The sequence below is a fragment of the Equus quagga genome, chromosome 3, assembly GCF_021613505.1.
Source record: "Equus quagga isolate Etosha38 chromosome 3, UCLA_HA_Equagga_1.0, whole genome shotgun sequence".
Taxonomy (NCBI): domain Eukaryota; kingdom Metazoa; phylum Chordata; class Mammalia; order Perissodactyla; family Equidae; genus Equus; species Equus quagga.
This window is the reverse complement of record NC_060269.1, coordinates 16585464-16729642: the sequence shown is the minus strand read 5'-3', so window position 1 is coordinate 16729642 and position 144179 is coordinate 16585464.

Genomic DNA, 144179 nt, shown 5'->3' with positions numbered 1-144179 from the left:
ACAGAAGATTCGGGGGGGCCCGACTCACACCGATACTTATGCACGTACAGATATGTTACATACCTGCCCTATTAATGGGAAAGACAATGTGTGAGCCCCAGGGGCTGCTGGGCATTGTCTGGAAATGGACAATTCCTCCATCCACACCTTTCGGGTTTGAAGGGCTTCTGCTCTGCTGCTCTTGTCTAGCTCTCATGTGAGTCAAATTAATCCAGAGACACAAGATGTCGATTAAAGGGAAAAAATTCTGGCCTGTTAATGAGTTAATGAATGTTATATTTCAGAGGATAGTCAATTATTGGGAAAGAAGAAAATGTGATTGCCTAAGAAATGTGATTCATTCACGTAGCTAAGCTTCTGAAACAACCTCCACATTTCACGGGATGAACATAAGGGGATTTATTCATCAGGAATGTAACCATCCAGTGCAAATGTCTTGGTCAGGCTCTTTTCCATCTTGTGACTTTGCCATCCTCCTAAGGCCTTGGGATCTGCCGAACTCTGGTGGCAGAATGGAAAAGATAGAGTGGAGAGAGTATACCAACTTCTTAAAAAGTGCTTGCCTGGAAGTGGTATTTATTGGAAAGACCTTGTCACATGGTCACACTCACACTCAAGTGTCCTAGGTGAACAGCTCCCAACAACTCTACACTGGGAGAAGTGAAATAAGAATTACAGCCTGCTGTAATTGCCATAGTAAGAAAAATGTTAAAAGATTTAATTAATTAATATATTAATTAATAATAATTAATATATTAATTAATAATAATTAATAAATTAAAGTTTGCTGTTGGTGATGTTTTCGAGTTGATTCTGACTCCTAGCGACCCTATGTAGAGCAGAGTGGTCTGTTTGCCCCATCCTCGCGCCTTGCAGCGCTTTATCAGACAATGCTCCACTGCTGTTCATAGGGTTTTCATGGCCAGTTTTTTTGGGAGTGGGTGGTCAGGTCCTTCTTCCTAGTCTGTCTCAGTCTGGAAGCTCCACTGAAATTTGTTTACCATGGGTGACTCTATTTGAGATGCACAGTGGCATAGCTTTCAGCATCACAGCAACACACAGCTGCCACAGTATGACAACCAATAGACGGGTGGTGTGGGTCCCTGACCGGGAAACAAACCCGGGCCACAGTGGTGAGAGTACTGAATCTTAACCACTAGACCACCAGGGCTGCCTATTTGATTAAATGGAGAACACACAATGCCACAAAAGGTCATTGCATGCACTTTGCAGAAACTTTAAACAAATATTGCATCCAAAATATGTAAGTTTCCTCAAGGAAAACTAAAAGATTTTGTTGTTGATTTACATTCAATTTAACTCAACTTAACAAATATTTATCATTCTTCTTCTGTGGAAAGATATTAAAAGGGACACACATATAAGTACACAGACTCTATCAGCGACTTAAAATCAATGCAAAGGATAAGACAAATAAGGACACTATTCGTGCACTAAATAGAGGGTGCTGGCAAGAAATGTACAAATAACATGCACTAGAGTACGGGTGGGCATCATTTTTTGGGAAAGGAATAGATAGTAAACATTTTAGGCTTTATGCAACTACTCAACACTGCTGCTGTAGTGTGGAGGCAGCCATGGACGATACCTAAACAAATGGGTGTGGCTGTGTTCCCATAGAACTTTATTTACAAAAACAGGAAGATGGGAGTTGGCCCGCAGGATGTGGTTTGCTGACCCGGCTCTAGAGGATCAATTAACAAAAATGTCAAACCTGTTTGCAGGAGACAGTCTTATAAGCCAGACAAGGCTGAAGAGTAAGCTTCAGTAGGGTACACAACACACACTGTGTAGCCCTCTATCCACTTACAGAGATAACTAATGTCATAATAGCATCAAAAAGAGCAGACACATACCAACAGGGTGCATCTTCTCTAGGATCTTCTAATCTTGACTTCCCATAGGTTTCAAGTTTACCTTTTCTTTTTGTATTTAGCTTACACATTGTTAGTCTGGTGTCTTATGTTTCTAGCTAGAGCTTAAATTGTAATCTTTGATGAGAATGAGTCACTGATCTTATTGCTTAATAAGTTAACTTCTCTCTTTAAGGGTGGTCTATATATTTGGCCTGTAAGCTATTTGTGTAGTAAGATTGCATTTCACCAAATAAAGGGTCTTCTAGGCAGAGTTGACATTCTAATGTTAGATTTCCATTTCAGTTATATATCAGCATAAAAGGACAGACGTAGAGTATGGAGGGACAGATATAGACTTATCTAAGCAAAGGTATCTAAGAACCAGGGATGACTACCACACTCTTAATCCAGAAACTCAGAAGATTGACAAATGCAATTTTATTTTTCTATAAGCAAGCTTAATTTCTACTTCATGGTCACACTGTGTTGTATATTAGACTTTTATCTCAGTGTGGGACTCTTGAGCGCTATAAACTATGCCAGATACCATAGATCAAGTTGTTTTCTGATAGCTTGCCACCTCCCCCAGATTATATGGAATAGATGCATTACTCTGAGTAATAATCCCACAAAACCAGGCCAGTAACACAATAAAGGTATGTTTGTTCCTGTTTCACATCACAATCACGTGTACAGTGAGGGGCTCTATTTCATGCAGCCATTCAGGGATATGTAATCCTTCCATCTGGTGGGGACCTCTGTTGGATCCTTTGTAACTGACTAAGAGGTGAAGGAAAAAGAGAGCAGGAAGTCACTGGCTGCTAACCCCTCAGCCAAAAGGCCAGGAGATGATACGCACCACTTCTACTCACACTCCATTGGTGAGAACTAATCACATAACCCCCAGTGAGATGAAAGAGAGCCAGGAAACATAACCTAGAAATGTGCCTTGGAAGAAGAAACTAGTCTGATGACCATGTAGCATTGTCTCTGCCATAACAGTCCATTTCACTTTCAAATTCCTCAAAACTATCAAGGAAATTTGAACTGTTGACCTTTCCGCTGGGGTCTTTGCTGGGAGGAGAATAGATATCAGGGCCCACAACTATACATCCAGGTGTCCCCTAAAAGTCCTGTCAACCAAAACCAGGAAATCTGAGCTAGTCATCTGTCAAGAGGACTGGGTCTGATTCAGTCCTCTTAGCATCCAGAGCCTTCTGATTGTGACTATAAAAGTACATCTGACTTTTGCCCCAGAAATTCCTTAATTCCTTCCCCAGATATTTATTGAGCACTGTATGTTCTCTGTTCTAGTCTCTTGGGAGGTGTCAGTGAAGGGAGGTGAGTGGGAATGAGAATCTCTGCCCTTGTGGAGCTTAGATACAAACAACAGAAATAATAAAGATATTATATTGTATGTTAGAGGGTGATAAATGCAGGGTGCAGGGGAGTGGGGTGCTAGGAAGATGGCTGGTCACAATTTTTAAAATGGTTTCCAGGTTAAGACTTATTGAGATGATGGCAATTGAGCAAGCCTTGGAAGTGAGAGAGTTAGCCGTGGAAATATTGAAGGGGAAGATATTCCAAGCAAGGGTCTGAGGAAGGAACACGCCTGACATGTTTGGGGAAGAACAAGGAAGTCACTGTGGCTGGAGTAGAGTGAGCAAGGGGGAGCGGGTGCCAGAAGTCCGAGAGATAAGAAGGTCCAGAGCAGGTGGAGCTTAGCAGTTGCATTCTCATTCTCCTCTCCGGTAGTGAGAAAAAATGCTACTTCTGGCCTCTTCACTTTTTTCGTGTGTGTGTGTGTGAGGAAGATTGGCATGGATCTTAGCTCAGGGCTAACAACCTGAGTTAAGATCCATGTCAATCTCTCTCTACTTTGTCTATGGGATGCCACCACAGCATGACTTGACGAGCCATGTGTAGGTCCCTGCCCGAGATCCAAACCTGCAGACCGTGGGCTACCAAAGCAGAGCATACAACCAACCATTATGCTAATAGGCCGGCCCCAGCCTCTTCATTTTTGATCTTAGAGTCTGCTGTGACCTCCTGCTGGGTTGCTGTTTTTCCTTTTCTCCTAGTTTTCTAGCAATCACTCTTTAATAAGCCGGTGTTCTTATTAAACAATCCTCCACATTTTCCTGTCACGTCTCTCAGCTCAGAGTTTCCTCCTCCTTTTTTGCAACTTAACAATTAGTCTCTCTTCACAATGCATATAAATGAAGAATTTTGAGAATTGTCACCCCTGATGCTGAGGTCCTCACTAAGTTTTCCACAATCAGAAATCTTATTTGAATAGGATGTCCTAAAAAGGGCAGAACCACTGTTCCAAAGTATCTTGCCTAAAGAGTTCTCTCTCTCTCTGTTTTAGTTTACATAATGGCTGAAGAACCTCTTAGGTAAAGGCCTAGGACCACATCCCAAGGTGAGGTGAGACCGTGAAGACCTTAAAGACACAGTAACAAAACAGGAGACACAGTAACAAAAATGCAAAGGGCGTGTGGAGCCTCTACATGGCGGAGAGGATCCACCAAGGGGGAGGGACTCAGAAATTCTGGTCTAGGGAGACGCTCCGAGGTTGAGCAGAAAGCATGTTCTTGTTCATAACACGGCAGTGGTCAGCCCAACGTCCTGCAACCTAAGCCCTGGTGATAAAAGAGCTGTATGTGGGAAGTAAAAATTATAATCTAGTTAAAATGGACGAAACCTTGGAGAATAAATGACACAGAAGTAAGAAAACTATTATCTTTCATATTTCAGGGCAGATAGTCGTCCCTGGGGTGAGAATATCACCAGGAAACTGTTGTTGGGGGATGGCCCTCAGGACAGACAGTTCAAAGGAGCACCATGAGCCTTGGGGCCTCTTTGGGTAGACCATGAACACATGTGAAATACCCTTGAAGATTCTCAGAATCACTCACAATGAGATCCCACATTCACAAAAGTGTGAACCGATGAATTAATGCAAACTTGGTAGTAATGTCAATGTGTCCCCATGGCTTTTGGATGAAGACCCATCCCTGCTCTTTGCAGGGCATGCAGAAGGATATTTTGGAATGTGTTTTCAGAAGGCAATTGGGATGCCACAAGCTATTTTTCACTGATCAACAGGAGGTGTTAATTGCTGATGGCCATAGAGCCAATTCCTCAAGGCTGTGCAGTACAAGTAGATAGCCTCACAGCAACCATCCTTTAACTTAAGATTGACAGCGGTTCTCTCGGATTCCCTTAGATGAATTTGCAGGACACTTATCTAAAGTCATTTAGGAATCCAAAGGAGCAATTTTCCTATGATGAGATGCATTCTCACTTCAACTGTTGCAAATAGAAAACTGTTAGATACTTGTGGATATATGTATGTGTGAATTAATATGTTTGTCACAAATACATTATGCTCAAACAAGTTTGTGTCCATGCTGGTGTTCTTCAGGCATCCCGGACACTAGTTGTCGCAGTAATCGTCGCACCTTGTCATGACTAATTTGGTTTAATATTTTTCTCTCTCCAACCAAAATCTAAGTTACGTGAAATCAAGGATCACGTCTTCTTCACCAGGGAATCCCCAGCATTTAATATGGAATATAGCTGTGATTAGTATGTCCTTATCGAAGGAATGAATGAATGAATGGTGAATGAATGGAGGAGCTATATAATCCTCTGTAATACCTAACCAGAGTCTTAGCCATAGGCATTATGTAAATCAAACCAGCCAGAGTCTCAGCCACAGATACACACTCAGACATACTCAAAGTTGCTTTTTCCTTTCTCTATTTGTTGGTTTCTTTACTCTGATTAATCAAAAGCTTTGCTCTGTCATGTACCAGCTGTGTGAACTTAAGCAAGATTTTTCATTTCTCTGAGATTCAGTTTGCTCTTGTGTAAAATGTTTATAGCAACAGTTTCATGCAATGCAACCATGAGGACTAAGCAGTAGACTCCATGCTGAGTACCCAGCTACCTCATCATCATAAACCACAGGGCAGGGGTGAGAAAAGGACAGTTTCCAGGGAAGGTTTTTCCTATTCACCCACTGTTAAGCAAGGCTTACATGAGTATATATTGGTCCCAGCTTTACGGCTTTCCCTCTTATTTAGAAGAGGCTTTTTTTTTGAGTTGGTAGTAATACAACAGAATAATTTAATTCCATATTTAGCAGGTTAGTAGTTTATAAGAGCAAGAGGCCCACTGGGGACGGTTTCTTGATTCATTTTAAGGGCAGATGCCTGAAGGGTGAAGCTGACTGCAAAGCATATGATTATAGACTTCCCACTTTACAGGTGACCTTAGTGTCACACATAAACCTGTCAGAATTTCCTTAAGACACAGAATGTGACGACAAGATTAATATTCTAGACCTAGAGAAAGGCATTTTTGCCAGAATTATTGATCAAATTTTTAAGGTGAGAATTGACATCTTTTCCAGTCTGACTCTGAGGTTCAGAATTACTTTGAATTGTCATTTGATCTGAAGAGCTCTTCAGACACACCATTTGCACACTTTTGCAAACTGTGTTTCCTAAAGCTGCTCCAGGTTGGGGGTAAGCTAGATACTTGTAAATAGATAACAAACACTTTTTTATGACCATTTGACTCAGGTATTAAATCATCCACACATGGCGTGTGTGTGTATTTGTGTATTTGTGTGTGTGTGTGTGTGCGTGTGCATCTGTTTGTCCTCTGCACACAGACCTATGAATGAGTCAGTTGACATTTTACCTGACTTTGGATCATGTAGTTTAAAAGTTTCCCAACTGTGATACTAATCTGGTTTCCAAGGAGCATCCTTAGGGGCCACGGAGCCACGGAATAGGGTGAAAGGGGCTAAGTGGGCAGCGACACGGGTTGCCCAATGCTTCCTCAACACTTACTGCATTTCTGCACCAGTTTTAATTTGTAAAGAGAAATCAGTTGCTGGAAATCTTTGAAATCACTGCTTTAGTTAACCACTGCTTCAGTTTACAGATGAAAACCTAACTTCAGTTTACTGTGGTATGTCTTGCCCAAGCCAAGCTGTCCTTTTTAGTTATTCTTGGACTAGAAGGAACATTTTTAGGCATCTTTGAAAAAAGAACACTTTAATAATAAGTAGTCTCAGATGTTTAATTTTGATTTCATGACAAAATAATTGAATATATTAATCCTGGTGTCAGAGATGAGAAAATAGTTGAACTTCTCTTACTAGCAGTGTACTTAAAGTCCAGATTTCTACTAACAGCCTGACATTAAGGGACATTAAGGCTTTCTCTATCATGCTCCTCAAAAATTCTTCCCGAGCCTCTCCCCAGTGTCTGGTTCCAAAACAACTCCTACACTTTCTAGTTCAGTATGTTCCAGAAGCATCACACTTCCAGGTACTAAAATTTGTATGAGTTACCTATTGTTGCATAACAATATTTCCACAAATTTAACAGCTTAAAGCCATGTACATTTATTATCTCACTGTTTCTATGTGTCAGGAGCCTGGACGTGCCATAGTTGGTCCCAAGCTACAATGCAAGGCATTGATGGTAATGCCTGGGTTGTTATCAAGGTGTTGGCTGGGGCTGAGATCTCACCTGCAGTTCTACTGGGAAAAGATTTGCGTCTGAGTTTGCTCAGGTTGTTGGCAGAATCCATTTCCTTTTGGTTGTAAGACTGAAGATTTCAATTTCTTGCTGGCTGTTGGCTGGAGATCCCTCTCAGCTACTAGAGGCCACTTGAAGTTCTTTGTCTTATGAAATGTTCCTTCCTCTAAGCCAGCAAGAGAGAGAGACTCCAGTCTAACAGGTGCTACAATTTTACATAATATAATCATTTAATCATGTGCATGTAATTACATGCATTCCATCACCATTGCCTTATTTTATTGGTATAGAAGCAAGTCAGAGTCCCACCTACACTCAAGGGAAAGAGACGACACCAGGGCATGAAAATATAGGTGTCCACATCTATCTATATAGAGGGAGACATTTATTCACATGTCTGTAAATGTATATGTATAATACATATTTATCTACCAATGAAGATACCTTTGTAATGATATTCTGATAAAATGCTTCATATATTTAATTTCAAACTAGCAAATGACAGAGTTGGGTATTTAATTGGTTGGTCTGTTGATTGATTTCACTGGTGAAACAAATGATTTAATATAAATAACATACTTTAAAAAAATGATAATGGACTCAGGATACGACAGAGTTCATTGTTAATTCATCATTTTTGACCACTGCGAAAAAATTGGAGGTAAGTGACCTGATTTAGAGAAAAGTTTATTCTTCCAGAAGATGATATTTAATATTCTAATTAGAGAGCCTAAAGTAAAAGAGTAGCATAATTGAAGTCATTGAAATTAAAGCCAAGAAAATCAGTCTCTTCATTTTGAGAGTATGAGAAGAGGTTGAGTCAGGGACCTAAAAAGAATGTGTACTAATTGGGTGAGCAAATAATTGGCACATGCTTTTTCCTCTGTTTTTTCACTTCCACATTGGTCAACTATTTCAAAGATGGAATGTGTGACTATTGTGCTGCCAATAACTATCCTGGAAATAGTTGTCTTTCTGATGAACTGGCAGCTAATTAAATGCTGTTTCATTTATCTATTTATACTATGCATTCAAGACACCCACTACCACCCAGCCTGTGAGTTCAACTTCAGTATTGATCGGTGGGCAAGGGTATGCAGGGAGTCTCTGTCTTATGGTCTACCATTTGTGATTGGACCGGGACTTCTAAGTGTGTTAGATCATGAGTGCAGCCATATTTTCAATCTGAATTAAGTATTAATCACCCTCACACACACGAAAACACAATTAAGAAGGGCCAAGGTAAGCGTATTTGGAAAAGATGTGTATGATCACAATTTCTAAAGTGTCTTGTGTATAGGAGTGCCTGAATGTTCGTGTTCCCCAAAAATTCATATGTTGAAAACTTAATCCCCAGTGTGATGGTATTTGGTGGTGGGGTCTTTGGGAGGTGGTTAGATCATGAGGGTGGAGCCCCCATGAAGGGATTAGTGCTCTTATAAAGGAGACCCCACAGAGCTCCCTAGCCTCCTTCCCCCAACTGTGTTGGCACCCTAACCTTGGACTTCCAGCCTCCAGAACTGTGAGAAATAAATTTGTGCTGTTTATAAGCAACCCAGTCTGTGGTATTTTCTTATAGCAGCCTGAACAGACCAAGATAGTGAGTAACAATAAATATTAGTTGAATTGATGAATATAAAGCATGTTATTCTGGAAATATCCTTTTATCTTTCTTATTACTAACATTAATTGAAGTTATGCCACTATAACGAAGACTTCCCAAGAACACATATAATATTAAAAACAAAAAAATAAACAAATAAAAATCTTAAATAGGTCTATGGATCACTGACTTGGTCATTTGAATGGCCAATTATATAAAAAATTTAGAGAATTTTTTTCTTTTTTTTTTTCTTTTTTGGGGAAGATTAACCCTGAGCTAATATCTGCCGCCCATCCTCCTCTTTTTGCTGAGGAAGATTGGCCCTGAGCTAACGTCTGTGCCCATCTTCCTCTACTTTATAGGTGGGACACCTGCTACAACATGGCTTGACAAGTGGTGCATAGGTCCACACCCAGGATCTGAATTGGTAAACCTCAGGCCACCGAAGCAGAGCATGAGAACTAACCACTGTGTCACCAGGCTGGCCCCAATTCAGAGTTGTGAGTTCACAAAAATTGCAATTAATCTTACATTTTATACTGACTTTGCAATATATTCTTTGCTACTTTATTGGGCTATAATTTACATATCGTTAAATTCTTTCATTGTAAGTGTACAATTCAAAAAAGTTTTAGTAAATTTTAGAATTGTGTAACTACCACAAAAATTCAATGTTAGAACTTTCCATCATGTTAAAAACTTTCCCTTAAGCCTCTTTGCAGTCAACTTCAGCTTCCGCTCCTAGCCCCAAGCAATCAATAGCTTATTTCTGTCTTTATAAATTCCATTTTTCTGAATATTTCATATAATGGAATCATACAATATGAAATCTTCTGCATCTGGCTTCTTTCACTTACCATAAGTTTGTGAAGTTCATTTATGTTGTGGCACGTATCAGTACCATTCTGCTTCATTGCAGGATGTTCCACTAGAGAAATGTACAATATTTGGTTTATCCACCAGTTGAGCATTTGGATCATTTCCAGTTTGGGGCTATTACAAACAATGCTGCTATGCACGTACATCTGCAAGCCTTCGTGCAGACATATGATTTCACTTCTTTGAGGTAGATTCCTAGGAATGGAATTGCTCAATAAAATGGTAAGTTTATGTTTAACTATTTAAGAAATTGTCAAACTGTTTTCCAAAGTGACTGCACCATTTTTCTTTGTCATCCACAATGTATGAGGGGGTCACAGATTTCCCACATCTTTGCCAACACTTGCTATTGTCTGTCTTTTTGACTGGGACCATTCTAAAGTGTAGGTAGTGGTCTGACTGTGATTTTAATGTACATTTCCCTACTGACTGATGAGGTCAAGCAACTCTTCATGTGCTTATTAACTTTCCATATATCTTCATTGTTGAAATATCTATTCAAGCTTTGCCCATTTTTAAATGAGTTGTTTGTTTTCTTATTACTGAGATGTAAGAGTTCTGGATACAAGTTGTTTTGCAGATATACGATTTGCAAATATTTTATCCCAATCTGTGGCTTGTATTTTTATTTTCTTAATTCTTTTTTGAAGCACAAACATCTTTAGTATTAATGAAATCCAATTTATCAATTTTTTTGCTTTTCATGGCTCTTAGTTTTGGTGTTATATCTAAGAACTCTTTACCTAACACAAAGTCTTGATGATTTTCTTCAATGTTTCCATCTAGGAGTGTTATAATTTTAGCTCTTACGTTTAGGTCTATGATCCATGTTGATTTAATTTTTCTGTATGGTGTGAAGAAAAGGCCTTAGTTTATCTTTTTGAAAATGGATACATAATGGACTGATCTTGTGATATATTTTTAGATTTTCATTTGTATATAGTCAAGGCAAATGCTTCTGAAATTCACTTAAACTGGGAGGATTACACTGAGAAAAACAGTCTTAGGATGAAGTAAGAAATAGTTCTTTTCCTGGCCTTGAGCCATACCGTAGCTTTCTGACTAACCTATAGGAGGAAAAGAGATCTGTCAGCTTGCTATCAGTCAAAACCAAAACAGAACTTCCATCTTCCATACCATCTTAAAGAAGTGTGCTATTGTTTTATTTCAGTGGAGCTCCCTGCTAAAGAAAAAATTTTTTAAAATTTCTGAATATCTACAGGAATATTTAGAGGACTTGCTGTGAAAATAGTTATAAGAAGTAAAACACAGGAAAAAGGATTTAGAGTGACTAATGTAATTGTTAATTAAAATATGTTGAAAATACATGCAGTGCTAATAATCTAAGGTAAAATTGTCCTGGATATTGTATGGATGACAAATAGTGTGTTTATTTCCTTTGCTGGTAAGTTGAGTAGTGTTGGCAAACTTGAGGTGTATTTTTTTAAACTACTAGCTGATTGGTGCTTCTCTACACAAACAGCTCTGTCTTCTCAACTTATTTCCGTATATATAGAAGTCATACTGCAGAATCAGTCTGAAGAGTCACACATCCCACCATCCACGGCAGGAAAGAGTGATGAGTGCATGAATTAATCATGGTTGTGGTTACCTCTGTAATATGAAAGCTAATCACTTTGCAGCTGAAGTGAATAAAGTCATTATTGTTCAAGAATAAAAAGTAACCTATTTGAATGTCAATGATATTTTAGATTCACAATAGTTATAAAGTAGTAATGAAGGCTCAACCAACATTTTCATTGCTACCACTCATAAGATATAATTCCTTTTACCTAAGAAAGCTTTGAGTATGTAATTATAATCACAATTTTAACTCATGAATTTGTGCATTCTTATTCCCAGATATCAGCTAGAATTCAATTTTTATTTAATAAGGACACTCAAAAATTAATCCTATTACTTGTTGAAAGTATGAATAGTAAACAGATGTATTTCCTAAAGACCATGAATTTCTTACTCAATGCAGCTTTTGGCTGACAAATTGTCTATTCATACCATCTATAGCCATTGAAAACAATATGTGCCTTTGACTTCCCTGCTAGTAAATCCGGGAGAAATCAGTAAAAGGAAGCTTTGAGGATGCAGTTCAGTCTTCTGTTAAAGCAGTGGTTTTCAAAATGTGGTCCCCAGACAAACAGTCCCATCACTGAATAAGATCAGAAACGATGGAGGTGGCACCCAGCAATCTGTGTTTGAACAAGCCCTTCAGGTGATTCCGATGCATGCTAAAGTTTTGATAACCGTGGAGTTAGCAAACACTGATAAACACAAACTAATAAGAACAGACTCCTGTTCTACAAGCTGGTCTATGTTCTCTCAGTCCTAAATTAGCCAACTTCAAGTTCCCTCAGAAGTGATTGAATCTGAATCTGCATCTTCCATGGAGACTGATGTGGAAAAGCTCAGGAATAGGAAGGAGTACCGAGCCTCAGCTAAGGTAAAATGCTGTAATGTAGGAAGGATGGTCAAGTGCTATAAGGATGCCCCAGTGGACACGCTCGTATTGACCACCTTAACTATGGGGATTCAAGGCAGCACATTTCAGGAAGAGGAACCATATTGGAAGAAACTAGTACTAGAGTAAGAGAAGTGACATAGTAAAGTAGGTAGTAAAGTATGCTTTTTCCAGAGGCCAAGTAGAACGCTTCCCAAAATGGTGGCCTAGTTGTAAATCTCCATTACAAAGGCTTACTCTCAGTATCACCCATGCTTAATGAAGGAAAACATGTGAGACTTTTAATTTCTGTCCCTTTCTTCTAAATTATTTCCAAACTTTCCCTTTCCAACCCACCATACATATGCTATATTTGTTTACCTTCTAAATGCTTCTAAAGGAGAGTTTGAGTTACATCATTTTACTGTCTAAAGGTTTGCAGGGCTCCAGTTTTCTCTCTAGTTGTGCTCATTCTTGTCAACTTGACTTTTAGGGACTCTAAGCCAGATGCCAATTACTTTTCCATCCTCACATATAACTTTCTCAACATGCATGCTGTTCACACCAAATTGGACTGTTTACTGTTTTTTGAATACTCCCAATGTTCTCCCTAACGTTATCCTGGTCTCATTCTGTTCCTTACAACTCTCTTAGCAATGCTTGCTACATAATACCCTTGGATGTGGTCTCACTCTTTCACTTGGACCTCTATAACTCTCCGTATTTATCCTACAACATTAACTTATTATTGTTAATACATGAAAGTTATACTGAATTGTATTTTTTTGTGCATAATGTGGTAAGTATGGTACAATGAGAATTGAACCTCAGTTTCCTCAACACATAATTAGAATTATAATATATACTTCACAGATCTTTTTAAATAAAATAATGAATGAGTATAATTTTGGTTATATTTATTAACTTTCAATAGTGTTATTCACTTAAATATAAGGACAATGATATAGAAAGTTATTAAAATGTTAATTCCAAAAATATTTATTAACTATTACTATGGGCCAAGATCCAGTCCAAGCACGAAGATGTCTCTGCCATCATGGAATCTAAATTCTAACTGGGAGAAACACATGAAAGAATAGATTTCTAATTTTAGAGAATGAGAATGCAATGAAGAAAATAAAACAAGATGATAAAATGGAATGTGATTTTAGAAGGCAGATACTTAAAGCTAGTTTTTCAAGCAAGGTCTCTCTTCAATGATTTATTCGTTCATTTGTTCACAAATGTTTTTATTATTCATGTTCTACATGCTAATTTTTTACTAGTACAGGGCAGAATAAGTTGCTGCTTTTGAGGAGCGTTCACTAAAAAGGGACAAACAGACAATAATAAGTAAACAAATAAAAGGAAGATAATATAATTTTTATAGTAATAAGCATTATACAAAAATAAACCAGGGCAAGAGATAAAGAGTGACTGCGGGGGATGGGCATCGTTACTTTAGATAAAGGGGTTAGGAGACATCCTTCAGGAAGTCAACTATTTTAGCGAGACCTTAATGCAAAAGCAAGTCAACTCTCTGATAATCAAGGAAAAGACACTGCGGTGAGCAGACATTAAAAAATAAAGAAAATTCCCACAACGATCAGGAAATCTTCTAAGGAAGTCTGCTTAACAAATGTTCCTGCCCAGCTGGGCAAGCTTTTAGATATTTTGGCTCAGTGTCCAAAGTTCTGAAGGCGTAAGCTAACCAACCCTCCCAGATTTGAGGTTTTGCTTGCCACATGTTGAAGGTCAGAGGATATGAGTGTGGGAAAGTTTCTCTCCTGAGTAAGAGCACGCTGAGTGGTATCCGACAAATTCCTCTTATGATGTGAGCAAATGCTTCCTTTACTTCGTGTGCTTTCAACTGATGCCAGAATCATCAAACTACACGTTTCTATTTTTTGCCCATTTTCTTTGTCTGCAAATCTTGAGTGTATTCACATACATCATTTAACTAAACAGACAGGCATTACAGTAGCCTGTTCTCAACTCTTTGTTGTTCCTGTGGCAAGACAATGTTCTTATTTGTTTCCTGACATATTTCCCAATAAAAAGACATTATGTACTCTAAGTACATCTTCCTTATAAGAAGTTTTAGTTTTTAACTGCCATAAATTTAATTAAGATAAGAATCAATCCTTCACTCTGTTTTACTTATTGTTTTACTTATTGTTTTTATTGCTTATAAGTGAGTAAAATTAATAAATTGATACTTTTCAAATCAATGTTAGCGAATTAAAATGCGACTGAGTCATACAACTCTTTTGCCATTTTAAAGTATAAATATATTGGCTAGCTGTCTATTGTTAATACTTTAAAAGAAAAAAAGAAAAAAACTTTAAATCCTACTCAACATGTAAATGCACTGCATAAGCAAATCGTATTTCAAAATATTTATATGTAAATATAACTTTGTGCCCAAAAATGCTGACACATCTCTCCTTTGCTCTCAATTTATTTGCAGAATAATGAAATTGCTAAATAAATTGTTGCTGCCAATCCTGGTTTTCCACTTGGCTCTGCTGGCAAAACTTCTGTGCTATACTTGAAAAATCAGTGAAGATGTAGCTAAAAGGAGCCATCTATAAAGCACCCCAGCAAATAGTTGCTCAAAGCATGGCCAACTGACCAAAGCATTAACACTGGACGTTGGACCTAGCTGTGGTTCCTCCAAGGCTGTGACTGCTCACAGTTCTCTGCGTAAAACACTCTCCTCCTGGCACAAAGCTCTGGATAAACCTCATCACGTAAAACACAGGAAAAGGGGGTTCTAGACTTGCCTCTGCTACTACAATCTGTGGGGTCTTAGGTACCCTCAACTTTTTTTGAACTCCACTTTTGTAATTTGTAACATGATGGTTTGGTCTACAGGACATCAGGGGTTCTTCGTGGTTTTGAATTTCTGACCCTAAGCTTTCCCCTGGCCTGTTGGCCTCCAGTCAGCATTCAGCCTGAGTCCTCACTAATAGCTCTCCCTCATGGAGGCTGATTTATGAACCAGATTCACTGTTCTTTAATTTCCGGGATTTGTGAATACAGAGGAATGAGCCTGGGGACTGTAACAGGCAAGGGAGGTGAGAGAACAGATGCTGCTGGGGGGAGTTACACACCTTTCACCACCACACTTGAGAGCAAACAATTTTCATTAGTTTCCATTAGTGTGTAACTTGGGCTGGAAAGTAGCTTGGGGTGAGTATTTAAAGAGGAACTGCTGAGCCTCTCCTCTCCTATAGGGTTTCTTCAGGCTTGCCATGCAGGCCCAAAACATATGTTGAAAGATATACCCAAGAACGGTGAAGGCATTTCCTTCTGTGGGAGAATAACGTTGAAGCTGGCAGGTTCAGTTCAGGCATCTCTCCCAGAATGTAAATGTCTTTAGTGTGATAGAAACATAGTGCAGCCTAGTATTCTGAAGAATTCACATTCACAGTTGGAACATCGGAGATGAACCCATAGGTCCATGATGTATAAATATGAATCTCTGGCTATAGGACTGACTGGTGTACAGTACATATTTTTTCAGTGAGTGAAATTAGATACCCTCCCACTATCTGGAGTTTGATGGGCATTAACTCTAATTGAGATCAGAGTGGATAGCACAGTTTTGAGTTATACTTACTGCATTCAATAAAGTAAATTATACCGAACTGAGACAGAGAATTCAGGGATTCATGAAAGTTTTGACCTGTATTCTTTGCACATATCAAACATGTTCTCCATTTGAAAAAAAATATTTGCACATAATTTTTAGAACCTACGATATAATGAAATACCTGTTGTACATTGGGTTTGTGTCATCCCAAAATTCATATGTTGAAACTCTAATCCCCCAAGATGATGGTGTTTGGAGATGGTACATTTGAGGATAATTAAGTCACGACAGTGGAACCTCCATGATGAGATTAGTGTTCTTATAAGAAGAGAAAAACGAGAGCTCTCTCTCTTTCAGCCGTTTGAAGATACAATGAAAAGATGGCAGTCTGCAAACAAGAAGAGAGCTCTCATAGAACCGAATCTATCTGCACCTAAATCTTGGACTGCCCAGCCTCTGGAACTGAGAAAAATAAATGTTGCTTAAGCTACTTGTTCTATGGTAATTTGTTATAGTAACCTGAGAAGACTAAACCAGTGTGTTTATATATTTGATCTTTTTCATGGTAAACTTTGTTTACTTCTGACAGAAGCGCGTGGTTTGAGAAAAGCATTTCTGTGCCTAATCACGTGAATAATCTGCTATAAAGTGCTTCAGTCTTCTCCTTAGGAAATTACCATTTGCTTTATTGAATATTTCTGACATTTTAGATAAGAAGGTTTTCTATTTGAAAAATCAAACTGGAATATAAGATACTGCTTCTGAAAAGGGCTGAAGTGTCTGTGGCATCTGGTTGAACAGGTCTTCTAAGTTTTCAAATGTTACTAATTCAAAAGCAAACTGCATGGAACTTTAGCCTGAGAAATTAAACGAAAATATTCTACCTATAATTGTTTCCTTGTTCCAGTCATTTTTCATCATTTAAAAAAATTTCCTAGTTCATTAGCCTTCTCATCCTTAGTGCATGGAGCTGAACTGTAGGTGTATTACTAGAGAATTGAGGATTCCGCACCTCTTCTGCTGGCAATCCAAATGCAGCATGCTCGCTGGTCTGCTTCAGGACAGGAGATTCTCAGAGAAAATCAGATGTAACATTATTTGTCACCTAGAGTCCCTTCTAACCACCAATATCAATGGAGAGAAATGCCTGCTTTCCCACCACATTTCACCATCTTAACACTTTTTCTTAGAATCCGCCAGGTCCACTGTCTACATGCCTTGCTCTGAATCTACATGGGAATAAATAACAAAGCCATATTGGAGCATTCAGAATCTTCATACTGTTTTTCTTCACTGCCACAAGAGTAAAACAGAGCATTGATGGTACAGTTATTCAATATAGCCCAAGGCACGACATTTTGGCTGGCAATGTCAGATGCCAAACATCCAATTCATGACTTTACTGGTACCAATCCCTGAAGGTATTATTGAGGTAACCATGGTGAAGCAACAATAGTAAAGTAACCTGTTTTTATTATACTCATTCATTTTTTAATTAAGATTAAAAGCATAGCTCTTCATGCTTCATGAAAAGGCAGTTTCACAACTCTGAGTTTATAAGAAACTCAATTCCTTTGGAGTAGAAATGTATTAAAACATAACTTAATTTTTGCAGAAATCTTTTCAGAGGGGGTCCACTCACATCTATTCTGAACCTTAATATGGAACTATCTTCCCATTAGGCATAAATTAATGAAAACAAATGGAAAGCTTTTGTCTTTAATTTAATGCAATCTTGTGACAATAGGAATCCCTTGCTTCCAGAAAAAACCTCAGGAACTCACTGAGCTTTTGATTTTTTTAATTCTAGTTTTATAGTGGAATTTGTATATAAAACCATAAAATCTTAACATAAGGAAAATTTGGACTATAAAATCCTCCCTTAACTTTGTTTTCCATTAAAGAAAACCTAGATCACAGATACAGAGGCTACATGAGAAAGATACTAAAAAATGTATTAGTGACATCAGGATGCAAGAAGGCTGCAATATTTGGAGCATGCGTGTTCGTTAAAGTCTCCTTTGATGGATGTCTGCAGTGAGTGTGAGGCCTACAATTGTAAGACACACTATTTTATTTTATTGTTTTTCCGATGTGAAGTTTCATACTAACAGCCTCCTTCCAACATCAAACTGAGAAGCCTACACCAGAGCCCCCGCTCCGAGAAATATAGGAATTTATTGGTGAAGGGGAAGTTAGAAATGATGTTGGCTGCCCTCCTCATTTTCCAGATAAGAAAGTGAATGCCCAGAGAAGCGAAATGAACTGCTTTTCATCACTCTACTAATTAATTGATTTAACAAATATTTATTGAGTAGATAGTGCATGTAAGGGTTTGCACCAGGAAGCTAAGTTGGAAAGATGACTAAGATAATATCCCAAAACAGAGACCCCTAAATTGAAAACTAAACTCATTAGGGTAAGAGCAAGGGCGATAATAAATTCTGCAATAGAGGAAGGATACCTAACCCATCTTGAGCCAGTGAGGAAAGGCTGAGCAACCTGAGAGGGGACCTGGAGAATAACCAGACACCAGCCTAGCGAGCGCAGGAGAAAAAGAAGTTCAGAGGGACAGAGTACTGTGACTAGTGGCATGGCGGTTAGAAACAGCCTGTTTTCCTGATTTTGAAGCATTAAATAGAACTCAGGTGACTACAGGAGATGAGGCTGAAAAGAGAAGCACTACAAGATCATGAGAAATATTCTCAGCTATTATGAACAGAGGTTATACATTTTCTGGTTTGGGTGAATAATTTTTTTTCATTTTTCTAGTAACTTGTAAAATGTTTTCAGAGGCCACATACCTTCACTAATTGCATGAATCCTTCCACTCCTCATTCTTCTGATGGGACAAAGTTAACTTCCAATCCACTTCTTTCTTTCTTCTCTTCCACTGGCCCACTCCACTGAGACTGGAAACAGCTTTTAAAAAACACTTCAAATCCATTATTTCTGCTTAAAAGTTTACAACTAGTTGAAAGTGCTTATGTCAGCCCAGATGATCAGATCTGAACACTGTCAGCCTCAGAGCAGCACTGCTTTGTCTCATTGCATTCAGACCAGAGGAGCTACTGACTCCTCTAAAGGGACTAATTGTTGAGTGATGGGTACACATGAATGGGAGCTGGACATATGTAGAGAGAGGAGTTTTCATCGTAAACGCTTTTTGCTGTTAATGTACCTGAGATAAAATGTTTCGGGGAAAAGCCCGTGGAGGTAGTTTCTTTCCCATGACACTCACCTAGACTTCAAGATTTCCCAGGTGTGTGGTTTCATTATGACATGGATCTTAGTGATGAAAGAAAGTTCTTATGACCTGGTTAGTAGGAAACATTGAAGCTGCTAATTAAGGGCACAAAACCATGCAGCCATTCCTGACTTTAGATAGTGAAAGATGGGAGATTAAACACATTCTATATGAGCCTCTGCTATCATTTCCGTGATATTCCACAGCCCATCTTGAGGAGCCGTCACATTTAGTGGAGCTGGAAATCCACTGGCTTTCTATTCCTTTTCAAATATGACTAAATTGGAAATAAGGACACATTTAAAAGGAAGGCATCTATAGATTTCTCTATGGATCCACACTATAGTTTATGGGAGAAAGTATAGCAAAGATCTTAAAAACTTTGGAATCAGAAAAACCTGAGAATGAATCTTCCCTTAGTTATTTACTAACTCTGTAACAATGATCATTAAATCAATTATACCATGTCAGGTGTATCTGCTAAACATACGTAATTCTCTAGAAGAATTTGTGTAACACTGGCAATTTTTCTTTCTCAAATATTTAGTAGGGCTTGGAGATTTCTTATGAGAAAGTGTTAATTACAAATTTAATCTCTTACTACTTATGATTATTTAGACTTCTTACTTCTACTTATGCTAGAAAAATAAATGGTAATAGAAGTACTTTTTTTAGTAACTTTGCCATTTCATCTAAGATTACAAATTAATTGTTATAAAATCATTTCTAATATCATCTTATAATCTTCTTTCAGAAGGATTTAAAGGCTTATCCTTCCTAAAAATTCATATTGATAATTTGTGTTGACTCTTATTTCTTGATCAGTATCACCAGGGATTTACTAATTTTATTAGTTTATTCAAAGAAAATATTTGTTTTTACTTCTCTATTATATGTATGTTTTCTAATGCCTTTTCTGCCTTTATTTTCATAATTTTCTTCTTTTAACTTTCTCTGAGTTAAAGTTGCTATTATTTTTCTAACTCCTTGAGATAAATGTTTAGGTCATTAATTATCAGCCTTTCTGTCCTTCTAATATATGCATTCAAATTTTGAATACACACTTCCATTAAAAGTGTACATTGAAATACTTTGGCTACCTGCCACAAGTATTGAAATATAATATTTAAGTACCATTTAGCTCAAGTTACTTTCTAATTTACTTTGTGATTTCTCTTTTGCTATACTAGTCACTTTAAAATGTATTTCTTAATTTTAAAAAATGTTGGGATTTCTAATTATCTTCCTGATATTGCTTTTTAGCATAACATGATTGTGATCAGAGGATATATTTTACATGATTTCAACTTCAAAAATTTGTTAAAATGTACTTTATGACTCCATATATGGTCAATTTTTCAATGTGCACCTGAAAAAAAAATGTGTATTCTGTAGTCAAAGGTATGCATTTATCATATTCATTAGTCCAAATTTGTTAATCATATGGCTCAAGTCTTCTCTAGCCTCTGCTATACTTGTCTTATTGTTCCATCCATTACCGAGAGAGTAGGGTTAAAATAGTCAACTCTGGGCTTAGGATTTGTCTGTTCTCCTTCTAGCTCTATCTACCTTTCCATTATATTTTGAGATCATGTATTAGGTGCAAACAAAATTGGAACAGTTGCATCTAATCATTGAATTCAATTTATTAGCATCATACCGTGATCCTCTTTTCATGCAATAATGCCTTATACGTTAAAATCTATTTTTCTGATATTAATATAACTACTATGATTTTCCCCTTTAGTGTTTGCATAGTAAGAGTTTTCAATCCTTTTATTTTCAGTGTTTCTCTGTGCTTAAGTTTTACCTATTCTACTTATTTTATATTCCTCTGCCAGAGGGCCAGGCCACCACCTAAGTAGACCTAGTTAGAACCTTTTAATCCAGTCAGGTAATTAGATTGCCTGTAGTAATTAGTCCACTTTAATTTATTCTAAATAAGTACATTTGGTGATATATTTTGGGATTATGGCTACCTTTTCACTATACTTTCTATTTTCCCCACTCCTTACTTTTCTTATGTTAATAGAGTATTTTTATCTTTCTATTTTTCGTGAAAGTTTTATACTGTTTGTCTATTGTTATAGTGGTTACTCTAGAAATGACTATGGGTATTAATTGAAATTTTTACCCTTTTCTTTTTAAAACTTTTGAAAGTTTTAAAATAGTAACTCCAAACATGCATGCTATTCTTATATATTTTTTTCCAATTTTAAAAAAATTTTATAGAGGTCATAAGAATTTATAATACTATTAAAATTCAGTTGTACATTATTATTTGTCAGTCACCAAATATATGTGCCCTTTTATCCCTCATTCCCATCCCCCAACCCCTTCCCCTCTGGTAACCACTAATCTGTTCCCTTTTTCCATGTGTTTCTTTATCTTCCACATATGAGTGAAATCATACTGTGTTTGTCTTTCTCCGTCTGGTGTACTTCACTTAACATAATACCCTCAAGGTCCATCCATATTGTTGCAAATGAGACGATTTTCTTTTTTTTATGGCTGAGTAGTATTCCATTGTATAAATACACCACCTCTTTTTTATCCATTTATCATTCAGTGGGCACTTGGGTTGCTTCCATGTCTTGGCTATTGTGAATAATGCTGCAACGACCATAAGAGTGTTTGAGTTTCTTTGAATTGTTGATTTCAAGTTCTTTGGATAAATACCCAGTAATAGGATAGCTGGGTCGTATGGTATTTCTATTTTTAATTTTTTGAGAAATCTCCGTACTGCTTTCCATAGTGGCTGCACCAGTTTGCATTCCTACCAGCAGCGTATGAGGGTTTCCTTTTCTCCACATCCTCTTCAACATTTGTTATTTTTTGTCATGGTAATTATAGCCAATATAACAGGTGTAAGGTGATATCTCATTGTAGTTTGATTTGCATTTCCCTAATAATTAGTGATGTTGAACATCTTTTCACGTGCCTGTTGGCCATCTGTAAATATTCTTTGCAGAAATGCCTGTTAATATCCTGTGCCCATGTTTTGATTGGGTCAATTATTTTTTGTTGTTGAGTTGTATGAGTTTTTTATATATATTTTGGAGATGAACCCCTTGTCAAATATACGATTTGAAAATATTTTCTCCAAGTTGGTGGGTTGTTGTTTCATTTTGTTCATGGTTTCCTTTGCCTTGCAGAAGCTCTTTAGTCTGAGGAAGTCCCATTTGTTTATTTTTTCTTTTGTTTCCATTGCCCAAGTAATCATGATATTCAAAAAGATCCTTCTGAGACTCATGCCAAAGAATGTACTGCCTATATTTTCTTCTAGGAGTTTTATGGTTTCACATCTTACCTTCAAGTCTTTGATCCATTTTGAGTTAATTTTTGTGTATGGTGAAAGATAATTGTCTACTTTCCTTCTTTTGCGTGTGGCTGTCCAGTTTTCCGATACCATTTATTGAAGAGACTTTCCCTTCTCCATTATATGTTCTTAGTTACTTTGTCAAAGATTAGCTGTCTATAGATGTGTGGTTTTATTTCTGGGCTTTCAATTCTGTTCCATTGATCTGTGTGCCTGTTTTTATACCAGTTCCATGCTGTTTTGCTTACTATAGCATTGTAGTACGTTCTGAAGTCAGGGATTGTGATACCTCCAGCTTTGTTATTTTTTCTCAGGACTGATTTAGCTATTTGGGGTCTTTTGTTCTCTCATATGAATTTTAGGATTCTTTGTTCTATTTCCACGAAGAATGTCATTGGGATTCTGATTGGGACTGCATTGAATCTGTAGATTGCTTTAGGTAGTATGGACAATTTAGCTATGCTCATTCTTCCAATCCATGTGCATGGAATATCTTTCCATTTCTTTATGTCATCATCAATTTTGTTCAAAAGTGTCTTATAGTTTTCATTGTATAGGTCTTTCACTTCCTTGGTTAAATTTATTCCCAGATATTTTATTATTTTTGTTGCAATTGTAAATAGGATTGTATTCTTGAGTTCTCTTCCTTTTAGCTTGTTATTAGAGTATATAAATGCAACTGATTTTTGTAAGTTGACTTTGTACCCTGAAACTTCACTGTGGTCGTTGATTATTTCCAACACTTTTCCAATGGAGTCTTCAGAGTTTTCTATATATAAAATCACATCATCTGCAAACAGCAAGTTTCACTTCTTCCTTGCCAATTTTGATACCTTCTATTTATTTTTCTTGCCTAACTGCTCAGGCTGAAACCTCTAGTACTATGTTGAATAAGAGTGGTGGGACTGGACACCCTTGTCTTATTCCTGTTCTCAGAGGGATGGCTTTCAGTTTTTCCCCATTGAGTATGAGGTTGGCTGTGGGTTTGTCATACACAGCATTTATTATGTTGAGGTACTTTCCTTCTATACCCATTTATTAAGAGTTTTTATCATAAATGGATGTTGGATCTTCTCAAATGCTTTCTCTGCATCTATTGAGATGATCATGTGGATTTTATTCCTTGTTTTGTTAATCTGGTGTATCACATTGATTGATTTTGGATGTTGAACCATCCCTGCATCCCTGGTATAAATCCCACTTGATCATGGTGTATGATCCTTTTAATGTATTCTTGTCTTAAGTTTGCCAATATTTTGTGGAGGACTTTTGCATCTATGTTCATCAGCAATATTGGCCTATAATTTTCCTGCTGTGTGTTGTTCTTGTGTGGCTTTAGAAACAGGGTGATGCTGGCCAAGTAGAATGTATTAGGAAGTATTCCGTCTTCTTCAATTTTTTGGAATAGTTTGAGAAGAATAGGTATTAAATCTTCTTTGAATGTTTGATATAATTCTCCAGAGAAGCCATCTGGTCCTGGACTTTTATTTTTGGGGAGGTTTTGATTACTGTTTCAATCTCTTTACCTGCAATTGGCCTATTCAGATTCTCTATTTCTTCTTGATTCAGTTTCTGGAGGTTGTATGAGTCTAAGAATTTATCCGTTTCCTTTAGATTGTCCAATTTGTTGGCATATAATTTTTCATAGTATTCTCTTATAATCCTTTGTATTTCTGTGGTATCTGTTGTAATTTCTCCTCTTTCATTTCTAATTTTATTTGTTTGAGCTTTCTCTTTTTTCCTTAGTGAGTCTGGCTAAAGTTATAATTAAGTGTTTGCTAATCTGTTCTGATACAGAGCTGCAATTTTCTGATCTTGTATGCTTGTTTATCGCCTTGCTCAAAGCTTTGTAAACTCTTTCCTTTTTTTCAGGTATGAGGGCCTTCTTGATCATTTCCTGTAGGGGGAGTCTTGTGGAGATGAACTCCCTCAGCTTTTGTTTATCTGGGAAGGTTTTTACTTCTCCACCATATCTGAAGGATAGTTCCACTGGATAGAGTATTCTTGGCTGAAAGTTTTTGTCTTTCAGAATTTTGAATATATCATTCCACTCTCTCCTAGCTTGTAAGGTTTCTGCTGAGAAATCTGCTGAAAACTATTAAAGGGCTCCTTTGTAGGTTATTTTCTTCTGCCTTGCTGCCCTTAATATTTTTTCTTTGTCATTGACTTTTGCCAGTTTTACTGATATATGCCTTGGAGAAGGTCTTTTACATTGATGTAATTAAGAATTTTATGGTCTTCATTTACTTGTAATTCCAGCTCCTTCCTCAGGTGTGGGCCTCTCAGCTATTATTTCTCTGAACAAGCTCTCTGCTCCTTTCTCCTTCTCTCCTCCCTCTGGAATACCTATAATGCTTATGTTGCATTTCCTAATTGAATTGGATATTTCTCAGAGAATTTCTTCATTTCTTTTGTCTTAGTTCTCTCTCCTCCTCCACCTGAAGCAGTTCTATATTTCTGTCCTCTAAAATGCTGACTCTGTCCTCCAGAATATCAGCTCTATTATTAAGGACTCCAGATTTTTCCTTATCTCATTCATTGTGCTTTTCATCTCCAACATTTGTTATTTTTTTTTACAGTTTCAATCTCTTTTGTGAGGAATTCCCTCTGTTCATTAATTGTATACCTGATTTCATTGAACTGTCTTTCTGAATTTTCCTTGCTGAGTTTTTTTATGATAGCTATTTTGAATTCTTTGTCATTTAGATTGCAAATTTCTATACCTTCAGGATTGATTTCTGGTTGCTTGTCATTTTCCTTCTGGTTTGGAGTGTTAATATACCTCTTCATACTATTTGATAGGATAGATTTTTGCCTTCACATATTGGTATTATCTGGCCACATATTCCACCTTCCACTGGGATGGGGCAGGAGTTGTGTATTCTGAGCAGCTGGCAGCTATGCCTGTCTTTTGGAAGCTGTGCTGATAGGGCTTATCTGCATTTGTCCACTAGCTGCTGCTGCTTTATACACATACGCACAGGTGCTCTGGTGGAGGACCCCTGCCCTGGCCGACTGGACAAGCTAGCGTGCCAAGGGGGGAGAGGGGTGCTTCTTTTACCTGTGCGATCCTGGGGGCACTCCTGCTCTGCACTTACTGTCTGCCAGCTTAGGCTGCTCAGCTTGGTGAAGACGCCTCCACAATTGCTTAGCCTCCTCAATATGGAGCTTTCCCATGGTCTGGGAGGCAACTCCAAGAGTGAAGGTGTTCCCATGGAGGGCTGCCCTTTCCCCCTTCTTTTCTCAGAGCTGTGCTCAGTCCTGCACCCTAGATTGCTACCATTCAGGGAGTGAGGAGAGATCCATTTACCTCCTTCACTGCCTCCTGGTGGTCCAGCACCTCCACCTTCAGATGTATGGCTGCATGGATCTCTCAGATGTCTATTGTGTTGTGTGAATGTCCTCTGTTGGTTTATGAGTGTCCTTTTCATTGTATGTTAGGGGGGAGAGTCTAAGGGAAGAGCTTACTCCACCATGATGCTGATGTCACTCATATACCATGGTCTTACACCTGCAAAAACTGATTAGCCCCGTTGGGATTCTTCTACTGGAGAAGAACAAAGAGAATCTAGAACTTGCAAAGTGCAAGAACCTCCCAGAAACAGAAGGGAAGCCAAAGACCTATTTTTATATATTTTGATTACATATAGAAATATATTTTTAAATCTTCCAAGATATAATTATTGTTGTTCTATACATCAATATACATTTATATTGTATATGTACCCACATATTTAACACTTTTTTTGTACTTAATTCCTTCCTGCATCTCCATATTTTTATTTTGTATATTTCTTTCATCTGAAGAACATCTGCTGCTTGAAACTTGCTCAACTTTCGTTTGCCTGAAATACGCTTATTTCACCCTTATTCTTGAAGGATATTTTTCTTGAGTATAGATCCTAGATTGGCAATTTATCTTTTTAGTATATTCCAAATGCTCTCCCAATGTCTTCTGGATTATATTATTGCAATGAAGATAACAGCTATTCATATGAATTTCAAACTTTGAAAGAAATGTGTCTCTCTTTTTTTTGCACTTATCTAAGTGGAGGAATTTTTTCATTCTGGGTTCAATTTTTGATTCTTTTTGCTTGATATTGTTGGGCCTTTTGGCTTAATATTTTTCATAACTTTACAAAAATTCTCATCGACAGTATTTTTTAACATTGTTTTGTCTTATTTTTTCCTTACAAAGAAAATAAGTGTATATTTTAGATCTTTCAATATATTAGCTCTATATTTTACCTTCTTTTTGTTATATTCTACCCTTTTTATTTCTAAGCTTAATGCTAGATATTTTCTTTTGATCTACTTTTCAGATCAGTAATTTTATCTTCACCCAAAGAGGAGTATCTGATCTGTTGTTAAACTTCTCTTTGTATTTTAAATATGGTTATTGTAGTTTTTAGTTCCAGAATTTATATTTTTTTCCAATTTAGAATCCACTATATCATCTTTTATAATTTCCAAATATCTGTTGACATTTTCAAGCTTGCATTCTACTTCTTTTAACATATAAAGTATAGTTCTTATGTAGTGTATATATTATAGTGCCATTATCTGTGGTCTCTAAGGGTCTGTATTGAAAAAAGGAATCTCTAATTGTCTTCCAAAATATTGCCTCTGAACTATCCTATGGTTCTGCTCATTCTTCTGGCTCTTGCTTCATTTTTCTTATCTTCATATGTGCCTGGTGATCTGATTGAGTACTGGATCTTGTATTTAAAAATTATTTATAGATCCTCTCTTCTAAAACCTACAGAAAATTTCTGAGAGAAAATAAGAAATTTCTAAATAAATGAAGAGAGACACCATGTTTGTGGATTCAAGTACTGAATATTGCTAAGAAGACATTCTCCCCAAGCTGACCTATAAATTCAACGCAAACCCAACAAAAATCCCAACAGTTCTTATAGTTTTGTAGACATTGCTAATAAATTCTAAAATTTGTATGGCAATGCAAAGAAACCAGAAAACCAAAGTTGCATTTTAAAAGAACAAATTTAAGGGAGTTTCTCTACCTGATTTAAAGGCTTACAATAAAACTACAGTTATTAAGATAATTTGTTATTGGTGAAATGGTAGATTTATAGATCCAAGGAACAGAATAAAAAGTCCATAAATAGACCCACACCCTTACTTCATATCACATACTAAATTTTACTCCAAACGGGTCATAGATCCAAATATAACAAACTAAAACTATAAAGCTTCTAAAAGAAAACATAGGAGAAAATCTTTGAGACTTTCATGAAGATATCTTTTAGATAGACTACAAAAAGCAGAAATCATCAAAAAATGAAAAAAATGGACTTTTCAAAATTAAAAAAAAATTGCTCTTTCATAGACACTGTTAAGAGATTAAATGCAAGCCACTAATGGGAAGATAATGCTCACGATACATGTGTCCGATAAAGGAATATATAAATAATTATTTCAACACAGTAATAAGAAATAACCTATTTTTTAAATGGTAAATTTGCAAAACGATTATAAGAAATGAGATTGAAGATAAAAAAACAAGTATAATGATAACTTTGATAGTCCAATAACAAGTAATAATTTTTTGAATTGCATAGTTATTGAGAAACAGTTAGGAATAAGAAGATATGCTGAAGTATTTGCTGAGGTATAGAATCAAGTTTGACTTCCTATATTCTGACTTTAAGATCTGGACATAGAACCAAGGAATAGTAAGGCAATATGCTAGGATAGAGTTGAGGGAGAGAAATGAGTTGAATTTTGAACATATTAAACTTAGGAGCCTAATCCAACATTTGATGTGTCTGCCCAAGCTGACTAGCTGATTACTTGAAGGAAGTTTTCAGAGAAACTGGAGAAAAACCCTAAGAAGATGGTGTCAGAAAGTCAAAGAAAGAAGAAATGATACTTTGAGTAGCAAAGTAATGTCAAAAAGGTTAAAGAAAAATTGAGAATTGGTCGCTATATTTGGCAATTTGGCTCTTGTTATTTTAGTGGGAGGAATTTCAACAGAGTGAAGGCAGACATAAAACTGTAGCAGGTTGTGTGAATAAGAGATGAAGAGATGGAAACAAGAATTGTACATGAACTATTCCTTCAGTGAGATTGACCATAAATGAGTTACTGAATGAATAAATGGGTATTCTTAGTAAAAGGTTATGGAGAAGTTATTACACAGCATGATTATAGCAGTGCTGCAGAAATTGCTGAGTTTGGGGACAGGGTTGCATAAAGGGAAGGAAGCTGATTATGTTATTTTCAAATGAACCTAAATCTGAAGATGCTCTTGGTGCAATTTGTCCCAGAGGTATCCATTAACAATGAAAGTGTATGGAAATAAACGTTCAAAGTCCACTAGAAATTTCCAGGCTGTGGCTTCAGACCTTCCTTTCTTTGATTTCCAGTGAACTCTAGATGAAAAGGAGAACTGATCTAAGCAGCTTTAAAGTGATGACTGAGGATTTATTTTAAAAACACTTAAGTATTAAATTTAAATAACTTGCTTAGGTGTTGCTGCCTCCTGGGAATTTTCATGATAACAATCCATCTTTGTAGCTTAATCACATAAATAACAATGATAATTATTTGAAGTAGAAATATTTTATTTTGATTTTATTTTTAATTGTAGGAAGAGTATTCACACTTTCATAGGTTTTAAGTCCCATTGACATTTAATTAGACTGGATTTAGTTAGAAATGGCATAGTTTATGTTTTGAGAAGCAAGACTTCATCCTTTAAGTCATTTACAGACTATATGGGAATTCTGAAATTACACACTATTTTAGTTTTAAACCTTGTGTAGACACCCTTATTATCCTTATTCTTTGTACACAAGGAAATAATTAGTCACGCTTTGCTTAAAAACTATATTTCTTGAGATTAGAGAATTAAAAAAGAAAAGAACCCAAAGAAGACTTAGCAATATCATGTAGTAATTTCAGAGAATTGAAATCGACCTCCAATTGACTTATTTTATACATAATAAATCTAAGGCCAAAAAATGTGCAATAAACTATGAAAGCCCCCACAGCTAATTATGAAGGAATATCATATGAGAAATTAAAATACAAATCTTCAAAATTTTATTTTCTTCTCAAACATTAGATAATACTAATAATTTGTGTCTAATTATAGGTGTTACCAAGGACAAAATTATGATTCTAACCCTTATTCAGTAAATAGCTTGAACTCTCTGGACCTCACTGCATTTAGGCAAGCGCTTGAAGCAAACATATTGGAAGGACAAATTAATAGAAAGTGTGCTTCAGTACGGATCACCTGAAGAGAAGAGGAATATATATATTTCTTTGAAATTGTTCAGCTAATTTACAAAGAAGTGGAAATATACCCTCAACAGTATTCTTAAGTGTTTGCGTAGGGAGAAGCACAAATAGTCCCACTAAGGTGACACTTGTGATTAATTTCCCGATCCATACCACTTCACTTGAATCTTCCAAGTCAGTCATGGTAATTCTTTCTTTTTTTCTTAGCTTGCATTATCCAGTAAGTAAGAATACATTCTCCAGATCAAAGTGAAAAAAAAAGGAGAAACTCATTTAGATTTTTTTTCCTTAATAGTGAACCACAGGAGGAAACTCTCATTCTCACATATAATTGCTCTATTTGCCATCTTAGAATCATGAAGTAGACCAGCATTGGTATCTAGTAAATGCATGCATGGTAGAAAGGAGAAACAGATAGCGCCTGGGTACCAGGTGACACTGTTGAGCAAGCAAATTACCCAAACCTCAAATCTGCCTCACCCTGGATGTCAAGCTGATTTCTTAATGCCTGGGCTAGTATGATTCAGGTTTTCAGTTAACAAAACTAAAAAGATCAAAGTGATCTGATTCCTTTCTTTCTTAACATCTTTATCCCACTGAATTGTAGTTTTAAAAATATATTAAGGAAAGACATAATGGAGAGTACAAAAGAAGTAGATGTCACAGAATGTCGCACAAAAGATGCGTCTGTTGTGAGGGGTAGGGTGAGCAACTGTAGGAGAAAAAAGATAGATAGGGAAGAAGAATGTTGTGACTGTAGAACCTAGTATATCTGGTCTAACGGTGGGGTGCTGATTGGATTGAGATGAACTTCCTCGGTCATTATTAACACTAAGCAGTCATGACATTTCTGGAAGCCTGGGAAGGCTGGCAGTAGATGCAAAATAGATTTCTGGATCAGTCAAGTTCCTGCATGAATGACATACTCAGAGACTTTAGCAAAATAATTTAAATAAGGGACAACTTATAGAAGTGTGGGCATTATTAATGGAACCTACAAAGGATGGTGATGTGCATAGGGACAAGTGACAGAGGGAGAACATTACTTTCTCCAGACCTGAGGGGCAAGATAACAGAAGGGTGAAACTGGAGTTTAACAAAGGCTGAGTAGTGGAAGTGGACTCCGCAACAAGAACCATAGTTATGCACAGCCGCTACCAGAACTCTGGCAAGGGAGGAGGCGGGGAGCAAATAAATGTCCCGAACCTTCCTCACTGACACTATGTCACTCGTAGATCAAGACCACTCAAAGCCCAAAATCTCTAGAGGGAGACAGCGCTCAGGGCTCAGATCCCCGGGACACAGAGTAAGGAATGGATCTGGAAAGGTGAGGATAGAGCAGAGAATCACTGATGCTTCTCCTTTAAACATACAGCCAAGCATGGCCACTCTGACTTGCTGTCTGATAGGGAAGGTTCTGCTGCCCACATGGCTCAAGCTGGGTTCAAAATTCTGAGTAATTCACAGATTTCCTTAAATATAAATGACAAGTTATGTGGTGTGATTTTGAAAAACATCGAGAAGCTGTATCTGGTTCTCTGTGTCCCGAGGCACAGTGACGATGGCAGCATTCTGTAAAGTCATATAACTCCCTAATTGCAAAATCCCTCTTTAAAATGCCTAGGTGGATAATAGGAACTAAAACTTCAGTAGGAATGAGTTACTGAATTCATCAGTTGTGATTGTGCCTATACAACAGGGACCCAGGTACCTTATGGAATAATGAAGGCCTGGAAATATAAATAAAGCCTCCACTTCATAATATCCGTTTTGAAGTGTTGCTATGTGAACTCTCTGTGATGCCATTACATCTCCTTGATGTTAAAAGTGGGAAGGATAGAGATTAATAAAATTACTCCCTTTTTTTAAAAACAAATAGGTAACCTTTCTAAAAATTAGAGCAATAATCCACACAGTTTAATTAGTTAGGGAGGGGTCCTTAAGAAACAATCCACCACACTTTCCAAAATCTCTTTAGTGGATCTAAAAAAGGAAAAAGGAAAAACAGACCTCTGTTATGAATAGAATTTAGTCTGCACATTTAGATGTGAAAGAAATGTAGCTTTCTTTGTTTTTTCAATTACTCAAGTAAATTTCCTTAAGTCCACATTTAGCCTTATTGTAAAAATAAATGTCTTCAATTCTCTGAGATATCAAAACTTGATTTCTTTTAATTTATAATCTACCTAAAAATTCTAGGACCCTTTTGAAGAGATAAGCACGAGGTCAGTAGGGGAGAACCTGATCCACCCTGTATTCTCATTGGCTGAGATGGACACCTTCTCTCTAGCCCTCAGTTTTGTTCCACTCACCTCACTACTGCATCCTCCTTACCTGGCCACATGGTCTCTCTTCAGGACCTTGAGATCTCAGTGTCACGTCCTTACTACTTTCAGAGGTGGGAAAATACTCTCATACCATACTGAGAAACAAGGACCACCTCTGAGGTCCATCTACCTGACGAACCCCATACAGTCACCACACTACCTACTCACGTCATAGAACAAGGTTGGGCACAGGGGCTCTTTAGGGGATTTGCAACCTTCCAAATTAAGTGGACAATAATGGATGCCTGTTCTTGGATCCCTAAATCAATCTGGATGCTCTACCTTCCTTACTCCTAAGATTCAGCCTTATTTATCACCTAAAATAGGTCACTTTTGAGCATGAGAAGAAGTACTCAACAAATGCGTCAGCACAACAGTTATAATCCAGGATGGTAAGGGGCAAATGCGGACCTAAATATTAATATATATTAATATATAAAATAAAACTACTTTCCATTTTATATTGTTGAACTAAAACATACCAGATCTTTGGGTTTAATTCAGGTCAATTAGCAAGAGGCATTCTTCACTGACACTAGCGTCCAGTTAGCATGGGTTTTGAAATCCTTGTTTCTCTTGGGATTTTAATCTAAGGTTCCCCTTGCTACTTCTTGACTCCTCTCTAAGCTGTGAAATTCATATTGAAATCAACATGTGGTTTTGATTGGATTTCCTCCAATATGGCAGCAAAAAAGAATAGTTTCAATTCCAATAGGAAAAGAGATTCTGCATTCAATCCAAGAAAGAAAAAATTCACATTTCACAACACTGAATTGAGTTCACATTCCAAATATAACGTGCAGAAGCAATTGTTTTTACGGTTTGGGATGATGAATTCAGTTTGCCCCGTCCTTATCCTTCCAAAGGGGGAGAAAAATATAGGATTTTAATTATTTTGTAAAAGTAAAATACTTCTTAGAACAAATGAGCAAAGCAAGAAAGAAAACTCCATCCAGGTCTGTGGAGCATAACTCCATATCCTAGAAGAAGAAAGGTGGCCTCAAGCTGGAACCAGGGCCCAGCCCTCTCCCTCACCCACGTATACACCACACAAACTCCACCCACCAGCTCAGAGAAGCTGACACCCAGTGATGCTCAGGAGAGTGGGCCCAACTCTTCTTTCAGAGTTTTCAAAATGCTTAGCACATTGTGGCATCCCTAGTGTTTGCTTAACATATAATTATCACTTGTTGAAAATCATAGAATAACATTTTCTTTTAATTAAGAGTTGTGTGACTAGGGAAATAAATCAAAACACCGTAAGATAAAATACTTCCATTAGTTAGAGGTTATCATTCCAGGCCCATTCTTAAATATTTTTTTCATTTTTCTCTAATTAACTCCCTCATTACTTAAAGTTTCTCTTTTTACTTATACAATCTCCCTTACCACTTTAAAATTTATACTCATAAAACTTCTGCCAAGTATAAAAGGAAAGTAAAAGGTATGGAAGGTATAAAGTCAGAAATTAATTGCTAATAGTGAACCTATAAATTTCACTTAGTCTTCATTTTTCTATCTTGTTTTACTTTAAATAAAGATTAAAATATAAAGGCATAGCTAAAATAAAAATTACCATTGAGACTATTATAAGATAAAAATACAGGTTATATCAATGATATTAAACAATCAATCCAAAATCTTTTCTTGTCCATTATGTGCTTGGCATCACGCTGAGCATATCGTGCACATAATGCAGCCAACAAATAATAAAGAAATGTTTGAAACCTGAATTGGTTCATTTTAAATATTAAATAATCATAAAATATTTGAAAATTTAACAAAATGTTTGAAGGAATTTACATATTAAAATGCCTTTCCTCTGCAATGGAATTGTATTCTGTTCGTGGTTTTATTTACACATCACTGTTCTCAGGCATTTTAAAATTCTTTATAGCATTTTTTTGTTGAGAATGTAACCTGATATGTTAAACAACAACAACAAGAAAGCCAAAAAGCAATTTTCCAACTTGATAAAAAAAATTCTATAAAATCCTGTTTTAGCTATATGGAGCTGCACAGGAAGCCAAAATCAAAGTTGGTAAATTTCCTTAGGTATGTAAGATGACCTTTTTTTTCCTTAGGCAATTCCTTTAAAATTTATTCCAGATTGATGGTTAAAATACTGACTTTCTCTTTATATTTTTTATACATTTCTTTGTGATATTTGTTATACAGATTTACCAAGTACTAACATTTTTAAAACAGCACATAATTTAGACAAAATGCCTGGATTATCTTTATCTGAAGTCTCAGTAAATTAAGATTTAATTCTGTGCCGAAGCTGTGGTAATATGAAGTAGAGGTGACACTTTTGACTTTAGGAATATTACAGTAAAATCAGTTATTGGGTACATGCCACTGCTGGGTTATCAGGAACCAATCAAGCTTTTTGTAACAGCTTTTATTCCCAGCATCGTGTGACAGGATGAATGAGGTAAATATTGCTTTCTTGGCTCTGCACACCTGAGCTAGGTGGAGCAACAGCACAATGTGGTTTTATTTATTCTCAAGGGAAGGGGGAAAAAACACACACACAGTAGATGTTCTCATCCTTCACAGGGCCCCAGAGGGAAACAGAAGCTCCCTTCATCCCTAGCCCAAATGTAAAACCATCTTCTCTAAGCCAAATTTAAAGTAAACTACAAGAGGTGCTTGCCTAGGCCAAGCACCTAAGAGAAGCTGCCTGCCAACCTGCCCACCGTCAACAGGTTTATTCAAGGAAGAGGGAGCTTCCTGAAGCCGCAGGGAAGGAACAGAAAAGGCATTTCTCAGCAGGTTTATAGATATCACTTTGATGATCAACTCTTTATGTGTGTATGCAACAACATTTCTCTATGGAGAACATGTTAATTCACCTAGAACACTTGGTGGTTCACGTGGCCGTCTAAGCTGGATAACGTGGATATTTAAACACCATTTTGCCACTGTTATTGATTTGTTCTGATATTTTTACATAGTCAGAACATCATAATTTTAATAACGCATTCAGTAACAATAGTTCGATGGACCAATTTCTGCTGCACATTAAACCTTAGGACTGTTGGACAAGGACTGACTGGAAAGGCTGGGTTAGGTATTGGATGGTTTCGCTGAAGTTTTAGACCAACCATTTTTAGTAATAATTTTCTCCCAGTTGCAATAAGCAGTCCAAGCAGCGAACAGAAGCTAGACTATGGAATAATCAAGTACTGAGTGACTTAAAGCTGTAAGCCTAACAGAGAAGAAATACGGGTCCACATTTTTGTTTTTCTACCAGAATATTGAGGGTCTTTGTGAAAAAGTTTTTTAAGCTTTGTAAATGAGATTCAGTGTTGGTGAGCAAGGAATATCATAAAACAGAGCTTAAAAACAGGAGAAATGGAGACATTATAAATTGGAGAACTTAGCGAAATATATAAAACAAGAATAAAAGGAGGGTTGGAATAAAATACCAGGAAGAAATATGAAGATACTTAAATTTACGAATTAATATATACGAAATTTTATCAAATAGCTATGGGTACAAGTTAGTAAACTGGAAGATCCATAATATGTATTAGAGTTCGTGAAGTCAACAAATATGAAAAAAACCAGCGTACAGAAAATCCACAAGGATAGTGGTATTTCCCAAGGAAAAAAAGTCTTTCAGTCAGTGCCAAAATTCTCAGTTAACATGACAAAGTGATCTGAAAGTCTAAGAATGTCCATAATGGGGTGCTGAGGATATGAAGGGTTGCAGGTGGGAATTTCAAAGGAGTTCTGGTTATAAACAATTTGTTCAAGAAATTCTTTTAAATTCTCATTACTCTCCTCCACCCCCAAATTTACCCTTGAGGGGAAGGGAGACAGTACAATGAGAAGAGCCCAGAGAAGCAAGCAAGAGACAGAACACACAGCACACAGAATTTTGTCTTTTATCTGAGTGTAATGATATGACCATCAAAGACTTTGAATAAGAAATAAACCTGATCCAAAAATATCTTAAAGATCCTCTGACAACTGTGTGTAGATTAGACCGAGATTGGCAAAAATGGAAGTGGAGCAGTAGCAAGCTATTTCAGTAATTCTGGAGAGAGATGAAGCTTAGAATAAGATGGAGGCCATGAACAAGGAAAAACGTGCAGAAGTGAACAATGCTTTGTAGGGAGAATAACAGCCTTTGGAGATAGAATGAATGTGTATATAAAGAGAGACAGGAATCAAGGATTATTTGCAGACTTGTGGCTTATGTACCTAGGTACACAGAGGAAACATTTACTGAGATGAGAAAAACATTGGATCTGCTGTAGATGAGTCAGAGGCAAAGCGCAGTTTTGAACATGTTAAGTGAAAGAGACGAGTGGAGATATCAAGTAGGCGATTGTATGTCTTAGTGTAAAGCTCAGAAGAAAGGTCTTTCAGGATCTTTCCAGCATGTGAGTGAATATTTTTTTGAAGGCAAACTTTGAAGAAGTTGAAACACGTTTATATTTTCTTTGGTATTTAGGCAACAAACCTACCTATTTCCACAGTAGTTATCAGAAACTGAGATTTAATTATTATGTTAATGTTCCAAGTTGCATCTTTGAAGACAAACTGAACACAACTATAGTTAATACAGTACATTAAACAACCGTGATCTTCTGGCTAACACTAAGCCCATAACCAGTTTGGCACCTCTTCCAAATCTTTCAGTTTGCCAGATGGGAAGGTACATATTTACTTTGTGTACTTTCTTTTGAAACTTATTCCAGGATCTGGCCAACTGATCTGTCATACTGGATACTAATTGACTACAGCCTGCCAATTAATGATGAGATTTGTCTGTTTGAAGCAGAAGTCATTCCGACTTCCAAAATGAATCCTCTTCTTCCTATTAATGAAAACAAAACCATTGATATAATAAAATGGATTTTTTTTTTAATGCATACATTATTTGCCACACAGTTCTACAAGCAGTAACATGGTCAGAGCATTTAGAATAAACTCAGAGAGGAATTTTTTAGGAAAAAACAAGGACACTTTTTCTTCCTATAAAATACTCCACCTAACATAAAACAAAACAAAACAAGAAGGAATAGGGACTTGTAGAAACTGACATACATTGTTTAGCCTGCCCTTCAACATCATACCAGCACTGCACTATATATTAATAAAGACATTTCTAATACTTCCAGGAACTAAACATCTTGGGACAGAAATCTGAAATCCATGCTGTGTCAAATTCTGAGCTTTAAGAAGAGACATTTCTCAGTGTTCACTGAGATTTATGGAACAAATAAAACTCTGGGCACATGGAATTACTCTCTTCCATAAATATGCTCTCATCTGAGAAATCTTGCCCTACCCTCTGGCTCTCTTGCTTTTCCTCCTCCAAGTGATAAAATCCACTCACCTTTAAGGTCAAGCTTCCCTGTTCTTCTGAGATAAATTGTGTTTCTCTCTCTGGCGGCATTGTAATAAGTAGCTGAACTACAACATCTGTTTGTTTGTATATTTCTCTGAGTTAGACTGAGAGATCTTGAGGTTGCAGTAATAATTCCTAAATCAGAGAATGTTTGCTGATGAGGAAAAAAACAAATTGCTCAAGGAAAAAAACCTGTTTATTGCACGATTTAGAGAAATCTCATGGAAACAAAACCCAGAATATAGAGTCAGGATACATGAAAATTGGAGACTGGTCATCAACCTCTCTGTTCTGTCCCGTCTCTGCATGATATGCATGGTCTCTTGTCTTTGCCCCTTTCATCAGCTCACTTCTATCAACAGGCAATGATTCTTCCGCACAATTATACTCTAGCATATTCTGTTTTCAATTATGGGAGAAAGGTTTTGCTTGGTTCACCTTAAGCTTGTTTCAATTCTCCATTCCTGAAAAAAGTAATCTTATTGGTCCGGTTAGGTAAGCCTGACCCAATACAGGTTTTTAGAGGCCAGGATTAGGTGATATTTTTGGCTTCCTAATCTAGGGGCTGTCATACAAATTTTACTCTTAGAAGGGGGATTTAGTGGAGAGGAATCCTTATAATTTCCTTTTCTCCAAGTGAAATGCTTAACACCAAACCAGAGCTTCCTCGTGCCAGGGTCTGTGCTTTTTGCACAGACCGTGGTGCCTCCCTCTGGAATACTGGCTAATACAAGTTAACCTTGGGTATTCGTTTCCCTCTTTCTTCATGGTATTAGAGTCATAGCTCTGCACAGGGCCACACCACTAAAGAATAAACTCCTCAGTCTTCCTCGTGGCTAGTTGTAGTAATGTGACTAGGTTCTGGTCGATAGGATGTGGACAAAGGAGATAGGTGCTACTTTTGATTCTTACCCTTGAAACAATTGTAAGTGCCCTTTGTTGCTTCTTTTCCGTTTCCTACTGGCTGGGAGTTGGTGAGAACCAGAGAAGCTGTCTAAAAGCCTTAAGTAGATCCCCTTTGTTGAGGATGGCAGAGATGTCTACCCACCCTGGATAAACTGCCACATCTGGACCACTACATGAGAGGGAAATAAACATCTATCTTTCTTTTTAATAAAGCATTGTGTTTGATGTCTTTCTAATTAAAGCAAAGATTTGTACAAAAAGGAAGATGCTGAAGTAATGTAAAGGTAAATGTGTGAAATTGGCTTAGCAGGCAAGCAGCAAGTGTTGAGAATATAGAAATTGCAGAAATTGATAACTGGAAATCCAATTATCCTTATTACATTATAGTCATTAACCAAATATGTTAAAACTGTTACCTCTGATAATATGGAAAGAAAATCTAATGTCGGTAGAGTTCATACTTTAGTGAACTCATCAGAAAGATTCAGAATATTGGTGTATGTTGGCTGATGGTTTGTACCTTTTAGAAAAGTAATAGGAGAGAAAGAGAGAAACTCTGAGAAGTTTCAAGTAGAGATGGTGGAAAAATACGTTCTGATAAGGGAGACTCTTGGCCTGCAGCCTGGAATCTAAATAAACTGTGAGGGGAGGCAAGTAATTTTGACCCTCATAGTGTTGGAAAGCCACAGTACCTAAACCCTAACCGCAGTGAGATAAGATGGAGGCCTGGGTCTTTTTAGAGGACCTTGTGTCTGACTCAAGTGATCTTGGCCAGACAATGGAATGCAGATCAGATCACTGATCAGATTGAAGGTACTGCTTTCATCCCTATTGTTGCAGATAGCCTCAAGGTAACTGCTATTAAATAGGGGGAAAGAGATGGGCTGCCTCCAGAGGCCAATAACTCAAAAAAAAGATTTGGGTGAGTTTAAGATCTATGACTAGACACGATCCTTGGCTGTAGTTAATTCACATGAAATTGACTGCAAGCAAATCAATTAGCTTTGAGCTACTTGTGTTGACAAAGATATTGTAAGTCTATATTACAAAAGTTTATAATTGCTCTATTCCTAAAGAAATCCCTGAGCCCCCAACCTGTAAAAAGAGAACGTGTAGCACCCAAAGCATGCATACTCCCCATGGCAAAGTTTAGATGTGGCCAGAGACAATAATGGACAGGGAAGAGGCCTCAGCACTGATGGAGAACAATGGATAAGGGAGTTCTTCCCAGAGTGTAGAAACAGGTACTAACCAAAAAATTTATTCTACCAGCTCGACAGAGTCTTCACAATTTCTGCTTCTCAGGAACCATTATTGTTATGACCGTGTTTTTTCCACTTGTCCTTTTTCAAAATGGGAGTTTATAGTTAGCCTATTTCTTATCCACTACTGAATATGGAAAGCAAGGATTACTGGTAATTGTCTGCTGTTTTATACAATGTTAGATTCATATCCAGACCTAACAGAGAATTCTGAATATTACCCAAATAATATGGCATGAGCTGGATAAAAGCTAGCTAGGGATTTTGTGAGTCTTCCTTGGAAAATGGTGACTGAAGGGTAAGAAGAATAAATACGAATATTTCAATGATCAGAATGGTTGACTATGGCACACTACTAATAGTCTCCCAGAATCCTTCTCTCTTTCTTCAACAATAATGTATTTTTATTACTGGAAACAGATCTACACAAACAAATACTACAGTTCCCAACTTTGACCTAAATATGGACATGTGACAAACTTCTGGCCTATGGATTTCAGCAGAACTGATCTATGACATTTTCAGTTATTGTCCTTAATAACATGGACCATAGACTCCCTACAATGCCACTAGAAAAACTTGTTAATCAAGTAAGGCTAAGTTTATTAAACCTACTGCATCAAGAAACACCACCATCTGAACAGTAGTGTCTTATTAAGGAGAATCCAGGGAATTTTTAGGGGCTTTAGGGGCTGGGATGGGATGATTTTAACATGGATCTTGTAAGGCAAAGAATCAATGAAATAAGGCGATATTGATGGCATAATAACTTTGGGTTGGTGTGCACAACCAAGACAAGGATATTAATGCAAGACTTGACTAAAAAGTTGTTTACTTCATAAGTAAGGTAATTTGACTGGCTTACTGTCTTATCTCTCAGAAGTAATTATTTCCTGAAGCAATTTGTTAATTTATTTATTGATAATCCCAATAATGTTTATCATAAAAACAGGAAAATATACTTGTTTCTCGAATTGTTTGGCTCAGATATAAGAAAGTATATTGTTCCGATTCTCAGCAAAATTTAAAGAATGCCCCTCTAGTCTTGTTTCCACTTTCTGAAGGCTAGAAGATGACACACCACTGCAACGATACCTGAATCTATCAGTGAAAGGCAAATGTTGAGAATGGAAGAGCCACCTGTCCATCTTAATACTCTTGCCTACCTCAGGATTGCTACATAGTAGAAAAATAAGCTCTGTCTTATGTAAGCCACTACATTTTTCACGTACTTCAACACATATATGTTCTGTACCATAACTAATTTAATATTGTGAGAAATGTTTGTTTAGTGAAAAACTGAAGCAAGCAGACAAGCATTCAAAGGAGGAAAAATGGGGGCTCACCTGGTGGTGGTTAAGTTTGGTGGGCTCTGCTTCAGTGGCTGAGGTTCATGGGTTCAGATCCCAGGCATGGACCTACACCACTCATCAAGCCATTCTGTGGCAGTGTCCCACATATGAAATAGACTGGCACAGACATTAGCTCAGGGCTAATCTACCTCGAGTAAAAGGAGGAAGATTGGCAACAAGTGTTAGCTCAGGGCCAATCTTCCTCACCAAAAAAAAGAAAGGGGGGAGGAAAAATGACTTGAAATTTGGAAATTGACTCAAAGCCAGAATGGCTGAATCGAGCTTAAATTCAGTGCAAGATATTAGGGCAACCAAGAGAGTAAGATAATATATGGCAGTACCTACTCTAATTTGTAGAAATAATATATAAAATATGTAAAAATGTATATATAGTATCCAAAAACAAGACAAATAGTTCTTTGCACAAGAAATAGAACTAATACTCAAAGTGAAATGTGGAGCTAAACTACACGTCAAGACAGATAACTCAGCTCTTATAAGCGATGAGAGCTCTGTCCCAGATGACACAGGTACTGGATCCAGGCTGACAGAGAGAAACCAGGAGCTGTGGAAGTAGCATTCTCAATTCCTCTCATGAAAGTGAGCCAAAGAAACTGCTATTGACCACCATGTAAAGATTTTAGCGAGGTGTAAGCCAAAGGGAGCAAGAGGAAGCAGACACAGCCTCCAAATACAGAACTGAACTAAACTGCACGCTGACTTGTTGTCATACTCAATATAATCACAAACAGGAGCACTAAGATGTCACTAATTATAAGTCCTGGTTCTCATTTGAGGGTCTAGTTGCTATATAGAGGGGCAAAGGAGGAGAGAATATGAACAAACAAAAATACTGCCCTGTCAAAATGAATCTGGAAACCAAAATTTCAAAACGTAAGAAGACACAGAATACCAATAAATACAGTCAAAAGTTCTATAATTAAAACATCAATTAACTTCATATAAAAATAATTGTATGGAATAGACTGAAATTTTTTTAAGTATATTTAAGTCCTCAAAGTGATAAATGAAGGAATTTATTCCATCTTTAATATTTTATTGAAGAATAATACATTATGAGAAATGAAGCAACAAAACATATCAATGTAAAATCTTGATAGTGAACAAAATCATTGAAATAAACACCTACACACATAAAGGGGAATATACTCTAGATAGTTCACAGGAGAAGAGAAAATTAGTGACTATACGACAGCAATGAAGATGCCAGCAGGAATAAAACATGAAGATTTGTAAAGATACAAAAATAATTTGTCAAGATCCGTGGAAGGTATATTGAGAAGCATAAACTAATTGACATTTCAGAAGAAATTTATTGCCATTTCAGAAAAAAAGCCGGGAATGACAAATAAGAGATAATCTTTAAAATATATTTAGAATTAAAGAAAAGTATGAATACTACAAATAAAAGTGTATGCTGATTACTAAGCAAAATGAAAGATACAGACACATCATAATAAATCTGAAAAACATTCAAGACAAAAGGAAGTATTTTAAAAGCTAACAGAGAAAAGACAGACTACCTATAAAGTAACAGGAGTTAGACTAGCAGAGTCTTATTATAAGTGGCAATAATAGATGCCAGAAGAAAATAGAGAAATACAATCAATGTGCTGAGGCGATATAATTGTTACTCAAGAATTACAGAGTAGATAAGTTTACCATTAAAGAATGAGGGCAAAATTAAATCACCTTAAAGTATAAACAGACTGTGATTGCTTGGAACCCATAAACTCTAATTAAAATACCTATTAAAAGATGTACTTTATGGGCCGGGTCAGTGGTGTTGTGGTTAAGTGCCCGTGCTCCACTTCGGTAGCCCAGGGTTCACAGGTTTGCATGACCTAGCACTGCTCGCCAAGCCATGCTGTGGCAGCATCCGGCATAAAATAGAGGAAAACTGGCACAGATGTTAGCTCAATGACAATCCTCCTGAAGCAAAAAGAGGAAGATTGGCAATGGATGTTAGCTCAGGGCCAATCTTTCTCACACACACAAAAAATGTACTTCAGCAAGGAATAGTGATCCCAGCAAGACAGAGTAAGATGCAAACAACAACAGAAACAGCGAAAAATTTATTTGCAAACTTAATTTATTGTTGACCATCAAAAAAAATTTGTGTATGTGACTGTTAAAAATAGACAAATCTAAAAGACTAAGTAGCAAAATTGCACAACTTAATTGATAGTTAAAGCAGTATAAGGTCTGCATCATTTCCAAGAGAAGGGTAAATATACTGAATTGCTATAAACTTTGTTAAATGAATTTAGACTGAAATATGTATGTTAAAAATTAATGGTAGTTATTCAAAGAATATAAACATAGACGTAAGTTGCTGGTGGGAGGCAAATTCTTATAATAAATTAGACAAACTCTTTGGTAAAATCTACGGAAGCAAAATGTTTTCCTACCTTATGACACAGTATTACTGCTTTTGAGTATATACTTAATGAAGTGTTTATGTCTGTCAAAAACATAAGAATTTTAATAATATAACAACCAAAATAAAAAATAGCACAAATGTTCATGAACAATAGAATAAATTATGGTATATTCATAAAATGGAACACTACACAGCAATAAAGAACGAGCAATTGCTACACTTAACAACATGGATGACTATCACAGACATAGTGATGAACCAAAAAGACAAGACTCAAAGGACTAGGTATACTAAGATTTAGGAAATATGAACTTCAGGAATATTGACTCCTGAAATGACAGAGTAAAGCCTTCAATGAACCCACTCTCACACAGAGACAATGGAAATACTGACTAAACAATTAAACAACCATCCCAGAACTCTTGGAATTCACTAAAGAAACAGAACAAACTGAAATTGTTTCTTCAAGAAAAACTGCTAAACCTCAGTAAGAACAGTGGAGTCCATGATTTTCTGTTGGGGCTATTCCTATCCTCCTTCCCTCCTCAGTTAGGTGGCATGGTGGTCGAGAAAAGCTGGTAGCCTCACAGCCAGTAGTGAGGACTGACCTCGTTTGGACTCCATTAAAAGATATCTCTAGAGCAGTCAATAGTTTGAACAAACTAACAGCTTCCTGAAAATTTTCCATTCCCAGAGTGTTGTCATTATTTTATTTGACTCCGAGCTCAGTTCTGCAAAAACAAAACAAAACTAAAAAAGAAAAAACCCTCCATCCCCAGGGCATTACTGAAAAACTGAAAACAATAACAGTCTGCTGGTAACATTGCAGCTGCCTCTGGCTCTGATTTCAGTTGAGACAAACAAGAACCTGACAAAACACTTAAAAGGAAAACTTGAAGAAAGATAACCAGAGGCAACTTTGAAAAACCATCACATATTCTGAGGATTTAGAAGTCTGCATGCAGATGAAAGTCTGTGTACAACCAGGAAAGACACATGAAAAGACAAGGCCCTGTCACTTATGTCTAGCTGACTGGAGGTCCTCATCAGGCAGGAAGTGAAAGCTAAGGTTGACGTGTAAGCTGCCTGAAGTTTGGAGGTATGACTTCACCTACAGTTCTCCTTAGCAAGCAGTGGCTCAGACATTTAGGAATCTTCTGACTGATCACTACTGACCACTAAATTATACTGACTTGGGGATGACTCCTAGAAAACCAGGCTTAAACACAAAAACAAGAATTTAAAACACAAAAAAAACCTAGGAGAGGAGACAAGGGGGTACACTGCAGTGCATAAAGCATCTATAGAATTAATCCAGCAAAGATCCTGAACAAATAAGTAGCAATGAGAAAAACAACAGCAATAGCAACAAAAACAACAACTCTGAAGGGGGGACTGGATCTGATACCAGAGTTATTAGAATATCTTATATAAAATGTCCACTTTTCAATAAGAATTATGAAACATGCAAAGAAAGAGAAACTATAGTGCATATTCAGTAAAAAATGCAGCCAATAGTAAATGTCTCTTAGGGGACCCAGATGTTGAGCTTGGTAGAAAAGATAGTACTTTAGCTCTTAAAAATATGCTCAAAACACTAAAAAATTAAAACATAACAATTATGTCTCATCAAATAAAGAATATCAACAAAAAGATAAAGTTATAAAAAAAATTTCTAGAGTTAAAAATTACAATATAATTGAAACCAAAAAAAAATTATCAGAGAGGATCAATAGCAGATTTGAACTGGCAGAAGAAGGAATTAGCAAACTTGAAGACAGATCGATTGAAATTATCCAGTTTGATGAAAAAGTAAAAAGAATGAAGAAAAATTAACACTGCTACAGATGACATGATAATCTATGTAGAAAACCCCAAAGAACTGACAAAAAAAATTTATGGAACTAATAAGTGGTTATAGGTCACAGGATAGTAGATTAATGTAAAAAATTCGGTTGCTTTCCAGCAATGAACATCTGAAATTTGAAATTTTTAAAAATTGATTTAAAATAACACCAAAAAAATTTATGTGTATATCTAATAATACACGTACAAGATCTATATGTGGAGAGCTACAAAAATCTCCAATGAAAGAAATTGAGGACCAAAGTAAATGGAGAAATATGCCATGTTTGTGACTGGAAGACTTATTAAGCTATCAGTTCTTCTTATCAACTTGATCTATTGATTCAATACAATCCCAATCAAAATCTCAGCATGTTATTCTTTAAATGGAAAGACAAAAGACCAATAGCCAACATAATACTCAGAAAAAGAACAATAAGTTTAGAGGAATCACATTACCTGATTTTAAGACTTACTATAAAATTACAGTAATCAAGACAGCTCCACGTGTGGCAAAAGAATGGACACAAAAATAAATGGAACAGAACAGAGAGTTCAGAAATAGGCACACAAAAATATAGTCACCTGATCTTTGACAAAGGAGCAAAGGCAATTCAATGGAGAAAGGAAAGCCTTTTAACAAATACTACTGGAACAATAGGACATCCCTATGCTGAAAAAAAAGAACCTACATACAAACTGTTCACATGAATTAAATCAAAAAGAATCACAGACATAATTGTAAAATGCAAAACTTTACAACTTTTAGAATAAAACAAAGGAGAACATCTTTATGGACTTGAGTGTGGTAATGAGTTTTTAGATGCAACTCCAAAAGTATGATCCATAAAAGAAAAAATTAAGTTGGATTTTATTAAAATAAAAAATGTCTGCTCTGCAAAAGACATAATAAGTCAGTTAAGAGACAGTTAAGAGAATGAAAAGACAAACCATCAACTAGGAAAAATTTGCAAAACACATATTTGAAAAAGGACTTGTATCCAAAAGTTGAAAAGAACACTTAAAATTCAATAATAAGTAAACGAAGCAACCTAATTTAAAAATGGGCAATTGACGTGAACAGATAACTCAATAAAGACACACAGCTGTTAAATAAGCATATGAAAAAATGTTCAACATCATTGGTCATTCAGCTGTTGCAAATTAAAACCACTACATGCCAATTAGAATGGCTAATATCTAAAAAACTGACAAAACCAAATACTGATTAAGATGTGGCGCAACAAGAACTCTCCTTCATTGCTGGTCAATTTTGCTAGCAGGTTTATTCATAATCACCAAAAAGTGTGAGTAACCAGGATGAGCTTCCATAGATGAGTGAATAAACAAACTGTGGTACATCCATATAATGGAATATTATTCAGTGATAAAAAAGAAATGAGCTATCAAGCCACAGAAAAATATGGAGGACCTTAAATGCATATAACTCAATGAAAGAAGCAAGTTTGGAAAGGTTATAGACTGACTGTCCAATTACATAACGTTCGGGAAAAGCAAAACAATAGAGACAATGAAAAAGTCAGTGGCTGCCAGGAGTTCTGAGGAGCAGTTGAAAGGTGAAACTCAGGGACGTTTTAGGGTGGTGAAGTTATTCTGCATGATATCATAATAGTGAAAATATGACATTACTCATTTATCAAAACCCATAGAGCTTTATACTACAAAGATTTAACCTTAATGTATGCAAATTAAAAAACAAATCTTTTAGGGGATTTGTGGAGCCTGGGGCGGAATCCAGACTGTGACGAGAGACTATAACTGTATTACGAATTTAGGAGACAGTCTCACTTAAGGGAATGGAAAGAAAAGGTGCTGACCTAAGTAACTTTGGGTATACATGGAGTCTGCAAGACTTCAGGCAACAGATATGGACATAAACACTATACTCCAGTTGATCAAGATCTTTTCCATGGGGGTACAGGGTTAGTAATTTTGGTGCTGGTATTAATGCTTACTGGAAATAAACTATTAAGTAAACCAATGGCAGATGGTGGCAGCCAGATTTCTCACTGTTGGAGTGAGAGTTTACAGATAAGCAAGAGGAGGGAGCTAGAATAATCCATGTGGTTGTGGATTAGAGTTTGAGACCGGTATGAATTCACGTTTAGTTTAATACAGATGCAGATGATTACATAAGGATTGTTTATAGATGAGGATATAACAAGTTGGTATGCACACAAATTTTCCTTCTTTGTCAGCTGAAGGGCTTAGAAGCAATGACACCCCGGTAGCAAAGAACACACCTACATCCCAAGATCTTGACCTGAGCTGCATGCCCATCTCTCCAATCGGTACCCAATTCCATAGCTCCCTTCCCTACCTTCTTTTTTTTTTTTTTAATTACATGGTTCATGTCTATAATATGTGCATCAATAGAGAATAATGCAGCTTTGTGTGGTCCTCCTCCCAAATAAAAATTGCATTAAAATGAAATTGTCAATATTTCATCCAAAGGCACACTGAGACTTTTATGCAGTCTAATATGACTGATGGGAGCACTAATCTTGAGAAAGGAAAGGACTTCTCAATATCCTTTAGTCATATCACTTAGACATTTCACAGATCTCACTTTGGCTTTGAGAGAAATTTTGTGAAACATACTAGCTATGAAATATTGGGCCAGCCATAATGAATATTAAGAAACAGTAAGTATGATACTTTGGGATTAAATTGTAGCATAGGAGTAGGGGTAATAATACTAATACCTATATTTTATTGATCTCAGTATGTACTAGATTAGTACTTGCACAAATTCTATTTTTTCTATTTATAATATTTATTTTTTAAATGAATGTAATTGAGCACTCACAATTTTATTTAATACTTACAATCTCTGCATGATATCATGCCATTATTTCCATCCCCAATTTATTGATGAAGCCATTGAGATTTAGGAAGATTAAATAAATTGCCTAAGAATCATGTGGTTTATCAATGGTAGAAATGGGATTAAAATACTTATCTAATGCTAAAGTTCAGGCTCTTTATCTTGACCCCATGCTGTCCCCATCAGGCATAATCAGTGTCTTCAGTAATTAGTGTTCTTATACTCAAACCGAGAAAAAGAAAGAGAGAGAAAGAGAGGGGCAGAGAAAGAGACAGAGAAACAGAGAGAAAGAGAGAAAGAAAAATACCCCTTGTGTATAGTATTTAAGGGTACCTGAAAAAAAGTTGCTACATTTAAGGATTTTTTAATATTATTCTCTACTGTCTGGTTTTTACAAATAATTTGGACAATGTAGATAATGTATTCAGCAGAGATGAATTTTGGCTAAGCTTCGTTTAAATGAAGACAAGCTCTATATTTTATTTCTGGATTCATCACTGGATCATTGAGTTTAACTGGATAAAATCACTTCCATTTTGGGAGCCTCAAATTTGACTTCAATAGATCCCAAAGGCATCTCTTTTATAAGGTCTCCTCACATTTTGAAGAGTTACATTCCAAGCAATCCTAACCCTACACAGATTCGTGTTTCTCCTTTAGCGGATATGATACAATTTATTGAGATCAACTGATGAGGATAATTCTAAGGTTATTACTCTTTTTGTTTAGTCTTCGCGTATTTGCAAGGAGTCACATAGTTCCTACGAATTCCATTTCCCCATCGATAAGGATGTAGTGATCAGCAGAGGGCAGTAGAACTCCAGCGATGAAAACGCGTAGTGTCCCAGTACAGCCTCTGCACAGATTGCTTCTGCATAATTATTATTGCATAGGTTTCTTAACTTTCTTAGTTTTTATTAAAAAACTTATGTATAACTATATATATGTGTGCCTCGTGAGTAATTAGATATATTTATTATTATAAATATTTTGATGTAGCATTTTTCAAAACAGATAACTAAAAACAGAAATTAAAAGAATATATATACAACTTGCTGTTGGAGAAACCAATAAGGTTGCGGTCCCGTCTAAAGAAGTCAAGTCATTTCAATTACAATGAGAATAATGAAATTGGTTTTTTTCATCAAATAAGTAAATAAGAATGTTCATATTATTTAAAGACATAAAAATACCTACACAGTTTAAAATTCAAAATAAGCATGCCTCCTGTTAGAAATTTTCTAAAAACTTACCCTCTCATTTTGTATTATCTGTGAAGAATCAGAAATGAAGGAAGAAAAAAAGAAAATCCATTTTGGGGCTAGATCCCAGAGAACATATTAAATGTATACAGGTTGTTCACATAAATTTGGGGAAAAAATTTATTTTTCTTCCCGTTTAACTCTTTGTGTTATAGTTTTATTGAGATCTAATTTATATACAATAAAATTTACACATTTTAAAAGAATGTGGTTCAATAAATGTATTCACTCAACTTAGGAATATCCAAATAAAGTTCTAGCACATTTCTATACCCCAAAATGTTCCTACATGCCTCTACAAATAGATCTATGGTACTGGAATTTCATATAAATGAAATCATACAGTATATACTTTTTTGTGATCAGTTTCTTTCACTAAGCATGGTGTTTCTGAAATGTACACATGGTATATCATGTATAAGAGTTTGTTTCTATTTATGGCTGAGGAATACTCTCTTATATGAATATATTGCAATTTGTTTATCCATTCACCTGTTGTTGAACACTTGGGTCATTTCAGTTTTGGGCTACTACACATCAAGCTGCCAAGAGAATTTATATACAACTCTTTGGTTGGATATATTTTTTCATATCTTTTGAGTAAATATCTATCATTACAATCAGTGGGTCCTATGGAAGATGCTCATTAACTTTATTAGAAATTGTCCAGTTATTTTTCTAAGTACTTGTACTAGCTCTCATTCCAACCAATAATGCATTGTAATTCCAGTTGCCCCACATTCTCATGGATACCTGGTACTGTAGTCATTTTAACTTTAGTCATTCTATTACGTGTCTAGTGGCATTTCATTGCATTTATAATTAGGCAGTCTTTGATTAATTATGCTAAACATCTTTTTATCTTGACCATTTGTTTAACTTCTTTTGTGAAGTGTTTGTTCAAATCATTTACCTCTTTTTTTTCTTTGATTTGGGCTACTTGTCTTGTTATTCAACTGTAAGAGCTCTTTACATATTCTTTACATGTTCATATGTAAGCACTGTGATTTTTTAATATATATTCTTGACACAAGTTTTTTGACATTTCTAAGTATCATGAATATTTTATCCCAGTCTGACAGAATTGCTTTTCATTTTCTTAACAGTCTTTTAAAGAACAGAAATTATTAATTCTGAAGCTTCTATTTGCTTTATGCACTTTAGTGATTGGATTTTTAAAAAAAAATCTTTCCTTATTCCATTGTCATAAATATTTCCTCATACATTTTTTCTTGAAGATTTAGAGTTTTAGGTATTACATTTAGGAATGTGATCTATTTTAAATTAATTTTTGTGTAGGCTGTGAAGTAAGAGTTGAAATATATTTTTCTCCATATGGACATCCAGTTGTTTGGAACTATTTGTTGAAAAGATTATCTTTTTCCCCTTCAATTTATTTTGGCACTTTGTAAAAATAAATCAATAGACTCTATGTGTTGCTCTATTTCTACACTATTTTGTTCCAGTGATCTTTATTTTTATCCTTTGGCTAGTACCACACTGTCATAATTATGTAACTTTATAGCAGTGGTTCTCAACTGAGATGATCTAGACTGCAGGGGACAAATGGCAATGTCTGGAAACATTTTCAGTCATCACAACTGTAGGGAGTGGGAGATGCTACTGGCATCTAGTGAACAGAGGCCAAGGATGCTGCTAACTACACTACAATGCACAGGAAAGTTCCCCAGCAGAAAGAATTATTTAACCCCAAATGTTAAAAGTGTCCATGTTAAGAAACCCTTCTTTATAGAAATTTTAAAAAGCAGTTGGTGTAAATCCTCCAATGTTATTCATTTTCAAAATCATTTTGGCTATTTTAAGCTTATTGTATTCCCTTATAAATTTAAAATCAATTTGTAAGTTTCCAAAAAAAAAGCTTGGTAGGATTTAAATTGGTAGGATATCAATGAACATGATATACCTTTCCATATATAGACCTCTTTAATTTATCTCAACCAATTCATTTTAGGTTGCAATGTACAAGACTTGCACATATTTCATTAAATTATCCTAAATATTTCATCTTCTTTCATGCTATTGAAAGGGAACATGTATTCTATTTTACATTTAATTTATGAATAGTTACAATATTCATACTTAACAAAATACAATTGATTTTTCTGTATTAACCTTGTATCATTTGACTATACTAAATATACTTATTTCTAAAAGCTTTTAGTATATTTCTTAGGATTTTCAATGTCTAGATATCACAACAGGTTATTTTTCCTTTTCAAACTCTTTTTCTATTGTTTCTTGTCCTTGCTACACTACATTGGCAAGAACAACATCTAGGTCAATATTGAATAGATGTGATGAGAGCAAACATCCTTGTCTTACTTCGCTTGGGAGAAAATATTCAATACTTTTCCATAAAATACAATCTAAGGAGTAGGTTTTTTGTGGATGACCTTCACCAGATTTTGGAAGCTCCCTTTATTCATAGCTTGCTGAGAGTTTTCTTTTCCTTTTTATCATAAATGGGTGTTGAATATCAGCAAATGCTTTTTCTCCATCTATTGAAATGATTATAGTTTTCTCCTTTATTCTGTTAATATGATAAATTACATTGATTGATTTTTGAATGTTAAACCAAATCTGCATCTTTGGGATAATCCTACTTGATATCATCTATGTATTATCCTTTTTATATAGTATTAGATTTAATTTGCTAAAATATTGTTAAGGACTTTGTGTCTATGTTCACAAGATCTGCAGAGGGTTTTTCCTGTAGTGTCTTGGTCTCCTTCTGGCATCATGGTAATGCTGGTCTCAAAAAATTAGTTGGTAAGTATTTTTTTCTCCTTTGTTTTTCAGTAAGTTTGCATAAGATTGGTACTATTTCTTTCTGAAATATTTGAAGGAATTCAACAGTAAAGCTATCTTTCTTTGTAAGAAGATATTCATTGTGAATTTGGTTCCACACATAGACTTATACACAATATTATTCAGAGTTTCTATTGCTTCTTTTATAAGTTGATTATTTGAATCTTTCATTTTTCCATTTCGTTATAAAATATATTGGCATAAATTTGTTCATAATATTCTATAATAAAAAGTCTGACTCTATTTTTTGATGTTTGAGTGCTGACAGCTTTTAAATCTCAGTGCTGTGTCTTTTCCTTCTGCCTCATATCAAGGAAAGCCAATGAGCAAGCCTGCACACTCCTTCCTTCGATACTGAAGGAAGCATCAGTCTTGATATCTGAAGCAAATTTTGTGTAGCAATCCAGCCTGCTCCTGAAGAGTGGTCATAATATATTTGCTTACTATTTTTTAATGCCTGTGGATTTTTAATATTGTCACCTATTCATTCCTTATAATCAGGTCAACTTACAGGTTTGCCAATTTCGTTGATCTTTGTAAAGATTTACTTTTGGGTTTATTTTCTCTATTCATTCTCTATTTTTTAGCAAACTGATTACTACTCTTTCTTTATTGTTTTCTGCATTTTGCTGAGTCTGAGTTTAATTTGCTCTTCCTTCTTCCCACTAAGTTGTAATCTTAATCTTTAATTTTACTTTTTTTCTTTTCTTAACAAAAGCAATTTATGACATTACATTCTCTCTATGTATTACTTTAGCATTATCTCACATATTCTGTTATATTGTATATTAAATATAGTTCACTTCAAAATATTTCCTGACTATTTGTAAGTTTTCAGAGCCACAGTTAGGTCAACAGCTAAACATGTAGTTGTTAAATTTCAAAATATTTGCATTAGTTTTCTTTGATCAATTTCCAACTTGATGTTATTTTGGTACAAAAATATATTCAGTATTATTTAAACTTATTGAGACATTTTTATGCCCCTGCATATGGTCTATCTTGGTAAATGTTCCAGATGCACATGAAAAGGATGTGTACTCTTCTGCTGTTCAATTGAGTATATTAAAAATTTTAACTAGGTCAAGTTGGTTGATGGTATTGTTCCAGTCTCCTACATCTGCACTGATTTCTAGTCTGTTATATTAACTGAGCCTTTTTTTTTTTTAAAGATTGGCACCTGAGCTAACATCTGTTGCCAATCTTATTTTTTTTTCTTTTTCTCTCCAAAGCCCCCCCAGTACATAGTTGTCTATTCTAGTTGTAGATCCTTCTGGTTGTGCGGTGTGGGATGCCACCTCAGCACGGCTTGATGAGTGGTGCCAAGTCTGCACTCAGGATCCGAACCGGTGAAACTCTTGGTTGCTGAAGTGGAGTACGCAAACTTAACCACTCAGCCATGGGGCCAGCCCCCTCAACTGAGTTTTCGCATTTAAAAGATGCTTCTTATAAACAGTGTACAGTTATGTCTTATATTTTTAACCAATTATACTTAATATAATTATTGATATGATCGGGGTATAAGTATACCATTTTGCTACTTCTCTTTTACTTATCCTAACTCTTCTTTGTTCCTTTTGTTTTCTATTTTTCTCCTTACTTTTGGATTGGGTATTTTTAGTATTCCTTTTTATCTTCTCTTTTGGATCATTAGCTATAATGTTTTATTATCTTAGTGAGTACTCTAGAGTTTAAAATATGCATCTCTAACTTGTTACAGTTTGTCTCCAGATAAAGTTTCACTCTCACTTAAAATGTAGAAACTTCCAACAATATTCATAAATTATCCCTCCTTTCCTATAACAATGCTAACATTGTGATAATCTTTACATTTGCATAATTTATGAACTCAAAAATGCACTGCATTTACTTTTACTTTATACAGTCAATTGTTTCTAAACAAAATTAAAAAATAAAACTCTTGTTATATTGACCATTTTGGATATTTTTCACTCCTTTCTGTAGATTTGAGTTTTCATATGATACACATTTCCTTCAACTTTACTTTTTAACAGGGAATTATGTTACTTGTGGATCTACTTGATCCTTTTCAGACTTGTTTTTAAGCTTTATTAGGGCATGTCCAGAATAGTCTAAACTCAAAGACTAATTTAGCCAATTTAAGTTAGCACCACATTGTGACCTTTCGAGATCTCTACTGATCGTTCTGGATGTTTAACTAGTGCTTTCTACTCTGACCATTTTAAACTCAATCATCACTCAGCCCTTTGGAAGCTGTGGAAATTATTGTACTTACAGTTTCCCGACAGTTCTTTCTCTGACAGTCATTTTTTGCCTGGCTTCATGGTGTCTTGCCCTACAAACATGCAATTTAGAATTCAGCAAAAGCCTTAAGGGGAACCCCATACAGACTATTTAAACTCTCATTCTCTATAACTACCTACTGTCCGTTACTCTCATCTGTAAACTCCCACCACTACAACCTCTCTGAACTCTAACCTCTATCTCCCCAACTTAGTGAGAATGGCATGCTGCTTGGCTTGCCCCACTACAACATGACTTATAAGTGCCCCCAGAGAGAAATACAGGGAGAACATCGTACACTTTATTTTCCCCTTTTCTCAAGGATCACAGTCCAGCTCTTCACATTGTCCATTATTGTAATACAGTCGTTTCATATGTTTTGTCTACTTTCTAGTTATTGATGGCAGGAGGGAAAGTACAGTACCTTTTACTCTATTACAAAAAACAAGTAGAAGTCCTCTCATTGCATTAATTTTTAATGAAGCTAAAAAATTTTTTTCTACGTTTCACACTATCCAAGTGGAACTTGTTTTAATTAACTCGTTGATCATGCTGCTCTAAAAAGACTAAGTTTTCCAAACTTAAGAGACTACTTTGATGGATTATTTCAGGGAAAATTCTTGCAAACTGTCCTTTTGATGTTATCTAATGCCTTAGGTAGCATTTTGGCTTTGCCAGGCATTTTTTTTATGTATACTTTATATCCAGATTGTAGTTTCTTTTCAGGATTGGGTGCCAAGTTTGTTGACTTATGATGGAATTCTTAAATCTTCCCATGGACTTGTCTTTCTGTTCTACTAGAGATCCTTAAATAAAGATCTTAATTGGAGTAGGCTGTTTAGAGCAGTGATCACTTTATTACTGGTATGTCTTTTACTGTGGGCTTCTACCTTGATATCAGTAATTTTGATTGGGTGGTCTCTCTCTCTTCCCCCCCTCCCACAGCATTTCAGAGTGAGGAATAAGTAAAGTAAAATAACTATCAGTATTTATATATTTACCTACCTTTTAAAAGAACATGTTATTCTCTATAGAAAGCTGTAAATTAGGACATTTGAGACAATTTGATTTCTGTTAAAAGGTTGGATGTTACTAGAGTGTCTGGAGTAGTTCTTGCATATTCTGCCTTGTATCTTCCCTTTTTTATTTTTAGAATAAGACCCATCAACAAACACTATTAAGTCAGGATTGGTCATGGGATTATCCAAAATATCTGTTCTGTTCATGAATACTTCTTAAACTTGAGAAACATAGTAATGGGTTCTCCTTCATTGGTTAAGAGTAGTAGAGTCAGTGTATAGAAAACATTAAGTTGATGGTAATATGAGGAGGACATTAGATTTCATAGTAGACAATAAACTAATTTAATATTTTCATTTAGCAAGAGAGATTGTACTGTATGTGGAGCCCTCATATTTAAAGTTTGTCTTCATTTAAAATCTGAAGATACTTTGATTTGCTTAGTTGAGGCTACAGGTATTCTAAGTAAAGTAAACCTTGCTTACTGGATCAATACATAGGCTATAACAAGCATTTGTCTTTCATTTGTGCCAAGCTTTTTACTTGATAGTCCTAGAACATGGCCTAACATATCATATACGTACAAAAGAAAAGTTTATGATAATCTGGAAAGACTCATCTAGATTCTTATAAGCTCTTTTCTCCTTTTTGCCTTTTGTCCTGGCATTATAATCCCTTTTGTGGTTATATCGTGAATTATGCATAGTGTAGATATATTGATGTCCGTATCAGCTAAACATGGAACTTCTAAAAACAATCCTTCTGCAGTAAATTTTATCTGGCAGTCCGATTAAAAAGTAGACTCCTATCCATTTATTAAATCTGCCAGAGTTGTGTAAGAGAGAATAAAGTAGTGTTCTTATAATAGTAATCTCAAAGTAACAATTATAGGTTGGAAGAAAATGATTTAGGATTGTAGAAATTTCACTAAACGTTTTTTGTAAATGAAGGCAAAAAATGTCCTTACTCTGTAGCCTTGTACTACTTACTATATATAGTCAAGGCTGTCATTGACCATCTTCCAGCTCAATCAGACATTTTTGCTTTAAGCAAAACTACCTCTTCCTCACTTTTATACTTACCACCATTCAATTTACTATATTTCATTAGTTTTAGACATTTGAAATTTTGCCCTGTGGGATCTGATGTTCTATGGCAATGGGATTAATAAAATATATAATGACACCCTTATTAAAGAAAAGATATTAATGCCCATCTTTATTTATAGATAATTCTCCTTGGGAGTTTAGATGAAAAATGAAGAAGTGTTAGAAACGAGTCTCCCCCGTTGAGTGACCTCACTGGGCAGAGTTTGGATAGCCACCCTTCCGCTTCTCAGCAAGTGTGTGAGGCTGTTTCTTCCAACAGTCTTTTTGTTTACAAAATCTGTCTGTGTCTCTCCATAGACTGAGTTCTAAGAGATCAGAGGAACTTTGGTCTTATTTTTATTTTGGGGGCTGATAGTTTTATCTTGAGGACGATAATTATTTTTAATTTTGGCTCATTCACTTTCTGAGGCTCATTAAAAAAATGTCATCCAAATGTTGGAGAGCATCTAGCAGTTTATTACTATCATTTTAGATGTGAGCTTAGTTATAAAAGAGAGAAAAAGGCCCATCTATTTTGTCTCATGTATCTATCACTGAGTGTTATTTTAAAACTTGTCTAATTTTAAAATCTCCTATTGATTCAGCTTCATTTTGTTTGGAATTTTTTATCTTTTTTCAATCTACTGTAAGAGAAAGAATTCTGAAGTTGCCTTATAAGCTATGTTTCACGTTTCTTCCTTGATCTTTCAAGGATATTTTTTAAATCGTTCACAACTGGGTTATTCAAATTTCCTCCTAGTCTTTCCCATTTTTCTACTTCTGACTATATTTCCTTACATGAGAGGCTGACAGTTAAGTAAATTTGCTAGTACTATCAGGCAGTCTAGGGAAATAAATACTTAAAACAATTCTAAGTTTTTTTTTGAAAATTCTGCCTAATTTCCTGACTTTAAAAGAAAAACAAACTTTACTTATGGACCTCAACTAGATTCTAGGTGAGGGTTTATATCAGCTTCTGTAAATGAGCCTTCTGGTCGTGCAATTTTAAGGGGACATTGTGTAGTATGATTGTTCTTTTTCTGAGAAAAATGCAAAAATGTAGCACATTTAAGAGGTTAGAGGAAAGAGTAAAATGATATAAGTAGATTGTGAAGGTAAAGTAAAGAGACATGCAAGGAAAAAAGGTTTCAGAAGATTTGAGCAGAAATGAAGCAGGAAGGTTTAAAGTAGTCTGCTGTGGAGGTAGTGTTTGGTTTTGAGGCTTCAAATACCAATTAAAGAGCTGACTATGGAGTATTTGGTGTTATTTTTAATTTTCTTTTTTTTTGGCTTTCCTGAGAAATGTAATAATTGTGAAAGATTAAAATTCTTCAAAATGATTTTTCTTTCTAATATCTAAACCATTTACCAAGGAAACACAGTATCTGGAAATATAGTGGAAGTTTAAGAAAGATGCATGAATTTTGTCAGGAAGATGTTACAGTTTTGATGTAAATAAGCCTAGAATAAACAAGAGAGAAACTCTGAAGTCTGTAACATGTTTTTGCTTATCAATGGTATTTTGTTACCCAGCCCTAGCAAAGGCTAGAAAGAGGCCATGCAAATGATGCAATAATCACTGATCTGGGGATATGAACTAAACTAAGTGATCTTTTTCACAAATTGACACAATAGCAAGTGAACTCAGGAGTTTTGAGGGCAGCCAAGGCATGATTTGACCAGTCATCTTAGCACAAATTAACCTATAGTCTAATGGAACTCCAACTATCATTCTTTGGGGCCAGTTTTAGATTATGTTGGAGATTTATCCAGAAAGAAATGATATTCACCATTCCCTATGGAGCATTCCTTGATTCATTTTACCAGACACAAGACAATCCATACAAAAACAAAAACCACGTGATACGTCTTTTTATAAAGAGAAAGAAAATATTAAAAGCCAACTGCTGGGGCCAGCCTGGTGGCATGGTGGTTAAGTTCACATGTTCCGCTTTGTTGGCCTGGGGTTTGCCAGTTCAGATCCCGGGTGTGCACCTATGCACCACTTGTCAAACCATGCTGTGGCAGGCGTCCCATATATAAAGATATAAAGTAGAGGAAGATGGGCACAGATGTTAGCACAGGGCCAGTCTTCCTCAGCAAAAAGAGGAGAATTGGTGGCGGCAGATGTTAGCTCAGAGCTAATCTTCCTCAAAAAAAAGCAAGTTACTGAAGTCAGTATGTTAGTGGCATAAATATTTAACAAATTGTGCACCCTCAAACCAAAACATCTAATAACTTCACATAATAAAACTACTTAGAAACAAATTCTAAGATAACAACATAAATTCAGCAAAGAGCTTTATGAAGTAAGAGATCAGATGATTGTTGAAACAGTTGCACCTGGCAGGAAATCTGAAAGAAAAGCGAAATTTGAGTACAAGAGCCCTGGGCATGTTCATTGGTCTAAAGATCCTAGGTTACTCTTTCAAGCAAGGTCCTTCAAAACTATTTTGGAGAAAACTACATAATTGTAAAAGAATGAGACTTCCACTCAAAATCTTAAACCAAAGAGCTGAACTTATTGGTGACTTACGTAAAAGAGAGCTGTGTTGATCAGATGTGACCTCACTGAGCAATGCAAACTGCTAATTTTATGTTGGTCTTGGGGGAGGAGGTGGTTTCAGGTTGTATTTGTATAGGAACTAGAGTGGATTGGCATCAACCTTAGACTCACATTTTGTGTTGGTTACAGAAGCATGTGTTGTGTTGGTTGCAGAGGCAATAGTGGTTCAATGTCAGTCTTAGAAGCATGATCACTGGAGTGAGTTGACTGCCAGTTGGGTGACTTTCAAGGCATGAGGTTATTAACTAATTGGCCTTCTCGGGTATGTTCACTGAAGCAAGTTGTCATTGCTCAATTAGACTGATTTAAATCCAGTTCTGAGTTTTACTTGTTACCATGGCTATAGAATGATCATTGGTTCATTAGACAGGTAGAAAACCAGTCTTGGTAGTTAATTTCTTTCCCCATGGCAATACAACAATACGTCTTTTCCTAGGACGACATTTTTGTTTTTAATTCTTACAACATTCTACACCAAACGCCCATATCATTTTTTTATTTCTTCAGGTCCCAGGTAATAAATTACCAAAACAAGGCAGGACCCAAACCGTAGAAGAACAGGAATAAGAAGATTGAATACTTAGTATAGATCGGATACTATTCTAGACACTTTACATGTTTTACATAATTTGATTCTTGCAACAGCCCTAAAAGACAGGTATTACCATCTTCGTTCTACATATGATAAACCGGAACAAGAGAAATTTAGTAATGTGAACAAGTTCACATAGCTAGTAAGTGGTAGAGACCTAAAGGGTCAAACCTGAAGGGTCTGAATCCAGAGTCTCTTTTAGTATCCATCGCACATATTTGTTCTGATGGACAGATATTTATCTCTTTGTGACACACAAGGTAAGTTTCTCTTCTTTTGCCCCAACACACACAAACACACACACATCACTTAACTGTGGGAATTGAAACACCAAAGCCACTCAATATTATGGCTAAAGTCTGTATACTCACTAAAGACATATGGATCAAGTATTTGACCACAGGAATAGCAATTTTTAATAAAATATTTATTTAATGAATACTTTGTTTCAGATGACCTATTAGGTACTTGATATATACTACTCTGATTCTCTACACCTCTACGAGGTAAAATTATGCTAATCGTATTTATATATGAAACTCATAGACAACCTGGCCAAAGCCATACACAACTTGATAAAAGAAAAGCCAGATGCACCATAGTTTGTGATTTATCACTTGACCACATGATCAGTGAGGTTAGATGGTTTCTGTGTTGTTTAATGCTTTCTCCCTAGAATCCAGCATAATGCATGTTGCATTGTATGTTTTCCGTTAATATAGATTAAATGAAGGAAAGTGTCCAAAACTCTTGTTTTTCCGACTATTTACTGAATGTGTGAATAAGATATTGACCATGAAGAAAAATGCAAAAGCGCAATTTCTTAGCTGGAGAAAGAGAGCAGAGTGGAGATGCTCCTCTTAAAAACTCTATCTAACGAGGATGACCAACAAAGCTGGGTTGTTATTTAGCTGTAGAGATACCAGTTGAGTTTATTTAAATTCTCCCTTTGTCTTTTATTTACTAGAAAGAAATACGACAGCTCAATGGTTTTCCCTTGTATACAGAACCCAATCCACCTCTTCAATGTGACTTCTAAGCCCTGCCTTTTTAACTTCACACCTCTAGCACTCCTGGTCTTCTAGTTCTTGGAATGCATGAGACATTTGTGCATGTTCTTCTTCCTTCTCTACTCCTCTCTTCCTACCCTCCTCCCCAGTTCTCTCATGGTTCTCTTTCCCATTCTGCAGATTACATACTAAAGAGTCCCCCATTTATCACCTAAGTCAATTTTTCCCTTTATATCACTGCTTGTTTATTTCTTCTTTCTTTCTTTCTTTTTTTTCCATTTTCTCTTCCAGATTGTCTGCTGCACCTATCATTAGGCTGAACATAATGCAGATACTTAACTTATTGAATAAATGAAAAGGACTAGATCTATATACTGTAAACCTGAGAGATGGCAATACCCACGAGTAAGACTAGGTGGTCTTAACTGAGTTAATTGGAAGAATGCAAGAGAAAGGGAGGCAGGAAGTCAGTCCAATGTTTTTTATAGAATTGAACTCGAGAGTAAGAAATGAAAAAGGAACCCTGGTAGAAATATTGCTATATTGCTATTGTCTACTTTCAATCTATCTTTAATCTTACTGTTTATTTTTTATAGACAAAAATCTAATAATTTATCTTTCCTTGTCAAAATTTATTAGGCACTCAATTCTGGGATAGAGCTTTAATTTCTTAACATATGTATAAGCTCTCCCTATTTGACCCTTACTTCCTGTCCTTTCCCTGCACATGCCTCTCTCCATACATTTTTTGTATGCAAACAGTATCAGGCTGCACAGAGTTCTCTGGACTAAATAAATGTGCTCATTTGCTTTTCAGGACATTTGCCGGTGGAGCTCATTTTGTCTTGAAACTCCTCTAATGCTTGCTCAGCTGCTAAATGATTCATTCTTTAACCATTCCTATATTATTCCCCTGCTGATGAATGCACTCCTGTGCTAATGGTATTTTATGCATATCTTCACTGTATTATTGTTTATTTTCATATATCTTTCTGCTGCAGACTTTCTGAGTCAATTGGCCTATATGTATACCTATATATATTTTGATATATCTGCATTCTCAGCTCCTGCTAGAATAATCTGGCACTTTGTAGGTAGGCATAGGATAAACAATTTTAAATAAATGAGAGAACTGAAATACTTAATAATTACTTATGTGCTTTGTTCTGTAGATTGATTTTTGTTAGTTTATTAAAATCAATCTAAAGATTAAGGACTGGCAAATAATCTTGATTTAAAATAATGCATACATTTAGAAAATGAGCTGATCAGTTGTTTTCATTGTGAATATTATGCATCTATCTTTCTATTTGTCTACAAATTAAATGGTTTAATCAGTCTGTGAATATTTGTCTATATTTATATATGATGCATTGATGTCTGTAACTTTATTTGCATGTAGTTATATGTCTACATTTAGATATAGAATTTAGTATTTCAAAGTTGAGATTAAATTTTACCTACAGACTACCTACAGGTGCCATGGACCTTCTCATCTGGAATTTGCTGATGAACCTACTCGTTCCACTTTTTGAAAAGCTTCTCCATTGGTAAGTTTGCTTAGGAAAAGCTTTCTCATCCTTCGGATGAGAGCTCAAGCACTTCTTCTTAACTTCCCTGACTATTCAACTCCTTTCATCCTTTTATCTCGAGGCACTTGGTACCTCTTTCCATTGCACTTGTAATGGGAACACTTCTACACGTCTATGTGCTTATTTGATTAACATCTCCCCCAGCTTTGTAATCACTGTAGTGGCTTTGTACTCTTGGAACATTAACTAAGCTGTGCCACATTTCCCAGAATCCCTTTCCCTGAATGTGTCCAAATTAAAATTTGTGTAGTATTTGAAAGACAGAAGTAAAGCAGAAGTCTCTTTCTCTCTGAAAACTGGTATAGGGCCAGGCACTGTTGTAGCTACATGAATTGTCGCTGATCTGTTGGCTCATCTTGTTAATATGGGGTAGCAGCCAGGCCCTCAGCTCCTTCAACTTCTCAAGTTCTGAGCCAGGTATATGTGCATCTCCATGGCCAATGGTATCAGCCTCTCCTTCAGGTCACCGTGTAACCGAGTTCAGAGGCAGTGAGAAACAAGCAAGCATAGGAGTTTGTTAAGAAGTCCGTGCAAGATCTAATCCCTGGATGTAGTCCCTTATTCTATACCTCTCCTGCTGCTTCTGATTCTCTGAAGGAAATATGATGCACCTATTCAAAACAGGGATCCTTTCCCATTTAAATCATTGGTGAGTTTCCACCAGTGAGCTTGCACTGGTGAACTTGCAGGAGCTTACACAGTTTCTTGTATGTTCAATAAATATTTTTGCTGGAATAAACAAATCCATACCCACTCATTCTTAGTATTCTTAATAGGCACTGAGTAAATACTGTCATAATTCAATTTAACTGGCTCTATTTCAACCAAGATAATCTTATGCTCCTGAAGTCTCATTATTCAAAGCCAACAGAACAGGGTTAGAAGGGTTATTGAAGACAAGAGATGGTGCAGCCACAAGACCAGTGTCTCGTTTCTCCTTGATTCAATTGCCTCAATTTCCATCTGCCTCTAATGACAGTGAAATTTTAGTTATCCTCTTAAAATTGATTTATGTTTAAAAGTAAATCGACTATACCATACAATGACTGTGTATGATAGAATTGGGCATGCTGTTAAACAAGTTAAATTTGTTCATGAAATGCAACTTTGAAAATGAGATGTGTATTTTAATGAGTGACAGAGCTGAGGATGAACTTTATACTGAATCTGGAATGTAGATCTATGGCATTTTTCTTTTAAAGAAACATGGGAAGAACTTGAGAAGTTACTTTCTTTGAAATTAATGCCATGGTGAATATTATCATTATTATCACCAAAAACAGTTAAATCAAATTAGAAATGAGAAATAAACTTTACTCATTGTATTCCTAATTTAATTTAAAACATTGAAACTGGAAACATAGTTTTAAACACATAAATACAGGTATCAAGTAGAATGTCTAACCATTCTCTGCCTTCAGCTGTTGTACAAATGCATTTTAGTATCTAAAGGAAAAAAAATAGCAAATATTTGCCAGGTTTAACAATGCTTTCCAGTGATATGTGGTATGAGTATTCCATAGGGCCTCTTCTTTGGAAACATAAATTCTCCCTAAATAAGTGTACCCCGATAAGTTACCTGTGAAAATGAATAACCCAATTAATCAATTATCCGGAATTCTCTTGTTTTTTTTGTTTTTTATTTTTTATTTTTTTTTTTGAGGAAGATTAACCCTGAGCTAACATCTGCCGCCAATCCTCATCTTTTTGCTGAGGAAGACTGGCTCTGAACTAACATCCATGCCCATCTTAGTCTACTTTATATTCAGGATGCCTGCCACAGCACAGCTTGACAAGCAGTGCGTAGGTCCACACCCAGGATCTGAACCAGTGAACCCCAGGCTGCCAAAGCAGAGCATGCGAATTTAGCCACTACACCACCAGGTCGGCCCTCAGAATACTCTTGCTCTCCATAGCTCTGTTGAGGAGAATATGACAGAAAACCAGATCTTTTACTATTTTAAAATTTCTTCCTATGTTAACTTTCCTGCAATAAAAAGAGGGGACTATCATTAAGACTTCCAGGGAAGACAGAAATATAAGGAAAAAATAAATGATTCATGTTACTGTTTATATTTTGGAAGATATTAAATATTCTTTATTTTGAGGATACTGCAGGCTAACATAGCAACAATGAATTGCTATTATAGTGACTGTATTCTTAGTGAAATATATCTGTTACTCAATCTTAAGTGAATACCTCAAACATCCAGTTCAATTAAGTTGATTTATTAATTGATATTTCAAAAGTTGTCAAAAGCCAAAGAAAATATACAGATGGAAAGTAAGCATATGAAAAGATTTTCAACATCATATGTCATTAGGGAGTTGCAAATTAAAACCACAATGAGATACCACCCCAAAGCTATTAGAATAGACAAAATCCAAAACTTTGACAATACCAAATGGTGACAATACATGGAGCAACAGGAACTCTCATTCTTTGTTGATGGGAATGCAAAGTGGTACAACCACTTTGGAAGACAATTGGTCATTTTTTTACCAAACTAAACATTCTTTTATCATATGATCCAGCAATCACCTGTCTTGGTATTTGCTTAAATGAATTGGAAACATGTCCACACAAAAACTTGCACACAGATATTTTTTGCTTGTTTTGTTTTGCTGAGGAAGATTTACCCTGAGCTAACATCCGTGCCACTTTCCCTCTATTTTGCATGTGGGTCACCACCACAGCATGGCTGCTGATGAGTGGTGTAAGTCCACACCTGGGAACCGAGCCCAGCCTGACAAAGCAGAGCACGCTGAACTTAACCACTAGGCCACAGGGCTGGCCCCTACACACAGATGTTTATAGCACCTTTATCATGATTGGCAAAACTTGGGAGCTACCAAGATGTTCTTCAGCAGGTGAATTATAAATAAACTGTGGTACATCCAGATAATGGAATATTATCCAGGGCTAAAAATAAATGAGCTATCAAGCAATGAAAATACATGAAGATGACTTCATTGCTTGTTACTAAGTGAAAGAAGCCAATTTGAAAAGACTGCTCATTGTATGATTCCAGCTATATGACATTCTGGAAAAGGCAAAAGTATGGAGACAGTAAAAAGATTGGTGGTTGCCATGTTAGGGGAGTGGGAGGGGTGAATAGGTAGAACACAGAGGATTTTTAGGGAAATGAAACAATTCTGTATTTACTGCAATGGTGGATATGTATCTTTATACATTTGTCAAAACCCATAGAATCTACAACACCAAAAGGGAACTCTAACGTAGACTATAGACTTTGGGTGATAATGACGTGTCGGTGCATGTTCATTAATTGTAATGACTGTACAATTCTGGTGTGCGAGGTACATAGTGAGGGAGGTTGTGTGTTTCAGGGAGATGAAAGATACACAGAAAGTTTCCGTACTTTCCTCTCAATTTTTCTGTGAACCTAAAATGTCTCTAAAAGTTAAAGTTTTTTTAATTTAAAAAAGTAGTCAAGATTTGATGACACTAAAGCTAGCCTGTAAGTTTATCTTGCTCTGTTCAACATGGAAATATATTTCATTGAAGAACAATTATGATTATATTTATAAATTATTGAGATAATCAAAACCTTCTGATGGGTATGTGAACTTCTCCTGAAGAGATATCAAATGGTAGCGGTGCTGTGGCTCAAAAGTCTTGGGTTCTAACATATAAACCTAAATATTTTGTTTTATGTTTGAAAATCAAAGATGACTTCCAAATATTTTTTCCTAAATCTAAGTTAACTCGTAATCAAAATCTAGTGAAATGTTCTCTTCTGGTGTTTTGTTTAGTTATTGGTGTTTAGTTCTTTTGGAGCTCCTCTGAAATTTTCTCAGACCTTCAGGCATGAGACAACTATCCAACCTGGGATGAGAGCAAGGCCTCTGACAGAAGACACTTCTTAACAAATGGAACTGTCTCGGATCTATCGCTCTTGCAGTCGTACTGCACTGCATTTAAGAGAACGTTTCCCTTTCACGTCTTCTCACTCTTGCCCTCCTCCCACCAGCTACAACCCCCACGCCCCACACACTCACACTACAAAGTGTTTTCTCTACTTTCTGACAATTGCCCTCTATTCACTTGGCTTCCTGAACAGCGCCCTCTCCTCATTTTCCCTCTCCTATCCATCTGACTTTTTTCTTTCCCTCCTTGTAAGATTTCTCTCAATACGCCTCTTAAAATTTGTTGTTCCTAGTTCCACCAGGTGCTAAGTGTGCCAGAATTTTATTTTGTTTACTTAATTACTTATATATTTTAAGAGATATCTTCATTCAAATTTAGTAGAAATTTCAAAGGCAACACGTCAGCTTAATAGATAAATTCTTTATTTTAGGAAATATGTCAGAAAGGCCTTTTGGTTAGAGAGAAATACAATAAAAATGTACCTATTGTCTTGGGGAGATCTCAGACTTTAAAAATAGTCAAAATGCTCATACTTCAGAGCCGACTATTAAATAGTCTGAGAATAATATAAATGTGTGTTGGGGTATGTGTTGGTAGACCTGAGAAGAATTTTTTTCCCTTTCGTGAAAGTTGACTAGCTCTTTCTTCCCCATGTGGAAAACTACTCAGCAATTTCTCAAATGGAGGTGAGTGCTGGAAGAAGCAAAGTGGACCAGAAAGGCAGCTTTCAGGAGTAGCTGAATAATAAAACAGCTCTAGTAACCTCAGAGCCTGGAGTATGGACAAGTAGCTGAAAGGTGGCCCATGGCCTCAAGACATTGAGATACTGTGTGAAGCATGGGAGCATTCATTGGAGATTCTAGAAATAATTAGGGAACATCAGGGGTGTGCTGAGGATTTCCTAAATGAACAGATTGGGGTTAGGGTTCCATCCGTGATCCCCTACTCTTCATCTTTTTCCTGTTCTTCTTGGATGATCTTATCTACTCTTGTAATAATGATTACTGAATATGTATTCAAATAAATCATCCTCCTTTGACTTCAGGCTGACATATTTCACTTCCTGCTATTCTTGGTTCCACAGACACCCAGGTACTCAAGCCAGAAACACACGAGCCATTCTAAACTTCTTTCTTTCACCACTCCCCACATCTGATCAATCATTAAATGCTGCTTGTTTTACATGCTAAGTATTTCTAAATCCTGTCATTTCATTTCCATAAAAACTATCCCAACTTATCATAGCACTAATTCAGGTCATGAATACGTCTTTGTGCTAAAGAGTCTCCTACCTAGAATGTGCTATCTATGCCCTCCTTATATTCATAATCCACACTGTAACTGGAGAGACCTGCTAAAATATAAATCTATGTTTTAATGATTCTATAGTATTTATGGACTGAAGTTCAGATAGCTTTACATGATATGTGGGTTGTCTATCACCTGGTCCCTACCTGGTTCTCCAGTTTCACCTTCTCTCGTTCCCTGTCCTACACTTCACTAGTAATAACACTGCCCTGCTTCTAGTTTTCCTCACACACCATTGTAGTTCAGCTTTTTCTGTCCTTACATGGGTGTCCCTTTTCTTTTGCAATCAGATAGGTTATGTGGGTAAGGGCGAGAGACTCACCATTTCCTCAATATGTACACTGGATTTGGAAACTTGACTAATGCAAAGTGGAGCCAAGTGGTACACCTCTTTTCATAGACTTCCTTCTGTTCGTTTACATAGGCTTGAAGAGCTCTGAGAAGAAACTTACCTCAAGCAAGAGTCTACATCAGAGACCCTCGTCTTCACCACAGTTTTGTGGGCAATGCCAGTTCTCATCAAGAGGTGGGACTGAGAGTGGGCCCCCATCCAAATATAGCACCCTACCAAAGCAACATCAGTGCAGCTTGGGAAAATGCTGGGCATTAGGCCAGTAAAGCTGAAATCTTGGGACTGTGGGAAGGAGAGGAACTGAGAAGGAAGCTGTTTTTTCTCTCCCTGCCTCAGAATCATTTTTAACTCACTTTTCCCTCATGGAAACAAAGATCATCTATACTGGATCAGAGGAAAGAGCAAAGAACTAACTAGCAGCTAAGGAACATTGCTGGTCTCACCACCATCAATGAGTCCTTGTGCTTGGCACGATGGACACAAACAAGCAAGGCTGTCAAGAGTGCTGGTGGCTACAAAGCTTGGTTTTAGGAGATATGCCTTGAGCTCTACCTTCCTCAGTTTTAGACAAGTAAGAAACTCAAAATCGGAACTGATTAATAAATATTTCAGAGTAGATATCCCCTCTTGAGAATCAGAAATGTTTAAAGAGGAGAAAAGACTGGAATGGCTAATGAAATCATTAATGTTAGTGAAATTGTTAATGTTAATGAAATTGTTAATGAAACGTACTCATTGGTGGGGCCAGCCCGGTGGCATAGTGGTTAAGTTTGCACGTTCCACTTCACTGGCCCAGGGTTTATGGGTTTGGATCCCGGAGGCAGACCTACACACCGATCATCAAGTCATGCTGTGGCAGCATCCCACATACAAAAAATAGAGGAAGATTGGCACAGAGGTTAGCTCAGGGCCAATCTTCCTCACCAAAAAAAGTACTCATTGGTATTTGTCTGGCAATTACGTCAAAAAACTACCCCCTTTCATGGAATGCTCTTCATACTTCTGGCCTCTCTAAATCTTACTCATTTCAAAGCATTATGTGTACCAAGAATCCTCCAAATTGGCTAAATGCTTTTCCTAGGGGCTCTCACAATTAATAAAGACTCAAGAAAATATGGAAATAAGAAATTAATCCATTCTCTCCAATTGTTCCCCAAAAGTACTGCTACTTCCAACTCTTGGAAGCATCGTTTAATGAGATGGTCTTGTTCTTCAGGAGCATATGGCAGGTTCCCTGCTCTGTTACCTCTGGTTTTCTACTCCTAACCCTTAGGGTGATGATCTTTTGTTACACCAGCACGCTTTACATTCTAATAACAATCTTTAAAATTTCCTTTTTCTTTCCAATGTAACATTCGTTGTCTGCACTCTGTAATTCAGCTATTTCAAAGTTTGTCATCTCTTAATAATTTATCTAAGGACTATTTTGTTTTCAAATGTAGCATTTCTGCAAGTTCTAGAGAAGCTCAATTCAGTTGTTTTTTTTCTTTTTAAACTAGGTGCTTATTTTCACTTAGGCTTTTTTTCTTTGCTCAGTCTGCATTGTGTCTTCTTTTTGCTTTGAAAGCATACTAAAGATAATACATATCTAGAGAATATGTTGAAAATTCCAATAATTCTATACCTACTACATTTCTTGCTTAGGTAAAGTTGTGCAGTACTGTTTTCTTGACTCATCATTTGCTGATTTCTTCATATCCAAGACTGTATGACATCTGGTTGTTCTGTCCCACCTCTACTGCACATTCAAGTGATAGACTCGCCTGAGTCTACCACCTTTGGGTGGGTAGAGAAACAGGAAAAACGAATCAGTCTTTTTTCCTCATATTAAACGCAGGCACTTGGTAAAATACTATATTCTTTATGTCTTATTTTCTTAATTGCATTTCTCTGAAAATGGAAAATATGGGTAACATATTTTCATGTTCCAGGACTCATTTAGAATGTTACTAAGGAAAACAACAACAATTTTGTTTTCAATTTATTAACAGATGTAAATCCAAGTTCCCATCTATTTTTTTTCCCCTTTGCCTGCTCAATTATCTCTTTCCCAAATCCCATGTCTTTATAAACCTTCATATTTATTTCATACCTGAGGGTAATTATGATCCTTCTCATTCCCTGAATTGCGTTTGTAATTCTCTCATCCCCAATTTGCATGTACTACATAGTAATAGTAAAGAGGAAATGAAATTGGATAAGAAGTAGGAATTTTACTTTTATTTTCATGAGAAATGAAAAAGGCACTATTTCAGGCTACGTGGGACTCATAGTCTAGCTGAGAATAAAGGACAAGAGCATATAAAAAATAATTCTAATTAGTATGAGCAATGTGATAAATTAGTGTCGTGGACCGAATGTTCGTGACCCCTCCAAATTCATATGTTGAGGCCTTAACCCCCCTCCCCGCATTCAATGTAGCTATATTTGAAGATGGAACCTTTGAGGAGGTAGTTAAGGTTGAATGAGGCCATAAAAAGGGGTCCTGATCTGATGGAATTGGTGTCATTATAAGAAGAGACATCAGGCTGCTCACTTTCTATCTCCCTCTGCACTCATGCACCAAGGAAAGGCTTTGCGAGGGCACAATGAGAAGGCGACTCGACAAGCCAGGGAGAAAGCTCTCAGCAGAAATCAAATTTGCTGGCACTTTGATCACGGACTTCCAACTCCAGAGCTGTGAGCAAATAAACTTCTGTTGTTTAAGCCACCCAGTCTGTGGTATTTTCTCATAGCAGCTGAGCAGACCAATAAAATTTAATAATATTATGATAAATCTATAGAAATTCAAAACTCAGGGCTGTCTATTTGAACTGTTTTGGGTTGTTTGTTTTTTTGATATTGAGTTATACCAATTCTTTATATATTTTGGATATCAACCCCTTATAGGGTATATCCTTTGCAAATATCTTCTCCCACTCAGTAGGTTGCCTTTTCCTTTTGTCGGTGGTTTCTTTTCCTGTGCAAAACTTTTCCATAGTCCTGTTTTTGCTTATGTTGCCCTTGCCTGAGTAGATATACCCAAAAATATTGCGGAGACCAATGTCCTAGAGCTGACTGCCTATATTTTCTTCTAGGAATTTTATGGTTTCATGTCTTACCTTGAAATCTTTAAGCCATTTTGAGTTGATTTTTGTGTATGGTGTAAGAAACTGGTCCAGTAATTCTTTTGCATACAGCTGCCCAGTATTCCCAACACCATTTACTGAAGAAACTGTCTTTTCCCCATTGTATACTCTTGCCTTTTTTGTCATAAACTAATTGACCATACAAGCATGGGTTTATTTCTGGGCTGTATGTTCTGTTCCATTGATTTATGTGTCTGTTTTCATGCCTGTGCCATTCTGTTTTGATTACTATAGGTTTCTAGTATAGTTTGAAGTCAGGGAGTGCGATACCTCCAGTTTTGTTCTTTTTCAAGACTGCTTTGGCTATTCGAGGTCTTGTTTGGTTCCACACAAATTCTGAGATTATATCATCTGGTTCTGTGAAAAAAACCTATTGCTATTTTGATAGTGATTGCATTGAATCTGTACATTGCTTTGGGTAGTACAGACATTTGAACAATATTAATTCTTCCAATCCATGAGTACAGTTTATCTTTCCATTTATTTGTGTCATCTTCAACTTCTTTCATAAGTGCCTTATATTTTTCAGAGTACAGCTCTTTCACTTCATTAATTAAATTTATTCCTAGGTATTTTATTCTTTTTGGTGCAATTGTAAATAAGATTTTTTTTTTCATTTCTCTTTCTCTTCATTCTCTTTCTTCATTGTTAGTGTATAGAAATGCAACAGATTTTTTTTTTTTTTAAGATTTTATTTTTCTCCTTTTTCTCCCCAAAGCCCCCTGGTACATAGTTGTATATTTCGTTGTGGGTCCTTCTAGTTGTGGCATGTGGGACACTGCCTCAGCGTGCTCTGATGAGCAGTGCCATGTCTGCGCCCAGGATTCGAACCAACGAAACACTGGGCCACCTGCAGCGGAGCGGGCGAACTGAACCACTCGGCCACGGGGACAGCCCCTGCGACAGATTTTTGTATATTAATTTTGTATCCTGATACTTTACTGAATTCATTTATTAATTCTAATAGCTTTTTGTGGAATCTTTAGGGTTTTCCATATACACCATCCTGTCATTTGCAAATAGTGACAATTTTACTTATTCCTTTCCAATTTAGATGACTTTTATTTCTTTTTCTTGCCTAATCGCTATGGCTAGGACTTCCAGTACCACATTGAATAAAAGTGGTGAGAATGGGCATCTTAGTCTTGTTCCTGATCTTAGAGGAAAAGCTTTCAGCTTTTCACCATTGTGACGTTAGCTGTGAGTTTGTTGTATATTGCCTTCATTACATTGAGGAACATTCCCTCTATACTCACTTTGTTGAGAACTTTTGTCATAAGTGGATCTTGAATTTTGTCAAGTACTTTTTCTGCTTCTATTGAGATGATCATATGATTTTTATCCCTCATTTTGTTACTATGGTGTATCACATTGATTGATTTGCAAATGTTAAGCCATCCTTGCATCCCAGGAACAAATCCCACTTGATCATGGTGTATGACTCTTTTAATGTATTGTTGAATTCAGTTTGCCAATACTTTGTTGAAGATTTTTGTATCTATGTCATCAGGGATATTAACCTAAAATTTTCTTTTTTTTATAGTGTCTTTTTCTGGTTTTGGTATCAGGATAATGCTGGCCTCATAAAATGAGACTGGAAGTGTTTTTTCCTCTTCAATTTTTTGACTAATTTGAGAAATATGGGTGTTAACTTATCTTTAAATGTTTGGTAGAATTCTGGACCTAGAATTTAGTTTGTTGGGAGATTTTATCTTTATTTTATAAAGATTCAATTTCTTTACTCGTAATCAATCTATTCAGATTTTCTATTTCTTCATGATTCAGTCTTGGAAGATTGTATGTTTCTAGAAATGTGCCTATTTCTTCTAAATTGTCTAATTTGTTGGCATACAATTGTTCATAGTATTTTCCTATGATTCTTTGTATTTCTGTGGTATAGGTTGTAATTTCTCCTCTTTAATTTCTGATTTTATTTATTTGGGCTCTCTTTTTTTCTTGATGAATCTGGCTAAAGGTTGTCAATTTTCTTTTTCTTTTCAAAGAACCACATACTTTATTTTCATTGATATTTTCTATTGTTTGATTTTCATTAATATTTTCTATTGTTTTTTTTAGCCTCTATTTCATTTATTTTCACTTGATCTTTATTATTTCCTTCGTTCCACTAACTCTGGGCTTTGTTTGTTCTTTCTAACTTCCTTTAAATGTAAAATTAGGAGCTGGCCCTGTGGCCAAGTGGTTAACTTCATGTGTTCCACTTTGGTGGCCCAGGGTTTCACCAGTTCAGATCCTGGCCACAGATCTACCACTGCTCATCAAGCCATGCTAAGGGGCATCCCACATAGCAGAACTAGAAGGGCCTACAACTGGAATATCTGACTACATCCTGAGAGACTTTGGGGAGGAGAAGAAAAAAAGATGTAAAATTAGATTATTTGAGACTTTTCTTATTTTTCGAGGTAGTCCTGTTTTGCTACAAACTTCCTTCTTAGAACTGCTTTTGGTGCATCCCCATAATCCTTGATACTAGATCAGGTATCTTTATAAGACAGCCACTAACATTGACTGGAGTTTGCACAATAGATAATCCCTGTTGATAAAGAATGGAATTCACAAGTTTTCAAACTGCAGCAATGATCGTGTAATCTTTTTTATTTATTTTTTAATGGAAAGGATAAGAGGATGAACATGCTTTGGAAAAGGTTAAGTCCTACAGCACACATACATACAGATTGCAGGCAAATTATCTTGACTCTTAATTCAACAGGATCTGTGACAAACATTTTGAAAATATAATCCTTTTATTTATTGACATCAACCAGCAGAGTATGGTGATGAAGCCAAAGCACTGAAGAACTTGTAAAATATATATTTATAGGTAGAATTGATTTCAAATTGTTTTCCAAATAGGTTTAGTTTGTAGAATAAATAGCAGTAATGTAGGGATTGCAGCAACAAAGCTGTCCCACCATCACCATATGGACATTATTAACAGTTTGTAAGGGATTTGATAGTAATATATTTTGTATTCTCAGAAGGGATCTGTTATGCAATGCAAAATAAATACGTAAGTATCCACAGTCATAATTTTGAAACTCTTAAAAATTAAGAACTACAAATTTTAAATTGAGTTGGCTTTAAAGAAAACTTAGCATCAGGGCATACAGCGTCTGGAGAAGCGATTTTACTTCCTCCCCACAAATAAGCCTGTGAAAATAAAGTAAATTTTAGCTCACATCTCTTTTCCTGATAAGCATAAGGAGCTCATAATCATGCTCTATCAGCACCTAGACTGTAAGACCCATAAGTATAAGAGAGTCTTATTCTGTTTAATGCATAGTTAGCACTTATCAAAAGGATTCTACAACTTGTGGATCTCCAGTAAATATCTATTGATCATGATGACACTCGGCTCAGGTGACAAATTCACTTCTGTAACCCTCTCATATGACTGATGAAAAGACCAAGATGCCAAGATGTTACACAATTTACACACACTTCAGGGCCATTTTCAACTATAATATTAATTAATAGTTGTTTGTTGATCACCAATGATCATATACATCACAAACCTAAAAAGGGTATTTTATAAGATTTTTATTCCAATAATTTTAGTCAATGGATTTGTGGCCAAATTTTCTTCCAGAGTATAAATATCTGTTTCCAAGGTGGATCTATCAGGGTCCCAATAGGAAAAAAATCATATATTAAAATCAGAATAATTTGAGGATGGATGGTTTATTTACAAAGAAAGAATTTACAAAGGTGTGGGCTAGGTATAGGAGGATTCTTGAGTATGCTGGAGTCAGTTACAGTGAAGCAGAGACACCCAATACACTTAACAAGAAGAGAGAAAAAGTGGTTATCACAAGAACTCGGAAAAGAATACAGTCATGCACCACATAATGATGGTGAATGACAGACTGCATATGCAACGGTGGTCCCATAAGATTAGCACCACATAGCCTAGGTGTATAGTAGGCCACACCATCTAGTTTGTGTAAGTGCATTCTATGATGTTGGCACAATGATGCAATCGCCTAATGATGCATTTCTTAGAACGTATCCCTGTTGTTAAGGAACGTATGACTATATTACAGAGGAAGCCACCTGGAGAGGAACAGTGGTGTAGTAAGGTGCAGGAACATACCAGTCGGGGATGGCCTCTCAGAAAGGGAATCAGAAGAATAAATGAATACCCTGACTTCACTCCCTCCTCTCTCCAACAGACTGCCAAGCTACCTCAATGCATCAATCTGGCAGGAAGCCAGTGTTTAGTGGGGTCTACAAGGTCACCCTCCCAAGGCAGAAAGCAGAACAGATAACAGGGTGGAATGTGGGGTGGGAGTGCCAAAAAGAAGATATCTGGCATACAGCTTAAGAGTTAGGTGCTGGGATGAGATTATAAATTGTATTTATCTCAAAGAATTTGTGGTAACATATTTGATTCTAACTACATTCCAACTATATCCATTATTGTTCAAATGAAAAATAACATAATAGGGAGTACAAATTTCATTCAGATTAAAAATAGATAAATGTTTATCTCTACAGCCCCCAAAATGAAAAGAACAAATTTCTATGGGTTTGGAATCATAAATTTAATCTCCCAGTTGTACTTCTAAGTGTCTTTTCAATGGATATGTGAGGGATGGGGGACGATGGGAGGAGGATCTGTGAGTTTGAACTAGAAGGCCATCAACACAACACACAGAACTACACCCTTAGGAAACTACTAGGGAATCATTCTGGAGGAATGGAACAAACTGACTAGAAGAAGCCAGAGTGATTTTATGCAGTATCCCTCTCCAGATTAAGGACACATTTATTTTGACATTGGTGATGTGGGGTGACCCAGGCTGCCTGCATACTGTGGATACACACCCAAGCGATGACTTCCACTCTAAGTATCCTGTACACATATGCCTAAGTAACACACTGAATCCTCAAGTCAGAAAAAAGACCTTTTGGTGAAAGAAAGTCTATAAATCAACCAGCCTAGTAATTTGTTCATTAATTTGAATGAGCCAATGAGGATTACCAGATATTTGGGGAAACAAACAACACAGAAAGGATGAATGATGCTAGGGGAAACAGATACTTCAGAGAACGCAAAAACATTTTGAAATTCTATTCAGATGTGGGATGATTTGAATACATAAAGGAGAACAGATTGTTTGATAAAAGACCATTTAGGGAGTTAAAAAGGTGTTAGTAAAAATTAAAAATATAATAGCTTAACTAAAAGATTTACTGGAAGAATTGGCTAGGACAGTTAAAGAAATTCTAAAGAAAGAAAGGAAAGAAGGAAGGAAGAAAGGAAGTAGGGAAGGAGGGAAAGAGGAAAGGAAGGAGAGAAAGAGGGAAGGAAGGAAGGAAGAAGTAAGGAAGGAAGGAAGAAACTTATAAATGAAAGGTTGAGACCAAGGGAGGGACAAGGCAGCCTTTTTGACGTGCATTTAGAGACCTATTAAAAGAAATAAGAAGGACAAAGGACCAGGGAAGGAAATAATCAAAGATACAGTAAAAGGAATTTTCCCGGAACCGAGGAAAATCATGAGTGTTCTACAAGCAGCAAAAAAGATAAATAGAAACCAATATATGTATTTCTAGATAATTCTCACAAAATTTCAAAAGCCAAGGGAAAAAAAAACTTTGCAAAAATTTTCAGGCAGAAAACAAGAGATTACTCAGAGAAGAATAAGAACTAAATTATCATTGGACTCCTCATCAGGTTCACCAAATGCTGGAAGACAATGAAGTAATAATCTCAATGTTTGGACAAAAAATACTCTTGATTCTAGAATTCTTTACTCATCCAAGTTGTCTGTCAGTTCTGTGGGTAAAATCATTATCTTTTCTGATATGATAGGATTCATAAAATTTGCCTTTCATACGGTTTTTCAAAAACAACAACAAAATAATCATTTGAGAACAACTCCAGCTAAATAAAGAAATGGTGTGTCCAGGAAGCAGGAAGCTATGAAATCCACAAACCTAAAGTGACAAGATAAATTTCAGGACAATATCGTTGCAACAAAGCCTAAAATAAAATTACTCTAAATTAGAAATTGTAGTCAGAGATCTTAAGACGAAGAATATCTTCAAATGAGTGTTGATTGAATGTAAAGAAAAAGTTATCCTTCTAGAAAGTTCAAGAGTAATATAAATGTCTTAGTCTATTCTGGCTGCTGTAACAAACTACCTTAAATTGGGTGGCTAATAAATAACAGAAATTTATTTCTCACAGTTTTGGAGGCTAGAAGTCCAAGATCAAGGTGCCAGAATGATCGCACCATCAGGTTCTGGTGAGAGATGTCTTCAGGGTTGGAGACTGCTGACTTCTCCTCTATCTCACATGGAGGAAAGAGAACAAGTGAGCTCTCTCGCCTCTTCCTATAAGGGCACAATCCCATTTATGAAGGTTCCACTCTCATGACCTAATCACCTCCCAAAGACAGCACCTCCAAACACCATCACACTGGGGATTAGATTTCAGCATTTGAATTTGTGGAGGACACAAACATTCAGTCTATAACAATAAACCCCATAAAATATAACATGATTTTTGAACTATTGACAAATCATAAGCAAAAATAATCTGTTTATCTTGGGTTTTTTTAAACAGTATTCTTCCAGTGGAATATCCCTGTCTAACCTTATAATTGCCAATCACTTTAAATGCATTCAGACACAGCATGAAAAATTTAACTAGGGTCACGGAAAAAAATATAAACCTTATAGACCCAAATAATGCAAAAGTGATCATGCCTCAGACAAATCTGGAGATGAAGAGGTTGGAGGAGAGGAGAGAAAAGCTCAGCATAATTGTTGAGCTAATCTCATCAACTTTCCTCCTGTCAAGGATCCTTGAACCTCAAGACCTACTTGCTTCAACTGCTCTTTCATGTCTTCACATCTTTTACAGTTGTTTTCAGTGGGAGCTGGTTTGATACCAGCTGTCCCGTCATGCTCTGAACCGGAAGTCCACCAGTCACTATTTTCTTTCTACCTCAAATACTTATTTAAATTTACAAACCTATTCTACCAATTTGCTTACATTTCTTTTTATATTCAATTTCTACCTTCCAAGTTCCAATTTATTCTTGCTGAAATACATCCTTTAGTAGCTTTTGTCATGTGCCCATGAGTGGAAAAAACTCTTATTTTTTTGAAGCCTGGAAACAATTTTTTTCCCTCATTTGAAGTATCTAAGTGTAATAATTCTAATTGTTTAATCTTTCTTGGGCTTCAGGTTTTTTTTAAATCTAAGGATGCATGTCTCCCTTTAGATAGGTATCACTGGCTACTATTTCCTCAGATATTTCTTTTTCCTCTTTCCCTTGTCTCTCCTTTTGAACTTCCAATTAAATGTGTATCTCCAATTAAATGGTCACTCATTTTTATCCTCTATGTCTCTTAATTTCTCTTTCTTATTTTTCATCTTTAAAAGATCTATTTGGAGTCATCTCTTCAGACCTATCTTCCAATTCTCTCTTCTGCTTTACTGTAATATTTAATTTATGTTAATGACTATATTTTCCATTATTGTACCCTTATTTTGATTCTTTTGCAAATCCAACTGTTATTTTCCCATAACATCCATCTTTTGCTTTATGGATTTCATGCCTTTATTCTTATAAAAAATCTGTATATATTTACTTAAAAGTCTCTCTTTCAGAAAGTCTCTATTATCTATAATTCTCTGTGTGCGTATTTTGCCTTTTTCTATCTATTGCCCTCTTGGTTGTTTGTAAATTTTTACTGAGCTCATCTTCAAAGAGTTTATAGTGAGATTTACAGGTTCTCTGGAGTAGGGAGGCATTCCTATGATGTGGTTTTACAATTGCCTTTTTCAGGATCTAACATATTTCTCTTCTCGACAGTGGGCTTTTTATGGTTATTGATCTAATTACTCAGTTTGACATTATTGCATTGCATCAAGAGGCTTGGCTGTGATTCCAATTTCTCTCTGGGTGAGTGATTCTACAGCTATGACTTGAATAAAAAGTGAGCTCTCTTTCTGTTTCTTGCAGCATCTTGGCACTACTGGGTGAAGATTTTCTGACTCCTGTTTCACGGAAAACAGGCTCCTGCCTCTATGTAGGGTACTCAAGTTCAGCTGCTGGCCATAAACTAGGCAAAGGCAGCATCTCTAGGCTACATGAGTACATTCAGTCCTGAATTAGGATTATTATCTTTCACAACTCAAGAGTCAGGACTCACATTTGTGAACATTTGTGCATTACTGAAGCACTGTTTGAGACTGTACTTTGAATATCTCATTTCAATATACTGTGGAATACTCAGCTTTAAGTTTTTCTCATTCTTTAGCTTTTACTTTCCCTTTTGTGTCTATAATCTAGGAATTTCATGTTCTTAACTTCCACCTCAAGTAGGTATTTTTAAAAATTTGGTTATATTTTATCCAACATTTTTTAGAGTAGTAGGGAAGATATCCCTAATGATGTCACAGTGTGCTGGATCGTGTTACATGTCACGTTTTAAATGTCAAAACAAAACAATCTTCCATCATTTAATTTTTTTGTGATTTTTTGTCTTTGATGTGTAAAAACGAAGCACCGTCATGAAACTTTAACAACGAGAATATGTTCTGAGAAAGGCATCATTAGGCTACTTCGTCATTGTGCCAACGCCATGGAGTGTACTTACACAAACCTAGATAATATAGCCTATTACACACCTAGGCTCTTTGGTACTAATCTTATGGGAGCACTGTCGTATATGCAGTCCATCATTGATGGAAACATTGCTATGTGGCGCATGACAGTACAATAAATATTTTACAGTTTTTCTTGTTTTGTATTTGCTTTTATAAGTAGAATTCAGAATGAATTTTACTTTGGGTTTATGGGGAAGGGGTTAGGTATGCTGTAGTACACTTACTTGGCAAACTGATACTTTCTATTAGCTCATAGATTGGCTAAAAATGTCCCATCTCCTCATTGATCAAAATGTTTAATTCTCCCCATATTTGATCAATTTGGAAAGTGTAAGGAATAATAACCCTGAAGTAACCTAAGGGCATATCTCTATTTTAGCCTTAAAAAGATTAGCCTTGGCTAGAGCTGCACATAAATAATTATAATAAGCAAAAGTAGTGTGAAAATTGCAATAACCTTAGGTAAATAATCTTATTACTATAAAATAATTTCTTTCTGAAATAAGGCTTATTGCTATTAGTCATATTCTCAAACCGATAAGATTTTCTTCAGGTTTCTTCAACTGTAGTTTCTATTATATACGGTATCTAACATTACGCAAGTGAAATGTAAACATACATTTATTGTCATTTTAATTTCAAAAAGGCTTCCATCACTTTCTGGAAATAAATATTTACTTTCTTCTGAAAGTGATACAAGCTGACATTTATTAATTCTGTTAAAATATAATAAAACTCCCACTTTTAATCATGTATTGCCAACTCATTCATAGTTATATAATGTTTAAAAGAGAATATATTTTGTCCTTCAATATATTCATGCTAAGTGCGTTATTTCCTACCCCATTGCTAATAGTAGTAAATAACTATATAATTAGATTACAAATGGGAGCATTTACTCTTTTCAAAGAACTCTGACATATTTTTGTGATCGTCACAAATCCTTAAACCGTGTTTGCTATCTTCTCAGTTTTGCTCATGAGAACATGGAAAGCTTGGGAAGGTCAAGTTTCTTGACCAAGATCACAGTGCCAGCACAGTGCAAAATCAAGTCCCTAATGTGAGTCTTCTGCCGCCAAAGCCCACACTCCTTCCACTAGGGTGGGATTCCCCTCATGTTCTCCGATTAAAAATACTACATCCTATATTCTCTGACCTGAGATAAATTCTAAGTCACAACTGTAATTCAACTAATAAAGTTATGCATTGGTCATAAGAAATCCAAGTTATTTTGAGTGGGTAGATGAAATTTTGTTAAAAGTGAGATTTTTTTTTCTTATCATAATGTGTTTTCTGGCTAATGTTATAGGCTGATAAACTATCAAGATTACATCTTGTATTTGGCAAAAAATAATTCAATGACAAACTGGAAACTTGGAACACGAACCTACAGCTGTGCACCATGCACAGCCGATTGAAGACTCTCAGGTCAAGGTCACTGGAAAACCTGTCTCATTCCCTCCAACAGATGCAAATTTAGGGAACTTGTGCAATGATCTAGTAATAACAGGATGTTTCTCTGTGGACCAGATTTTTTTTGATAAATGCAATCTGTCTCTAAAGATTCTTCTTCACATGCATAGTTCCTTTCACTGGGAACTACCATGACACTATGGAATAGTCCAAGAATTGCAAAGCAGAATTTTTACATTTTAGATCTTTCACCATTTTTGTGTTACCTTAAGTGAATCACAGGACCTTACAGTTTACTCAGTCTTTCAGTACTAGATTCAAATAATTCTAGCATTTTTTGTTTGTTTGTTTGTTTTTTGAGGAAGAATAGCCCTGAGCTAACATCTGCCACCAATTCTCCTCTTTTTTGCGGAGAAAGGCTGTCCCTGAGCTAACATCCGTGCCCGTCTTCCTCTACTTTATATGTGAGACGCCTTCCACAGCATGGCTTGCCAAGTGGCGCCATGTCAGCACCCAGGATCCGAACCGGCGAACCCCGGGCCGCCAAAGCGGAACCTGCGATCTTAACCGCTGCGCCACCGGGCCGGCCCCAATAATTCTAGTATTTTTAAAAACCAAGTGCTTGGGGCTGGCCCTGTGGCCAAGTGGTTGAGTTTGAGCGCTCCAATTCGGCAACCCAGGGTTTTGCTCGTTTGGATCCTGGGCATGGACATACCACTGCTCATCAGGCCACGCTGAGGCAGCATCCCACATGCCACAGCTAGAAGGACCTACAACTATGTACTGGGGGGATTTCGGGAGAAAAAGCAGGAAAAAAAAAAGAAGAAGACTGGCAACAGTTGCTAGTTCAGGTGCCAATCTTCAAAAAAAAAAATGAACAAACAAGTGCTGAACTTTCTGGGCTTTTGGAATTCTTCTCACTCTCTTTCATCTTCTAGAACTCTAGACTAACGTATGCTGTTCAAATTGAAATTGGACCAAGATAATCCTGGCACCCATGACTACATCCTTCTTTCCAGAATTTCATTCTAGAGGTATTTCTAAAGAAGAGTATTTATTTATATTACACAGCATCAGCTATATGTCAAGGGCTGACCAAAGTGCTTTACTTATTTTCATTTAATTCCTCCAGCAAACCAATAAGGGACATAGACTACAGCAAAAGGTACCGAGGCTCAGCGAGTTGATAACCCATGCTCGATCTCAAAGTTAGTAATTGGAGGACCTGAAATTTGAACACACCACAGAAATAACTCCTAAGTCTGTGTACTGCTAAGCCTCTGCTATCTGTTCCCTAAACAGTAAACAGAGTTCTTGACCACCATGTCTTGGGTATCATTCAAAATAAAACTAGGTGATGCCCTTCAACACTTTCCAGTTGTTATAACCCAATACTTTGCCTTCCTTTTGGGAATGGACTTTGCCTTCTCTTTGGAAATAGGAAGATAGAGGCCTTTAAGCTGAAAAGTTCTATTTCCGCCCCCCCATAAAGTGATCCACATACAAGTCTATCCAGGCGTCCTTCCTGACCGGCTCTTTGGACAGCTCCTCCCTTCGCCTTGTCACTCAGGCCAAGTCAGCCTCTGTGCTCTGAATCCTGAAGGCTTGCACTGGCCTCCGCTCTACTGCCTCTTCTCTTCACGTGTCTCTTGTCTTTAAAAACTAAGCAAAAGAAAGAAAAAAAGCCTAGGGGCCGATGGGGTGGCGCAGCGGTTAAGCGCGCACGTGCTTGTTCAGATCCCGGTTGCAGACATAGCACCGCTTGCCAAGCCATGCTGTGGTAGGCGTCCCACATATAAAATAGAGGAAGATGGGCACGGATGTTAGCTCAGGGCCAATCTTCCTCAGCAAAAAGAGGGGGATTGGCAACGGATGTTAGCTCAGGGCTAATCTTCCTCAAAAAAAGAAAAGAAAAGAAAACTAAACCAATAAAAATACACCAAAGAACAATAAAAAGTCTTGTTCCCAAATACGTTTTTAATTATTGCCTTCTTTTTATCTTTTTTACTAAGCTTCTTCTGTATTAAATATACATATATATTTCAGTTTGCTCTTCATCCATTCGTTCCTATTTATGCTATAATCTTATTCCTCTTCTGTCACCAACTAAAACTATTCTCACTAAGGTCGCCAATATCCCCATTATTGCTAACATCGAGGGAAGGGTTTGTCTTCCTCTTCTCATCCAAAATATTTTATGCAGTCAATTAACTCTTCTTTCTTGGATTTTTATGGTAGCAGAATCCTCTGAATTTCCTACCATTTCTCTTGCTATTTATTCATTCAAAAATACTTAGGGAGAGCTTAGCATTGTAAATGGAATTATAGCAAATAAGACACAGAAAGTTTCTTCTCTCATGCTGATTTCAGTCTAATGGTAAATGCAGAAAAGACAATTATATGGAGCCAAGGCAATCATAACTGAGTGCTAAATTGAGTGAAGTACCAGGTACTATGGGAGCACAAAGAGGTGCTTTCCCTGCTGATCATATGTACCCCTCCAACTTCAACTATTTGAAAGAATAATGATTTCCAATCCTTCTCTCCCACTCAGTCCTATCTGCGCAGCACACAGCTATGTGCCCATCTGCCCCCTAGACACTCCACTTTCAGAGGTTCTAGGGTCAAGGATGCTACCCGGAGGTAGCGGCCTTTAAGCTGAGTTCTGAATGATGAGGAGCAGTTAATCAGCCACAGAAAAAGAAGCAGGAGAGCTTTCTAATCTGAACTTGTAGAGAGAGAACACGCCATTTTGAGGAAATGAAGAAGGCCACTGTGGATGGAACAGAGAATGAAGGGGATCACGGTGGCATTGAAGCTGGGAAACTAGTTAGGAGAAGACTGTACGGGACATTTTATTCATGTTAAGGGTTTATTTCCCACCCCCTAAGGGCGATAGACACTCACTGAAGGTAAGAGCTTCAGTGTGTAAGAGGGGGTTAGTCTCAGATTGACATACATATAGATTTATCCTTTGACCCGGAAGTTCACCTCTAAGAATTTCACCCCCAAAGATACACTGGCAAGAACACAATGAACTGAGCACAGAAGGCTATTTGTTGCTGCACTATTAGAAATAGATAAACACTAGAAACAACCAAAATGTCCATCAATAGGGAACTGGTTGAGAAAACTGTGGTATTTCCACATAATGGAGTACTATGCAGCTGGAAAAAGAAATGAGGAATGTATTAGGCAGAGTTCTCCCAGAGAATAGAAACCAATAGGATAAATATAGATATGGATATATAAGAGGAGATTTATTACGGGGATTGGCTCATGTGATTATGGAAGCTGAGATGTACCACAATCTGTTGCTGCAACCTGGAGAACAAAGAAAGCTGGTGGTGTAATTCAGTCCAAGTCCAAAGGCCTGAGAACAAAGGAGAGCTGATATCTGAGGGCAGGAGAATATGGATGTCCCAGCTCCAGTTAAGAAAGAAAATTCACCCCTCCACCTTTTTGGACTATTTGGGCCCTCAACTGATTGGATACCTACTGCTTTGGTGGGGTGATCTTCACTCAGGCTATGGATCCAAATGCTGATCTCTTCCAGAAACACCCTCACCCAGAAATAATGTTTTACCAGTTATCTGGTAACAGGTACTGGTAGCCCAGTAAAGCTGACACATAAAATTGAGGAACCACATCACAAGTAAAATCTTTATATACTACTACTGAGTGATCTCCATATATTATAGTAAGAGGCAAACTATATGTGTGTGTGTATGTGGTGTATTATATACATACAACGCAAGAAAGACCATCAAACATTATGTAACTCCTGATGGTAATATATATATTATATAATATATACACAATATATATACACGCATATATATACATACCCACACACATACACCACCTAATGCATGAAAAAAAAAAGCTGAGAGAATTAGAATATCACTATTGGAAATCCACAATGAGTTAATGGATCCAAATAGTGATTATAAATGACTCAACTTCAACACAACAGAGACCATCAACCACTATGTAATTCCCCATTGTAACACACAAGTGCAACTATAAAGTAGTTTTGTCAAATCTGTACTCGATCAAGACTTTTAGAGTTTACTACCAATTTACAGTAAATAGTGAGAACAAAGGAACACCATGGGAAGGCAAGAAAATCCAGACTGTGGGACGAGTCACATCCAGTTTCTTCAACAAATAAATTGCAAGAAAGAGAGAGAGAGAGAGATTGAGAAGAAACCTACATAAAAGAGACTTGAGACACTCATAAACCAAAAATAAGATAATAAGATACGGAATTTACTTGGATCCTGTCTCAAACCAATCAACTTTTGAAAAAAAATTGAGACAATCAGAGGAATTTGAACCCTGACAAGCTAGTTGATGACGTTAAGGAAAAGCTATTAATTTATTTAGCCTAATATAAATATCATTGTATCTATGGGTTATTTTTAAAGTCCTTACATTTTAGAGATAAAACTTGAAATATTTATGGATGAAATGATATGCTTTTTGGTATTTGTTTCAAAATACTATGGAGTGAAGATTGACCATGAGTTGGTAGTTACGGAAGCTGCATATCTGAGAGTTCATTATATACTAGTTTTCTTTTGGATATGGTTGAAATTTTCACAATAAACAATAACAAAATAAACAGAAGGGTAAAATAATTTCATGTGCCTATTTACAAGCCTCTTCTTGGCTCCAGAGTAATGAATGGATGGGAAGGAGCCTGGGTGAATGGGCAGAGTGGAGGAGGAGACGTGGGAGACTCAGCTGACAGGCTATTTATTGACCAACATACATCACCCTCTGCTCACATTACTCCTTAGCACATGCATTTCACTTTTTCCTCTGGATCAGAATGTTGTAGTGATCATGCAGAAGGGCTCTGGAGTTAAGTTTTAAGACTTGGGTTCACATTCTAGCTCTGAAACTCAATAGCTGTGAGGCAGCCGCCTAATGGCAGGGACTGTACAGTAAAGCAGCTACGTGGTTATGTGGTTATGCTAATAAATAACTTTTACCCTAAGAGCCTAGACACAGCATACAACAGGAAACCAGAGTTTCCTTTTGAAGAAGGACCAGGTCCATCTCATTAAGATGAAGAAGAATTTTTCAATGCTGTCTCCTGAATTTCAATATACATATATATATATATATATATACACACACACAACTTAAACTTTTGCCCTAAGAGAATAGACGACGTTTTAAGCCATCAAGTACTTCAGGGAACTTTAGATATTGTTAAAGACCCCTCACTCCACTTCTCTTCTAATTTCAGAGCCAATTCAGTACCCTAGGTGAAGGTGGTGGCCAAGAATGCAAGTGATTCCTTACTTCTGATGATTACAGCAGCTCTTTTTGCAATCCCATCTTCTGCCACTGACCCCAGATTTTTTAAAAAGTAAATATCTGGAAAGTACAGAAGAGCAAGACTTTTTTTCTTTATAAATTTGGCAAATTGAATATCAGGAAAGCCAAAGAAAAAGTCTGTCAGAAATATTTTCTTCTCAGTTTCATTGATGACATTTCTGTCAGGTTTTTGGAAGGCCCCTACCGTGCAGATGTGAAATGCTGAGCTGGAATTGAAAACGCATGTCCATTTCTTGTGGTCAGCAGTGAATCAAGCAGTCTGTCTGAAGCTCTTGCCCTGATTTTTATGAAACTGACCATTCTGAATTTTACATTAAGGCGATTGAGCACTAAACAAGGTCAACATCACCAGGGCTTTGCTGCAAAATAACTCTCAACATTACTTTGTGTGGCTCAACAAGAATCGGTTTTTAATGTCCAGTTCAGTTAGAGACTGATGTGGAAAAAGAATCCATGGCTCTATAATGGGAAATAAAAATTACTACTAATTGTGTGAGACAGATTGCTGAAATCAGACAAGGATACCGTCTTAATATATTTCAAAATGTGGCAAGTATACTGATTGCACACAGGAAAACTCCTGAGAAAAAACAGCTGAAAAAGGAATAAATCATGGAATTCAAGGCCATACTTTAAGCACAACCATTCTTAATATCTACCTAGTAACTTCAGCCAATATAGAGAGCAAAAAAAGGTCATGCCTCACTGTAACACTCTCTAGTCTCTTCTACAGGGCTCTAACGTTCTGCATGTGTTCAAACATGCCTTTTATGCTCTTTAAAAACACTGGATGGAGAAGTTGAGATTCCTTCTTTCTAAAATTTATCCAGAATAAGTGAATCCATCCAAGCCAATTTTTCTACGAAGCTTCAATTATTTAGACCTATCAATTTTTTGTGTGTGTAGCTGAGCATTTGTATAGAGTTAACCCCCATCAAATCTACTCAGACATTGACTACCCCAACATGTGTGTTAGACATCCTGCCCACACATCTTACCTGTCAGGACAGCCTCGGGCTATTTCTCTGGCCCTCATCCTCACACTTCAAGCACCTCTGGCACCATTTCCCTTGTTCCCTCAGCTTTTAGAAACCACTCTTTGGCTCACTTGGCCTCATCAGGCACTAAGGACTCTGTTAAAGTGAGTTTTTCAGGAATACCAGTAGATTCTAGAAACTACCATACATCAGAACGCCCATGAATGTTCTGTGTCTTTAATTTCTCACACAAAAATAAAATTTATAAAAATGGTGCTACTATTAAGGTCAGTAGTGAAACAAAAGAGAGATGGTTGACTCTACCTGCACGTATTGGGAAATTCTTCACCGAGAGAAAACTGATCTGAATCGTGGGGATGAGGAGACGTCTGTGAGTCTTACATGGGGAGAAAAAAGGCAAGAAAGAAGGAAAAACTGCTTGATCATCTATGTTCCAGGCCTTCCCACAAAAACTTGACTAATAATTGTCAATTAGTTGTCTTACTTTTGGCATCCATATGGACAAAATTGCCTTAAGAACAGGTAATTGAAAAGGAAGATCTTTCAAAAATCTATGAAAATGTAGAGTAAAACGTCATCTATCAGGAATGCATTAGGGCGGCATTTCATAAAGGTAACAAGAGGAACTGCAGATGATAGAATTTACATTCCAGAACAAGCACAATTACCTAGTATTGCTGGGAGAAAAGTCTCTTAGGGGTTAATTGAGAGATACGAACCAATGCAGTGGACATTAACTGAGCAGCAATGGATGTGAGTAAGGAAATTGAATTCTAGAGAGTGAGTATTTTTATGGAGGATAGCAGTTATCCAGAACGCATCGAGAAGTCCTCTTTTTTTTTTTTAATTTTTCAAATGTAGTTCCTTTTTCAAATGTTCTAGGACAAGGTGGGTTTATGGATAATTAATGTAGGAAAAGTTTAATTCCAAAGAGTTGAAAGGACAACAAGCATTGATGTAATTACAATGCTTTTAAGTAAAAATGTATGATCTAGTAACGTGACAGATGAAGAGTTAGTGTTGGTACTTGGCTCTTAAGCATTTATAATGAACATTTTAAAAGCAATCAATAAAAATATCTCATGGCTTACATATAGGAGGTGGAGAAATATAAATGCACTATATATATATATTTCCCTTAAATTCTTGTAAATAGATCACTTCTTATCCCCAAGTGCAGATAAATGGGAGATAGAGTACAAAAATATTTCAGTTGATGAATATTCCAAGAAAATTCCTGTTCTCGTTTTCTCCAAACAATTATTATCTGATATAACATACTTAGTTTAGGTTGAACAATTATATAAATTCATTCAACTCATTCAACAAGGGCCAGTTATTTTGTGTATGACTCAGAACTAAGTTTGGTTGTTCTCCAGAATAACTTGCAGAACAGAACTCCACCCTGCCCGCAGCATTAAAAAAAGCAGCAGTGCTTTTTTACTCTCTCTTATAGAAAAGTCTGTGCAAGCATGGAGGAATCACATAGCACTTTTATGTTATTGCTCCTCCAGACATTGCCTCTTGCACCAAAACAGATATATTTCTTATATAAGTTGGTGGCACTTGCTTATCCATTATGATGCCTCCTCCTGTCAGGGGCACATCCCTGTAGTTATCACTTCATGTGCTTTTATCTCTTTGACACAAAATAGGCCCTCAGCCACATCCAGCTGCAAGTGAGACTGGGAAACACTGTTGTTCTTTCCCATCAGCTATGTGCCTAGATACCCTGCCTCCCAGGTACTCGGCCTCACCAAGCTGGCTGAGCAAAACTCAGCCATTAACAAAACCTAAGTGGTCTCTTCCCTCGTGGAACTTGTAGTTAGTGGCTTTGATGAACACATGTTTACATTATTGAACTCACATGATGTATTCGCTTCCTGGCACTGCTGTAACAAGTTACCATAAATTAGGTGGCTTAGAACAACAAATATTTCTCTCTCACCTTTCTCAAGGTCACACGTCCTAAATCAAGGTGTGAGCAGGGGCTGCTCCATCTGCAGGCTCTAAGGGAGAATGTGTTCTTTGCCTTTTCCAGCTCTGGTGGTCGTTGGCATTCCTTGGCTTGTGGCCACATCACTCTCTGGGCTGCCTGTGCATTCACATCGCTTTCCCCTGTCTGTGTCTTTTCTTTTTCCTTTTCCTTTTCTCTCACAAATCTCCCTCTGCTTTTCTTTTATAAGGACACTTGTCATGAGATTCAGGGCCCACCAGGATAATCCAGGATGATTTCCTCAGCTAAAGATCCTTAATTTAATTACATCTGCAATAACTTTTTCCAAATAAGATAACATTCACAGGTTTCAGGGAACAGGATGTGAACATCTCTTTTAGGAAGTCACTATTCACCCTGTTACACATGGAAACACAGTTACATTTTAAGTTCACTTACACTTTAAGCAACTCCTTCATTAAGATTAAGATTCTTTTTTCGTTAAGGTTAAGATTCTTTTTCACCAGGATATGTAAAATTTTCCCATGTGTCAGAACTTGCAGAAAGTAATCAATTATACAGCTGCTTCCCCTAAGATATGGTATATATGTTAATAAGTGAAAAGTCATGGCAAAGTGACTGTTAAATGTGAAAATATTTTACCATCTAATTATATATTTTCCTTTCATTTTCTTCAATAATTTCAAACTAAAGGGGAGTTACAAAGGAAAGACAGTGGTTCCACAGTGGGAAGTAGAATGTAATCTGTATTTATTTCCTTTGACTCAGTCAGGATAATCTCTGAGTTATTAGGCATTAATTTGGGCAAGTTTCTGGCTTGTTAAATCTAGATATCACGGGCTGGCCCCATGGCCAAGAGGTTAAGTTCGCATGCTCCACTTCGGCAGCCGGGAGTTTGCTGGCTCAGATCCCAGGCGTGGACCTACACACCACTCATCAAGCCATGTGGAGGCATCTCACATAGAAGAACTAGAACAACTTATAGCTAGGATGTACAACTATGTACTAGGGCTTTGGGGGGAGGAAAAAAAGAGGAAAGAATGGCAACAGATGTTAGCTCAGGGCCAATCTTCCTCACCAAAAACAAAAAAGTATAGCTTTAAAAACAAACACCTAGATATCATAGATTCCCAACACATAACAGGCACTAATACAAAGAATGCATTCAACTAATGATTATTATTATTTTTAGCTGAGAAAGAGAAACCTTGAAGCCACTCAGTAAAGGAAAACAAGTCAAGGTTATCTCATGTTGTCAGTAGGGAAAGATGGAAGAGGAAAGAAGGAGTTTCATTCAGCCAAAATTCCCAATTTTCTTTGCAATATGTTTTTTGAGGGTAAGACGAAATTCAGAAAATAATAAGAATCTAAACCAAACTTCTCATTTTATAAATAAACTGGAGAAAAATGATTCCTAAAACAGAATATAGACATAGTATGTTTTACCTCAAATTCTCAGCCATGTGATAGGTATTATTATATAATAGTATAGTAATCATGTTATATGAGGACAAAAGAAAAAGACAACTGTATTTCTAAATTATAATTCTATAATTTTGCATAAATTACTTTATTGGATTTGTTTAATAGTATAAATTTTATATGATGGTATACACAGTATGAGAAATAAAGACCATTACATGTAAAAAATAAAAGCTATACCTAATTCAAGTAATTGTTAACATTTATTTTTAACTAAGACAGAGAGTGAATATTCCTGAGACATGTATACCATAAATTTAACCTCCCGTGACAGCAGGCTGTGAGGTTAAGTTACTCTTCACGGGACCAGTCACGTTCTGAGCTGGTGAACTCAGCCCTGGAAAGAACGGAGACGGCTGAGAACATACTGAGGTAATTGTGAGGAAGATTTGTGACAAATGAAAGATTCAACGATTCTCAGCAAATAGATATGAATGTGTAAAGTAAAAACAAAATTGTTTTGGACTAAAAATAATGTGCATTTGAAGTGAATATTTTAACCCAAAAGATGATGAAGAAAACCTTTGAGGAACACTCACGTCTTGGTCGTCTGCAGGTGTTGCACGTTTTAGGATGTGCCACCCAGCACCCCCCCAAGGCTTCTGCCCTACCTCTCCACCACTGTATTCAGGGTCGATCAGCTACGTTTAATCACTAATTTCAACTTTATTTGAAAGGTGCATCTTCTGTATGAAATCACAAGAGGCTTATGAATGTCAAATATTCAGAAGTTACTCATTGTTTCAGAACATTAACCACCTCATGACTTTCTTTGGATAATTAAGGTTTGACTGCAGTTTTCTAAGTCTTTTTCTATAAAAAGTGTTTGCTTTTTGACAACTCCTTTATGGTTATGTGGAATGCAGCTGTTGCACACATAACTGCAACAGAGATACAGAATATAAATAACACACAGGATAACTTTCCAAAATGCAAATCCCCGATATCCTACCGCTTCCATGGAATCAAGCTCCTAGCAGGAAAGTTGCACAGGAAGTTTCAGAAAGAAGATTTAAAAAACAGATTTCCCCCCCTTCTGTCTGTTTCTCTGTTAGTGATTTTCCAGATACAACGTAGAGGTTCTGGTGAAACAGCCTGAGGCAGGGCTTCGGAGAGGGTTGAGTCCGTAAAAGCACACTATTTCCATTAACGTCCACACTGAGAGCTGATAGATGTGCCATTCTTTCAGAGAAGCCACACGCAGAAGTCCTAGTAACATAAGCAATTCTAAAATAAAATCAAATTGGAGCACAGAACCATTTGGGGGCTGCTTTTCACATATTTTTTTGAGGAGTCAAAGATTTCCAAAGAAATAAGACTGCATTTTCAGCAATCCTGGTGTGCATAGCTCACTCCAGTAACACCTGTTGTTGTTAACCTTTGCTTTCTCAAAGAGATGTGTGAGTCTGGAGACATCTGAGTGACCCAGTAGGGCACCCCCAGAAGTTTTGCGATAACATAAGTAGACCAACTAAAAGAATGTCCTTGTGAAAAAGTTATGAACATCTCTTCATCAAGCTTCTTAATCTCCATAATTTTTCAGACTCTGAAAATGGAATGTGATTTACAGTTTATAAATTTTCTTGCTTCAGATTTTCATTTTTCTATAATCACAGCTGTGAAAGGAGAACTCAGAGGTTCCTCCTACGTTTGTCTTTTAACCAAATAAATGAATGCATAAATAAAACACGGCTAAACCTTTCATACATCTGGTGCCTGAGAAGGGTAAAGTGGTCGGCTTGGAATTAAAGGGAAATTTAATGTTGTTTGATATGTTGCAAAATGGATAATGAAGAGATTGTGTAAAATAGTGTGTGGTATGAGAAAAAAACAAAAAGTAGTATTTTCAATATGAACATTTTCCCTTGGGTTTTGTATTCAGCCCTGAGAAATGCTCCATGCATGGCTTGTAGTTTCTAATTGGAAACGAAAAGTAAGAGAGAGATCCATTTCTTGGGCCTCAAATTTGGCCAGTCTATTCATCTCATATAAATACCCAAAGCCTACATGTTGCTGTAGACAATATGCAAATTGGGAAACTTTCCATGGTAGGGTTTCTTCATCAAGTAATTACCATCTCCTCCCTCTACCTTCTTCGGAATAAACACAACAGTACAGGAAATTAACAGAATTCCACAGCTGGAAATGAACAGAATGATTTAATGGTTGTGATTGGTATTTTTGGAAGAGAAAGATCTTATGGAATTTCACTGGAGGGTAGAGTAAGCTTAAAGCTTAAAGAAGGAACTGGAGTTACTTTGGTTGGAGCATTATGGACTGAAAGAGTGCCATGAGGCTTTGCTTTCCCTCAGTCTGTGGCAATGGGAGAGTTTTAAACAGTGGGTGACTGACCCCTTGAGTGGAAGTGGGAATTGTTTCTTATCCATTATCCATTTGGTAAATATTCTGAGATTAGGAGAGTCTCTCACTTTAAAGGGGCAATATCCTATCTTAAACTGAATAACGAACTTGATTTTGGCTATATAAAAATGTATTTAAATAAGTAATGTCTACTTTTTTTTATGGTTTTACCAATGTGGTTTCCTTAATATTCATAAAGTGATATCCAACACAAAAATCCCAAAAGGTAACTTGGAAATAGATTTTAGTAAGAGATATGCACAAGTGTTTTGAATTAAACTTTTATTATTGGGGTTGTGCAATAAATAAAATGTACATAAAAGACAATATAATGGAATATATTTTAACATTAATATTTTAAGCAATATGGTACTGAGGCCCAAAATATTTTGGAGAATTTAACACATTTCTAAAATTATAAGTAGAAGATAATCTAGATAAAGGAAACTCAGGTACCTTTGCTTTGATATGGCATCTATTAGCTATGACTAAATAATCCTTTTACTTACTCCACTCTTTACCTGACGAATACCACCACCGATTATCGTTAATCCAATTATTCATTTATTCTTCCATACATTTGGTGATAGAGGAGGAATCCTGCAGTTCAGTCAGAAGACATGCTCTAAAGAAGTAATTACAAGCAGCATACGGTAGATGTGGTGCACAGTGATGCAGCTGAGTATAGTGACCAAGAGCACAGACTGGATTCTTTCAACGCCTGTGTCTGTCATCTACCAGCTCTGTGATCTTGATCAAGCTGCTATACTTCCCCAAACTTCTGTTTCCCTAAAGGAAGACCATAATGAGGATTAAATGAGGTAATGCATTACCTCGCTCTTAGCAAATGTTCAATAAATGCAGCCATTGAGCTCAATCATGCTCTTAGATGTGCTATAGGAGCACAGAAGTAAAAAAGTCAATTGATGTCTGGTTAACTCCAGGAAGTGGATGTACAAAGAAATGTAATATCTGTGCCAGGTCTGAAAGATGAGAGAGAGCTCACTGGGAAGACTGGAGGCAAGGGAAGCACATTCCAGGGAGAAGAAAAATTTTGCACAAAGTCATTGAGTTGAGAAGAAGCATGGTAAGTTAAGGGAATGCAAATAGTTTCCTGGCTGGAGAAATGTGTGTGTGTGTGTGTGTGTGTGTGTGTGTGTGTGTGTGTGTTGGTATGAGAAGAGAGAGGTTGGGAATTGAATATGGCTAATGCTTAAACACAGATGTGAAATGCTTTGCATGCAAAGGACTTAGAGTTTAATCCTTCAGGAAACAACAGAGAAACACCCAAGGTTTCTAAGTAGTAGGATAACAATATAAACAGGCTTACTTACTTAGAAAGATCATGTTCAAGGCAGTGTGGAGAATCCATGGATGAAAGGAGACTGGTAACACTGAAGCACCAGTTAGGGTCATCCAAGGCAAAAGTTGATGGAGGCCAAAACCAAGGAGAAACATGGAAATAGAAGGAAAGAATAGATTTTAAAAGAGAGATCAAGGTAGAGAGATAAATGTTTTAGCGAGGGTTCTCCAGAGAAACAGAGCCAATAGAATACATATATAAATATATATATATATATTTATATGTAAAATATATGTATGTATAAAAGTTTATTTTATATATATATATAAAAGTTTATTTTAAGGATTTGGCTCATGAGATTATGGAGGCTGGCAAGTCTAAAATCTGGAGGGTGGACCAGCAGGCTGGAGACAGAGGGAAGACAGATGTTACAGTTCAAGTCCAAAGGCTGTCTGCTGATAAAATTGTCCCTTGCTTGGGAGAGGTCAATCTTTTTGTTCTATTCAGGCCTTCAACTGATTGGATGAGGCCCACCCATATTATGGAGAGCAATCTGCTTGATTCAAAGTCCATCAATTTAAATATCAATCTCTTCCAAAAACACCATCACAGAAACATCCAGAATAATGTTTGACCAAGTATCTGAGCACCATGGCTTAGCCAAGTTGACACATAAAATTAATCATTACAGGTATGTAATTAAGACTGATAGGAAAGAACAAGAATGAAGAAAGCAAGAAGCTGCAGATGAATAAGGTTTTCCACTTGGTCCAGGAGGTGTCATTATTAGAAGAGATAGGCTGCAAACGGAAGCAACAGGGTTGAATAATGAGTTTGACTGAGTAGATCAAATTTGAAATAACTGTGGACAGTCCATGTGAAGATATTTCTTAGAAGATTTAGCCTATGTGTCTGGAGCTCAGGTAAGATGCTAGGGAGCAGAATAAAACTCAGAAATCAGTAGCCTATTTGGCTGACAGTATGGATAATTCAAGAGATCAGTGATTCTCAAACCTAAAACTCATAAGAAACATCTGTGAAATATTTTAAAAATATAGATGCTGGTCTCCACACCAAAAATATTGACTCAGAATTTTCAGAGCAATAGCCCAAGCATCTGTATTTAGATAAAGTCTCATAAATGATTCTGACATGCAGCCAAATTTGAAAGCCACCAGCTTAAAGTTTGAGAACCACTGGCTTAAAGCATAGAGCATGAAGCTAAATAAGAGACTAAAGAAGAAGGATAAAATGTACAGAACAGCACGTTTTAAGAAGAACACAAAAAGAATCATCAGTAAGTTAGGTAGGAGTAAAGTTATAAAAAGCCCAAGAAAAATAATTTTAAGGAGAGCTGAGTCAACAGTATCAAATGCGGCAGCAATGTCAGTAAAATGAAGGAATGTAAAAATAAAAAGCATTCAACTTGGTTTTTCCCAGTTGAAGCTCATTTGCCCTATTGATAGCAAAGGGAGTGTTCAAGTCTTAGGAATAGTACGTTCCATTTTTACTGCCCAAGCCCACTTGCAGGTTCCCTGGAGCCAAAAGCAGCTGTTTCACCAGATGGCAGCTGGCCAGGACATTTTTTGTTCCCCTGAGCTAGGAAGCAAGACAGGCACAAAACAAGGTACAGATTCAAAGGAAAAGACTAAATAAACTGTATCACAGATATCAGCCTGACTATTATGTTTAGAAACTAGCAGGATGACATGCAAAAGTCACTGTATATATCTTCCAGCTGGAAAACGTTTCTAACTAAAGAAAGGAGGCCAGAGAATTTTCAAAAGAATTGTTGAGACTATGAGTTGTAAAGAGAATATAACAAATCCTACCTCAATGTCACTACAACAAATGTCAAGTTTTATCTCAAAAAGAGCCCTGTGTCCATCTGAACTTATACTGAAGCCTTGCATCACAGCCAAGTCCTGAAAGAGGAGGCTACATAGCTACAATACAATCAAGACACGTCTCTTAAAGCTATGTCCATGCAACCAAACCCCTCAGAACAGCTAACTTAGAAAACAGGCCATTGTCCCCTCTGTAGGACAACAATCATTCAGAAGACTTTGTCCTCCGTCTGGCAGGCTGATGGTGCATGCAGTGCTTCAGGTGGGAAATTAATGAAAATTCATTGGAACTGAAGACGTATTTGGGTTCCGATACCCAGGTTTTAACCCATTGAGGCAACCAGCACATTTGAAAATTACTGACAGAAAGCTAGGAAACCTGGACTTTCACAAAACTTTCAATTGGCTAATTTAGGTGCATCTATGTACACAGGTGTATATAGTTGAAAAATCTCCTGCTTGGAAAATGAGTGAGGATAATCAATCCTATTTCTTCCTTTTGTAATAATTAAATATATTAGAAAGATTTCCTGGTTTGGAAGATCAATTGAAACAAAATGTCATGAATAACAGTATATTAAGGAGAAAATTTAGCTGCTTTTAACTCAGAAGATTCCCATAACTGCCAATATTTTCATTAGATTAGTCAAATTAAATAATCATGGAAAGCGTTACTAGCTTTCAGTACTTCACTAACTCAGTATTTCACTAACTCAGCCCAGTCTTTCTATTTCTAATCCACTTCTTCTCCTATATGCTAAGAGCTCATAATGTTGAAACTAATGCTTTCTCTACACCAGAAGTTTAAGCAAATAAGCAAGATTCAGGTCCTTTTTGAAAACCAAGATCTTGGCAGATATCCTGGGTCTTATCTTCACAGCCCATGATTGTGCCATTCACATTCCACGTTCTCACAAAATGACTAAGAATAAGACAGATACCAATGGGAAAACTCCAACACAAATGATCTCAGTGTACTACCCACTATCGACTCTCTTATAATTATAACCCACCAGGTTGGCATGGCAGATTAAGATCGAAAGCTAAAGTGGGCTTGGGTGTCCAATTCAAATTTTTTAATTCATAGATGTGAATAGGAGGGTTGGAGCAGAGAAGTAACCTACCCAACATCCCACAACCAGTGAGGGACAGAGCCAGAACTTGAACTCCTGTCTAGTGGGTACAGATATGCCAGATAGGCTCCTTTTTCTATTATGTCAAAATACTGCTTTAATTTCTCTAAGCGATTTATAACTTGAGAGCTCCTCCATGTCTGACAAGTCCACACTGCCCTAAATAGTCTATATTTTTTTCCTTTTTGTGCCTTTGCTCAGCATCTGTCTTTTCATTTTGTCTCTCTGGCAGCTCCATTCTCCACGTCCTCAGTATGATTTATTTGTTCCTCGGCGTGTCTGAACAGATTTACATTTCTATCCTGAACTTCAACCCTGTCGTCAAGAAAAAGTATTTTGGCTGGTTCTTGTCCCAAAGGCAGATCAGATCTACAGGGGTCTGAAGTAATCTGGGCTTAAAGTTATACTCTGGGGTAACGCAAGTCCCTAGAAAAAACATATTTTCTATCTTGGTCTTTGGATTATGAAATTCTTGGTGGCATGATGGAGACATTTGGGAGAGCTGAGAATTTATAATAGATTTATATATTTCACCTTACTCCAAACTAGAGAGTCATGTTATATTTAGCCTGTTGCCATATAAAATAGTTGTCATTACTTTGTATAAATGTATATGCTATGGGCTAGCAGTTATTTATATTGCTTTGTGATAGGTGTTCTTTTCATCCTGGAAAGGGAATATGAGATAAGCAGCTGCCCATCTCATAAATTCCAGAAAATTTTCATGCATATTACAGGGTTCTGTTGAGCTGCAAGTGACAGTAGAAACAAACACACATGTTATGATTCTCCCAGATATAAAAACTAAGCAAACAATAACATATATTTATAAGCGATTGAATTATAAAAGACTTGTTGTTACTTTTATGTTAAAGTCAGAAATATCCAAAGTGTTTTTGCTAAAAATCCTAACCTTAATAACTGAATAATTAAGACAAAGTATACTGAGGTTCATGTTTTTACACTATTTCATCCATATACGTACTCAGAAAAGGATAAGGGACAGACGACTGAGTGCTCGGGAAGCTCTGCATCACTTACGGCTGGCCCAAGACAAGAAATCAAATAAGGCGGTCTGCAAAGTTCAAGAGTGCTGGGATTTAAAGAATTAAATAATTTAAAAAAAAAAAAACAGAAAAGAGGATAGGCCTTTACGTTCAATCAAATCCCACTTACAACATTTTTATCCACTCACTTGAGATTCATTGTGCACGTTTCATGCGCAAATCCTTCATACTTTTCTCTCATTAGTTCCCTGATGAAAAGAAAAAAACAGTACCAGCAAATAGAGGCCACTGTTCCACATGGAAAGCTGCCTTTTCACTGACTTTGATTGATGGTGACAGTTCACATCTACCTCAATTTCTCCTATCACATTCTTAATACTAAAGAGCTGCCGGTATATTCCTTCCACCCAGCTACATTGGATTTATAAGCATGCATGCAGAGCAGGCAAGAAAAACAGAAGGCTGGCAGTCCTATATAAATGCAACCTATTTTTCTGACAAGCAGAAGTCCAGACTGAGCAAGATAGACATACAGATAAAGAAGACTAACCACAATAGGAGTTTGCCAGGTAATGCATTAGGTGGCTTTCCAATGGTCTTCCGTGGTCACATATAAAAGTTTGATCATGATCAATGGTGGCCTTCATCTCTGACTTTCTCTGCTGAGGTTTTCATTGAAACCTGAGTCCAACACCCACATTCAAATATCTGCTTTTGGAACTAAGTTACGACTTAAGTGAAAACATCAAAGAAGCTTTAGCAGGAGAGAGGGAAAACACCCACTACGTCATCCAGCTCACTTCCCCGCCAGTAATGAATTCTGCCCTCGATTCTTTTTTCTAAGAGTTGGTCTAGCCCTATTTTTACAGCCTCAAAGATGGGCCTCCATCCTCTCCCTGAGAGGATATTTATTCCACATTTTAATAGGTTTCACAATTAGGAAACTTTTCCTGAGAGTCTGTCCAATTTTTCATTGCTTAATTTCTTTCCTTGGCATTTAGTAATGGCTCAGAGTTCTGAAAATCATTCAAAGGCAGTTGATCTGGAAAAGTGTAGCTGAAATGTTCATGAGGCCTGTCAAACACTGAGAGCTTTGGAGACCGGTGTAAGCACACCTATCAGGATCCTCTGAAACCACTTTGATTTCCTCTATGAACTCTATTTATGTGTTTGCTTTATGACATGTGATTTATATTACCATGAGCTTGAATCAGCAGAAATTATCCAAAACCTTCAATGGCATATTCTTTTAGCTTAAAAAAAAAAAATCAGCACAGGTCACAAAATGCCACTAGGGAAAAGATCATTTATTTGTAGCAAACTTCACCAAGGTTGTGGTCTTAATTTTTTCCATTATGGTGGGCCAAAGCTGGTGCGGGCATCAAAGGCATGAGTCGCTCAAAGGAATAATTTCCTCTTCAAAACAGCCTTAAATGCCCAATTCAAGGAAATCAAAATTTGGTCATTTGATGAGAAAAAATATATATATTTTGAAGAAGCGACTAACTCATGCCCTACATTCTTGGATTTTATCTTCTCAAGCCCTTCATTTCTCCTGACCTGTAACAAACTAAAGACCAAAATAACAACAAAAACTGAAAACAAACAGACAAAAACACCTTAATTTAAAAAATAAGCATTTCTGGTAATTTCTAAAAATATAGAAGTCTAGAATAAATTGCCAGTCAGATTTTATATTTTGCAATGCTTTATGTTTATTTATTTGATAAATTATTACTCATCCAATAATATGATATGCAATATATTAAGCTATGGAGTATCTTTACCTAGAGAGTATATTCCTATGTTTCATATTAGGATTTCCTGTAATCAGAGTGATTTGATGTAAAATATTTTCCCTCAAAACTCAAGTTATTAATTTAAATGGTCCCTTGAAAGTAATTTAGGTACATAGAATGAGTTTTAAAGTAATTTTGAGAGCTTCTCATTATAGAAGATCTAGAACATAATGGAACTCTCATTGATTTCAATATCATGACCTGTCTTCTTGTCTTCCCAATATATAACGAAGTTTATTCATAATGTCTTCAGATACTAAGAATTCTTCTTTGTCTTTTGCTGGCCTTTGTTAGCACCTTTCTGCTGCTTGTCAACGAGCTTTTTCCAATCTCATGGAGTCCCTACAAACAAGGGAGTACAGACTAGAGCAACATTCTTGCTCTTAAGAATACTAATATGCAAAAAGTATCAGTTTATATTGAAGCTGCTGCTAAAAATGGCAGGTCCTTGTGCAAACTAGAAAGGGGCTCTTTCCTGCGGCACAAATGGGAAACATTGGGAAAAGGTGCCCCCCTGCGCAGGTCAGTTAAAGTGCCCTTTCCTTTCTTCTGGCCTGAGGCAGGCTCCCAGGCGAGACCCAGAGCGCGGCAAGTGGGGTGCCTCTGGAGTTTTAGCTCATCCTGCCCACCTGGCTAGCTGTCCCTGTGCAGGACACAGGAGAAGCAAACATACGCAGTGGCTCTGGACGCCACAGGCTACTGCTTGAGTTACCTGTCAGTTGGCTGACAGACAGTAAGGAAAGGCCCAGCAAAGACCTCCATGTCCTGTATTACTTAGATCCTGTTTGGTAAAATATGATCTACTTCTACTGTGACTTGAAAAATGTAGTATTTAAACGAAAATAATTAGAAACAACCTCTTCTCAGAGGGGCTTTCATCTGCGTGAAATACTAGAAAAAATTAAAAACTGAGGAGTTAGGCAGATCTGGACAAAACTTTAACATTTACTTGTGTTGTCATATTGGTCAAATTATTTAAACTCTCTTACTCTATCCTGATCCATATAATGGAGAAAATGGCGGGTGGGAGGACGAAATGAAATAACGCATGAAATGCTTGTTAAATAGGCCCGAGAACATAGTTACATGCGGCATTCAACTTTAATCCTACATGGAAAGAAGATAGGATATATAATAGTCTGGCACAGTTAGTTGGCTGTTCCTTTCTCTAAAGCCTGATTTCGTATGTGAGTCATTGTGTGGTTGCTATAGAAATCACTGAATAGTAAAGATGATTATTTTAACAAATTCTTTTGTAACTTATTCACTGTAAAATACTTCTGTTTCTGAGTAGCCTGAGGTATGTGGTTTCTCTTGGAACGTTCTCTAAGAAGTTCGTCCTCAAGTATTTGAATTCCTTCTCCCTTCTCCCCAACCCCATATGGGATATGATACTTATGAGTAAAAAAACCCAAAAAACAAAAAGAGATGAATTAGATACCCTCAGAGATTTACTGAAAGACTAAACAAATTTCGTAGTTTTGTATGTATAACTCTGGACAAACTGCCTAATACGTTGATTCTGCTTCTTCCACATTCTGGAGCACTGTGTCATGCTCTGTGACTTCCCAGTCATTTCTGCAGAGAAAACCCTCAGCGGATGGGGCTGAGGTAAGTAAGCGTCATAGATAATCATTTTCTGGAGGAAACTGGTCTAGCTGAATACACTGTGCTGGATAGGCATTTGTTTCTTCTTTTCACTGTTCGGTTTTGTTGTTACCTTTTCTAATAAGACACATTCTTTAAAATGGTGAATGTGATATAATGAATGCCTCCAGAAAGTGAAGAACATTTGAATGGCTTCATGAGAAAAGGGCTATATTTAACAAATATGTCTATTTAAATGTTTCAGATTTTCTTTCTGCTAAATAGAAAATTTAATTAGTGAAAAAAATCTAACAGAGAAGCCTGGTGTGAGGCTGGCCGTGGGGAGAGATCAGCAATGGGAGCATCCTGAGAAAGCTGTAAGGAAAGAGAGGCATTTTCTTACCTAAACTCCTTGCTCCCTAACAGTCACTCCTGCTGGGTGGAAGTCATTATGTTATGAGCATTGTCAGTGACCATGTCTAAGGTTAGCATTTGTGAAGACTCACTTTTCTTGAATCACTTTATAATGTTTTACTTTACAATTAGAGAGGAGGAAAGTCTGGATGTTTCTGTTATTCTTTAAGATTTTTTTTAATTGTGCCAGTATAATCAGAATATGGAGTTTTAGTAAATAATTACGGTACATGTTTAATAGTCCTATCAAAGAGCCGTTATCCTTGGGATCCTAAAAGAAATTATATAAATTCCCAGACAAAAAAGGATCATGAAACTCAGGTTGAATTCATTCACTCAACAAATATTGATGCAGTATCTACACTGCACTGTGACATTAGTGCTGGAGATACATGTTAAACAAAGTAATCATGCTGAGTTCCTGCCCTCATGGAGCTTTTCATCAATCAGGGGAGACATTCATTAATTATATGATCAACATATGTAAAATTGCAGCTCTATAGTGTGCTCTGAGGGAGTGCTATGGAGTCTTATAGTCGTCTGTACTAAGGGGTTCTAACATAGTGTGGCCAGAAAAGGATTCCCTGAAAGAGTAATACTGGACTAACATCCGGAGTAACTAGAAGAAGAGGAAAAGGAAATTGGGATCCTCCTGTCCAAAGGCCTTGGGGCAGGGAGAAGTATAAGGAACTAAAATAAACACAATGTGAATAAATCCCAGAGAGTAAAGCTTTAGAGAACGAGTTAAGGCTTTGCATGATTATCTGGAAAGAGATCGAAAGTCACCGGGATTTTTAAAGCATCAGGAACATTATTAAATTTGTGTTTTGAGAAAGCAATTCTGACTGCAAATTGGAGAATGGGTTGGAAATTTTAAAAAAGTGAAGGCTAATGCAGTAGTTCAGATGAGAGACCACCAGGTTTTAGTCTACACATGTCCATCTTTTTAAAGTCAGTAGTGACCACTACGCTGACTGATCACATGGTCAAATATCACTCATTTTATCCAACTATTCAGCAACAGCTGACATCATCGATCACTCCTTTCTTCTCGAAACAGTGTTTCACCTGTCCTGCTCGGACCTCCATTGACCTCAGTCTCCTTGGCTGGTTCGTCCTCTCCCCGGGTAAGGTGCAATACTCCAGGACTTCTTCCACGGACTTCTCCCTCTATGCTTCCCTCCCAGGTGATCACATCTAATCCCAAGACTTTAATGTCTACATACATGCTGGTAACTTTTAAATCTGCACCTTCATTTGTAATCTTATTTATTGATGTTTTATTATATGTCAACCATGTCAAAGCATGTCTTGAATCTGACCTCCATTACTGACACAGTTTCAGGCCACCATTGCCAATATCCTGTTTCAAGCCACCACCTTTCAATTGCAATAGCTTTCTACATTGCCTCCTTGCTTTCCTCCCAGCCTTCAAAACCATAAATTAAATCACGTCACTCTTTTGCTCCAAACCCTCTAAAGTCTTTTAGTCTTCTGTAGAGTAAAATCCAAAATTCTTCTCATGACCTATAAAGTCCTACATGATCTGCAGTCTGCTATCCTTCTGCCCTTTCTATTCTCTTCCCTGCTAGCTTCACTCTAGCCACACTGGCTTCCTTGCTGGTCTTGGAAAAATCTAAGCAAGCCCAGGGATCTTGCATTTGCTGTTCTGTCTACCTGGAAAGCACCTGCCCCTCAATAGCACAAGACCATCCCCCACGGTTCCCTCACACCTTTCCTCAAACATGTTTACATATAAACTTTTTTGACCACCCTCTAGAAAATAACACCCCATCCAAATCACTCCCCTTTGCTCCTACTGGCTTTATTTTTCTTCATGGAATTTATCACACAATTTATCCCATATGGAATTTATACCTCACATTTATATTTGTTCATTAATTAGTTTTATTATAAACCCCCCATAAAGATTGTGAGCTCAATGAAACCAGGAAGTTTGTCTTACTTATTACTCTATGAGACAATGTGTATGGTAGGCATTCAATAAAGTATCTGTTGAACAAATAAATGAATAAATCCATAAAATCAGATTAAAAATAAATTGGCTGCTAAGAATTTGAACTAAAGTGACTTACATATAGTGCATAAGCAACAAATTACAGTTGTCAATAATTATCCATATATACTGCTATATTTAACTCTCAGAAATCCCCATGAGGTGAGAAATATTAGTCCTATTTTGCAGATAAGAAAATCGAAGGTTGAGAAAAATTGGAGATTTGCCTGAGATTCCACACTAGTATGTGTTTAAGTAAGGAATCCAACCTGGGTCTTAAACTCCTTTCCACTGTCTCCTTCACACAACCTAAGTACTGCCAGCAGAGTTTGACTGACTTTGTGTCTTCAGGTAATTACATAAAGTAATCTTGGCACAAAAATAAAATAATGGCTTGTGGAATATGATAGGAATAAGGAGTCAGAAAAACTACATGTCAAATTCCAGCTCAAGTAATAACCCAGGTTATGACCTTGAACACAGTCTTCACGTCTCAACTTCAATATTTGCCTCTATAAACTGATAATCTTCAAACTTGCATAGTACACAGTGGGACACCAATGATTAATGCTTTCTGCCTGCAAAGAATTATCTAAGTGCTAAATAATATTATCATTACTAACAGGCTTGGAATTTTGGTTCAGAACATTTGGCTACTTATCCAAACCTTATCTAAACTATCTTAAAGTTTTGGGTCTTTAAAACTGCCCTTACTAAAGCTTTCTCATTGCCTATAGTCTAAAATGATTGATTTAGAAGAGAGCTTATCCTGTGAATCTTGTAAAATTTTCAAATTTCTGCTTTTAAGGTTATCCCTCAAAAGGAAGTGAAGAAGTATTTATTAGGAAAGCAAAAACAAGCTGCTAGGGAGGGGATTCCTTTCGAACTCGCCATTTGCTCTGAGCATCCTGCGGTGGATGCTGCTAATTTTCTGAATCTGTGGTTGAGCCAAATTTCAATGGCAGTGGGATTCCTGAACACTTCCTGCCCGAAGGGACCCAAAATCCAGGTACAACAAGCTAGAGGAGAACCACTGACTGGAAAATAGGTCATTAAAAAAATCATCCAGTATAGCCATTCAGTAACTTTCCTTGACAAGAATTTTAGATAACTCACTGTGGTACCAGTTTAAGTATTATTTTTCTCAATGCATACATATTATTTTGACAATCTTATATCACAGATATCATGTATATTGTTTACTTAGAGATTTATTGATTGCTTAATAGATGACAAGGATTTTGTTAGAACTAGAAATATAGAAATAAAGATATAGCCCCTAACATTACAAAAAATGTTAATGAAGTAAACACAGGAGCTTCGATGAAAGACCCTAATTTAAACTGAAGTTATAGCTCCTATGACTTTCAAGAAACACATAGCATAGACGTTAAAGCAATAGACTCAAACCAAATCACCTGGTTAGATTCCAGCTGTGCCACTTATTAGCTGTGTGAATTTTCACCAGTTATTTAATTTCTCTGGGCCTTGTCAGAGATATTAATAGAACCTATTTCATACAACTGTTGTGAAGATTAAATTAGTTAATATGCATAAAACACTTAGAAGTTACCTGGCATAAAATGTATAATTACTAGTCGTTCTTATTATTCCAAATATAATGGTCTTTCCCTGGTACCAACACACAATCCAACATTTTAGTCAAATCTAAGTCAGAATAACTATAGAATATCTCCATAGTAGGTGACAACGTTAAGAAGTTCTTAATGTGATTGAGCACTATTTATGAGTTTCATTCAGGACTTTACCACTTACTACCTGAATGAACTCGGACAAGTTACTTAAACTCTCTGTTCTTCCATTTCCTTAATTGCAAACAGGAGATAATATTTGTACTTCTGATGAGGGGGGGTTAAATTAATTAATAAAAGTAAAGGACTTAGAATAGAACCCGACACATTGAGCTAATCAATAAATGTTAGTTATTTTTTTTTTATAAGATTTTATTTTTTCCTTTTTCTCCCCAAAGCCCCCCGGTACATAGTTGTGTATTCTTCGTTGTGGGTCCTTCTAGTTGTGGCATGTGGGACGCTGCCTCAGCGTGGTCTGATGAGCAGTGCCATGTCCGCGCCCAGGATTCGAACTAACGAAACACTGGGCCGCCTGCTGCGGAGCGCGCGAACTTAACCGCTCGGCCACGGAGCCAGCCCCAATGTTAGTTATTTTTTTATTGCTAACATCGGAAAATAAATTATGATTAAAAGGAAAGGGACCAGAGTCTCTATGAGTAATTAACAATAAAATTCATCATATATCATTTTAAAGTACAAAATGCTTCCTCTAAGATGAACATAGCTATTAGTAAGAAATAATCAATGAAAAATAAATACTTTCAGGTCTACAGCTGACAGAGTCAAAAAAATATATATACCAGCTGACAGGTAATGAATCGTATGATCTTTTTGGAGTGTTGTTGGACAAGCTCCTGTGGGTAGACATCAATCTTCAGAATTTATATAGTGCCTACTGACGAGCCCGAAGCCCTTAACAAGCTGGGACGTGGGATAATTTAAAGTAGCATCAAGGAAAAGAAACACAAAATAAGCAGTGGAAGGAAAGAGTGCCTGACACTCTGCTGAGTTTCACAACCTGGCCGATGGCCTACTTCAGTCTTAAGAGCCACACCTGAAGTTGCTGTGTCTTGTTTGAACACTTAGCTCCAAGTCCCAAGGAAGTTAGAGGATCCAACGTCTACTGATATCATAACTTTTTATCATAACTGACATGATTCTTCTACAATGAACATCAAATGTGTTTGGGGGAGATCTTTCCTATTACAGACTGGCAAGGTGTAACATAATCCTCCTCTTCTTCTCACAAATGGAATTATTTTCATGTATAGTTTTGGAGGTTACAGAATCATCATCTCCTACATTGGCGTGTGTGAAAACAATGGCTCTGTTTATAGTCCCATCCACTCATCTTTCCTGTTCTTTCTAAACTCGCTAAATTCTTATTTACAGCCTCCCCACCCCGCAATGTACACTGGCCGATTTCCAGCTCATTCCTAAGAGAAGATAGTATTTCCAGGTCTGTGCACACTGAACATATTCAGAGAAGATTTCTCCTTGCTAAGGCCAGTATGATAGGAAATTTCCTACTATTACAGCAAATGAACCAGCTTTTATTTGCTCAGTATGCTTGATGACAGCCCTCTCATGCTCGAATGGACATTCTGGGGGTGTCCTGGCTCAGAATCCAAAGACAGAATAGTTTCTGTGGGGCAGCACAAATCCTGCAAAATTGCATGCGGTTTCTCCTTAAAAATTGTTTATTAAAAGCCTTACCAATAGTTAGGAGTATCCCAGAGATGTTGGCAAAGAAATTCTACTTGTACAAATCATGCAAATATGTGTCTCTAGGATTTTTTAAAATAATAAACTCAAATTGGTTTATATCTTGTTGCATTTACACTTGTTAAAAAATAAATAAGGTAATAAGATCTTCTTTATTGTTACACAGCCAACAAAGGTTATGACCGAACTAGTTTTGATTCAGACAAAACGGAAATTGCGTATATCCCTCCATCTAGGATAAGCCTGTAAAAACTGACGAGCGTGGCAGCAACTAAGCCTTGATCTGCTTCTCTTCTCTCCTTGGAGTGCGACTGCTTGGGTGAAAACAGAACAGCAGTTATAGAATCTGCCTCCACCTTGAAGAAGCTGTGGGAGTTGACACAAAAACTGCTATAAAACATATATATATATTTTTTGCACTTTCCTGATTCCTCACTTTCTACAAACTCCCAATTTAAAGTAAACCATCACCAACAAAAAACAAACGGTAACCCTGTACTTCTGGCTAAGTATTTTTCTCTACTCCCAAGATCACTTTATTAGTGGCAACCCACATATTGCTGCTTGATAAAATAATCTATTCCAGACAGCCACTTGGCATCTTAATGAAATAAGTTAGAAATAACCTAGTAGATGTGTGGAAGAAATATTCAAAATAATGTTTAAAAGAGAATAATTAGTATTTCCTAGTAATAAAAGAGCTGCTTTCAAAAAGGGATGAAACATTAGTTTGAAATATTTCTTTAAAATATGTGAGTACAAGCTACCTTTATGGAAGAGCTTCGGTTTAAAGAATTAAGATTTACATTGAGCCATACAAAAGTTGCTTTGCTGAATGGCTGCATATAAATTGAGCCTTTGAAAGCTGAATACCTAAATGCATGATATCTATTTAGAGAACCATATGGAACCCTTTTATTAAAATAAAGATCTTTCCTTGTTGTTATTGTTTTGTCATTTTCTGCGATAATTTTCTGGCCGAATTTTTTAAAACAAAGCACACTTATGACATAAAAATAAGAGACTTTGGGGAAAAATCTATGTTGTGACACCTTTAACCTATCAAGTGATTATAACAAGGGCTATCTAAAATTGAAAATGGCTGGAAAAAATTTCTTTGAACTTTCATCTCATAGAATTTTCCATCTGATTTCACAAAAGGCATTTTAAAGTTGATGTGTCTTGCTACCAATGGGCAGCTCTAAATTCACTGAACTGCCTTCTTCCTCATGGCAGGCATCACTGACGGCCTTAGGAAATGAATGCTGAATCCACTATTGAATCTCCTGCAGATAAGGGATGGCACAGTTATCCTCACCTGCTTGCAAAGAGAAGTGAGTGTAGCGTATTTTGTATAAGGACCCAGTACAATTACATTAAAGAATAAGCCAGCCTCATGGTGAGGGTATGGAAAGCAACTATAACACATTTTTCAAACACTGGTAATGTTATTCTTACTTCAATGTCTTTTCAAATAGAGACAGAATGTACCTTCCTTCCAAGAAGGGATCATAAAAGTGAAACAGGAACAAAGAAATGAGAAACATTGCATCTTTCTGAGGGTGCAGCTTTTATACGATTCTGACACTAGGTTATTTAATCACTTTAAGTGTCTGTAGCAGCACTTCTCTTCCTCCTAGCAATTTGGACTAGAAAGACTGTGACAGCAACTGGAATATGAGTCACAGGATGTACTTTAGGTCAAGGCAGCACTGAAGGAAGGCCAAGTCAATACTTTTTCAAATGGTGGAAGTTTAGGGGATTTTTCTTTTCCTTTTTTCTTTTTCTTTTTGATTTGCTTTCATTTTTTAAAGTATTGATTTTATGTTTTGGACTAAAGATCTTCATGTTCCTAGAATTTGGGCTGCCATTAAAAATAAGAATTACAGGGGATTTTTTTGTTGGTGTTATTGCAGTTGCTTTTAAATAATATTAGAGAATGCTATTGTGTGTGGATAGATAATTTTGCCCAGTCTTTTCCTGATCTAAAGTTATCCTGATCCGAAGTTCAAGATTAAAAAGATTTCCAACTAGAACACATTTAAGTAATTGTGGCCACAGCATATTTCATGGAATAAAACATATTCAGCAGTTTCAAGTTACTTAAATTATATTTCTTTTTATTGAAATCTTACATTGAAAATCAGAATTCCTGGGATCAGGAAGCTTTAACTCATCTGACTGATCAGATTCAATGTACAATGAATATTCATGGCAATTGTCAGGACATGTATTATGCCTAGAGACAAGTGTTGATAAGATATGTTTTTGGCAGTACAGGCGACTGGGGAGGTGTTGGGGAAGAGAAGATAAACATTGTGTCTGGCAATGTCTCTTATAATTTCCAAGACATCAATCACCATGATGATGATGCCTATAAAGAGACATATCAACTTAAAATCAATACATAATGTGCTAAATTCTTTACACTTTGCTGTAGGAGGCAGGGACAGGGAGGGAAAGGAAGGAGAGTAAGTCATAGATCTAGGAAGTGTGACTAAGAGTAAGCACTTTCCTCAGGCCCTGGACACACCATGATGGCATGTTTTCCCTGGACAACCTAATCTTATTTCCTGGAAGGGGTTGGGCCTGGGCAGTGGGATAGAGGTGTACTCAGAACACATCTGGACCGGGAATTCTAAGTGCACTTAGCAAAGATTATTGATTGCTATTGGGATAGATGGGCTTTCACTTTTCAACAGCTCATTTTTTGTGGAACTGGGAAACTGGAATGCTCAGAACAATAAGTATACTTAGATAGATTACAACACAGTAGATTTAATTCCATTTTTAGGGAAAATGAGTTATTCACTAGATTTACAGTGTTGACTGGAAATCTAAGGCATGTTATAAGATCTGTACCAGACAATATGGATGAGAGAATAATAACGCATAGCCCCTGCCTTAGAGAGCTCTGTGTTAGTAGTTCATCAATGCAATTTTATGGTAGAAGAGTCAAAAGTTGTATTTGAATAAGGAATGATCGCAGACTACTGTTTAATCTCCCATAAAGAAGAAAATAAAATTGGTCTACTATTATTTGCTAATCATAATTTATTGCTAAATTATATCTGTCTACTTTCTTCCTAACATCTCAGGACAAGTGGAAAATAACGTGCCTTGAAGGTTGCACTGTATGGAAGAAATATTCTTTCAGAAATGAATAACCTAAAGTTAAGCCACTGAATGTCTCCCCATCTGCCCCATGAAGAGCTAAGTCCAGTCCCTTTATCTTCAGAGTTTTCCTTATCATCTTCTTCTGAAAGATAAATTGTCTTTAATTTCCAAGAACCCAAAACATAATGAATACTAACCCGGAATATGAATTCAAATTGCTGCTTTGGTTTTATTCTTTCCTGAAGGGAAGGAAAACTTCTCTATTTTCCTAATGCTGTTCATTGTTCATACCTCTCATTCACAGAATCACTAAGGGACTCTGTGATCGTTCCCCAAATTCTAAAGTTAACAGAGTTTTCCAATCACCTTAATTCACTGATTATAAATCTTCCCTGAGCATCCATTATAGGAGTCAGCCTCACTTCCTCTTGGTCCCATTTAAAACAAGAGTGTGCTCACACATTGAACTAACTAGAGTAACGCTGGGAATTTACTCATTATTACGCATATTTCTATTTAATCTGCCTTAAAAAATTCATTCTTCTCTAAAAAATCATTTCCCTTACAAGCAATAATGCAAACTTTCTATTTTAAAATTCTTACAAATTCAAAATAGAAAATTTGGCAAAGAATGGTAGAAAATTTTTTTTAAAAGCTGAAATACTTCACCTAGAAACAAATTTTTAATTTGTATATTTTGGTGTATTTTTTAGAGAAAAATGAAAATATTGGATTAACAAAAAATATGCAATATACAATTTTACATCTAATTTTTTAACTAATGTCATTAGTTTCTTTTCTGTGTTGTTAAATATTCTTAGTAAATATTATTTTTAAATAAATATAAAATAATGCTGCTTGGATGCAAAATACTTTTAATATTTTGATGATCTTATTTTTCCATTTTCTTATTAAATATATTTGAGATGTGTTTTGTTACACAGTGAAGTAAAGATCTAACACAATCTTTTTCAAAAAATAATGCTTGCAACCATTTTCTTTGGAATAATGTATTCTTCCTCATTGGTTGCATTTGCTTTCCGCAGCTGTGTAACCGATATGCTCAGATCTGCTCATACTCTCCTCTGATCCATGATGTTAACAAAGTGATCTTTTAAAACCCAAATTTTATTATATTACTCCATTGTCTGAGCAACTTCTGGAATATAAAGGAAGACTGCAAGAAAGGTAGATTTTAAGTGAAAATAAACCAGTGTATCAGTTTTGAAAATGTGAGTTATTCACTAGATTTCCATATAGAGATGTTGAGCTTGGAGTTTAGAGATGGGCAACATGTAGATAATTTTTAAGGTGTACGATTGGATTGAAATCACTTTGGGGGAGTTCAGAGCTTCAGTTCTGAAGCACTCCATTGTTTAGAGGTAAAGCAGTTGAGAAATTACTGACAAAGAGATTAAGAAGGGGCAGCTGAAGAGGGAGAAGGAGCCAAGAGAGTGACAGTTAATGATGAAAGTGCATCAAGGAGAAGATACCAGTTGTGGCTGCTAATAGGTAAAGCATGATGAGTCTAAGAGTTTACCCTTGGATTTAGCAATCTGGTCGTCAGTGACCTTCTCATTAGTTGTTTTGGTGGAGAAACTTTGACTGGAGTGAGTTTAAGAAACCATAGAGAAGATCAGGGAAATGAGTATAAAAAATACTTCCAAAAAATATTGCTGTAATGGTAAGCAGATAAATGGATTGATAGCTAAAGTAGGCTGTAGAGACAAAAGAATTTCTTTTAAAGATGGAAAATATGGCGTGTTTGTATTCAGATGGGAATGATTCAACTGACAGGGAAAAATTAAGGAGCAGAAAATTAAGATGAGAAAGTAGGCAATTGTTGGAAAAGGGGCCTAAAATAGGTGAGAGGGGTTAGGATCTATTATAAAAGTGGAAGGATGGACTTAAATGGGAGCAATAATAGCTTATATATTATAAAAGGAGGGAAGCAGAGCATATTCATATACAGGCTGATGTGAAGAAGTGCCGGTGGGGTAGATGGAGGGTCCCTTCTGATTATTTCAATTTTTATTTTTTAGTCAAATATGAATCAAGGTCAGCTGAGAGTGGGCATGTTAAGGATCTATCAGAGTTTTGAGTAGAAAGGTGTGAAATTGTCCTTAGACTAAGAGGGAGAATGAAATGACCAAGATAGTAAGGCAGCTCTATGAGCAGTCCAATTTGATATTAGAAATTCAAGATGAGACAGAGTCAGCATGATTTCGCATTTTGTACTAACTATTCTATTTCATGGATATAGAAATGCCATAGACAGAAAGTTAGGTTTAACAAAAGTTTGGGTTTTTCCATGTAAATATGACAAAGTTTAGGGAAGTCAGGAGTTGATGGGGTACAGAAGGAGTGATTATAATGATTAATACCAGAATGTAAGCTGAGGAATAAGGAAGGGGAGTACCTGAGGAGGAAAGTGAAAATATGACAAAGTCTATGGAGCGTAGACTGCTGGGGCAGAGGAAGAATTGTGCCCAAGTGTATTCGAGGGAGTGAGCTAGAGCAAGAGAGCGAGATTCCCAAATCTGAGGTCACAGAAGTGGAGTGCTTCAGGTAATTTTACATCATCATTTATGAATATTGGACTGGATGGTTGATAAGGAACTAAGAGACCAGGGTGTAAGAAGTAACATCTATGTGAAAATTGCAATTTCCAAGAATCAAGAATCATGAGAGAAGGAGTAGTGTTGAAGAGAATGATAATAAACCAGAAACTAAAATTCTCAAGGAGTTGGGGAGAGGTGACCTAGAGATGTGTTAATATCATCTTAACTGTGTTTTTTAAAAGGTTGTTTAGGTTTCTTTCTTAGCTATGCCTATAATTTTTTTGTTGGTTCCTGTCTCTTTCCTCAGTCTTCCTGAACTATCTTATCATTTCACATCTTTGTCACTTTCAAACTAATTCAAGGAGAGTTTCTTATCTTTCTTCTTTACCTTATGAATTTCCTGTACTGCCACTTAAGGGCTTTTTTATTCCCTCAAATGAAGATTTTAATTCTATTACTCTTGAAATATTTACTTCTATCAATTTTTTTTTCATTTTCTTCACACTTTCATTGTAACTGGTTCTCAGAGTATAGTTTTCTTTTCCTACTTTATAAAGTTTAGTCCTTCTTATATCATTCTAAAAGTGCAGAACTGCCTCCAAAATGTTATGCTGGTTTTTGTAGCAAATCCTTTTGTCCCAGAGATATGCTTCCCACATCTTTGGATGATGTTTCTTTTCCTTTCTTCTGTAGGATTTCTTCACAGGTTCTAAGTCTTTTTCATCGACTTGTCCTCACATGAGGACAGAGTTCCTCAGGTCCAGTTTTGCCAGCAGGATAGGTATGAGAATTATCCTTGACTGCACTTGGTGGCTAAGTGAATCTATCTTATTGAATGCTACTTGAATCATCTTCACATTAGTTGGATAAAAGGCTGATACGTTTTGCTCCAATTGTCAGTTTAAGAAGTTAATAAGTACATGAAAAAATGCTCAACATCATTAGTCATTAGGGAAATGCAATTTTAAAAAAACTGAGATACCACTCTACACTCACTACAATGGCTACAATAAAAAAGAGGGACATTAACAAGTGTTGGTGAGGATGTAGAGAAATCAGAACACTCATACATTACTGGTGGGAAAGTAAACTAATGCAGCCACTTTGGCTTTTGATAATTTGATAATAATGTGCCTTAGAGTGGATTTCTCTGAATTTATTCCGCCTGTAGCTCTTTGAGCTTCTTATATGCGTGGATTTACATATTTCATCAAACAAGAGATGTTTTGGGCCATTATTTTTTCAAACAATCTTTCTGCTCCTTTCTCTCCTCTACCACTGGGACTCCCATTATGCACATGTTGGTCCACTTGATGGTGCCCCATAGATCTCTTAGACTCCATTCATTTTCTTCACTCTTTTCTCTTTTGGCTCCTCAGACTGGAGAATCTCAATTGACCTGTCTTTGATTTCACTTATTCTTTCTTTTTTCTGTTCAAATCTGCTGTTGCAATCTTCTAGTGAACTTTTCAATTATCGTATGTTCAGGCTCCAGGTGTCTATTTGGCTCTTTTTTAAAAAAATAATTTCTACTTCTTTCTGACATTTTCTATTTGGTGAAACATTATTCTCCTGGTTTCCCTTCATTATTTTTCTATAGTTTCCTTTAGCTCTTTGGGCATATTTAAAATAGTTGATTTAAAATCTTTGTCTAACATCTCCAATGCTCAGGATACTTCAGAGACAGTTTCTATTAACGTCTTTTTTTCCCTGTGAAAAGGCCATACTTTCTTTCTTCTTTCTTTGTATGTCTTGTAATTTTTGTTGAAAGCTGGACATTTTGAATATTATAATGTTATAGCACAGGAAATCAGATCATTCTCAATCCCCAGGGTTGCTGCTGCTTGTAGTGGGTTATTTGTTTGTTTAGTGACTTTTCCAAACTATTTTGGTAAAGTCTACATTCTTTGGCATGTGTTACTACTGAAATCTGTGTTCCACTAGCTTAGTGGTCACCTAGTGTTTTAACAATTTTCTTAAACACTTGGCATCAAAAATAAAAGAGAGAAAAAGGAAAAAGAAAAAAAACTCCCCCAGTCTTTATATATTGGCTCTGTGTCAGGGTGCTCCTTCAACACTAGCCAGGCTATTTACAACTCTGCCTTAGCTGTCACTTGTGCTTGTGTGGAGCCTGAAGCAGAGCCAGGGGTGAAAGCTTAAGGTATTTTTTAGGCCCTTTCTGAGCGTGTGGCCCGTCCTGGGCATGTGCATGGCCTCCCTGATTGTCTGCTACATTCAGGAACTTTTAAAAGCCCTCATTCCCCCACAGACCTCCTTTCCCAATCTCTTGATTCCTAACGTTTTGGTCTGTCCATTGCTAGTCTTGACTGTAAACTCTTGCCCCAGGCTGCCACGGCCAAGAGTTTTGCCTTCATATGCTTTCTCAAACACCACCCAGGAAGCCACCCTGGCCCTGGGAATATTTCAAATCAGGCAAAACAATGGCAAGCCCTTGCACTGGTCCTTCAAGGAGCTGCCAAACAAGTTGAAACCCATAGTCACAATTCTTTGAGAATAAGGTCTACATTACTCTCTCTGGCACTAGCAACCTAAACCAGGATTTCAGGCTGCCAGCATCACAGCTACTGCCAATCTTGTAGTAGAGACAATGAGCAGGGAAATTAAAATGCCAGAGCACTCTCTTACCCCAATGCAGCAGCTTATTTCTTCATTAAGCTTTCCCCTGGCTATGACAAGTTTTGAAGAAGATTCCAGAGTTCTGAAAAAGTTGATTCTGACCATTTTACTAGCTTATTGGTTGCTTTTGTGGAAGTACAAAGCTCTAGAATTCCCTCATCTGCCTAATCAGTGATGTCACCACATTAGTGCAGCCACTTTTGAAAACAGTTTGACCCTCCTCAAAAAGCTTAACCTGTTATTACATGACCCAGCAATTTTAAGTTCAAGTATAGACCTGAGAGAATTGAAAACACAGCGCCACACAAAAACCTGTACACGAATGTTCATAGCAGCATTATTCATTACAGCACCCCCACTCAAATGGAAAGAACCCAAATGTCCAGCAACTAATGAAATCGATAAATAAAATATGATAGATCTACACCATGAATACTACACAGCCATAAAAAGGAATGAAGTACTGATACATGCTAAAACATAAGTGGACTCTGAAAACATTATGCTAAATGAAAGAAGTCAGACACAAAAGCACACATATTATATGATTCCATTTGTATGAAATGTCTAAAATAAGCAAATACGTATGGACACAAAGTAGATTAGTGGTTACCAGGAGCTGAGGGGAAGGAGGACTGGGGAGTGACCGTTAATGGGTATAGAGTTTCATTTGCGGGTGATGAATATGTTCTGTACATAGATAATAGCAACGGCTGCACAAGTTTGTGAATATACTAAAAACCTCTGAATTACACAGTTTTAAACAGTGAACTTTATGATACATGAATTATAACAATTAAACCTTTTTCTTATAAAGTACTAATGTCTCATCTAAATTATTTCTTCTTCTAGATATACTATAGTGCTCTTGGATAGCATAAGTAGGTAGAACATATATCTCCCAAGGTATTCACTGATTGATAATACTTACTTATAAGGAAAATATTCAAGCATGTGCTTTCATGGTGGGGCTAATTTTGTACATTGTTTTATTTTGTTTTTAAGAACCTATAACTTTTCTTATGCAGAAGTTTATAATATCCTAAAATATGTGCCACAGTTCAAATATATGGAATTAGATAAATTGCAAATATTAAAACAAACTTGACTCTAATAACTAATCAACAAAGTTTATATAAAACAAGCAAAAGAAGTTGCTATGATAATAACATTGGTATTTTTATACTTTTAAGATCTTTCATTTGATAATAGACTTGCCATAATATATTTTGACACAGGATTTTTTTATACCACATATTAGCAAATCATCTTTATGTTTAACATTGAAAACTTTCCCTCTCACATACAAATGAAACTATTTACTATATGGTTCATTGAATCACCAGAGCTCAACATATTAGAAGTGCTCAGTCTCAATATTTCTTTACATACTGGTTACACTATAAGCCAAAGAGAAGGAAGACTTTACACAGAATTTCTAGCAGAGATTTCAATACCTTTCCTAACCTCTCTTTCATAAAAAGGAATCAATAAAATGAAAATGCAGGTATTATTTGCCACACTTAAGTAACAACACTTGGCTTGTCTTTCTCTGAGTCTAGAAAGGAAAAAAGAAACTATAGAAAAATATACTTTTTAGACTGAAATTTTTTATTCTAGTATTCATTTGCCCTATGAAACTATTACAAGTATTTGTTAGTGACAGAGCTTCAGGGAGCAGAACATTATTTACTGCACAGAAAAATAATGACACATATAAGAAGAAATAAGAAAAATGCTGTAACATTATGATTATTGATTAAACACCCTGAAGATTAGTATATTTTGAAAGCTCTATTTTCATTGCTAACTTAGTGATTTCTAATACTTATATTCTTATCAAATACATGCATATGCTCTGTCATGAACTGAATGCTTGTGTCCCCCTCAAATTCTTATGTTGACGCTGTAACACCCAATGTGATAGTACTTAGAGATGGAGTCGTTGGGAGGTAATTAACGTTAGGTGAGAACATGAGAATGGAGCCATCATGGTGGGATTAGGGGCATTATAAGAAGAGACAGGAGGGAGTTTGCACCGAGGAAAGGTTAATCTACTGCATGAACTGACAAAAAGCTATTTAGTGAACCTGCAAAATTACTTACATCCAAGCTGACTAATGTTTCTTTATACCAGTGATGCACTTGTTATTTTATCCATAGTTACTCTAGAAGAATTTGAGTCCTTCTTAAAAGATATTTCAGGAAACTCATTAGAACAATTAATGCTGCTTATTGTATAAATCACAATGTTTAAAATCATGTTGTGACTACTGAGTCATTTGAAAGCATTTCATTTACATTTGAGAGGGAATATGTATAACATTGCTTCACTGAAAGAACACTGTGATTAATTCCTCTTCTTCTTAGTTCTTTAGGAATACCTCTTATAAGATTTGTGACTAATTCAGGGTTAATTTCCAAAGAAAGACTCAGTGGTAAAAAGAGAGGAGGTTTCTTTTAGAGCAAATATTCTCAGTTTTTGATAATTCAGTCTGTTGGGCCTGCCAAATTTTGCTCTGATGCATTCCATGCAGACAGACAACACTAGCAGGCGTGAGCAGGTGCTATTTGTGAAATCTAGTGGGATTAATTCTTTGTAGTTTAACAAGCACAAGCTGTATTATGCACTAAATCACCTCAATGTTAGTCTCCTAAAGAATTATCTTAAACAAACCACAATCTGTTGCTAAGAGAGATAAAATAATAATAATAATTAGAGCAGAGAAGCGTTGTAACCTTCCGACCAAGACCTTGTTGACATTTCAGCTTTTTCCATGAATTGAACTTGTCAAGTTTATATAGGTGGTATTTGCACTGATTTCGTTTCTCATGTGTTATCACAAAGCTTATGTTATATTTTTCAAACAAAGTGTCAAAAAGCCTGTCCAATGATACGGAAAATCCTGGAAGAACGACATGTGCAGGATACTCATGATAAGTCAAAACAACAATTTGACTCGGTCTCACATCTTAGCACTATAAAACTCAGGACTTAAAGAGAAGACATTTTATAGTAAGATTTTAAACTATTTATTTTTTCTAGTTTTGACTGTTATTAATGATTCAATGTACTTAATTGAGAAATAAGCCACGTAGTATACATCCTGTAACTTGACTGAGCCAGAGGTAGGCTCAGAACGCTTCTCTTGCATAAAAATAAAGGAAGTACAGACACTCACTGTGATTAAATTGAAGACTGACAGACCTGCAGTCTTCAAGAACACATGATTGACCACCATTTACCTTTGGTGTATTACATACAGGATATGCTTCAAGTGTTGTTTAAACCAAGAGAAATTTCACAGTGCACAACAATGTTACATTTAGCACAAATCCTCTAGGGTAGAGGCTAAGCAACTGGATCAGTATCAAGAACAGAATGCTTTCAGCTTCGATGAATGGAACCCAAGATTACTGATAGGACCGACTGGTAAAAGACGAAATTTCTACCAAAAACAGGAATTGATTAAGCGAAAGAATGAGAAACAGTTTTAAAGATTAAGGAATTTCCTTTAAAAAGGCTTCTAAATGGTCTTATGATTTTGAAAATGCTATCAGTTATATTCTTGGCACAATCAGAGGCTGTGCTATTTTCCTGTTAAATGCTATACCAATTGTTTGTAACCACAATACCAAGTGTGTTTTCCACTTATTTAAGTAATTGTTCTTCACTTTGATTTACCACTGTCTCTCATCTTTTCTGCCGATTTACGGTCTTCGGGGTTGAACTACAAAGGGCCCAGGAAACCATGATGAATGGGAATACGGATGCAATAAATAGCAGACTGAAGCGATGCATCTGTTTTAGAGAGCTATCCTGCCACTTGGCTAGTTTCATTTCCTGAGTAAATAACTATAATTTTCTTATTATAAACCTTACTGAACTCATGTTCAGGCAGCTGTGAATTTCTATAGTTGCCCTGCTGAGGCGTGGTGTATTAACCATTTCATACACCTCCTATTCGAAATCTTCACAGCAGTAGAAAAAGTTCCAATGACATACCTCTTAACACAATGTTCAAGTTTTAAAACTCAAGTCCAAAGGTAGTCACAAGAGCCTGTTGTTTTAAAATTGTGAAAGTTTATTCTTAGCTGCTTCATTTTTAATTATATAGGTCATCTTTAAAAATCGAAGAATTTTTTTGAATAATACATTTAAGGTCGTTCAAATCTGTAAATAGTATTCTTAAATATTCCCATTTGTTATGTGGAATTGAAAGGTAAATGAAAACAATGTGAGAAGGAGTATCATTAGCCCCTTTAGAAATGGATACAGTGGAGCTTAAATGAGTAAAGGCATTTACTTTTTAGGGTAACAAGAAATCTAGAAGTAGGAAGAACTAGTGGGTATAGGGATCAGTGAAGTAATCAAAGGCCCAAGCCCATATTTTTCTGCTCAACCATCACTGCTGGCATCTTAGAAAAAAGAAGGGGGGAATAGATTTGGGGTAGGCAGCTAGCAGTGACTGCCACAATATTATAGTGATTAGGAACTTAGATTCTGTAATTATTTTCTCTGGCTTACATTGTTTGTTCTGCAATTTATTAATGGCATGACGTTGGACAAATTATTTAACCTTTCTCTGGACCTTAGTTTTGTCCATAAAAGTATCTACCACAGTGAACTGTACAGATGGTACCTGACCCATGATGGTTCATCTGATGATTTTTTGACTTTATGATGGTGTGAAAGTGATACACCTTCAGCAAAAACCACACTTCCAATTTTAAATTTTGATCTTTTCCTGAGCCAGCAATATGCAGTATGATCCTCTCTCATGCAGTCAGCCCCGCAATCATGAGGGTAAACAACCAATACACTTACAATTATTCTGTGTCCATCCAACCATTTTGTTTTTCACTTTCAGTACAGTTTTCAACAAATTATGTGAGATATTCAACACTTTATTATAAAATAGACTTTGTATTAGATAATTTTACCACAGTGTGGGCTAATGTAAGTGTTCTGAGCACGTTTAAGGTAGGCTAGGCTAAGCTATGATGTTCAGTAGGTTAGGTGTATCCAATGCATTTTGACTTACAATGCTTCCAACTTAAGACGGACTTATCAGGATGTGATCCCATCGTAGGTTGAGGAAGATTTGTAGTAGGAATTAAATCACATAATACTTGTAAGACATTTAAAACAGTGACTGAACAATAAACATTGGGATTACTATACAAATGCACTTATGTTCATTCCCCTTGGTTTTTCATGGAAAGTAGCATCACAGGTAATACTACTTCCGGTGGGTTTTCTGTGCACAAAAGATAGAATAGAAAACCAAGGTATTTTTTGCTCTGCCAAAATTGACCTAAAAACAATTTTAAAAAGTGGAGAAAAACTGCACCAGATTACCTTGATAGAAAGTAAGCATAAGATTGTTTGCATTTTAGCTTCCTTTGGCTTTCATCTACAAGTTTTCATTTTTAAAGAAATCTAGTCTAAACATGGTAAAAATTGACCGGTCCAGCTTCCAAAAAAAATCAGCCCACAGTTGATGAAAGTTCATAAACCTTGGCAAAACTTTTGTTGAACCTCCCTGAGTTTCATGTTTATTTGAAACTGAAACCAGGTGAGTCTCAGATTTTGTTATGAATGTTTCACAAAGTTTTACAAATAAAACATCATTTATGTAACAAGTAGTATTTGATGCTTACCTGCTGCTAAGACTTCTTCAAAATTTCTCAGTACTTATAGCTGACCTTTTTATGCTTTATCCAGTAATTTTCAGGCTGAATTTTTATATATTTTTTAAGTTTATTATTAGAAACAGGGATAAACTTATTCTTATTCAATAAATATCTTTTCATGATAAGATAAGTCATTGACAACACCCAGAAATTACTCTTTCCCTAAGAAGGGTATAATTGCATGAGGATTTCTTTCTCTTAAACAATCTTGAATAAAAGTAAAATTTTACTCAATATTTTTTCAATTTTTACACTTAGAATTGCACATTTATTAATCTCAAGTTGATCAACTCCAGTTCAGAGAAGTTACTTCTTACGAGTGTTCCATACTCAACAACTTTAATTTTCCACACTCTTCATTTCTTGATAAATACTACACTAATTATTTACTGACATATCATTTTTTATTTTAATATAAAAGAAAATAAATTGTGACAAAATTACCATGATATATATTCTCATTTGTTCAGTAATATTGTGTTATATAGGACCCAAGAACAAACATTTATTTTTTATAATAGTTCAACTTTTTGTATCAGTGAGAACAAATTAGTGACACAATCCCTGTGAATACAGATTTCATAATTACATTCGGTGGGTACCTAACTGTTAATGGGTTATAAAATTCCCCTTTATAGAGAAGAAGAGAGCATGCTTAAGTAACTTATCAGCCATTCAGTGGGTACTTCTCCATTGTCAAACGCATGGTGAAAAGAACAGAAGATCATGTAAAGGTCTTTGAAAGTCCTGTAGTGTAACACATATGTAAGAAAATAAATTAGTATGGATAAAATTGTAAAACATAAATTGAATTAAGTACCAAGAAAATATAGTCTAGAGACAAGACAAAACTGGTTTTGATTAACTTCCTTGAAGGAGTTCTCTGTCTCATTAAAGTGTGTGCCTGTATTCATTTATCCATTTTTTTAATGATGCTTTCTACAGCTTTTTATTGAAAGATATAGTCATGTGCTGCACAATGACATTTCAGTCAACAGCGGACTGCACATACCGTGGTGGTACCATAAGATTAGTATCACGTAGCCTAGGTGTGTAGTAGGCTACACCATCCAGGTTTGTGTAAGTACACTCTATGATGTTTGCACAATGACGAAACCACCTAACTGCATTTCTCAGAATGTTGAGCGTCATTAAGCGACACATGACTGTAGATAGAAAAATGAAAAATCCAAAGTATGAATCTCAATGAACTTTCACAAGGTGAATATTCCCCTATAACAAGGAGTGAGATAGAAATAGAATGTTACCAGTACCTTAAAAAGTTCCCTTCAGGGGCCGCCCTGTGGCCGAGTGGTTAAGGTCATGTGCTCCACTTCGGCGGCCCAGGGTTTTGCCAGTTCGGATCCTGGGTGCTGACATGGCACCACTCATCAGGCCACACTGAGGCAGCGTCCCACATGCCACAACTAGAAGGACCTGCAACTAAGATATGCAACTTTGTACCTGGGGGGATTTGGGGAGATAAAAGCAGAAAAAAAAAAGTTCCCTTCCGCCCCCTTCTAATCACTACCCATCCCATTTTAGAAGAGTAACTACTGGTCTGATTTCTAACACAACAGACTAGTTTTGTCTTGTTTTGAAATGTACATATGTGAAACCATACAGCATGGACTCTTCTTGCATCTGATTTCTTTCATTCACCATTACGTTTTCGAGATTCTTTCCTGTTTGAAATATAACAGCAATTTTCTTATTCTCATTGCTATACAATATTTCATGATTTCCCTAACCATTCTATTGTTTATGGACATTAAGACTGTCTTTGATACACACTTTAATGAATTTCTATTGTGTGCCAAGAGTAGAATTGCTATGTTGTAAGAAATGCATATATTCAGCTTAGGGAATACTGCCATGCAATGGATTGGTAAAGGAGGGTTTTATTAATTTACGTTCCACTAACAGTGTATGAACATTCCTACTGCTTCGTGTTCTCTTTGATTTGCAATTTTCACCTTAGCCCTTCTGATAGGTGGCTAGTAGTAGATTATTGTGTTTTTAATTTGAACCGCTTTTCATATGTTTATTGGTCATTGGGATGTCCTCTGCTGTGCAATGACTGTTGCTGGTTTTATTTATTAAGTAGACTGCCTCTTAAAATAGAATTTTAGGGGAATTTTATATATTCTGAATATGAGTCCTTTAGCCAGAAATGCGAATTGCCAATATCTCCTTCATCTATGTGGCTTGTTGCTTCAGTCTCTGCATGTAGTTTTCTGATGACTGAAAGTATTTAATTTTAATGTAGTCCAATTAAGCAGTATTTTCTTTATGATGCAAGCTTTTGTATATCCTATTTATTTGTTTGGCTCAGGCCAAACAACATATAATGCCCTGATGTATTAAGCATGTGGGCAGCTAGTTTGTGACTTATAGGCAATTAACAAAAAGACAAGTATATTTAGAAGACAAATATAATCAACATTGTGTTTTAGATAGACCAGTGATATTGGCTGGAATGGATTTAGAGGAGAAAGATTTACCACAGGTAGATCATTTAGAGACTATTGTAATCAGTTGTGTGAGAAATAATATGCCTATAAACTAAAGCAGTAGTAGGGCGATGGGGAGGAGAGAATGAATTCCGGAAGAATTTAGACAATTAAATAATACAACTTGGTGGTGACTAAGAAGGAGAAAATGAGAAATCATGAATGAACCTTGGGTATCTGGCTTAGATGATTAGATAGCAGTATCATTAATTAAGACCAGGGGCTATCTTTTTGAAGAGTAGATTTGAGGAAAGTTAGTTTAATTTAGGCCATGTTGTGTTTGAAATGTCTGTGGGATGTGTATGAAATACAGATCTGGATAATTTTTTTCTCCCTTCTGTTCCTTTCCATTTTCTACTTAAAAAATAATTAACATATATTAAATTGGTAATCAGACCAAAGAAACAGTAAAAATACATCTGCTTGACTTCTCTACCCACCCATATAGTAGAACATGAAAATGCGCGACAGCTCACTCCCCCCGAATCCTGCTGCTCAGTCTCACTCCTGGTGCCCACGTGCCCCACACTTACTCAAGCCTTCTTCGTGGATGATCAGATTCAGGATCCACAAATCAGAAATGAGTCCTGTTCCCATGTAGCGTTTGAGGCTCAATAATCAGTAAATCCTGGACTGGCTTTGGCTGCATTCTCCTTTCTCCTCTGCTCCGTTGCTTGACCAACGTTCCCAGTTCCTTCTAGGTCTGCGGCCTTTCCAGGAATCTGTTCCCATATGGCTCATTATCAATTTTCTCCTCTGGGGATTAGCATTCTCACTCTTATGTATAGACATTTCCGAAGTCAGAATTGAGTATCTGCTTATATGTGGATCCCTTGAGACTGTTCTCTATCTACTGTTTACAAATCCCAGTGCTGAGTGTTCCATGTCTTTTATGTGTAACTTACTTCACTAATTTACGTTACTTGCTTGGACCCTTTAAGTGTTTTGGTTTGCTACTCCATCAAAATGAACACCAAAAAAAAAAAGAAAAAACAATCATTGCAGACTAGACTATAAATTTAGAGAAAACTGCTTAGCATTCTTAGCATGTGAGTTGTTCAGTTACTCAGCTGACACTTACATTGAGCACAAACAGATTTGTGATGAAGCCACACAGAGGAAGGAGTTGGATTCAATTAGTTCTGGAAAAATGGTCATCCTCAAGAGAAATACTAATTTCTCATGGCAATAAAGGTAAATATATTTCCTGACACTTGGAAAAGCACCAAAAAAGAGAAAACAAAACAAGGGATTTAGAAAAATCTGAAGATCCCTATGTAGGGCTATTTTGGTGAAAAGTGTTGAGGGATAATCATAAATAGTTGCTCGCATTTTAGGGTTATGATACCTTGTCTAAGATGTTATAGAGTAGGTATGCTATCATCAAAATCTTGGAAGGAAACTATACCCTAGATTCTTCCTGTATTTCACGTCACCTCATTCCACCTCCCACCACACACATAGCAAAACATTTGCCTGTGATGTCAACATCACATAAGATATCAACAGCTTGACCCTAGAGTGCCTGTGTACTAGGCTGCTGCAGAGCGCTGTGCAGGCCATGCCTGCCTGACTCTAGACACACCATTTGCCTCCCTAAAGGTGAGCAGTTACCGACCTGACAACCCAGCATCCTTGCCAGTGTGAACCAACTCACACTCTTAAGAAAAGAAGCAAATTCTAAAATTCTTCTTCAGGACTCTCTTTTTTAGTCTGAGGATATAATCTACCATTGATTGTAATATATAGTAAGAGATACTGCAAATGACCGTTTAGGCCGGTTGAGCTGGCAATGCTCTTTCTTAATTTCCTACTCCCAACTTTTACTTCCTTAACTTCAGCATTTTAATTCTTTACTCATGTTTCAATTAACAGGCACAAAAGCTTTGAAAGAGAAAAGTTTTTTGCCTCCTTCTCTAACGCAACCAACAAGCTCCCATTTGCCTTCTCAGAAAACAGCCTCTCCCTCTCACGGGAAACGCTTCCAGCCAATGTTACCCACTGTGCCTCCTGACAAAGCCAGCATCACAACCCAGGCTGCTCTGCTCTCAAGGGTTTTTCAGTAGGTTCAGTCTGTCTGGAAAGCAGCGCCTGCCATCTGACCTTTGTATTGCTCATCTACACAGGCTGGATGAAGAAACAGAGGGAGGGCAGAGCTGAGGACTGGGTCTGGAGAAGGAAGAGAAAGAGACAAAAACAGAGTCTGGGATCCAAAGAGCCCAAACTCTGTTTGGTTTGGCCTTCAGACATGGCAGCTCGGCAACAGGAAATGTCAGCTTATTAAAGACTTCACATGGCATCATCAGACGACAGCCATTGGACCCTTTGGCCAGGTTCCCAAGATCACACTGAGGGGAGAAAAACAATATGAACCAATATGAATGTCTAGATTTCCTTTCTAAGACAGAAGAGTTCACTAGGCTGGCTGATTTGGCAAGCTGTTAACAGAACTAATTTGATTGCTTTGGCAGGGATAAGAGGATGCAGGAGGAGATCTCCCAGCTCTGATGCCAGCTTTGAATTCCAATGATTATCCTGTATGCTGTTGACTTGATGTCGTTGAGAAGACGGGGGTGGCTTGGGGTGGCAATTGCAAAAACATCACCAAAAGCAACCACTGCTGACTGAAGTTGGCCATTTGAAGGTGTGAGGGAAAAGCCTTTCCTGGCAGAGGCAGGCAGGAGCCACCCCCAGGCCTATTATTCTTGGGGTGGAGTTTCCAAAAAGATGGATTTATTATGCTTGTCACACCTGTGAATGTGTCACTTGTGTTACCATCCTTGCAGTGTATCACTTTGCTTTTAAAACTGCTGGCTAAAAGCCCTTCCTGTTAGGGGATAGATCCTACTTATCTAAAGCTCAGTGTCTGTTGAAGTATTTGTTGCATTAACAGAACTTTCCTTTCTTCCTGCCCAGGGAGGAAAGAAGAAGGACACTCACCTCTGGTCCTAGTTACATAGAACCATCGTGTTTCTTTCCCTGGAAAGGAACAGGACACTGAAGGAGAGACGCATTTGTAAGTTGCATAAAACTCTCTATGGACTGGTCTATGTGCTATTGTTTCCCTTGGCCCACCTGACCAGTAGCTTCACTATTTGCCACAGCCTCTGAAGTTGTGTTGCTCCTGAAATCCGTCGCTAAACATGGAGGAGCACACAGAAATCAATAGTCTGTCTTCATGAAGATTTTTAGGATACTCTCCAGACAGTTTCCTCACTCAGTGCAAAATGCATACGCCACTGAGGCAGCAGACACATGAATTCATTCACCATCAAGGAACTCACCTTTGCCTCCAACATCCCTGCTGGCATCTTTTATTCTCCTTGGCATCTATTCCTTTTAATCACACCATCCTGGGAAAGTCAGGCCAGGCAGGTTTAGCCATCGAGCAAGCCCACAGGGATCTGCTAGAGGCAGGTAGAAGGAAAGGGTGTTTATGGTTAAGCAGGGACTTGTGGCTTCAATTTCATCTCAGGTGCTTGCAAAACTTCCTCACACCTAGTGAGCCGTAGTGAACCACAGGACAATTGTGAACTTCTCAAAGAGGCTCAACTCTGTGGAGCTTTGGTTACTGCTTCAAAGGTATCCTAGATTCTAGACTACATTTTAAAATATGGTCAGGTCCTCCAAGGGAAACATATTTCCCTTATTTTATACATGCCCACCTGTCTTGGGTTACTTTCTCATTGCTATAAAGATGACTATCACTCTAGCTTCGCTCAAATGCTCACTTCTCCTTATTCGTTTATATAGAATAAGTGGTAATTTAAGGATCTAGGATATACCAAAATAAGTGATTTATTTAATGACATGAGTCTTAGTCTTGTTGTTCACTCAGCCAACAGTATTTATGTAAGTCACACTGTATGTGCAAGTCACTATGCACAGTAAGAAGGAAGATAAGTTAAGAAATGCATAAGTAAGTTTCCAGGAATTATTTAAGAGAAAAAAATTAAATATATTTTCTCTTAAGAGGACAATCTACTTTACCAAAGATTAAAATTGGCATTTATCCTTCATTTGGTAGGATCCATACATTGGTATATAAGTCAAGGCTCTTAGTTGTAACAGAAATAATCTCCTGATAATTTAATCAGAAAAAAAGAAATTATAGTACATTGGATAGCTCACACAACCTTCAGGAAGGCCAGAGAACCAGGTTTGGAGGCTATGTACACACATAGAATTGACATCATAATGTATAACTGTGCAGCAAAGCCACCAATGTTACGAGCAGACTCTGATATTGTCACTAGAATTTCAGCTACTATTGGCCCTGGAAACTAAAGAGTTCCCTCCTCCCACAGTAAAATGAATTGTACATGGCACCTACCTCTTTCAATCATCATATCCTAAATCAAAGTCTGGAGTGAAGATATCTGATTGACAAATCCTAATTCATGTGCACACATCCTAGCTGCATGTAAGGCTGGAAAAGTCTGTATACAGCATTTCCATCTCTAACTTGGGAGATGGGCATTGTCAAAATTCAGAGATAGAGATGAGGAAGAATAATTATTTCACCAAAAATTAGTGGTTTTGCTCTGAAAACCCAGAGCCTCTGCTACTTTTCTCCTATCAGGGTTTGCTGCAAACTCCATGGAGATCCTTCTCTGCCACAGACCCATTAGTACCATCAATTTACCAAGACATAGGTAGCATGAACAGCCAGAACCAGGTTGGAAATCTTCTCTTGTCTGAGCTTGACTGAAAGTTGGTAGCTTTGGAAGAAATCCAGTACATTGGTGAGAGAAATCCACCCAAATGAGGTACATGTCCTCTCCAAAATCTAATGATGTTATCCAAACATCATGCTTCTTTCTTAGAGTTCTGGGAATAATGTACAGCAACTCACCCTTCACTGTGAAAACCCAGACCAGTGAATCAGTATTATGGATTTTTCCTTTTGCCTCAGTTTCTAATATGGCTCAGTGTGGTATGATTATGAATCCTGTCTTTATTTAGAATACTGAGATTTTATCCATCATGGATTATTTTGCCTTAATGATGTTTTTCAATTATTGCATTAAAATAGCTTCTATCTTGGTTACTGAGTTTTATAGTGTCCCCTTGAATTGTGTGCCCTTGAAGAATGCCCCACTAGTGTTGGATCTGCTTTAGGTTCATCCTCAGGGATATTCAATTTCTCTGTTTCCAGGAGATCCTATCATATCAAGGGAGACAAATATAACATGCACTTTGGAGAATATAAAGTTCTGGATAGGGGTATGTACATATGAAATAGGATGGCTGGGATGGTCTCAGAGAGAAGGTGACATTTGAGGAAAGATGTGAAAAAGGGGGAAGAGGCTAGATTTGTGTTTGTACAGTTCAGTTTGGATCTTAGAGGGCTACTCCCTGATGTGAACTTAAGGCCCTGGTGACTGAGTGACCATCATCAAATATCTCTCAAGGGCATGCATTTGGATTATCATCCAGTCATGCTGCCTACGAGATAAGCTGTCCCTCCTTGCCTCAGTAACTAAGGTCTCTGCCCCATTACTTGGACTCTGACGCTCCCAATTGAAATCGGGTACCCAATTTAATATATAAACTCCCATCAGCCTCTCTGGCCAACACAAAACACTGATGCCCATCTAGGTCTCTAACTACAGTCAGTTTCCAGAATGTCCTGAGGGCCAATTACAAAGTCAAATCTGAGAAGAGAGGATTTATGCATCCAAAAATAACTGCCAGATTTTAAATTTTTATACGTGTGTGTGTGTATATATATATATATATATATATATATAAAATCCGGAGGATGCATATGGGAAGAGATTCTCAGGGAACTAAATCAAATAGGGAAGAGCTTAAGTGTAGATGGAGCTGAGTTTATCTATACGTACCTGCATGTACCAGAGTCTGAATTCAATATGCAAGTTCAAGCAGCTGGGAGTGGTTCTAATTTGTTTGCCTGGCTGCTTTTAATAAAACCTGGACTCAATAGTGATCTGCACTACAAAAAATGGAGATGTCAAAAATTCCTTAGAATAGTTTGAGGAAAGAATTTAAACACTTAGGGAATCCTACCCATTAGATTGTATTTATCACATGTAGTCCATCTAGCAAACCTTAATCTTTGCCCTCAAGAAAGCCCTGAAGACTGTCCTCAAGACATGAAGAAATAGATATTGTTATTTCATTATATATATATTCATATTAATATGGATATTTTCAACACACACTTGAATAGAATTACTACTCCCTGAAGAATGCCCTTGGTCTCAAAACTATATTCAATTTATGTCAGAAACTAGACATAACTATCATATGGCAGAATTTGTCCCAGTTTACAATCAATGTGGAAAATTAACTCTCCAGCTTTAAAGATCGGTAAAGTTTCTCCCAATAACATTTTATGTACCTTAATGCTTTCACTATAAAACAGAAAGCTTAATTTATTTTTATTTTGCAAACGATTATAAATTGAAGGGATTCCCATTGCAAGGAGAATGTCTATTTTTCTAAGACCTTAGAAGGGATGAATAGCTGACTAACTGACCAGTCTTCAATTCTAGGAAAACAATATCTGTTTTACAGGGCAAAAACATGAACACCAAAACAAATTCTACGTTCATGTGTTGGAGCAGTAAGAATGTCAAACAAAAAAATCAGCTTTCTGATAGACATATGTGTCTTGACTGTTTTGAATCCTCAAAGAGTTTCCATTTCTGCTCCAGTTGCTTCAAGATTTCACTATTGAAGTGCCCAGGTATCAATACTCCGGAACTTATCACTTCAAAAGCTGAAGCTTATGCCACTTATGGGTCACCTCGATCTAAAGTTCTATCACATCTAGATTCTTCCTATAATTTTAAATTATGAGCACATGTTGGTTTTTACCTTTTCACTTTCTCTAATGCATTACCACATTTCTCTTCTTACTTGCAAAAATCTTTTTCAGACCCGCAATTTTTTCTAATTCTGAAGGCATAAAATCATCACTCAGTATGCTATTATTGCACTTTTCCCTTGACCATTAGAGATTTCTACATGGTATGTTTTCCTACTCTTTTCCTGTCTATTCAGCATTATCTTCCCCAGAAGTACTTCCCATCATCCTGTCTTTGCAATGAATAGTAACACCTCATTGTGAGGCAATTAAAGTAAGCCCTTCTGCCAGGAGCTTAGAGAAATTTCAAGACCTTGTTCTCTTTCTTCTTTTAGACGGCTTTGCTTTGATCAAGAAAATGTCCCTCAAGGAGGCAGGCCCGTCACAGATCTGCCTGGCAAGGCCTGGCGCAGCCAGGATGCTTCCGGGGGTGAGGACCCCACTCGCCCGCTGGGCTGCCAAGGCTGGAAGGCCACGGCCCCAAGTCCCCAGCAGGAAGAGGCCCCTGGCCAATGGCCGACTCTTGGAGGAATGGGCCCAGAAAGCTAGCATTGGACTTCTGTGACGGAGCCACCAGCAAAAGGCCACCTCCACCAAGGACACCGGGCAGGAGCACGCGTCCCTGGGGGAGGCAGGAAAAGGCAGCGAGGAGGTGGTCGAGGGGCCCGTCCCCCCTCCCCAGGCCGGGGGATCTTACAGCTGGACGGGGACAAGCTGGATGACCCCAACTCTAACTAACCTGCTCGAGGGGGCGGAGAGGCCCGGCCCCCGAACCTCCCGGAGGCGGCGGGTCCCCAGCCTCAGAGGCGTCCCCTCCGAGCCGGCGGCAGGCGCGGCGCGGGGCGGCGGGCCACGAGGACCCCACGGCCGTCGGTCGGTCGGTGAGGCCACGGCCCGGCGCCCCTGCAGGGACCGCCGGGGACCGAGGGAAAGCACCGCGGGACCGCGGGGCTTCCAGGCCTGGCCGAGGGGGACGGTCCTGTGCAGTCAGGACTTCTTGGTGTACCAAGTCGGTCTGAGGACACAGTGCTGACACTCGGGTCGCACCCGCTCCTGAAGGACGCCCTCTGAGACGGCTCCAGGCCCGGGAGGAGCAGCGGGGCGCACCGGGCGGACGCACGTGCCCCAGGAAGACCGCCTGCGGTGGCGCGGGGGACTGGACGGCCTAGGAGCCCCGGTGTTCCCGTGCTCATGTGTCCTCGCCTGGGTCCCCGGCTGCCCACAGGGCCCATCGTGGACGTGCAGCAGGACAGCCAGAAGGACCTGGACATGACGGTGGAAGCGACACCAAAGGAGAAACTGGCGCTGAAGAGCAGGTGTGAGATGCTCCGCAGGAAGAACCTGGAGATGGGGAGACCGGGGATGGGTTTGAGGCGAGAGTGTCCCAGGCGATGCAGGAGGCTCAGAAACAGAAGGCGCTTGCCAAAACTGAGGTCCAGAGGGTTCTGAAAGAAGAAGACCAACTTACTTTAGACCTGAACTCCATGGAAAAGTCTCTCTCTGGTTTCTTCAAATGATTTGAGAAACAGACGGAGGTGATGATCCAAGGCTATCATTGCAAGAATGAAGAGGAGATTTACAGAGTAAGACTTGAAAGAGAAGACCAGAGATATGAAGCACTGAAGGCTCATGCAGAAAAGAAACTCAAATTGGCAAAGGAGGAGATGCCCAGGTCCGCAGCCAGGCCTAAGCAGGGGCCCTGGCCTTGCAGGTGAGCCTGAGGAAGGAGCAGATTCGCATCCACTCGCTGGAGGAGCCTGTTGAGCAGAAGACTAAAGAAAAAGAGGAACTGACCAGAATCTGTGACATTCCATTTCCAAGATGGGGAAGATCTGACAAAGTCTCTGACCAGTACCATCCTCCCTCCTGTCTGTCTGTCTGACTGTATTAGAAGGTTTCATGATCTTTCTTCTCTCCTAACCATAACTCCTTTTCAAAACTAGATTTCTTTAAAAAGAAGACTAAAGTTTCCCTTAAGTTAAAAGAAAAAAGTGCCTGATGTTTCTTAAAGTACTTTTGAGTTTTTGACTATTCACTTTCCTGTTCTTCCTTGCTTCTACCTGAAACAGAATTTTTCCTTGACTTGAATCTACTTATATTGCTTTCCTCTTTCTGACTCCATACTCTGTGCTCTGTGTCCTCATATTGACCGTAGGCATTCGAGCCCGTGATACACCCATCACGTGATGCACACTAGGTCTTTTCTACATGTGTGCACACTGTCTTCCACACGATATTGTCACTTTCCTAAGAACAGATGTCTTCTATTTATTTTTTTAATACTCTCAAAATGTTTAAAATATAGGAATCGAACTTCTATGTGCTACCCTAGAAATTATTAATTCTAGTATTTAACATAAGGCCCATGGACCCCAGAGAGTTAATGGATGGGGTTTCAGAAAGTCCATGACCCTGCCACGGGATTGTATTATACAACAAAAAATGCTAAGAATCTCTGATCTCTTCTAACTCAAATCACTTTCCAGATGAAGAAACTGAAATTCAAGGTCAGAAAAGTAACTTACTTGAAGGGAATAGACTTTCTGAATCCTTGTTCCTTTCAACTTCTGAACTCAATTTCACATACTCTTGGGAGTATAAAATTCCATGAAAGGTCTTCAAAATCCATTACCCTGCCTGCAGGCTGAATTTGTCATAAAGATCCCAGCAGATGCAACCCATGATACTATTAAAGATCTCCTGGGAAAGGAATTTCATAATTTCCTTCAGTTTACTTTCACACAAACATAAAATCAGCCTCTTAGAACAACCACTACATTATATTACTTCTTTTTCTTATATCCTGAAAACACACACTCTCTCACACACACCCCCCCACAGGGCCTTCCATTTAGAAGGAGATCAAGTAAAAGTGCAATTTACCTTACTTCTAGTCTCTTCCAAATATTATTTCAACTTGAGCTTTATTTGAATATGAAAATCAAACAAAAACAATATCAAATTAGTTTTTATGTTTTTGCTACATAAAAACTCAGGTCGATAAACTCACAGTAATTCACAAACTCTTTAGCCAAAGAAACAACTATTTGTACTTTTAGCATGACATGTTTATTCTGTCTTTGTGGGGTTGGAATTGAAAATGGAAATCTCTGCCCTGGCCTGTGCTTGTGGAGTAACAGCAACAGTAGAAAAGTTTCTGGGTAAGCTACAGTATCCCTAAGCCGTCTCGGGGCCACAGAGGGCCTCTCATGGAGGGGGTGGGAATAGAACAGGAGTTTTCTTCCTCTTAAGCTCAAACACCTCCCCTTGCGTCCAGGAATCCCTGCCCTTCTCCCGTAGTCCTTCAGGCAGTTTGCTTTTACTCTGCAGCAAAGGGTAGGATTTTAAGTGATTTGCACTTCCTAAGTTCAAGTGAAACTATTTCAGATCATTCTCATTTCCATCTCCAAATGTCTGTGGCACAAGGAAACAATCCAGAAGATTGAACACGACGAATAGGAGTCAAACTAAATCTCCCGACAGCATGATTCCTCAAAATGATGTAGGCCTGTTTATGTACAGAATCAGAGGGGCTGAGTCTAAAAGTAGCAAACCACTTTTCCTTTTTTTCAATCTAAATTATCATTGATGTTATTGGGGGCAAAATGACCTGATCGACAAGTGTGATTCTCAATACACAGAGCCATAGTGAAAGAATAGACAATGTAACAACTGGAGAAATAAGGGCTGAGGGAGACGGGTCAAACAGGTCCTAGGTACTGCTAGGAAACCATCCAGAGGCCCTTTAGAGAACTACAGAATTCAAAAGGGGAATTCAAGCTTGACCTGTAACCACTTTGGGAAAGGATGGAGAGCAAGCTGACAGAATCATTGTCAGAGAAGATTGCTTGAATATGGATATGGGACCAAGAAGTTGAATAAGAGAGTTGGCATGGAGATATGGCTGGAAGTAAAATCATGTTCCCCTTCAGCAGGTTTCACATACAAAGAAAAAGGTGTGTGAGTAAAAATAAGGCGTGCTGTTCCTTTCCAAAAGGAGACCCTTCTTTGAGAGCTCTGCCTTCCTGAGGTCCTGACTTCCTGAAAATATCGTTCAAGATTTGCATTGTTGCATTTTGGAAGATTGTACTCTGAAAACACCATGATTGAGTGCTGCCCAAGCACTGAAGAATGGGTAGTCCAATGTTGCTGCTATTTTCCCAGGATTATTTCTCTGTAGGGGGTACAAAAATAGCCATTTTCCGTTTTTGCAGTGACACTATGGTATAGTGATTGGTTGACTGGACATTCATGACATAAAAACTATACTTCTTTTGGCCAACTGCTATTCTCACCATTTCAAAGTGTCTTTTGAATAGGACTTGGTCTAAAAAAGGGAGATGGAGAAATTTCATAGGAAAGGCAGACTGTGCTTAGATACCCTTTCTAGTTCTTATTGTGCACGGGGGGAGAAGTGTCTTCCTAAAAGAAAGTCAAGAGGCTTTATTGTTTTTTCCTCAGGTATCAGTTTCCTACCAAACTGCATAGAAAATTAAAAGCAAAAGTGGGAGTGTTCTGGGTGGGAAGTAGAAGGAGGGAGTAACATTTTTAGTGTGCTGGAAAAGATATGTATGCATCGTAACAGGAAGGCAATGTTTTCTGCTTGAAAGATAAAGGGTGCTTTTTAACATTAAAGCGTGACTTGTTCTTGAAATTTCTCAGAGTATATTTGTAGATTTTTTTATGTTTTATTGAGGTATAATTGATATACAACATTATATTAGTTTTAGGTGCACAAGATAGTGATTTGATATTTGTATATATTATGAAATGATCACCATGGTAAGTCTTGTTAACATCCGTCACCATATATAGTTACAGAATTGTTTTTTCTTGTGATGAGAACTTTTAAGACTTACTTTCTCAGCAACTTTCAAATATGCAATACAGTATTATTAATTGTGGCCACGATGCTCTACATTACAACTCCATGATTTATTTATTTTATAACTGGAAGTTTGTTCCTTTTGATTCCCTTTACCGATTTCGCCCACCTCTCATTTCCACCCCTGGAAACCACTAGTTTCTTGTCTGTGTCTATGAGCATGGTTTGTTTTTGTTTTAGATTCCACATATAAGTTACGTCATACAGTATTTGTCTTTCTCTATCTGACATTTCACTTAGCATAATGCCTTCATGATGTGTCCACGTTGTTGCAAATGACAAGATTTCATTTTTTCCTGTGGCTGAATAATATTCCGTTGTGTTTTCTTTATCCCACATTTTCTTTATCCATTCATCCTTTGATGGACACTTAAGTTGTTTGCATATCACGGCTATTGTAAATAACGCTAATGCTGCAATGAACATGAGGATGCATATATCTTTTCAAGTTAATGTTTTCATTTGCTTCAGGTAGATACCCAGAAGTGAAATTGCTGGATCATGTGGTAGTTCTATTTTTAAGTTTTTTGAAGAAGCTTCACACTGTTTTCCATAGTGACTGCACCAATTTACATTCCAGTCAACAGTACACAAGGGTTCCTTTTTCTCCGTATCCTTGCCGACACCTGTTCTCTCTTGTTTTTTGATAATAGCTCTAACAGGTGTGAGGTGATATCTCATTGTGGTTTTGATTTGCATTTCTCTGATGATTAGTACTGTTGAGTATCTTTTCAAGTACCTGCTGGCCATCTGTATGTCTTCTTTGGAAAAATGTCTATGCAAATCCTCTGCCCATTTTTTAATCAAATTGTCTGGATTTTTTGCTATTGAGTTGTATGAGTTCTTTATATATTTTGGGTGTTAACCCTTTATCAGATATATGATTTGCAAATATTTTCTCCCATTCAGTAGATTGCTTTGTCGTTTTGTTGATGGTTTCATTTTGTAGTTTTTACTGCTTCATATGCGTCATTTCTCTCATTGTTGAATCCCAAGATTTTCTCACTGAATTTTAGTAGAATAGGTAACGTGAAGTGGGTCAACGAAACCTTGAAACTTATGACCATATTGTCAAGTTAAATTGGCTTCTCTAAGCCATTTATAAATTCAGCAGAAAGAAAATGATTTAACAAGTTTTTACATACACAGTTAAACTTTGTATACTCCATTAAAGCTTAGGTACTAACTTAAAACATAAGTTTAACTATTTTTCAGCTAATGTTTTAGTTTGCTTTTTATATATTGAAGGGAAATGGAATTAGTACTGTATAGTAAAACAGACATTTTCAAATGAAGCTTTACCTTTAAGTTTGACATTTACACTTATAAATAAGTTTTGATTTCCTGCATTTGGAAATATATATGATTATGGTAGAATAGAAGGATAACATTTATTATTTTATTATCCTTAAATTGAGTAAATTAAGGGAAAATTTAAACCTTCAATATGAAACATGGTCCAAAAGTGAAAATGAGAAAATATTAAAAAAGAGAATATTTTAGGATGATTCTCAAAAGACAAATGGTATAAGGAAGAAAAAAATAATACTTTGTTGGCTTACTAAGCAAAACTCAGTCCTATAATTATATTACAAAAAAGAGTTGTTACAAGAAAATAATTAACAGGATAGATACAAAATTATGAAACTAATAAATTACTCAGAAGCATCTGAGTAATCTTACAACTAAAGAAGAGGAATAAGGATACTGTTGTATCTTAAAAGATATAAAAATAAAAATAATATATATGAAAAATGCCTCTATCATATTGCTTTTTAGTTTAATGTTCTAGAGATGAGTAAACATAATTTTTAAAATCCTGAATTAAAGCTTGATGAACTCAGTCGTTCTTTTGTTTTTTTCTACATAGCTTTTTACTACTGAATTGTTGTGGTGCTGAAAAATCTATTTCAAGCTGCAAGAGTATTTTTCACCTCACAACCTAATAAAGTGCTTTAATGAAAAAAAGAGACAAGTGCTTCAGTTTGCAGTAGACTAACATCCACGTGTAGGAAAACAATCATAAAGGATGCCAGAGAAAGGGTTACCACAGGTGGCTCCCAGCAGACACCTTAATTTAAATTGAAATTGGTATGCCAATTGAATTTGTAATTTACTGTAATCAGATAGCGATAATCGCTCTTCAATTTGATACTCTTCAAATCCCTGATTAGGAAATGATTTGCTATCTCGTTAACTCAAAAAGGCATAAGCCATAAATATACAATTATTTCTTAATTAACACATTAGATGTGACAGGAATCTCTTCGTGTTATATATTAATATTTACTGGGATAACTCATAGGAAATGATTTTAATGGACGTGGATTAATAGCCTTTTCAACATGATCTTCAGTGGGGCCATTCAAGCAAAAGCCCGTGAGTTAACCATCTTTAAGGTTTTTTTTAAATTACTCTCTTTGAATTTAAAGAAAAAGAAAAAATTAAAATATTCCTTTTACAAGTAACTAAAGATTATTTAGAGTTATGATTATAGTTTGTCTCTGAGTATGTTTTTTCTTTATTTTTAAGAGCCATAAAACATGAGAACTTCTGTTCTAGAAAAAAATTAACAGTCATTTCTTTTTGTCAAAATTATCAATTTTAATGACTATCTTCTGAGTGATATCTATGCGCCCAGAACCAGAATAGTGCCCAGTGAAATGAGAGGCAGGCAGTCCAGCATATGGTCCTAAGTCAAGGAGCTTAAAATTTATTTGAGAATATAAGCCTACGTATATGAAAATGTTTTATGGTGAAAAGTAAAAATTTCATGAAATATTTGTAAAAATAGATTTCAAAATGTAAAACAAAGCAAAAAGAAGAGTAAATTCCATGGGTTTGGATAAGAAGGATCTTAAGAGAGCTGGAAAGAAATTAAATTGATGCCATTAAGAAGAAAAGCGAATGGCATTGAAAAATACAGATATAAGAGTGTGTTGTCATATCATCTCAGTATTAGAAGAGATTATAAAAGTGACCAGATTGAGCCACCCACTCAATATCATGCTTAAAGGCTAAAGGACAAACACTGTATGTGTGTGTGTGTGTGTGTGTGATAGAGAGAGAGAGAGAGAGAGATAGTAACAGCTAAGATAGACAATGAACCTCTAAATATGTGTCTGGAGATGGTGTATGAATCAGTGTGCGGGGACAGAGCAACTGAAAGGGAGTGCTGTTTACAAATGGGGCTCAGTGAAGACCTGTTAAAATGGCATGTGAGCAAACCCCCAAAGGAAGGTAGCAACAGCCACATGGCTGTGTGAGGGCAAAACTTTCCCACATGGAGGGGTCAGCAAGTGCCAAGGATGTGAGTTTAGGAACCTTAGTTAGGGAGATCATGTGACTAGGAAGCAGGGGGTGAGGGGAGAGTGGAAGCAGGTGAAGTCAGAGAGCCAGAGGAAGGTGCAGAGCATGTAGAATGTGGCAGAACGTGGAGAAGAATTGAGTATTTCTCTGTGTGAGGTGAAAGCCATTGGAAAGTTTGAGAAAAGTGGCCAGATCTGCCCTCCTTTTACAGAATCACGTTGGCTGCTGGGTAGAAAAGAAAGATGAAAGCCAGAAGCTAACTGGTTAGGAGGCTCATCCTTTTTGGACTAAAGTGGTAGAGACAAAAGGTTGAGAAATGGTTGAATTCTGAATATTTTAAAGTTTTGCTAAGGGTCAAGATTTATCAATTACTACCAAGTTTTGGGACCTGTGGCAGCTAGAATATAGCTTGAAGGATGACAATAGTAGCAATGGTGATGATGATTTGAGACAAATGACACAGAAGAGGTCTCTACTTAGAAAACAAAAGAAAATTATGCTATATCAAAAGATTGATAAATGATAATACATTTTATGCTTACAATAAAAATTAAAATTTTTAGACAGAGGTGTCTTTTTTAATGATTACTACAGTTCGTTGAATTTTTCCATGAACCAACCAATTATCAAAACCAATTCCATCAAATAAAGAACTTTCTATGGTTTATTACTGCTAATAATAAAAACAACATGCAAGGGTACATTGTTAGCATGGCATTTTGTTGAGCAAATGTGATATGACTTCAAAATATGCTTTTTTTTTTTTTTTAGTAAGGTTAATACTTGTCTACTTATTCTCTTTGTCATTTTTTTCTTTTTCTTTTAGGTAAGGAAAAATATCACAAAATAAATACACTTTGCCTTTCCCTCCCTGGACACTGCCTTGGTCAGCTCTTGTTGAAAAGTTACAAGTTCCTTGTTATCATCACTCCTCAATCCATTTTTACCCTTCTGGCACTCCAAACCACAGTATAATCAATGCAGATATATGTTGTAAAGTTATATCTCTACAAGAGAGTAAATTGAATTTCACCCAGGTTAAAAAAAAATGCCTAAGTGTTCAGGGCCTTCTGTCATCCGTGTGGAAGAAGTTGTTTATGCCTCACAAATGCTGAGGAGTTTGCACAGTAGAAAGAAAGGTGAAGATTTGGCAGATAACTGGGCAGCTATCTAGACAGGGGACAGAAAGGACAGTTGTCTGCATGCAGCATCAATAGCTTCAATAGTTCTCTGCGAATTCCTGAAGCCTTTGAACACTCCAGACAGGACGTGAGGGCACTGTACTGTAACGTCATCTGGAGAGAACAGCACGGCTGCACCAGTCATTATAAAATCAAACTTTAGATTTCATGCTAAAACTTGTTTGCAGAATGACAGGAGATTTCTCAAGGATAGAAATATCCAGAAGAAAAGAGCAAGAAATGAGAATGACCTCTTGGGAGATAAGGGTACATAATATTAGCCTTCCTAACTTCTCTTATAGCATGATTTATTGTCAAGTAAGTTTCAGATATGCACTTATATCAAACCTGAAACTGAAGGAAATAAAATTTCTGTCATCACTGTGTTATTTATGTCTATGTGGACGCTGGCTGAAACACTGGCCTTTAGGATAAACTTGATTCAACCACAGGGAGCTATGTTGAAACTGATCCACTGAGAAACATATTCCTATATAAATTGTTTTTGTTGTATTCATTTCCACTCTAGCTGCCATGACTTAATAGCTATAACAGACTCGTGATATCATGTTGTTTCCAAGAATTGCTTTACTTGAAGGTCTGTAGCACACAACTAAAATATTGAGTGTGTGAGAGTCATGCATGAGCTATAAAAAGCAGAAGGGAATTAGCATCAACACCAATATCTTGGCTGAGTGTCTAAATGTTATCCTTTGACAGTGGCAGGCTATTAAACAATTTTTAAATAAGACATTTTCCCACCACAAGGAAAACATTCATTTATAGGTACTTTACAACCCGGGATTTAAGGCTTTAAAGAAAATATGCTGTCCGTACCATGGATTATCTGGAGGCATTGGAAAGACCTGCCAATACATTTGGCTTGAGGTTAGAAGGTTTGAAACTGCTTTTAAATAAAAGTTGGTGTCTAAGGACAAATGAGTCATAGACAAAAGGCCAAACCATCTCATTCTGAAGAAAGTAGGAAATGTCAAAGAGCATAGTTGCATAAGAAAATATGAATAAAAAGTGAAAGAAAGGAAAGATTACTTTATTCCCATTAACCTTTGCTATTCTGTACTAAAATCTTAGACACTTCAGTAATACTTTATTTGATAGTAAGATTCAAGTGTTTTGCTAGTGAAGCTAGTCTTCCATGGCTTTCCATTCATCTGTTGAGCGTATTTTACAAAGATAATATGTTAACAAATGTTCCACTATAGCTAGAGCACTTACAGTGTGCTCCTTTATCATCTAAATCAGAGTTTCTCAACGGAGGCATCACTGATATTTTGGGATGGATTATTCTTTGTTGCAGGGGGCTGTTCCTGTTCATTGTAGGATGTTTAGCAGTATCCCTGACCTCTAGGTACTAGATGCCAACAGCATCCCTTCAGTTGAGACAATCCAAAATGTCACCAGAAATTGTCAAATACCCCTGGTGGGTAAATCCACTCCAAATTGGGAACCACTGATCTAAATTAAGATTTATATAATAAAGAATTTTGCCACATATCTATATATGATGTGTACACTTGTCCAATTTTATGTCTTCCACAAATTTTATAAAACTTTATAACTTAATGAAATTTATATTGCATTAAGAACAATTTAGTGTCACAAGTAAAATGTCTTATGTGGACAATTCACTTAAACAAAGGAGCTTCTCTGTCCTGAACAAGCAGAACTATACAAGTGGTCTCTAGTCCCTAAACTCAGATTGTGGAGGCTCACAAAGTCTTCAAATGGTGATCAAGCTAGAGGCCTGGGAAAGGAATTCTAGGAAGGGAGATCTAAGGTCTGAAAATAATGAAAAAGGAGGAGGAAGCCATGACAGAAATTAAAATAAAAATTAAATGAATAAAAATTTGAGTGAGGAAAGAATGATAGAACTTTATGAAGTACTTTAATGAAAAAAAGAGGCAAGTGCTTCAGTTTGCAGTAGACTAACACCCACATGTAGGAAAACCATCATGAAGGATAGATCTGTTAAATCAACAGATACGATGGTAATCAGAGGGCGATGCTGGAAGCTTCTTCCTGGAGGTATAAAGCTAAAACAGCAGATTTGACATAACTCAGAAATATTGTCCAAGTCACAGGTATGTGTTTCTCTCAAGACATTGTGATGAATGAAATAATAATAAAAAAGTAACCAGAAAGAGTTCCCATAAGACAATATGGTGCTTACACACATGGCTTAAGACACAAACTTCCAGAAAGTCTTTGGAGTCCTTGAGGATCTCTGTCCTTTCAAGAGAATTCTCCATAGATTAAGAATCCTTGATATCATTTCAGTATCAGAATAATATGGACAGTATTTTGAGAAAAAATGTTAGAGAAGGGATAAATAAGTCATCTGTATGATGTGTTTCCCGGTTTCTGTCTGTTGGTCTTAATCCCTCAAAGTCAAAAATGTGAGAAACACACACACAGAAACAGAGACAACACCCAATATGAGTTACACTCAGAGACAGAAGCAAACTGGGCAATTTGACGGCAAAAGTAATAGGAGTCTGTGGTAAGCGGTTTGCAGCAGAGGCTGCTAATTCCGACCAAACACTCCCCTTAAGGACAACTGCACGCTTCAGTTGAGGTCTAATTATTAGAAAGGTTCTACCCCACCTCCCACCCCCAGCCATTAATCTTTGCTTTGGCTAAACTAAACCAAATGATGTTCAAAAGAGATTCTATTTCTTAGATTCATAGAAAGCTTTTATGAATGAATCTTGCGGCTGGGTGCCAGATGGATGAATTTAGAAGTAAATAAAAGGCCACTATCTACAGAGTAGATAGCATCTATATTAAGTTTAGAAATAAAATATCAGACAAAAACATTGAAATGTGATTTTCTCACCTCTGTGAAAAGATGAGGAAAAATTGGGAGCATGAGAGACTGTGGTTTACCCTGAAAGGACTTCACATGGAATGGCCCACCTACTCAAATTGGAGCTGCCAGATATGTTTCAAATAGGACACTTCAAGGTTTACTTTGATGTGGTGAGCGAAGGGGAAAGAATGGGGGTAATTTTCATGTAGACTCACATTAATACTCCAGTTACTTTCAGGGTGATTTTTCTAAGCTTCAGTTTCCTCATCTGAAAAATGAGGATGGTAGATCTAGATAATTATTTCCCAAACTGTGTTCCACGGAGTATTATTCCCAGGAGAATCTCCATGAAAAGTGTTATTGGGCAGATAGACACACACTGTATTCTCTATAAAATAGATATATAATGTAGATAATATTGTGCACCAACATATTACAAATTTTTTCGTCCACCCAGTGTAATAGTATCATTGTGCTCATTTACATGTAAGCGACTTCCCAAGATCACACTCTATGTGGGTGAAAAGGGAGCCCAGGACTCTTCCCTTCTTGCAGACTTAGAAAGCACATTAAAGTACTACAGATTTCTAGAAGTCTTTTGCTAAAGAAAGTTGTTTAATCTATATATACGGATGTTTTCCAAATTATTTTGACCATGGGATCCTTTTCTTCTCAGAACATATATTTAGATTCTGCAGAGTCCTCTGAAAAATGTAGGTCTTGCTTATGTATAACATCCTTTTAAGGCCTACCATATTATAAATACGAGATTAAAAAGAAGTTTATCAAGAGGAGTTCTTATATAATCTGTTGAGAGACAGCAAGTATATTTTCCATTCCAGACTTGAAATTGCAGTTCTTCAATCTTGCAACTACATACTGAGAATGAAATGAGCAAACTTTACGTCCAGTGGAATAGTATTGAAGAGAGATCAGTTAAATAGTAATGCAGTATG